The 144179-nt window shown below is 43.2% G+C and overlaps 2 protein-coding genes and 1 pseudogene across 3 annotated transcripts; 1 reads left to right on the top strand and 2 right to left on the bottom strand.

Moving 5' to 3' along the window:
- Positions 1-53050: 53050 nt before the first annotated feature.
- ELF5 (E74 like ETS transcription factor 5) lies at positions 53051-99593 on the top strand. 2 transcript variants are annotated; one of them, XM_055355514.2, is made up of 7 exons: positions 53051-53435; positions 72571-72695; positions 84642-84875; positions 88285-88335; positions 95888-95956; positions 97420-97615; positions 98073-99593. In XM_055355514.2, exons 1-7 carry the CDS (start codon positions 53380-53382, stop codon positions 98167-98169), a joined length of 828 nt encoding a protein of 275 aa, XP_055211489.1. In that variant the 5' UTR covers positions 53051-53379; the 3' UTR covers positions 98170-99593. The 2 variants fall into 2 exon arrangements, with proteins under 2 accessions (XP_055211489.1, XP_004050973.1); XM_004050925.5 differs by lacking the exon at positions 53051-53435 and adding an exon at positions 66610-66790.
- A 6736-nt stretch (positions 99594-106329) lies between these two features.
- Positions 106330-139355, bottom strand: CAT (catalase). The gene is made up of 13 exons (XM_004050923.5): positions 139021-139355; positions 128729-128900; positions 126990-127100; positions 125880-126010; positions 124873-124977; positions 124141-124266; positions 121868-122059; positions 121258-121410; positions 116680-116818; positions 113833-113963; positions 109999-110106; positions 107346-107429; positions 106330-107019 (listed from the first exon to the last, which is right to left on the bottom strand). Exons 1-13 carry the CDS (start codon positions 139084-139086, stop codon positions 106954-106956), a joined length of 1584 nt encoding a protein of 527 aa, XP_004050971.2. The 5' UTR covers positions 139087-139355; the 3' UTR covers positions 106330-106953.
- A 3938-nt stretch (positions 139356-143293) lies between these two features.
- Positions 143294-144179, bottom strand: part of LOC101140566 (corepressor interacting with RBPJ 1-like) — a 3741-nt pseudogene continuing 2855 nt past the window's right edge.

The raw sequence follows: 144179 nt of genomic DNA, 5'->3' as shown, positions 1-144179 counted from the left end.
TGGTTAAGCACATGGGTTTTGGAGTCTCCTAGACCTTATTTGAATCCCCATTCCACACTCATGAGCTGCTGGCTATATGACCCTAGGCAAGTTGCATCCCTCTGTGAGTTTGCTCATCTGTAAAACAAGGAGAGAAAAAGAGCTTCAGTCACAGTTGTGAGAATTAATTGAGATAATGCAGAATATCTGTTCCCTATTACGTCCCCTGTCCTATTCCTAGAGGAAAACATTTTTCACTTCATTTAATTTTTCTTTTGGCATCTGCATCCATATTTCTAAATAATATGATATGCTGCTATTCTTTGGCATGGCAATTTTTTAAACATTACGGTAAGTGAGGATTTAGGTCTCTTACACCCCACTGTGCCTACCCGTGCTTCCAAATGTCACAACTTAGAGTTAACTCAGTAATCAATGTTTGCATTTTAATAACTATGTACATCTTCATTTTTCACCCATTAGTCAAGAAGTATACCATGATTTCATTTCCTTTCTTGAATATTGTTTTTTGTTTTTCCAGTAGTTAACCATTGCCTTCTTTACTTTTCATCTGCTTGGGGTTTTTTTTGCCTTTTACTCTTTTTTGGCAAATGTAACAACACACCTGTTACACACATTTTTAATATTACTTTCCAAATGTTTATGCCAATCAGATATTCATTTTGTCTTTTCCCCTGGTGCTGTCCCTTCTGAAGCTGTCCACTCCTTGTCACACTGGACATGCTCTCCCTGGGATCCCTCTGGCTGTGCCTCTGTATCATGTGATCCCCTGATTCCCAGATCTGATTTCTTCCACTTTCTTGAACTATGTCCTTGTTCTAGCAAAGTGTATCTTCCTGAGATACTTGCCAAAATTAGGTGCACAGGAGGTAGAATTTTAGAGTTATTATATGCCTGAGAAGATTTGAATTTTTTCTTTACAGTGGGTTTTTTTATTGAGATGGAAATTGAATTCTAGTTAAAAATCATTTTCTTTTAGCAAGTTTAAGGTATTTCTCTTTTTCTTTCACCATCCAGTATTGATATGGAGAAGTCTAATGCCATTCAAGTCCTTTGAATGGATTTCCTCTGGAAGATTTTAGGATCTTCTTGTCCTAACATTTCGCAGGACAGGTTCTGATTCAGTTCTTGAAAAGTCAATTTTTTCTGGGTACAAGATGGATTTTTATCAATCTGGAGGCCCATGACCTTTTATTCTTGAAACATTTCTTATAATATTCCTTCCTTTCCTCTATTCTCTTTCTGAGACTTCTTTAGTCACACACAATCTCCTGGGTTGATTCTCTGTTGTTTTTGAGATCTAAAGTTCTCTCATTTCAACATTATGCTCTAAATTCTGTTTAATTTTTTTAATTTTTATTTTGTCTTTTATGTCTTTAATTTCCAAGATCTCTTTCCTCTTCACTAATGAATCTGTTTCCATGGCAACTTGTACTTGTTTTAGGTATGCAATGTATTTCTTTATCTCTGCAAAGGATTACAATTATATAGAAGTTTCCGTTTTTTAACCTAATTTTCATTTCCCTGCCATTTCTCTGCTCTTTACACTATCAGGTATTTTTCCCTTTTTTTTTTTTTAAATCCTTTCATTAAAGTTGGAAGTTTCCTCAAAAGCGATCCTGTCTTTGATCTTTAAAATTGAGATACTAAACAACCAATTAAAACCCAGAGGTTCGTAGTGAGGGCCTGATCAGGGGTCATCGCTGGAAACTGATCAAGTGTTGAGCTGCATTTTACTGGAGAGCTCTAAAAAGTAAGAATCTGAGCTGTTATCTCTTGGATGAGTCAGTTTCTCCAGAAAGGGATCTTTCCATCTTCTGCCTGGAGCAGGGCAGAGAGGCTGATCTAAGCCTGGCTGCCAGCATTCCAGGAAGAGAGCAGGAGTCTCACCTGCAGACTCGAACCTCTTCTTTATTTTCTAGATGATATTGCACCCTGTACTTGGCTGTCTCTAGATCTCCCTCACCTAGAGAACAAAAAAAGTCTCCTGGTTTGAGACGAGAAAAAAAAAAGCCTCTTACATCAAAATTCTCTATATTCTGAAGTTCAACAAATCCCCCTGTTTACTGCTACCTGTAGTAGCACAAGCTGCATCCAAGCCTCAGTCTTTCTGTAGTTCTTCCCAGTAAAGCGGCTTATTTCTCACTGGTTCCACATCCACCCCATTCCCCACACTCACATAGACTATTTCTTCTGCCACTCTGGTAAGTCAGTTACCACTTCTCTGTATATTTTCCATATTCCAAAACTTGTTGAAATGTCTTGTTCAATAATGTCTCCTTTCCTCCCTTTTCCTTGGTGTTTGTTTCTACTCTTCTTTAAATTCAGGTAAAATTCACATAACATAGAATTCATTTTAGCCATTTTGAGGTGTACAACTCCATGGCAATTACTACATTCACAGTGTTGTGCAACCATCACTTCTATCTAAGTCCCAAGACATTTTCATCATCCCAAAAGGAAACTTCATACTCATTAAGCAGTCACTTCCCTGTCTGCCTTCTCCCCAGCACTGGGAAACTACCAGTCTGCTTTCTGTCTCTATGGATTTGCCTACTTTGAGTTTTTCAAATAAGTAGAATCATATAATATGTGACATTTTTGCATCTGGCCTCTTTCACGTAGCATGATGTTTATGACGATCATCTATATTGTAGCATGTATCAGTACTTCATTCCCTACTGTGATTCAATAACCATCTATTGTATGTATATACCTCATTTTGTTTAGCCATTCACCAGTTGATGGACCTATTCCTAGTCTTTTGTTTCTTTTCTATCATGGGCGGTTGGAATCAGGAAGGGGAGGTGATAATGTGGGCGTTTGATCTGACACTTTAGCTAAAATAATGCTGCCAAGTATTAATGAAAGCTTTATCTTACCAACCAGACAGCAGCCTGACTTTCATTTTTCACATCTGTTTAGAAAATAAGCTCTGTGACAAGTCACCAGTAGAGTCACCACCAAAAGGTTGTAGTCCATTCCATCAGTGTCACAAATCAAATTCTCTTTCTCTTCCCTGGCCGGGGGTCTCTCAATCAGTTGAAGAAACCCCCAAAAAATGCTTGGAAAGGCAATCCCAAATTGTTTGGAATAGCACGACTGTTTGCTTATTAGATAAGTATGTTTTATTCCCAAGAGTATTTATAATTAAGTATAGAACTGATAAATTATTTCAAATCTATAGAATAATATATTATCCTAAAGAATACTGTTAAAGAATATTTCATGTTAGGCCAGGTGTGGAGACTCATGCCTGTAATTCTAGCATTTTGGGAAGCTGAGATGGGAAGATCTCTTGAGCCCAGGATTTCGAGACCAGCCTGAGCAATACAGAGAGATTTTTTTGTAGAGATACTGTCTCTACAAAAAAAAAAAAAAATTGCATTTTAAAGATGCTAAGGGATAATTTATATATACTTAGTATTTTAAGAACATATGATCTCATGCTACAGAATCTCACACTTTATGCCCTAAAATTGGAGGCAAGTAATTTCGAGACATGGGCAACATCCAGTTTGGAGAATTGGCATGAAGAGATAAGTATACATTCTTAGGTGTCACTGTTCATTTTCAAAATATCCCAGGTGGATACAATGTGGTCTGTAGAAAAAATAAAAGGTTATGAGATGCCACTGTGTCAGACTTTGCTAAAAAGATTAATCCCCAAGTCAATTCCTAGAACAAAAGCTTTGGGGAGGTTACATTAAAGTGCCTAACTCAGACTCTTGAATTTCTTAAAAACATAAAATCTGAAGCACTTCTGGAGAAGACGGTGCATACTTCCCTAAAGTCCAGCCAACAAGGGTGATGAAAAAAACAAGCCCCCAGGAAAAGAGCTTAAGGCAAATTCTTATTTTAATCCAGCCTTACCTTTTGGCACTACTGGGCACAATGCTAACCTTCCTTTGTTCTGATCTTGGAAGAGAAAGTCTTTCCTCTGCAGCTTTCTTGGGATCCCCAGGCAAGGGGGGATTCAACCCTTCTCAGGAGGCTTCTGTGATCATCTGGGACATGGAGGCAGCAGAACTGAGTGGAAGATTTCCTGGACAAGCATGTTCCAGGCGCCCCTGCCTAACCAGGTTTGGGCAATATCCCCAGTTTTGCACTAGTGTTATGCGTTTGATTCCTGCAATGTCTGTCCTCTTTCATGACAGGAAAGACACTGGTCACTTCTTGCATAAGGCCACAAAGGGTCATACTCTGTAGGTTTCTAGCACTCTTTACATGGTCCCCAGGGGCTGGGAGGCAAGTCTCTTGACATAAGGATAAAATAGTTGCTGGGAGATGAATGGCCCTGCAGTGAACAGAGATCTTAGTCATCTACGGGTTTTGTGTACAGCAACCGCAGTACTAGGCTTTACCGAGAGACAAAGACCCAAGAGCACAGTGGAGGGCACACCAGCAAAACAGATCAGCAAGGCAGAGAGGCCCGGAAGAAAGGCAGGGCGCAACATGTTAGTCATCAGCATATTGGTCAGGTGATTAAGGTAAGGGTTCCTAGGAAAGACAAATGAAAATATCAATGTTGTAGTTCGGGTAGGAACTGTGAAAGTCTTCCCTTTCTGGTCATATTCATCACCCACAATGTGACCATCCCTGTAACAGTCATCATATCATCAGCATCATCATCAGTGCAGATAAACTAAATGAGTGACAATATACATCACGCTATTCATCACGCCCAACATACCCATCCCTGAAACCATCATCGCAGCCTCACCATCTTTACCATCATCAGCACCAGAATGTCTGAGGAAATGTAAATTCATGCATCATGCTGCGGTCTTCCATTAAAAGGGGAAGAAAAATCTAGATCCATCCCAGCCCTCTAGGAATGCGTTATTATCATTACTTTTATTATTGGCTAAAATGTATTGCATGCTTACCACAGGCACAGTGTAAGAAACCTTACAATAACCTGTAAGGGGTTAATGCCCTCATATTACAGGTGAGAAGATAGATTCAGAGAGGTTAAGTGATGTTTCCAAGATCACAGAACTAAGGAGTGGTGGAGCTGGGATGTGGACTCAGGCTGTTCGGCTTTACAACCCACACACCTCACTGGGATATAATATTGCCTCCTACAGCCTCCTACAGTGGTCTGCAAATTGGGGTATATACAAGAGGATCCACTGAGGGGAAGATGAAGATATTAGAATTGCTATTCATTTTTAATTCTCACTTCATACTTTTAGTTTCTGTTTTATAATATACTTAATTTACCAGTGTGATAGAGTACGTAATGCAATTTATAAGTAAATAATTTATATTGTGGAAAATAGTACGGGTACATGCTTAATTATCTACTGATAGAAGTGTGCAGCCAAAACAGCTAGAAGGCCGGGCCCAGTGGCTCACGCCTGTAATCCCAGCTTTGGGAGGCCACGGTGGGCAGATCTTCTAAGATCAAGAGTTCAAGACCAGCCTGGCCAACATGGCAAAACTCCATCTCTACTAAAGATACAAAAAAAAAAAAAAAAAAATCCAGGCATGGTGGCAGGTGCCTGTAGTCCCAGCTACTACTCAGGAGGCTGAGACACAAGAATCACTTGAATCTGAGAGGTGGAGGGTGCAGTGAGCCGAGATTGCACCAGTGTACTCCAGCACAGGCAACAGAGAATCTGTCTCAAAAAATAAAAATAAAAATAAAAATAAAGCTAGGAGACCCTTGGTCTGGAAAAAACTGACGCGTCCAACCCCATAGCTAGGCAAATGGAAAATTATATACAGTGGATCTGAGATTACCTCTGGACAAACACAATCAGTGTATACAATTCTGAATCCTGGTATGATGTTCTGCAGAATTAAAGTCTTGGTTTCAGCAAGTGACTAAAAATTATGACATAACTTTCTTAATGGCCTTTCTAAGTTTATCTGACAAATTGATCTCACTAGTCTATGTATAATAGAATGATCTTATTATTATGGTATCCGTGTTAGAAACAGTAAACATGGATTAGTTGTCTGATACATTTTTAAATTAAAGAAATATAGTTTCTTCCCTTTCTAAAACCCTTATGAAAATGCACCTAATTGTTCTTCATTTAAAAAGTAGATATATGTTTTAAAGGGAATGCTTACGTTTAGGACATACATAGTGCAATACTGAAGTCACAAGATGTCTGAGACATGCTTCAAAATAAACTGAAGTCAGAGAGCAGATGGGAACCAGAAGAGGCAGAAGTGACCACAGGTTGATCACTGTTGAGGTTTGGAGAGAGATATTTAGGGTACATGATGTTATTCTGCCAACTTCTGTGTATGTTTTAAGTTCCATAATAAATAGTTTAATACTTAAAATATTTTTTAAACTGTCACAACTTGATTTTTTTTTCTCTTGAGCACTGTCAGAGCCCACCTCCCAACTGAGAAAGGAGAGGCATGATCTAATGTGGATTTCACAGAATTTATAGTGTGCCCTTTCCTGCCTTCATGAAATGTGTTAAACGTGCATACATCATTTGCTATTGTGTTAGAATCAATCTCATCCTATAAATACAATTAATGGGGGAAAAGAGGATCTGATTGAAAAAATCGTTACATAGCTGTACAGGGAAAAATTAAGGAAGGAAGCGAATCTCATGTATCATTGAATCGAATGTCCTTTGAAGACATTTTTCCACTAATATTGTTGGTGTGGGTAGCAATGATAGGACTTTTCACACATACGGGGTCATATATGATCTCTCCCTCCTGTGGTTCTTTTTTTTTTTTTTTTTTTTTTTTTGAGGTGGAGTCTCACTCTGTTGCCCAGTCTAGAGAGCAATGGCACAATCTCACAATCTCTGCTCACTGCAACCTCCACCTCCCGTGTTCAAGAGATTCTCCTGCCTCTGCCTCAGCCTCCTGAGTAGCTGGGATTACAGGCACGTGCCACCACATCTGGCTAATTTTTGTTTTTTTAGTAGAGATGGGGTTTCACTGTGTTGGCCAGGCTGGTCTCGAACTCCTGACCTTAGGTGATCCACCCACGTAGGCCTCCCAAAATCCTGGGATTACAGGCGTGAGTCACCGCGCCTGGCCTCCTGCGGTTCTAAAGGCTGAGACCATTGACTTAGAATCTGAGTTAGAATCTGAGTGTCCACACTCAGAGGGACACGAAGCTGTTTGGAGGACCCCAGACACGTTCAAGGGAAACACAGTGAGATGCAGACCAGAGTTCCCATAGGAAAAAGAAACCAACAAATGGTGACTGCTCTACCACTGGAATTAAACTGTGGAGCAATTCACCCACATCATCACTAAACAATGCAGAGAAGACAAGGAACAGTGGGCTCGATGACAGCCCAGAGCTACTGAAAAAGCAAGAAATTACTCCCAAAGGAAACACCCACCTGTGGGCCATACCACCGCTCCAAGAAACAAGAACCAGATGCCAAGAGGCCTCAGGGAAGAGTCCTTCCAGAGTTCAGCCTCCAAGCACTCTTCAATCCTTTGTGTTCTGAGTAAGAATTTCCACACTAAGAGCTCAATTCCAATTACACCCCAAGATAGTATCAAAATGATAGGTAAATACAGTCCCAGCTTTCTGGCCAGGCAGCCAAAGCACACAGTGCCACAGGGGAAAAAATGGGCTGATTCAGATCTCTCGTGGTTATGACGTCTTCTTGGAGAGCAGCTGAAGGCAGCCGCGAGCAGTGTTTGTCAGATGGTGCTACCAGGAAAGCACTGATGAGAAGCACAGGCGCACTTATTGTGACATGGGCTTTCCTAGGAAGGGAGAGGAGGCAGCCATCTCTCAGTGATGTTTGAGATGAAACAAAAGAGAGTTATGGATGAGCCAGGGTGATGTGAGAAGCTGGAGTTCCTGGGTCCAGCTGGAGTCTGTGCAGTGGCAAGAGTCCTAGATTCACAAAATCTCGGAGATGGGAGAGGTTTGACTAGTGTCAACTCTCCCCCAGGTAGGGGAACCAAGGGGCGGTTTGGGGTGTGGCTTTAGATTCCCCATAATCTCAATTAGCAACCCTGCAAGTCGCCCCAAATAAACACACACTCTAAAGGAAAGAACAGTGCTTGATCTGCACATGCTGTTTCAAGGAAAACTCCCGTCACCCCTTATGAAGAGATCAGCACCCCTATGCCTCTCCTACATAGGAATTTTGGAAGCTTCACTGCCCTTCCCGCCCTTCCTAGATATCTAATACTCGAATCAGCCCTACCAGTAGTCAACATCCTTTGAGATTAGAGCTTCACAGCCCCTGGTGGAAGCCCACTCCATCTGTGAATGGCACCTTCTGAACACTTTTTTCCTAACCATTTGGTAATACAGATTATGAGCCTGAAAGGTTCACATTCGTTATAAACCAGTAATTAATTTCTTGATTCTGCACAGAGGAAGTGCCTGTCAATATGATAAAAGTTCAACACAAAAATATGTTTTCACAACACTGTTTAAAACAGCAAATATTTGGAAACAACAGAATACTAATAATGGATGGTACACCCACTGGATTCTATAATCTTCAGCCATTAAAAATGATGTTCAAGGCTGGGGCCAATGGCTCACACCTGTAATTCCAGCACTTTGGGAGGCCAAGGTGGGCAGATCACCTGAGGTCAGGAGTTCAAGACCAGCCTGGCCAACATGATGAAACCCCATCTCTACTAAAAATACAAAAATTAGCCAGGCATGGTGGCATGCACCTCTGGTCCCAGCTACTTGGGAGGCTGAGGCAGGAGAATCATTTGAACCCAGTAGGCGGAGGTTGCAGTGAGCTGAAATTGCGCCACTGCACTCCAGCCTGGGCAACAGAGTGAGACTCTGTCAAAAAAAAAAAAAATTCCTATAGAGAATATAGCAATACAAGAAGAATGTAGAATACAAAAACATGTTTATGGTGCTGAAATGTTCAAAGAAACCAGTACACTAAATTCAATATTCATTAGGCTCCATTTATATTTTTTAAAGGAAACCTATTATAAAAATGACTAAAAATGATCCCACTTATAAGAGGCACCAAGAAAGTCAAATTCATAGAAACTGAAAGTAAAATGGTGGTCACCAGGGTAGGGAGAGGGGAATGGGGAGTTATCATTTAATGGATATGGAGTTTCAGTCTGGGGTGATAAAACCTGGAGACAGATGGTGGTGATGGTTGCACGGCAATATAAATGTGCTTAATGCCACTGAACTCTACACTTAAAAATGGCTAAAATGGTCAATTCTACGTTACATATATTTTACCACAATTTAAAAATGCACCTAAAAAATGACTAGAAGGAAATAAACCAAAAGTTAAGAGAAACTGTATTTGCGTAGACTTTGTTTGATGGTTTTTGTTTTGTTTTGCTTTTTCCTATTTCTAATTTTCTGTATTCTCTAAACTGTCTACAAGGAATCAGTTTAGTTGTTCTTGGAAAATCCAATAGGTCTTCTTTTTAAAAACTAAGTTCAACATGATATTAAATAAAATAATGTCTAATGTCTTTCTACATGTTTTTCAGGGCACTAATAGCACAATTTCCTCACTTAGGTTAAATATTTTGCCTAGCTTGATTACCCTGCCCATTTTACAGGGGAGGAAACTGAGCCTTATAAAGGTCAGGTGACCTCCTGGGATCACAGAGTGTGTTGGCAGGAACAGTTTTGAGAATGATAACCATCAAAACCTCAGGCCATTTTTTGCTGAATGTGGCCAGCACAGACCACCAGGATTCAGTTTGCCCTTGGACACAAGTTTCTTCAAGAAGGAAGAAATCCATCTGTTAACTGGAATTCCAACTAGCCTCTACCTTCAATTATTTTTTTAGCTTTCATGATAAAGAAACTTCTGATTTTTTAAAAACTATCTTGAATTTAATCCAAAAAAGTCAATTTCTTGATGGATCGTATAGCCAACTAGTAAACTTCAGCAAACTTCTAAAGTTTCTGCTTTTCAAGATTAGGGCACTGGGAACTTGAAACTCTGGATCATTAAGGACTCAAGCGCAAGAGGTGGGACACACTGAGGCAGGAAACTTAGACTCAGCTATTTTGGAATAGTTTTTTACGGCAAGGGCTAGTAGTGGTTTAATATTATAATTTCATACACGTTCATCAATTAGAATATGAAATTACCCAAAGCACCCATTTCTCCCACATTCTGATTATTTTTTCCTTTAAATAAACAAACAGAGAGTATCCAGAGGACTTATATCTTAGGCTCTGAAAGGTATAATGAAGATGATCCCACACCTGTTGGTGTTCTAGGCATCACTTTTCCTAGTCCCCCTTCATTCTGATTCCCAGCTAACTTTGATTTGCCTTTATTGCCAGCTCAGTGACCTGAAGAATAAAAAAATCAGGTAGTTCATGCCAGACACAAGAAATATTTATAAGCCCTTTGCTAAATCCCCTGAAACAAAGAAAAGCAATTCTAGTATCCAGCACCTAGTAATTAAGGAACAACGCCTCATTAGTAACAGAGGGAATATAGAGCAATGAGAGGTCTCAGCCCAAACTCCTGCCGAGCCTAAGAACCAGCTGTGTCAGTGGAGGAAATAGATACCAGTGAGTCAGTCGTGCTTAGTATACACTGACAGCCATCAAATTTAGAGGGCATTTTGTGAATCCACACGGGATTGTCTTCTGGGGCTCCAAATCCCGTGGAAGTCAAATAATAAGATGGAGCCCCTTGGAAATAGTTAACTCCAGAGAATTCATAGCAAAAGGCCTAACCAGGCATAGGGAAGCAGCTTCATTGCAAATGTCAACTCTGACCAATGGGGCCATGCAGGATGCTGGATTGCAATGGGTCTGAGTCTATGGTCACAGAGAGGAGAAGTGGTGTGCACCCTTGTGAACGTGTCGGGAGACAGGGGCTGGCAGCAACCATGTCAGGCATTTATTTGCCATCTCTGGCCCAAACTGTCATGAAAATTTCTCTTCCAAAAAGAGACTGCCCAGGCAACATGAGTCTTAGGCAAAATTGAGAAGAAGATAAAGTTCGCTTTTAGCAGACCTCGCTCACTTTCTTCTAACATTCCCCTTCTCCCAGTCTCCATCACCCAATTAACTTTATGTTTTCTCACTAATATCTCAGCCCCTCCATTTTCTCCAGGGAGCTAATGACAAACAATGATTTGAAGAATGCACATCTTAAGGGAATCAAAATGTCCATCCAACGAGCTGGTGCGTGGGCACTGGGACCACCAGATGGTGAGAGGAGAGGAAAGGGATTCTCCTCACTCCCAATCCCATCCCTCCCCCACGGATGTCTCTGACAGAAATCCCTGAATCTGAAAAAAAGGAGAAATCAGTGTTCCCACTGCTTCATCCCACCAGCCCTAACTCTGGTTTCCTTCTGTTACCAGCACAAATACAAAGAGTTTTCCAAAAAATCTCGGGAAGAGTCCCAAGACCCATGTTAGCCTAACTAGAAGCGTCACACTGGGCCCAAGAAAGAAGTCACGTGACCCTTTTTCTGGGTTTATTGCCTTCCTCCAATAACTACCACTAATTCACCTACACCATCCCTTCTCTCACCCCAGACCCGGCTCAAGGTGCCAAGAAAGGTAGAAGGATAGAGAAGGAGAAATTCAAACAATGGAGGAAGAACGGACATTGTGTGGCCGACACTTAGATACCAGCCTTCTAAGGGACTTGCATGTGTTCCATTTGACTCTGTCCCATAGACAGATGCCCCTCAGAACCTCTCTTCCTCCTCAAAGTCCCAAGGATTGGCATCCCAAGCATCTGGCTTGCGGTCTCTGGCATCCCTGCCCAGGTCTCAGAAGCCCACTGCACACAAACAGGTACATCTGCGGGTGGAAGAAGGAAGGGGATGCACACCCAGAGGCCATCTTTATTCCTCATCAAGAGGAAGGACAAAGCAGGCTTGGACAAAGGCAGAGGAATATAGACAAGGCTCTCCCTACCTCATGTCTGGGGTAGTACTCTGTCTGACCCAAAGGTGAGACTCCAAGCTTATTGCTATAAAATCTAGATCCAAGCCTAGCAGGCTGAGCTCACTAGAGTAGAGTGCAGTCTTTGTTCTTGCTGCGTATGCTCAATTTGCTTGGGAAGCAGACCCAAGGTCACCCGAGGACACTTTCTATTCTGTTCTGAACCAAAGGAGTTTAGAAGCTACCCTTTCAAACCTCTAGGTCTCTGGACCCACTTCTCTGCCCCCCAAACATAGCTAGGAAATTTTTTAAAAATAATGAATGAATGTTAAATAAATGGATGAACTAATAGCTAACTCAGGCCCTTCAAGACCATAGGCTATCCCCAGAGACAAGCTTCTTTGACTAAATCCTCAGCTGGGAAGGATTAAAGGCCAGTCACCCCACCCTCTGCATGGAGGCAGCTGCTCTCAGCAAGCCTTCTTATAGCTAAGTTAGACTCACCAAGGGATTCTCTGTTACCTCCTACCCAGTCTTTGTCCACCCAGTCAGGACATGGTGCCTCTACTGGGCCAGCCAGCCCAGCACTCACCTGGCCAGCCTGGCTACTCCCTCTTTCCTGTGCCCACCAGGGAGAGAAAGGCAAGTACGTGGCACAGGTGAATTGCAAGGACTGACTTCAGTATAAATCATGGGTCGGTCATTTTTGGCTGAAAAACTCAGCAAGTTACTTAACTCCTACATGTCTCTGTTTCCTAAACTGTAGTCAGGGGATAATGACATCTACTTCATTGGTATTAGACTCCCTTCACTAGAATGCAAATGTCACAGAAAGGGGCTGCCAGGATGCTTAACCTCAGGGCACACCATTCATAAGGTGGCCCATGTATGTGGCTCCCCCTAGAGTTGTGTGCTGTTACTTGCATGTAGTAGCCCTGCCACCAGAACAGGGATTTTGTCTGTCTTGTCCCTTGATCGAAATTAAGCACCTAGAATAATGCCTGGCTCATAGTAGGAACTCAATAAATATGTGTTGGGTGAATGAATAGAAGCTTTGTAAGGATTTAAGTAAATAATTTTCATAAAGGGACTGTCTTTTGAGTCAATGCTCAATAAATGGTAGTAGTGATTATTGTTGTTGATAATGTTATTAAGTATAATGGGAAAAACCTTTCCCCCCAGCCCTGCCTTTTATAAATCCATGGGTGTGAACTTGAATGTTGAGGGCCATTCTCCACCAAGCCTTCAGCTCCAGATGAGAATGGCTTAGCCCACATTTTCTCACCAAGTTGCAGGAGACTTTGCCCTTCTCACCTGTCTTGTCCTAGCCTTCCTGCCTTCAGCCCAGCTCTGCCCCTAGTCTGACCCCAAGGCCACTACAGAGCAACAGGACTGCCATCTGGCTGCCACAGGGCTGGCTGTCTCATCTTCATGTAAAAGTCAGGACTTTCCTCTTCTCTGCCTTTTCTTGGCTCCCTCATTTGGCACCAGGGCCCCTATTCAGGAGCCCAGTCCTGCTCAAAGGCCACAGCTCTTTCTTGGAAATGACACAGACCTGAAAACAAGGGGCTCAAATATCTTTGCCAACAGGGACATTGCATAACAACAGCACCATGTTCTGGGTGAAGGGAACCCTGTTCCAGAGAGGAGAGGGAATTCTTCCCTCCACTCGGGAGGCTGTGTGGATTTTTCAGCCACTTCTCCTTTGTAGGGACAGATTTGGTTTTGAAAATCAGATGATCTTGGCTTCAGCCTGCAGGTGCCTCTCCTTTCCCACCATCACCACACCCACAGGGACAGCCTCCTTTCTGGAGACAATAGGTGGCTGCCACCTTTGTAGAAAATGAAGTGTCAGTAAAGAACCCACCCCAGAAATAGGACCTCCCTGAATGCCTGGGATTCCACTATTAGTGATTCACTCCTTTGAGTTCAGCACCACCCACTCTCTGAGTGTCTTGGAAAACACAAATTCTCTTGGGGGGGGGGGGGCGCGGGGGAAACACATTAAGCTCCTAACACCTTGAATGAAGAAATTCATCAGGTACGTTATTTCCTCCTGATGGAAGCAGTATCTGGGTACTTGGCCATACTATGGGGCTAGAGTGGGGCTCACCAGAATCGAAGAACAGAGAAGATTTGGAAGTCAAACTAGGTCAGTGTCACCAGGTTTCCCAGAGCCGGGCCTGCCTACACCCTCCAAAGACAGCTGGCTCTGGAGCTGTTTATTTTCATGAGTTGATCACCAAAGGATTAAAAGAGGCAACACACACAAAGGGCCTACCTCCATACCCCCCATGTAATAGATACTTAACAAATGTTAGTCTCTACTACCCCTCCCATGAATGGAAGAATATATTTGTCTTTGTGGAGAGGGCTGGTCTGTGCCTGCCCCTCATCTTCAGGGACAGGGCGAGTCAAAGAAATCAGGTTTCTCTTCCATTCCTCTTTAGAATGTGGGTCCACTTCTACCCAGCAAGTCCCTTCGGCCCATGGCTCCTTTGCTGCTGCTGTAGGAGAGAAAGTAAGAGAGGGCCAGGTGAACAGGCTTAAGTGACTGCTCACTGGAGACCTGGTTTCTCAGGTCCCAAGGCTATGAGACTCTGCAGAGTCTCTTGCTTGGCGTTGATTGGAAAGCTCTGCTTTCTGATTCTGCAAATTCTCTCCAGAAATCCCAGCCCTGTCTGAAGAGAATTGCAGAGCTGGAAAGGGTACTTCCTTTGCCCTCTGGCTTCCAGTTAGACTCAGCCAATGCAAGGTACCAGCAGGAGACTCCAGGGAAAAAGGGGAGTGATATGAACTCTTTATTTCCCCCACTCCCTCCGTACAGGGCCAGAGTTGTGGCCGTAGCTGTAATCCCCTAGCTACGGTCACAGCTCCTGCCAGGCAGTCCCCTCACCCATGGTGCCAGCAGTCACTAGTTCCATTTACCTAGTGGTGGAAAAGGTGTCCTGCTCTTGCTAGTTCCTGGTGCTTTGCCAGCTCTTACTGATCATCATCCCTCTACCTCCCATCCATCAGGGTCATTATAAGGACAAAATGAGACTACAGATACAGTTTCTTCACAAATATCTGCTGAGAAAGGAAACAACCTTAAGAAAAATCTTCCCTTAGGAAGAGGCCACATAGATCAGGACCACAGTGAACATTGATAGGTCACCCTGTCTATGCTCAGCCAATCCATTCTCAGGATCCCTGGGCTCACGCTGAATGTCCAGATCCACTCTGTCCATGTGCAGCAGCACTTCATCCATCTGTAGAGCACAGATTTAAAAAAAAAAACAACTTCTCCTTTTGGCTGTATTGGTCATTTTTAGTCACTTCTCTGGGCAGTGAGAATTTCCCCTCGAAGTCTACACATTGGCTAAGCCAATGAGAATTTGATTTCAAATGTTACACTTCCCCAAAGAAGGATGGAAAATAAACAGAAACAAGTTTGTCCCTTTTAGTCCCTTTCTTTTTGAAATTATTAGATTCACACTTTAAATCAGAATGCTGGTTGTTCTCCCAATCCTGGAGTCTCTGAGTGACCAAAAGAAAAAAAGATGTCAGAGCTGCAAAGACTCATAGAGTACAGCATCGAGTATGGCAAGCCCCCGTTTTCAGCTAGGGAAATGGAAGCTCAGAAGTTGGAAACGACCTGCTCAAAGTCACAGAGCCTGCATCAAAACTCAGGTCTCCTGGCACCCCAGATCAGCAGCCTTCCCACCACCCCAAGGCCACAGGCAGCCTAGCCCCCATTTACCCAATTAGAGCCCTTACTCTGCTGAATTTACTCATGTTTCCCCTACAAGACAGTAAGCTCTATGAAGGCAGGAATCAAGCCTTGTTTGCTATTTATCCCCTGCCTCTGTGTCTGGGGCACTAATTCCATCTTGAATGAATGAATGTTTTGTGTACACATCTCTGCGTTTCTGGACATCAGACATTTTAAAACATGACCACTTCCATCAGCCCTCATCTGTCAGCATCGATGAAGAGAGCATTCAAAGTCATAGCTCTTAGAAAAATCCCCCCAAGGCTATCCTTGTGCAAGCCCCACTGTGGGGGTCCTCACTCCTGAGCTTTGTATACAGGAGAAATCTGGGACAAATGAATATCCAGAAAAGCCTTGGAAAGAAAGAACTGGCCAATCTCATTTACTCTGAGAAGTGACTTTGAGCCGACAGAAGAGCAGCTTGCTGGGAATGTTTTCATGAAAGGCAGCCCACCACTCGGTGATTACTTACTAATAGCTGCCATTTATGGGATGCTTACTACCTACCAGTCCCACATTGCATCTTTACATGCATCATCTGAATTGATCTTTATAATACTCATTGTACAAATAAGGGATTTTGTTCCCTGATTGACAGATGAGGGAAATCATCCTCAGAGGCTCAGCAACTTACCAAAGTTCACATCACTTCCATGTCTGCGTCTACTCCACTTCACCACTGTGCTTCTTCTAAGAATACCATAGGTTTTCTTTTTTTTTAATTTTCTGTTTTTATTTCAATAGGTTTTTGGGGAACAGGTGGTGTTTGTTTACCTGGATCAGTTCTTTAGTGGTGATTTCTGAGATTTTGGTGCACCCATAACCCGAGCAGTGTACACTAAACCCAATGTGTAGTCTTTTATCCCTCGCCACCCCCCACCCTTTTCCCCAAGCCCCAAAGTCCAATGTATCATTCTCATGCCTTTGCATCCAAGAATACCATAGTTTTCTTAAAACATCAATTTTTGATTTATCCTGCCTTCCCCTCACCCGCCACAACTCCAGCCCAGAGCTTTCATCAGGGAAGAGGAGGAGATGTTGGCAAGTGCAGGGTTCAGGACAATCTGATTTGCTCTGAGAAGTGACTTTGAGCCGACGGAAGAGTTGGGGCTCAGTGGGTAGTTTGCAAGGAATGCAATGAGTCCAGCCTTCAGAATCCTGTTTTTTTTTTTTTTTTCTATCCTCTTGTTTATAAAACACTATCTGGACTCCTAATAACAGACCATACAAAAAGCTTTCAACTCATTATATTATTTAAGCTGCTCAACAACCTTAAGATAAGGAAAGATTACTATCACCATTTAAGATGAGGAAATAGCAGCTCGGGAGGTTAAGTCACTTTTCTAAGGTCAGCTAGTGATTGGAGGAGACAGATTCAAACCCAAGTCTTCTTACACTCAGACTGGTTCTCATTCCCGGAACTGAACCATCAGAAGAGAAATGTGGGGCTATGGACCAGATGAAGCCAAAGTAGCCTTGGCATTGACCCAGCTTGCTCTGAACCACAACCTCCACCACTGAGTTTTATGAGATCACTTAATTACTCTTTGTTAACACCAAGCAAGATGGCTGCCAAGCTCAGGACACAAGCTCTGCACTTCTCACTGCCCACTGGCATTCTGAAAATGGTAGGCAGCTTTTGTTGGTTGAGTCTAGAGAATGAGCAGGGCTCTCTTCTGGCAACAGAAAGTTGTAAGGCACATGAGCTGGCCAGAGGGCAGAGTTGGGGCAATGCTCTGCTAACTCAGGGAGCTGAAGACAAGTGTGCACACAGCACCCTACAGCATTGAGGCCAACACTGTAAAGTCCCACTGGTGCTAGATATTCAGAGGACACAGAGGAAGAAAAAGAGAGGGAGATGCAGGCAACAGGCAAATTCCATTTTTACAACTCCTTTAGCACTCAGCCTGGATAAGAGAAAGGGGAACGTTTACGTTCAAATTCCAGAAACATTATGTTCTGGCTCTGACCTGCCTGAGTCTATTTCCTGATCTTCATAGAGTTGCTGGGCAGATCCAAGATACTGTATGCGATCATATCTCTGAGCACACACCATTTAATATATTGCAGGTACTCAGTGCCACGTACTGATTATCTCCTTTAATCTGAAGGACTCTGCAAGGTCTAAACTCTTTTATCCCTATTTTACAATGATGACACTGTCTCAGAGAAGGTGAGTGACTTACCCATGACACACAGCCAAGCATGCTGGTGCTGGGATAATAAATATCAGTTAGTAGCAATAATCCTAGATCTGACCTGTGAGCACCTTGAAAGTAGACATCTGGATTTGGGTTTAGCTTTTTTACATTTTGAAATATTTCAGACGGGGCATGGTGGCTCACGCCTGTAATTCCAGCACTTTGGGAGGCCAAGGTGAGTGGATCACTTGAGGCCGGGAATTCGAGACCAGCCTGGGCAACATGGTGAAACCCCATCTCTACTAAAAATACAAAAATTAGCCAGTGTGGTGGTGCTTGCCTGTAGTCTCAGCTACTCAGGAGATGGAGGCACGAAAATCTCTTGAACCTGGGAGGTGGAGGTTGCAATGAGCCAAGATCACACCACTGCACTCCAGCCTGGGCGACAGAGTGAGACTCTCTCTCACACACACACACACACACACACACACAAATATATATATTTCATGTGTACAAAAGTATATATGATCACAAATGCCTGTGTAACACTCAACCTAAGAAATAAGATATTAAAATCAAAGTCTCAGCACACCTCCCTTACTTTTATTCTTCCACCTTCCCCAAAAAGTGCCAGTTGTTTATTTGTTTAACAGTATTTATTGAGTACCTACTCCATGCCATGAGTGGTTTCCAGATGTTGAATTGTTTTAAGCATTTTCCTGAATTGTGGGTTCATCATTTCCACACCTGTTTTATATTTTATCATATATTCAAGTATCCATTAGCAATATTTAGCATTAGTTGCATGGTTTGAAATTTTATACAAATGGTAAAATATTTATAAATGCTTTTGAAACAACACCTTGATAATCTTTTTGTTTTCATTTTTACAGACAGGGCTTCACTATGTTGCCCAGACTGGTCGTGAATTCCTGGGCTCCAACGATCTTGCCTCCTCAGCTTTCTGAGTAGCTGGGACTGCAGGTCCGCACCACCACGCCCTGTCAATAATCTTGTTTTTAAGAGAGACAGAGACAGATAGAGACAGACAGAAACACCCTATCACTATATTAGATATGGTAATATCAATAAATGCATTGAGAGATGAACTGCAAAAATACATTCCTTCCTAAGAAAAGATAGGAGCCTCTCATGTCATTCTGAACAATCTCACTTTAAATGGGCTTTGCAATAATTTAGTGGAGCTATTGGGAAGAGTTACAGAGGCTGATACTATGACCTGTTCTAACCAAAATTCAAGCTAAAACCACAATGAAAAATGATAGTGACAATAATATAGCTTTACATTTGTATAGTGTGTTATCATTTTAAGGCATCTTCATAAACATTACTATTTCTTGGGATGATAATGTGTTAGTGAAAAGAAATTCTAGTGATCACCCACTCCAGAGGATTTCAGAGTTCATTTTCACAGCAAAACACATTTTTTTTCCGAACTAAATCTTACCTGGGATTTCTCAGGTTTAAACAAGACTGGAGAGTCCAGATGCTATTCTCCAATCAGCCTCCTCCCCATCTCCTCTGTCCCTTAAGAAAACATGGAGATCCAGGACTCTAGAGAAGGATCTGGTTCACACACCTTATTTTACAGAAATAAATATGGGAAGGGATGCTGAGCTTGGATCTGTTAAGTCTCTACCTTGGCCCTATCACGCATTCCTCACTGAATTCTTCCAGTAGAGGTGCAGCAACATTAAGCGCCTTGCCCGAGGTCACATGGCTGTTTTACAAGTCCATGGGAACTTCAGTGAGTGGGTGGCTGAGTCAGGAATTAAAATCCATCTTCTAATCCCACGGGCAGACCTGCTGCCCTCTAAGCCAGGGGAGATTAATCAACTAATACATTTCAACCTCATTTCTCTTTGCTACACTTTAGTTGGATGGATCTTTCTGAGTTTATCTTCTAAAAGCAGGCTCAGTCCAGACAATCTGTGACCTTACTGGACGAGATTGGGTAAAGATGTAGATGCCCTGGAGGACCCAGCACATCCAGGCCTTGGCAAAGGTGGGATGTGTAGAATCTTTATGAAGCCTCCTTCTCTTCTCCCTTGGGGTATCCAGTCCTCTCCTTTCTGGTCCCCAGAGCCCTCTTGCTGATCCAGACGATCCCCTAACACCAATTTTCCTTTCTCATCCCTCCATACATGCCTTCAGCACATTCATCCCACATGCTGCTCCCTGAAAGTGTGCCAGTATAATCCAAGATGACTCATTGCTTAACCTACCTACTGAAATATGTATATCCTTAAGGTAGCTCAAAAACAGCATATTAATGGTGGAAATTTTAGGTGCCAAATTAGATCAGTCAGAGAGTTATTTATAGAGAAGGAACATTTTTGCTGATTCTCCAAAGATGCCACACAGATCTACAGGTTATGGTTCCAAAACACCTAATAAGCCATGTGTTCAGATTGGCATTGGAGAAGCTCTAAAATCTGTGTCTTCTGGCACTTTCAGAGAAGGAAAGAAAGATTGAGAACCAGGCTCACCCCAGCTTGAAACCGAAACACCTCCTCTTTTTACCATGAGTAATAGAAACAGCTAGTGCTAAACAAATATTCCATGTGCTTCCCAGTATTCCCAGCCTGCCTCACAGCTAGGTGAGCCACGTGACTAGTTTTGGACACAAATTACAGGCATAAGTGACACGTGCCACTCCTGAGCTGAAGTGCTTAATGATACCTGTGCCTGCTCCATCTCTCTCTTTCTTCTCCTGCCTTGATGTCTTGAAGGTCATTTGTTCTAGAAGATGATATGCCTATAACAAGGAGGAAGGTCACCCAGCCTGCACCAGATATTTGGTGAGTGAGAAATCAACATTTGTCGTATTAAGTCACTGAAATTTTAAGGTTGTTCATGACTACAGCATAGCAGAACTTATCCTGACTAATATATCAGGGAAGGTGACATTTGCAGTGTTTGTGCTAAATAGGACTGTTGGCAGTAATTTCCCATTCTCTGTAACTCAGGAGCTAGAAAAAAAAATCAATATACCCCTAAAGGCATGGTTCTAGAGGCAAATTAGATTCCCCCAATAATGCCCTTGTGTGAAGCATCAATATAATAGAGACATGAGTGCTTAGAGAGTTCTCACTCCAATGTCCAGTCACCTGTGCCATGAGTGCCAGAGGCACTCATAGTGAAAACAGCAGGGGCAGCAGTTCCATAACATTTAGATCACAGCTACAGTGGAATGTCTTTGGGATAGTGCAATGATACCTATCCAGACTTCCACTCCCCCAGCCCTTAACAACAGTTCTTTAAGCTCCTAATTCCCTGAAATGAATCCCTCTCTGCTTGAAATACCTGGATTGGTGTCTATTTCCTTCCCTGATCTATGACTGAATCTTTGTTGCTTTCAAAAATTTGAAACTCTTTGAAAAATGATTGATAATATAGCAACAAAGAAGAAGATGTGGAATACTCAATTCAAAGGCTCAAACCTAGGAAAAGGCAGGTTCTCTGAGGCCTCTGGGAAAAAGCTTGAAAACAAAACCAAAAAAAATGTAGTAGGATGAATTTTCACGAAACTATGAATTCATTTTTAAAACATAACATAAATTATTTCATGCAAATTCTTCACATGACAGTTGAAGGAGGGGGCCCAGAGAATATAAATGCCTTCTCTAAGGTGGCACAGCCAATAAAGGGAGAGCTGTGTTTCAAACTGAGGTCCCTGAGACTCTGGCCAGTGCTTCCTCTGCCACATAATGCCCACCTTGAGTCTTGGTAGAGAAGATTAGGCTCACCTTCCTGAACCACTAGAGACCTACGTGAGTGTTAGAGAGGAGATATATGTGGAACTGGTTACTCAGAGCTGGGGAAGTTCCGCCACATGCTCACTGCATTTAAGATTGTGGAAGACACGCTTGAAATAAAATCTAATGATTGGCATTTACTTTTATGGCATAGTTTATAAAAATATACAGTCTTCATAAAGAGTGGCTTTTGCCAACCAAAAGCCTGTTAAGTGCCTTGAGCTTTTATTTCAGAACTAACAATCTGAGCACCTCACATGCCCCAACTAATAATACCCCGCATGACCTTGAGCTTCTGGCTTAAACTTCTTGTGTCTCATTTTCTCTGTCTGTAAAAGGGAGATAATGACACTAGCCACTGGATCATGTTGGCAACATGCTTGGAGATCCCCAGATCAAAGGTGCTCTGCTTCGACCAAGCAAGATGATGATGGTGTTTACTGCCATTACTGTTGTTATTATTATTGTTTTTGTTGTTTGGAGTGGCCATGTTGCAGCCCAGGAAGTAGATATGGCTGAGTTAGCACCAGGGCAAGAATAAGATGGCATTTTATGCTGCAGAAGCCATTGATACAGAGATTGCCCCTTTCATTGACATCATAGGAGGGCACATTCCCAGACTTCCCATGTGGTGTGAGGCATACTCCTCTCTGGAGGTAGGACCATGCCTAGAACATTTCCAAGAAGTATATATCTACCTTTTGGGGAAAGAGACCAGTGAGGAAGACCCCATCATTTCTTTGGCAATGTGATTCCCATAATCATAAAGCCAACTAAAGAATCCTGGAGCCGGCCGGGCGTGGTGGCTCACGCCTGTAATCCCAGCACTTTGGGAGGCCAAGGAGGGCGGATCACGAAGTTAGGAGATCGAGACTATCCTGGCTAACATGGTGAAACCCCATCTCTACTAAAAATACAAAAAATTAGCCAGGCGCGGTGGCAGGCTCCTGTAGTCCCAGCTACTCGGGAGGCTGAGGCGGGAGAATGGCGTGAACCCGGGAGGCGGAGCTCGCAGTGAGCCGAGATCGCGCCACTGCACTCCAGCCTGGGCAACAGAGCGAGACTCCGTCTCAAAAAAAAAAGAATCCTGGGAACACAGCCAGGACGCTTCAGATTTGAGTTCCAGCTCCACCACCTTGCAGCCTTGAGAATAGGCTACCATTTCTCAGTGTCTTCATTTTCTGATTGCAAAATAAGGGTGTTTCACTGAAGGGTTCCCTTGGTCTCCTTGTGTTGAGATATATAGATCCCCAAAATATCACAACAGAAGATTCTGCAAAGATAAGGTCTTGCCTAGCACGTTTCTCCATAGTTTAGTGACAATATCAGTCACTGCTCTTCCGACAGGCTGTTGGCCTCTTGCCCACACCCAACCAGTCAGGTTCTAAGTTCGGGACAAGGAAATGTACTGAACTTGTTTTGAAATTTACTAGCAAACTGGGGACTCAACATAGAAGGCCAAATTCTATGTACTGGTAAATACTTATTGCGGTTTTCGAAGTATATTCATGCAGAAGCATCATCTGCCTTTATGCGGCCTGTATAAAAACGGTGCCCCATTTAGGCGGAAGAATTTGAAAAGAAACCTCCTCTGGGTACATGCTGCTGTGTGGGTACATGGTTTATAAGCAGATTGTACTTTGTTCAAAGAAAAGTGCATCCCTTTACCTAGATGGGCACAGTCCTCTACCAGAGCCCAACTCTTGATAATGAAAGATGAGGTGGATTTCAATTCCATGACCCCTTGGCCAGCACATTTGTGCAGTGTGCACACTACACAACCATTCATGGCAGCCCTAGATCTGCTGACTCCTAGGGGTTCCCTGGAGGACCCTCATGAACCTCAGAGTTGATGGGAAACTTCCTCCCTACCCCACCAGCTGGTTTTTACTTTTACTGGCTTTACATGATATTGGCCATCGTTGAAAATTTTGTTCAAACAAATAGGACTACCATGCCCCTGTTGCCAAGTTACACCTTCCTCTTTGGAGGCGGACATGAAGTAGGGCCACTCACACTCATGCCTAGCCCCTTTACTTCATCTCTACCTTTTTTATTCCCAGAAGGTCGGAGGTCAGTGGTGAGGGAAGGAACTGACTGATCACATCTACTTCCCAAATCTTGCTGTCTTACATCTGGATCCTTTAGCACTTGAACCTAAGATTAAACACTTGCCACCTTTGTGCAGAAGTTGCACCATGTCATGAATGAAGAAAGGCCCTTAGGATGGATAAAGTGGAAGATGGAAGGTGTGGTAGCATGTGCATTAACTTTTCACATGTCATCCTATTGCAAACTAGCGCTTGTGGACAGAAAGAAGTAGAGGGGCCTCTGAAGGAGGCACCATGGGTGCTCTGTGAACGAGATCACTCTGGAGTCAAATGAGAGCCAAGAAATGGGATTAGGACTAAAAGCAGGATAGGGAGGCTACGTGAAGTTACATATCAAAAGATATCTTTTCAAAAATGTGCATTCCCTACAGCCCAGCAATTCCATTCCTAGGGGATGATCTTAAAATAATCAGATAAGTGCACAATGACTATCTACAAAGAAGTCCCATGCAGAATTGTTTACAATGGAAAAAATTGGAAATAGTCTCTGTATTCTACATTACAGAACAGATATGTAAATAACTGTTCTTACAATTGAATATTATGTAACCATCAAAAATGATTATCTAAAACTATATTTATTGCAGTGAAAAGATGTTAAGATATCTGGTTAAGTGAAAAAGCAAGTTGCTAAACAAAAAGTACAGCATATGGTATATTTTATTGCATAGATATAATAATATACAGATAGTTCCTGACTTAAAATGGTTTGACTTATGATTTTTTTACTTTACAATGGTGCAAAAAATGATAAGCATTCAGTAGAAACCATACTTCGAGTACCCATACAAGCAACCTTTTTTCACTTTCAGTACAGTACTCAATAAATTACATGATATGTTCAATACTTTATTATAAAATTGGCTTTATGGTAGGTTATTTTGCCCAACTGTAGGCTAACGTCAGTGTTCTGAACACATTTAAGATAGGCTAGGTGAAGCTATGATATTTGGTGGGTTAGGCACATTGAATGCATTTCTGACTTAGAATATTTTCAACTCGCAGTGAGCTTATCTGAATGTAATTTCATTGTAAGTTCAAAGAGTATCTGTATTATATTTTATTACACATATGTAGACAAAATATTTATATATCATAGATTAGCAGTAGCTATTCTGATGTAGGTGGTCTCTGTTTCACTTATCTATATGTTCTAAATTTTCTATAAGCAACAAGTATTACTTGTGAAATTAAAAAAATAGAAAGTATCTGCCGGTCTAGATCTGAAAAAAGAAAAAGGGGAAAAATAGTCACGAGAATGTTTTTGGTCATCTTCTGAAGATAACCTGTTGTGATCTGGAGAAAACAGAGGAAAGTCACTCATAGGCAAGGCAGAGGGCTACCTCTTCTGGGAACTTATTGATGAGACCAATGTTCTCAGCTTCAGGCGACAGCTCTTCTCTGCTCCTGACCTTCACAAAAGGAAAGGGTATCAGCCGGGGTTCTTTATTGCAAACAACAGAGCACAGTATGGCTAGTTACTGCAAAAAGGAAACTTTCAAAGGACATTGGGACTTCTGTTTCTGGGGAAATGGAGTAGGTGTACTTCACACTCTTTCCCCCACTAAGTGTGTCTGAAAACCATAGACAATATAAAAGAATCACAAGGAAATTCTGCAAGGTGCATAGAGGAAGGCAGACAAGCTAGGTAGTTGGGACCCCAGGAAAGTCACAGATGTGAGATTTCTGGGTTTGCTTTTTGTCTCTTATATCCCAGGCTTAGATGAAGCATGTATTCTGTAACCCAGAAATGCAAATGAGCACAGACATTAAAAGTCCCAATAAAAGCCAACTCTCTTTAGCCAAGGACCAGGAAAGGGGGAAGGTAGCAAGACAGGAAACTTTTAGGCAATAACTGCTCTAGTCCAGCCAAATATCACAGAAAAAAACTGTGCCCACCCTCACCGGGGCCAGCAAAGGCCAAGTGGGGAACTTAGACCTCCACTCTTGCCAGGCTGTCTTATGACTCCTTAACACCCCTTGCCAGCGTGGTGTCAGAGAAGGCCAAGTAGAGAGCTGCGACTTTCATCACCACCCAGTGGTAACAAGCACCCACCTACCACAGTGTAGGTGGATCTCCCATGGGGAGCCTGGACTGCCATCCCCAGCCAGCAATATCAGGGTGCCTTTCTGCTTCTGTGCAGGAAGGTGTCAGAGGAGCTAAGGGAGAAGTCAGGGCTTTACCATCACCCAGACATAATGAGGCCACTTCCCTTTACTGCAGTGTCAATGGACGACATGTGACAAGCAGTAACAAGGCACTCCTACCCTTCCCAGACAGCGTGGTATCAGTGAAGGCCTGGTGGGGAACCAAAACTCCCAATCCTGCCCTTGTAATGAGGAACCTCCCCCAGTTCAGGTGTCAGTAGACCAGCAAGGCAGCTCTCCACTTCCTCTACAAGAGCAGTATCAATAAAATAAAGCCCAGCTAAAACAGAAGGTGTCAATAAGATCCAGGGTAGCATAACATAATAACCAAAATGTCCACTTCCCATAAAAAATAATTCTCCACCCCAAGAATCAAGAAAATTTTAACTTGAATGTAAAAGAGACAATCAATCGATGTCAACATCAAAATAACAGAAACAGAATTATCTGCAAAGATTTTCAAGCAAATATCACTAAAGTGCCTCAGTGTACAAATTATAAACATACTTGAAGCAAGTGAAGAAATAGAAAGTTTCATCAAAGAAATAGAATGTCACAGTAAATAAATAGAAGATAAACTGGAAAATATAATGACCAAAAAATTTAAAAACTTAATGAATGTGCTCACCAACAGATTGGAGGGCACAGAGAAGAGAAACAGCCGACTTGATAGTAGTCCAGCAATAACCCAGTCTGAATAACAGGGAGGTAATTGGAATGAAAAAAAATCAACAGCACCTCAGGGACTTACAGAATTATCAGAAAAGATTTAAATGCATGTCATGGGAATTCCAGAATGAAAGGAGAGAGAGGGCAGGCCTGAGGAATTATTTGAAGAGATAATGACTGAAAACTTCCCAAATTTGCAAGACATAAACCTACAGATTGAAGAAGCTGAGCCACAAACCCAAAACAAGATAAATCCAAAGAAATCCATTCCAAGACACATCATAGTCAACTTCTGAAATTCAAAGACAAAAAACTTAAAAGCAGCTAGAGAGAAACACCATACCTATAAAAGGAAAACAATTTGAAGGACACTGTATTTCTCATCAGAAACTAAGGAAGAAAAAAGGGAGTGGCACGAAAAAATTACTCAAATGCTGAAAGAAAAGAACTGTCAACTCAGAATCCAATATCCAGCAGAAATATCCTTCAGGAATTAATAAGAAATTAAGACATTCTCAGATGAAGGAAACGAAGAAAACTTGTCACCACCAGGCCTACCCTAAAAGAATGGGTGGAGAAACTTCTCTGAACAGAAAAAGAAAAAAAAAAAAAAAAAAAAGAAGACCAAAAAACGAAATCTTAGACCAAAAAAAGAAATCTTTTTCCTTTATTAGGAAGAAAAAAGAACATGATAACAGCAAAACTATAAGTGAAATCTATAATCATTTTTTCCCTTGAGTTTTCTAAATTATATTTGATAACTGAAGCAAAAATTATAACATTGCCTAATATGTTTTTAAGTGTATTTGAAGGAAATATTTAAAATATAAATGAAGGGAGTAAAAGGATATAAAGGGAGATACGTTTTTATACTTCACTTGAACAGGTATATGTCCATGCCAGGTGACTGTAACAAGTTTTATGTATATATAAAAGTATATATATAGTTTTTAATATACATATAAAAGTTTTATATGTGTGTGTACATGTATATAAACACATATATATAAAATTTAGAGCAACCACTAAAAAAGCTGTCAAAGAGGTACAGTCAAAAACATAACAAATAAATCAAAATTTAATTTTAAAAATGTTCAAATAAACCACAGGAAGGCAGATAAAATAAAACAGAGAAACAAAAACAGAGAACAAACAAAAAACAAAAAATAAAATGCATATTTAAGGACTAACACACCAACAATTGCATTAAATGCAATTGCATTAAATGTTGGTCTAGATACAGAGATTAAACACACAAAGAAGACAGAGGTTGTTAGACTGGACCATAAAATATGATTTCACTATATGTTGTCTCACTTCAAATAATGATATTGGTAGACTGAATGTAAAAAAGGATGGGAAGAAAAAGTCACGCAAACTTTAATCAAAAGCAAGCAAGGTTGCTATATTAATATCTGATAACGTAAATTTCAAAGCAAAGAAGATTACCAGAGGTAGAAAGAACATTACATAATGAAGATAAAGGGTCAATACAGAAGGAAGACATAGCAATCCTGAATAGGTATGCGCCAAACAATGGAGCTGTAAAATATATGGAGCAAAAACTTAAAAGGAGAAATAGACAAGTCCACAGTTACAGTTGGAGACTTCAATACCCGTCTCTCAACAACTGATAGAGAACAACTAGACACATTATCAACGATGATATAGAACTTAACAACACCATCAACCAAAAGGGTCTAATCAACATTTATAGAACTCTCCACTCAGACACAGCATAATGCACATTCTTTTCAAGCATCTGTGGAATATATACCAAGATAGACCATAGCCTAGGCCATTTAACATGCCTCAAAATATTTAAAGCATATTGAGTATCTGGATCAGATTGAAAACTTTGCCACCAAGAATAACACCCAATCCCCAGCTGCTCCTGCAGAGGTGACACTGCCAGCACCACTAGGCACAGACTCCACACTGACCCTGCCGGGACCTTAACCACTGCTGCCCCTGAAAATGGATCCCTTGCAAGGATCCCTGCAAATTATCCCTTGTAGGGGTATTATAAAAAGTGGGCTTTTTCATAGTACCCCCCTTCAAAATCAAATTCCGCTTTGGGGGTATCTCATTGAAGGAGCCAAGTCCTATTCCGGGACCCAGCTGTAAAGTGGGCTGAGAAGACATGAGTCTGGCTCCTCTGTTGGGAAACCAAGACTCAGAAAGCAGAAACAAACCAAAGAAAGGTATTCAAAAAAGCTAGCTGCCATGAGCCTGGTAAATGCTCACTACAGAATGCATGTTTCCCAGAGGTCTGCACCAGCAGCCCTGCCCCACCCTCTGCAACTGGTCCAGGGACTGGGCTCCTATGCATTTGCAGTGGGAGCCTGCCTGTATTTTTAGCTTCCCCCAGCATGCCTCCCCACACCAGGACTCACTCTTCACACATGAGAACTCAGGTGGAAAAAGTCACCAGTTAAAATGAACTCATTGCAAACGCCACATTATCTCACCCTCCAATCTTGCTGGGATGACTTCTTATCTTCAGATCGGGGTTGTTTTTGACCCAAAATGAATCAAACTCAGGCACAGGATCAGCTATCCGTCAGGAGGGGCAAGTAAGGGAGGGTGGATCACGCAAATGTACACACACATTCACACATGACAGAGCCATTCCTGTCACTCTCAGAGAGGAAGACAAGTGACTTATTTACACTCTGCCCCAGACAAACTGTGCAGGATCCCCCTGGGTCCAGATTTGAGAGCTCACAGGGCACACAGTTTGGGCAGGGAGAAAATGGCAAGGGGAGGAGCCGCCCTCCTCACGCAAATGACCCAAGTGCTCCCCCACCCATGTGACACTTCGGACTTCAGAATGAAGGGACAGAAGGACAAAAAAAGAGATGGGAAGCCACAGGGGATAGTGGCTAGGAGCTTTGGTGTCAGACAGACCTGAGCTCAAATCCTAGCTTGGCTACTTCTTACTATGTGCCTTGGAGCAAGTTAATCTCTCCACATTAAGTTTGTTCAAATGTAAAAATACGGTGGCCAAGGTCAGAGACACACAAGGGATCTCCAGCCATCCAAGACAGGATGCGGATCTGACTCCCGGATCCAAGGTTGGGGAAACAAAGGTGGCCTGAAGCAGAGTGTGCGGCATGAGAACAAGGCAAGAAAGCACAAGAGACCCACCTCTGGGATGGGAGCCCCCCTCCTTAAAGGAGGCAGGGAATTCTGTCTTGGGTTCTCAGAGGGCAGGGTTATGTGGTAGGCCTGAGAGCCCAGCTGAGGGAGCAGGTTGGAGCCAAGTTAAATGGAGACCAAGTCCATGGACATCTATGGGCAGGAAACGGTCAGAGACCTTGCTCTCAGGCTCACTGTGAAACTCACACACCAGGAACCACTGTTCCCTCAAAATCAAGTGGAAGGAGAGTCATTCCCCAGTGAGCACTCCCTCCTCAAACACCTGGCAGCTGCCAATAGAAAACCAGCTCAAGAGGCATGAGGACCACAATATCTGCTTCCGGCAAGTTCCACCAAGTGATTTCTGGGTTTCACCACATGGCTAAAATCCTGGCTCAGCCAGACACAGTGGCTTCTGGATATATTCCCAGCACTTTGGGAGGCCGAGGCAGAAGGATCGCTTGATTCCAAGAGTTCAAGACCAACCTGGGCAACGTATCAAGACCTCCGTCTCTACAAAAGAATCCAAAAAATTATCCAACTTTGGTGGTACATGTCTGTAGCCTCAGCTACTCAGAAGGCTTAGGTGGGAGGATCACTCGAACTGGGAAGGTGAAGGTTGCAGGGAGCCGAGATCGCACCACTGCACTCCTGGGAGACAGAGAGAGACCCTGTCTCAAAAAATAAAAAATAAAAAATAAATCCCAGCTTCTTTGTGACTAGCTGTGTAATATTAAACATGTTGGTCAACTGATCTGTGCCACAGTTTCCCATCTCCAAAAAGGGGGAGAGTAACTATTCTAACTATATAGGAGCATTGTAAGAATTAAATGAGATAGTATCTGTCAAGTTCTTGCAACAGCGTCCAGAACATATTGAGCACTTGGAACATAGTGTTCAATCAATGTTACTCATAATTATGGTTATTAGTATTAGTATTAGTGCCATTCTCCTCCCAATCTGACTACCAAGGAAATAGCCTAGGAAACCGCCCTTTCTGATTATTGTGGGAACTTGGGAGTGGGGATGACATTCATAAGGAAGTTAAAAAGTCAATTGAAACATGTAGGTGACTTTATTCTTTGGGGTCAACAAGACATACAGAGCAAAGACCAGGCCAAAGGGGAGATGCTTCCAAGGCCAGATAGATCTTGGTCCAAAGTCTGGTTTTGACCTTGCTCCGTGACACCGGGCATGTGGCTTATGTTCTCTGAGCTTCCGAATCCTCATTTCCAACATAGGGATAAAAATCTGCAACACCTTCCTTGTAGGTTTATTCCTGTGGATTAAATAATGTACACAAAACAGGCATGGGATGATGCTTAAATTGCACCCAGAAAAAAATTAGTTTCTTTCCCCCTGTTCCCAGTATGAAACTCCTCAGCTTCTAGCTTAAATATCATGGTTCTGAGCACAATCTCCAAAGTAATAAAAAAAATCTTGCCTCCCATGCCATCTTTTCTTTCCTTCCATCTGAATTCTAAACAATGTCTCACAAAATGCAATAGCTAACATAATACTGACCTCTCACTGTGGGGAAGCCCAAGACCAGCTCCTTCAATGACTGTGTAGCATTGAACATGTTACTTGGCTTCTCTGGGCTTCAGTATCCTCGTTTATAAACCGGGGATAACAATCTATAACATCGAATTTGCTGATTTAATTCTGTGGATTAAATTGCATATTGTGTATACAAGAGCCTTAGCTTAGCACTTGGCGCATAATGGGTGCCCCACCCTTTGTACACATCAAGTCATTTAATCCTCACAGCAATCCTGTGTCCTAATGTTTCAGTCTGAAACTAATGCTCAGAGAAGTTCCTCCACTGACCCAACATCACACAGGTGCCTCCAGCACCCTTCTCAGCTTAAACAGGGGCTCCTTATTTCTCCAGGTGTTGGTGTCCATGGTTCATTTTCAGAACCGAGAGCATGCCAGTTTCACAAGGAGATTGCTGGCAGGCCCCACAGTCTCTGTTACTAGAAACTGAATTGTCAGTGAAAGAGGCCCATTGTGCTGCCTCTGAATGAAGAATACCCCATTTAGAGAAAGAATTCAACTAGCTTTTCACAGAGAAAGAAGACAGCCTTGGTGAAAAGAGAAAACAATGCAGATCATTCACCAGGTTTTTACTTAACATCCAAGCCCAGCGACCAACCAGGTTAAGGGCCATACAGCACCCAGCAAGCTGAGGCCACACTAGTGTGCAGGAAGACAGGAACGTGGGCTAAGAAGTCAGGGGACAGAGGTTCCAGGCCCAATACCTTCTCTGTCCACCTTGGCTGACTTAGCTCCTGGACCCTCATGAATAAAATGAGGAGAGTGAACAGGTTCGAGGTTCTACCATTTAGGTTCAGTAGAAATACTTTAACTCACCAGATTGTCTACACTGCACTCAGCTGGTTCTCAAATGTGACTGCACATTGAAATCACCTGGAGAGTTTTTAAACTACTGATGCTTGAGGTGTCTGCCCAGTGACTCTGATTTCATGGTATGGGGCACGGCCTGGGCATTGGGAACTTTTTTAAGCTCCTAAGGTGATTTTAAGGTGCAGCCAAGGTTGAAAACCATTGAGCCCAGGGGCAAGAACTGCCTTTTTATCCACAGCTACAACCAGAGCTAAGTGCAGAGCTCGGCATATAAATATATGTGGAATGATGGGGTCCACAGGCTGCTCCAAGACATTTGGGAGAAGCTGTCCAGCTCCAGCCTCAATGATGGCAGCTCTGTGGGGGTTTTTTTTGGTTTGTTTTTTTGTTTTTGTTTTGATTTTTGTTTTTTTGAGACAGAGTCTCACTCCATCGCCCAGGCTGGAGTGCAATGGCGGGATCTCAACTCACTGCAACCTCCACCTCCCGGGTTCAAGTGGTTCTCTTGCCTCAGCCTCCCAAGTAGCTGGTATTACAGGCACCTGCCACCACACCTGGCTAATTTTTTGTATTTTTAGTAGAGACAGAGTTTCACCATGTTGGCCAGGCTAGTCTTGAACTCCTGACCTCAGGTAATCTACCACCTTAGCCTCCCAAAGTGTTGAGATTACAGGTGTGAGCCACCATGCCGGCTTTCAATCATCTGTTGGGATTTGTGGCAGCTCTATGTTTATCAATCATCCATTGACATTTAGCACAAAGTTTCAGTTTTTATGATAAAGAGCTGTCTCCTTTAAACCTTTTTTTAAACCAGTGAACCATAAAATCTCTGAGATTCTTTCCAACTCCAAAACACACTGTTCCCAAGACCATAAATCCCTTCTTACTCTTTGAGAGCAATATTGTTTTTCAGATCAATTATCAGAGTGGGCAAGGCCTGGGAGGGTCCCTCTTGACAGCTGCTCTGCATCCCCCTTACCCAAGCCAAGAGCTTTGTCACATTGTCCCTGCCTCATCTCTCCCACTGACCCCTTCCTGGGCCTGCGCCTCTGTGGTCTGTGTTCCCCCACGTTCCATTCTTCTCCCTCTTCTTCTGTCACTTTGTACTCGTTCCCTGAGTGAACTCAAGCATTCCTGAAGTTTCAACTCTCATCTATAAGCTCCTGACTTCCAAATCAGTATCTCTAGCTCCCTTTCTTCTGAGGTCTAGACTCAGCCATCCAACTGTCTACTGAGCATGTCCCCCTCAATTTCCCTTTAGGCACCTCAAATCCAACCTGTCCCAGAAATGAACTCATTCCTTTGCCCCACCCAAACCTGCTCCTCCTCCTGCCTTCCCTATCTTGATGAGCAGCATCTCATCTACCCAACTGCCCAAACCAGGAACCTCCAGAATCATCTTCGACCTCTCCCTCTCTTTTTCTCATACCCCACCCTATGAGTTTTATCTTTAAAACAGCCACTGACTTCATCCAACTCTTCCCTTTCTGATTTATTTATTCTCCACAGCACTGCCAGAGCACCTCTCAAGAATGCAGATTTAAAGATGTCGCTGGGGCCGGGCTCACACCTGTCATCCCTGGACTTTTTGCAGCCAAGACGGGTGGACCACTCGAGGTCAGGAGTTTAAGACCAGCCTGCCTAATGTGGTGAAACTCCATCTCTACTAAAAATACAAAAATTAGCTGGGCATGGTGGCACGCACCTGTAATCCCTGCTACTCGGGAGGCTGAGGCAGGAGAATCACTTGAACCTGGGAGGCAGATGTTGCAGTGAGCCGAGATTGCACCATTGCACTCCAGCCTGGGCAACAGAGTGAGACTCCGTCTCAAAAATAAACAAATAAATAATAAAGATATCACTGGGAAGGAAGTTCTGGTTCCTTAGCAAGGCAAACAAGAGAGATAGATCGTCCCCAGCACGGCACAGGCACTGCACTGTTTGTTCTTCATCACCTCCCTCCCACCCTTACATTCTGACCACAGTGGCTGACCTGGGTCCCATTTGCCATTTACTACACATCTCCTGTGTACTAGCTCCTGACAGTGCCTGGACATACAATCTTTCACCCTCCTTGCCTTCATCTTCCAACTAAAATGCACTTCCCCTCTCCATGTGGCAAATAACCTACCTATTTTCCTTTTTTAAAATTTTTGGGCAAAATAAGGTTTATTTTTATTTATGTTTTTTGTTCTCTCAATTTGATGATCTTTTAATTTTGAGGAATTACAAAATGAAGTACAAAACAAATAATAACATAAAAAATTCATATTTTACCTCCCAGGATTTTTTTTAGATTTTCATTTCAGTTTCAGGAGTACATGTGCAGGTTTGTTACGTGGATAAATTATGTGTTGCAGGGGTTTGATGTACAGATTATTTCATCACCCAGGTAATAAGCACGGTAAACAATAGGTAGTTTTTTGACCCTCTCCCACCCCCCATCCTCAAGTAGGCCTCCGAGTCTTTTGTTCTCTTCTTTGTGTCTATGTGTACTCAATGTTTAATTCCCACTTATAAGTGAGAACATGCAGTATTTGGTTTTCTGTTCCTGTGCTAGTTGGTTTAGGATAATGGCCTCCAGCTCCATCCATGTTGCTGCAAAGGCCAGGATCTTGTTCTTTTTTATGGCTGTGTACCTGCCCATTTTTCAAAGCTCAGATAGCACCAGTTTTCAGAGCTTTGTCTTCCCCCTACAGGGCATGCTTGATCAAGGAGCTTCTTAAATAATAAACAGCAAACACTTAACATAGCATTTATTATATCTTAGGCACTTTTCTAAGCACCTGACATATTTTATTTAACTAATTTAATTCTCACAACAACCCAGTACAGGTACTATTATTATCCCCATTTTACAAATGAGGAAACTGAAGTACAGAGATGTGAAGCCCAGGAGCTGGGACTGGAACTCCCTTTGATGATGCTCTTAACCACTGCCTGCTAAGAACATCTATCCAATACACATATTATCTGTCATAGCAAAACTGTTACCATGTTTTTCAGATGAGAACTATTTCCTTCAAACAAAATCTTCCTCTGATACCCCACCAGTTGCACAGAAAATAAGGGGCTAATCACGGTAGACAGAGAGAACACAATTCCCCGCCACCCGCCAACCCCCAGCACCAACTACAAGAGAATGCTAAGGAAACCCCAGGGCTCCAAAGAGGAGAGCGTGAGAAGCAAAGTCCTAAGATATCTTCTATTTGCCATTCTGCTGTTTACTGGCAAGATGGCCTTCATACCCAAATGTAGTGATGAGACTGCAGAATCTCCCCCACCCAGCAACACAGTTTCTGTGTGAAAATGTCCAAGCATCTTAATGATTAAAGAGCCCTGTGTCATTTCCAGATGGCTGTAGCTTCTTCCATGAAAAACCCAATAGGTTTCAACGCTTTTGCTTTTTCTTAAGCAGAGTATTGCAAAGTATAATTTAACCTTCTTGTAACTCGGGACATTCCATTGAATATTAATTGTTGGGCTGTGCAGGAATGTCCTACGCCACCTAAATTTGCTTCCCATACGTGAAACAAGCCCATACTTGAGCGCTCAATTGTATGTTTTGTAATTTCGCTGTTCTTATCGCTATCAGAGGGTCAGGTGTCATTTCTGCTTTCAGTATGCTTACCTCTAACAGCTTCTTCCCCACCTCTTCTAACCTGTTCTTTCTAATCAGCTATGGTTAAAAAAAAAAAAAAGCTTGTTAAAATTGTGCCTAAGGTAAGAATAGGACAGAAAAGCTTCTATCTTAGTAAACTTAATGTCCTTTAGAACAATGACTTGTGACTTCTCTACTGTGGTATTAGAAGGTCTCTTCCTATCTTCTTCATTCATTTAACATTTACTAAGCACTTGCTATGCCAAAAAAGGAAAAAACTGGACTGGCTGCTGAGAACAAGAAGATAGATAAAACATAGTCCCTGCCTTCAAGGATTGCATTTAGAATAAGAGACAAGTAAGTAGATATAATGATGCCACGATGGTATAAGCCCTGTGACAATATATGTACAAAGCACAAAAAAAGCATTTAACTCTGCTGTGGAGAGAAGCAGCAGTCAGGGAAGGCTTCCTGAAGGAGGTGGTGTGTGGTCAGGAAAGGCTTCTCAGAGGAGGTGACATGTGAGCCAATTCCTGAAACATCCATTGACAGGAAGTCTCTCTGTCCCACCACCACCAAAGACAAAGACAGACTGCCAAAAGGACACACCAGGAAAATGCAAAAGCAAAGAGGCATAACATAGCTCAATGAGTCTGGGAACCCCAAATAGTTCAGGGAAACTGAAGTATGTGTGTGCTTGTGGGAAAAGATGGGAATGGCAGCTGAATCTAAGAAGAAAACTAAGTTAGCAAATCGCTCATCTATTTTTTAAATGCTTGAAGGAAAAATAATGCAAATTTCCCAGAGCAAATTAATAATTAACTTTATCCCACCCATATGTATTTCATGAGCCAAATCAACTTGCTGCAGGGGAGAAAAGAAATCACTAGCAGTGAGCAATTCCCATCTGCTGGACATGCTGCTGTAAGAGCTTTACATGGATCATCTCATTTAATTAACCCAACAAACTGGGAATTCATATTATGTCTATAAATGAGGAAACTGAGGCAAGGAGAGGTTAAGTAACTTTCCTGAGGGCCCAGAGAAAGAAACAGCAATCTAACAACAGAGACAGGGACCTTAGCATTTTGGTTTCCATGGAGTTGAAGTAGGTGAGTTGGTAGGGCCCAGGTCTAAGGGTGTGAAGAAGGAAAGGAGGTGAGAAGAGGAGAGAGAAAGAGAAACAGCATGAGTGAGAGTCAGTAAAATAGGGAGAGAAGTGCAGGAGTGAATGTAAAGGAGGAAAGAAGAGACGTTGCCATAGTTTCCCATGGGAGACCCCCTAAGCTAAGGCCTAGGGCTGGAGGCCCCACTGCCCAGTAGACACTTTGGCAAACACCAAAGGAGAGTGGACCAAGCCCCAGATTCCCATATGTAGAGCCCAAAGGTGCCAGCCATGTAAGTGAGGGAGGAGATGACCAGCAGCCAGAACGGTGAGCATGAGACTGAAACAGAAATGAGTCTTCCACCTCCATGACCCAGAGACAGTCAAAGGAGATGGGACTCGAGAACTCCTGGCTGGACGAGCTCTAAAGAGCAGTCAGTGCAGATCCCTTATTCTATCGTTGTTGAAACTGAGAGAGGCTGTGAGATTTGCCCACAGACATCCAACACTAATATGTACTTTTTCTCTGTCTGCCTAAAATTACTCAACTGGTAAGAGAAGAAGCAGAACTAAACTCTAGAGCTCCCGATCTCTTGCAATCCGAATGTTTGTCACTAGCCCTTCCCTCCCTCAGGAGCAATTGCTTAGCCAAGTTCTGGAGACTGAAGTTTAGGATGCTCACAGGGAGAACTACTCTTCCAAAGGTCACAGCTTCAGGGGCAGAAGCAGAGAGGGTAGAAGGCTTTGTGAGTGTAGCAAACCTCGGTTGAGCTCATGAGGAACAGGCATTTGTGTGTTACTCCCATGAAGTACCGGATGAATCCTAATTCTTTCTCATGCTTTTCTTGAATAATCTGGACTCCCATTGACTGAGCAAGGGGAAAAGAATTCTAGAAAAATAAGTGGTGAAAGCCTAGAAACCAGAAAACCTTTTGTAAGGAAATTTCATCAGGGTGTCCTGAAAACATTCTGTGTACTGCACTCTGCAAAATGGTCTTCTAATATTCAGAAGCGTGTTCTAGGATTGCCTTGCTGGCTGCTAAAATTTTAACAAATACATGCCATCTCTCACTGTGCCCTGCTTCCCTGACTTCTATCCCTGGAACCCCCTGGACTTTCCCACAAGCCAGCTGATAAAAGTTGCCTGTTCCATCGGGGGGGCTTCCAGAATCTCCAGGATAAGTTCTGATTGGTCCATGCTTGCGCGAGTACTATTTGTCAAATATTTTGAATATCACCTCTGCTTACAAAAAACTCTGCAGTTCAGTTTGAGTTAGTTATGTGACATTAATGCTATAATTACTATATGTATACTCTTTCCACCAACCAGGTACAAATATCTATTGAGAATCCACAAGGGTCAAGCCCGGTCCTCAAGCACCAAAAGCAACAGGGAATAAAATCTGACATGGGTCTGTGCAGGGTTTGTGGAGTTTCCCCACTAGTGGGGAAAGTTCTAGGCTGGACCCCCATTGCCAGACAAGGAAACCTACTATAGACATACAGTATTAGCTAGTGATTCTCAACTTGGGCTGGTACAGTCCCTCTCCAGGGCTTCTAGAAAAGGGGGAGACGTTTTCAGCTGTTGTAATAACTAGAGGGTGCTACTGGCTTTCACTGGAAATGCAAAAGACAGTCTCACAAAAAGAAAAGTTGTCCTCCCCAAAATGCTAATAGCACTCAGGTTTACTAGAGAAAAAATTAGAATCAATCAACATTAAACCGCTATTCAACAAAATGTTCTGCATGTTGAACCACCACCTGCCAGAGTTTTTTAGGATGCTCGCCATTCAAAAATTGGGCAGAATCTACTGGGCAAAAAGTTCTAAGAATCAAATGGGCAAAAAGAATTTAAAGGGGAAAAGTTCTATTTACAGAATCCTACTTTACAGTCAGACAAAGTGTTGCATATAACCAATGCTTCTCCACCTGGAGTCAGGCAAAACGTGCTATATTCGGAACAAAATACCTACAAATCAAAATATATATATATATATACATGTTTACTGAACACTCTACTACTACCAACCAAAGACTATGGATCATGAATACTGAATTTCAGCCCAGTACATAAAAAGTTAAGTTCCTGGCTTGTTCTTGATGTGTGTGTGTGTGTGTGTGTGTGTGTGTGTGTGTGTGTGTGTGTGTGTGTGTGTAAGTGCAGTGTACCTGCTAATCCTTGTGGTTTCTTTCCTTACCAGCCAGAAAGTATTGTCTGAACCCATATGCTTCTCTCTTAAGCTTCCTTTACAGTCGCTGTGTTTAAGAAATAGCAGAAACAGAAGTATTATTTTCACCTTTAGCATTCCCCTAAAGTGAAGCAAAGGATCCCTTGTCCCTGACCACAGGCTGGGAGCTAGCAAAGTAAATTCTAGTGAAGAAACAAATAGTCTAGAATGCTAACCCATCAGTCAGCCAAAACTACAAACTATTTTCCCAGCATTAATCCTGATTCCCACACCAGGACTCTGAAAGCTGCAGTAGCTTCTATATAGTAGCCAGGCAATGAATATGTGTTGAGTGAATGAATGAAATGATGAAACAATGTACACTGGGTCAAGGTGAGGTCTGGATGCTGCCTCAAGCCACCTAGAAGTCAATTCCTAAAACTCTGCCCTATCTCCTACTAAATATTCAGTAGATTTGTATTGATTTATAATAGCAACCACAGCTGTTACTAAGTTTTTCTTACATGCCAAGCGCTAGACTAATTCTCCATCATTTTATTTAATCTTCACAGCAATGTTAAGCAGTAGGGTTCATCGTTATCCCTGCTGTACAGATAAGAAAAGTGAGGAGGTAATGAGGAATTAATCTACATGCCCAAGATCCTATGGCTAGAAATTGATGGAACAGGTTTTCAATCCCAATCGCTCGTCTCTAGAATTTAGCCACTCTGCCCCCTGGGAAGGGAGAAAAGGGAGTTACTGCCTTCCAATTAGCCAAAGCCCATAGGATTTCAACATACCTCATTCCACAGTTTTTACAGGCTACCCAGAGAAATGGGAGTTGAAGAAGTTAATTCTGAAGCCTGAAGCATCACTACCGAATACTTGAGGAGCACAGTGGTAGGCAGTGTACCCAAAACTCATTAAGAACCAAAGGATAGATAAAGAGCTCCAGAAAACCCACAGCTATAAAAACTAAACAGGCCTGAGAGGGAATAGGGTCAGGGATGGATTCCCTGAGATGGTAGCATCTGACAGCCCTGGAAGATAATGGGATTTGGGGAGTGAGGGGAGCCATGTGGGGAAGAACATTCCAGACAGAGGGAACAGCACGTTGAAACCCCAGCTTCCAACATCACTACTTCCTGCTGTTAGATTGGTGCAAAAGTATTGCGATTTTTGCCATTGTAAAACAAAGGAGCGGGAAGAACCATCTCAAAAGAAGAATTTCACTTTCCTGCCTTCTCATTCCTGCTGTTAAGACCCAGGAGCCAGGCCTCAACCTACTAAGAGTAATCATCACAAGCCCAGCACCCAACCTCTGGAGGAACTTTTATGAAGGCATTTACAGGGTGACAGGAAAGAGCCTGGGACGGGCCACCATGATGAGAAGTTTAGAATTCTAGGGTCAACAGTGGGTATGCACAAGTGCTCAGATCAGAAAAGGCTACACCTCTGCCCTTTTGAATTTAGGAGATTATATATTAGAAGCATATACATCTCCCCGGAGGTTCAGCTTTCATGGGATCCTTTAATTGCTTCAAACTGGCACCGAGCTCCAGTTTATTTATTCATGTGTATTCTAGAATTTCTCACCCAACAACTCGCTGAGTCCCCAGGCAAACCTGGGGCTCTGTTCAAGATGAGTCACTGGAGATCTCCAAGGTGTTCCTCTGGGTTGAGCCAGTCCTGTCCCCAGCAGGGGATGCTGGGAGCAGGTGTAAGGTGTTTATCCTCCAGCCAGGGCAGCCAGAGAAACTGCAGAGGTCACAGAGGGAAGACAGTGGAAATAGTTGATGAGGGCTCCTGGACCATCAAAGGACTGGCATTTTGGATGTGCTCATTAATAGTAATTGGCAGACAAGTCTTCTCAAGGATATTCTCAGGGAAGGAGGATTAACAAGATCCTTGTTTCTTTATAGCACAGAACAGTTTCAAAGACTAGGTTTGTAAACTCTGTGCTGCCAAGAATATTGTCCATTCTATTGGTCATGACTCTTCTAATACAGGTAAGAGACCCAACTCAAACTAGTTTTAAGAAAATAAGAAGAAAAAGAAAGAAAGAAAGAAAGAAAGAAAGAAAGAAAGAAAGAAAGAAAGAAAGAAAGAAAGAAAGAGAAAGAAAGAGGAGTGATTCACTCATCCAAGTGAAAATTCTAAGGGGACTTCAGGCATGGCTGGGTCAAGGATCTCAAACAATCAACAAGATTTGGTCTCTCTGTGTGTCAGCTCTGCTTTCCTGTGTGGGTGTCACTCTTGAGCATCCTCCTATCACATGATACATTCCCAGCAGCTCCAGGCTTTCACCTTCCCTGCTTCAAATCCAGGAGAAAGAGAAATTCTTTTAAATAGCTCCAAGAAAGATCCCAAGATCAAGTCTCTTCACAGCCTGGTGGCTGAGTTCCAAAGCAAACATCTCAAAAAAGCTATATAATGTCACTTCCACTGTAGTCATGGTCCCACTCAGACTTGGGGGAGGTGGGGGAGGTAGACTCCAGCTTTCAATGGTTGGCATGTCAAGGAAGAGTACATGGGGAATGACATATTGTTGCAGCCATCTTCGAAAAATACAATCTGCCCCAGTACTTTGGGAGACCGAGGTGGGCAGATCATGAGCTCAAGAGATGGAGACCATCCTGGCCAATATGGTGAAACCCCATCTCTACTAAAAATACAAAAATTAGCTGGTGTGGTGGTGTGTCTCTATAGTCCCAGGTACTCAGGAGGCTGAGGCAGGAGAATTGCTTGAACCCGGGAAGCAGAGTTTGCAGTAAGCCGAGATCACACCACTGCACTCCAGCCTGGCGACAAGAGTGAGACTCCACCTCAAAAAAAAAAAAAGAAAAAGAAAGGAAAGGAAAAACACAATCTGCCAGTGACTAGTGTGCACGTTCCACTTTGTGAAGCCCTGCACTACAACAATGTTGGGCTCACTGTTTATTTGACACTCTGCTTTCCAAATTTCCTAATATGTACAACCAAAGAAACATAGTGAATATTATTTATATTGTAAATTCTCCCTCTGTATAAAATAGCAAGTAGGAAAACAGGATATTTTTTAAAGTAATCTCCATTTTTCACTTATCTGTTCACTCAGTAAATATTTGTAGAGTGTCACTTACCTGGACAAGGCACAGTCCCAGGTGCTAGGATAGAGTGATAAACAGGATGACATGGTCCCTGGTCTTGTGAAGCTCCAGTCCAGCAGGAAAGACAGTTTTTGTAGGGTAATTGCAGCTATAATGATTGTAATGACAAAGGAAATAAATATGCCATGGAATCTAAAACAGGGAGCATTCACCTTGTCTTGGGGTTGAGGGAGGACCTGAAAGATGAGTGGGAGTTACTGGTCAGCTGTCACCTTCTTTTTTTTTTGAGACAGAGTCTCGCTGTCTCCCAGGTTGGAGTGCAGTGGTACGATCTTGGCTCACTGCAAGCTCCACCTCCCGGGTTCACGCCATTCTCCTGCCTCAGCCTCCCAAGTAGCTGGGACTACAGGCACCCACCACTATGCCCGGCTAATTTTTTTGTATTTTTAATAGAGACGGGGTTTCACCATGTTAGCCAGGATGGTCTCAATCTCCTGACCTAGTGATCCGCCTGCCTCGGCCTCCCAAAGTGCTGGGATTACAGGCGTGAGCCACTGCGCCCAGCCAGCTGTGCCCTTCTTATTAAAATTCCCACCACTGGCCCCCACCTACCCACACACCCCATCCCCCTTTCTGGCTTTAGCTTTCTCTATATCTCTTTCCTTCATCTAACATACATATAGTTCATGCATTTATTTTTCTTTATTGTCTTTCTACCCCTACCAGGATATAAGCTCCATGGGGGTGGAAATTTGTGTCTCTCACTGTGGTATCCCCAGTACCTATACAAGTGCCTGGCACATAAAAAGCACTCAATTAATATTTTTTAGGTGGATGCAGAGGGTTCCTGGAAGCGGGACTGTCATGCACACAGGACTTGAGAGAAAGAGTGTGGAACTAAAAGGAGAAGTCCAGCAAATCCAGAATGTTGAAAGAGACAGAAAGTAGAGTCCACTACAAATAATCCAATCTTGTATTCACCAACTACTTATTGGATGTCTACTATGTTCCAGGCACTCTTCTGGGCATACATTTTGAGTGTTCAATAAAAGGGCAGAATTCATCACTAGGCTTCAATCAATAACTAGGTTTTATATGAACGTGTAGTCAAAACCAGTTTGTAAAGGCACTGCCACAGTGAATTCTGTAAGCTTAATACATCCCTGCTATGGACTGAATTGTGTTCCCCAAAATTCATATATTGAAGCCCTGACTTCCAGCATGATGGTATTTGGACATGGGACTTGAGGTAACTAGATATAGATAAGGTCATGAGGGTGGGGCCCTCACGATGGGATTAGTGCCCTTATAAGTAGAGACCAGAAAACTATCTCTCTGTCTTTCTCTCTCTCTCTCTCTCTCTCAATCTCTGTCTCTCTCTCCATCCATCCATCTCCACATCTCCATCACTCTCCTTCTCTCAGATTTACTGCTCTTTGCACATTAGCCTCCTTCCCTCATCTGACGATGGCTTCCTCCAGGTAGTCAGGGAAAATGTCCCCGAGATTCACCAAGTTTATTGTCCTCACTATTTCTTCTCCCAGAGGAAGAGAAACCCTCCCTTTCTCAGGACCTCTATCTGTCCCTAGTGAGAACTCTGATTGACCCTGTTGGAGCATATGCTCCCTTCTGGGCCCATCATGAGACCCAGGAAATTAGAGAACTCTCATTGTCCATCCTGGAGAAGGGCCAAGAAGTGATTGGAGCAGGGAGAAGCGACTTTGATAAAGGAAAAATGAGTGTTGCCAGAAGAAGAGAAAAGGAATACTGGCCAGGTAACAATTACTGAGATCCCCTGCATCACCCAGTGGCTACTTGCCTCTGGGCCTGTGTCCTCTCTGGGACCAAAATGGCATTGCAAATGACAGTGTAATGAAGCCTTCCTCTGCATCCGCCCAATCCTGACACCCTACCCGCCTTCATGCCTCAATCCAAATGCTACCACCTCTGTGAGGCCTTCCCGATTCCCTAAGATCAAAAGTAGTCATCCTGCCCCCATTGTCAAGGATATACAGTGGCCAATGGTGGTGCTAGGCTCTTACATCATCTCCCAGATCCTCACATCTCCGGGAAATAAGTACGGTTATTGCCCCCTGTATTTGATGGCTAAGGCTGCCGTAACAAAGACCCATAAAAACTAGGTAGCTTAAACAACAGTCATGAATTCTCTTGCTGTTCTAGAGGCAAGATGTCCAAAGTCAAGGTGTCAGTCTGGCTGGTTCCTCCTGAAGGCTGTGAGGGAAAGTCTGTTCCAGGCCACTCTCCAAGCCCTAGGCATTCCTTGGCTTGGAGATGACCATCTTCTCCCTGTGTCTTCACTTCGTCTTCTCTCTGTACATGTCTGTCTCTGTTTCCAAATTTCCCTTCTTATAAGGACAACTCAACTTAGATATTGGATAGATGTTGGATTAGAACTAACCTTAAGAACTTCATCTTAACTTGATCATCTGCAAAGACCCTGTTTCACATTCACAGGTACTGATGGTTAGAACTTCAACATCTTTTGGGAGGCATGTGATTCCATCTATTAAGCCCCCCTTTTTTTCTCCACATGAGGAAACTGAGTCAGAGAATTTAGGTAATATTCCAGGGCCACAAAGCCAGTAGGCATCCTAGATGTTAAGGCCTGGGCGTCTTAACAACTTCACTATGTCTCTATTCTCGTTTTTCTCCAGAAATTTCATCTCTCTTCAGAACACTCAACAGACTCAACAGGACACTATTTACGGGATTCGTGTATAATTTTGTGTCACCCGTCTAGACTGTAAGCTCCTTTAAAACAGGAATTGAACCTATTATTTCTTTTTTTTTCCTTTTTTTTTTTTTTTTTTTTTTGAGACGGAGTCTCACTGACTCTGTCGCCCAGGCTAGAGTGGTGGGATCTCAACTCACTGCAACCTCCACCTCCCAGGTTCAAGCAATTCTCCTGCCTCTGCCACCCATGTAGCTGGGGTTACAGGCATGCACCACCATGCCTGGCTAATTTTATGTTTTTAATAAGAGACAGGGTTTCACCATGTTGGCCAGGCTGGTCTCAAACTCCTGACCTCGAACGACCCACCTGCCTCAGTCTCCCAAAGTGCTGGGATTACAGGTGTGAGCCACTGCTCCTGGCCTGAACCTATTGTTTCTGTTTCCCCAGCCCACCCAGCAAGGGCCCAGTCAACAGCGCTCAGATGAATAGAGGTGAACACCAAAATCAAAGGAAAAGGTGGCTGGTGTTCTTCCTGAAACATTTCATTTTTGAACCAGAGAAGGCTCATCTTGAAGCATTAATAAAGAAGCTTTTATTTGTCCCTTTGGCTTATTCATTCTCTCAACAACAATTTAATGATCCCCTCCTATGAGTCGAGCATACTGCTAGGCACTGAGATAAATCAGGCAGAACCTACACCCTCTTAGAGCTTACAACCTGGTAAACAAGACAGATGAGTCAAGAGATCCTTGTAATGCAATATCTCAGGGAGCACTTATTTCTCAAGTAAAGATTGTTTTGGAGTCAGGAGTCCTCAGAAAAACAATGAAGGCAGGACTTGCCTTCTAAGGCAAGGACTTGAACGACTTCTAAGAAGTTGGAGAAGAGGCCCTATAAGCCAAAGACCATCTTAAAACATCAAACTATAGGTCAGGCATGTTGGTTCACAACTGTAATCTCAGCACTTTGGGTGTCCAAGTCGAGGACATCACTTGAGCCCAAGAGTTTGAGACCAGCCTGGACATCATGGCAAGACTCTGTCTCTACAAAAAATAAAACGAAATTAGCTAGTCATGGTGGTGCCTGCCTGTGGTCCCAGCTACTTGGGAGGCTGGGGTGGGAGGATTGCTTGAGCGCTGGAGGTTGAGGCTGTAGTGAGCGGTAATCACGCAACTGCACTCCAGCCTGGGCAATAGAGTGAGACTCCACCTCCCAAAAAACCATTAAACTATAATACAAGAGAATTCCAGCAAATAATCTCCCTGCTCCTGGTATGGCAGAGAGCCAGACTGAAAAGAGTATGCTTGAGACACTACCTTGGAGCTTGGTCTAAGCCAGCAAACCATAGAAAAACCTCACATAGGTTTCAAATCCAGGCAAGCCTGGGTTCAGATACAGACTCTACTACTCATTAGCTACATGCAGTTAGGGAAATCTCCTAATCTTTGTCTTAGTTTCTTCATCTATAAAATGGGATGATAATAACAAATTGACCCAGTTCTTATGTGGATTAGGTGAAACAAATACACAAAGGACATCCTGTAGTAGAAAAGGCTCTATAAATGTCATCAAAGCAGATTTTGGACATATCAGACGTGGGTTTGAATTCCAGCTCTGCTTAATGCCACCTTGGGAAGCTACTAGACCTCACTAAATCTCAGTTCCCCCCTTATAAAATAGGGAAAATAATGATCTGCCTCATGGAATTGTTATGAGATTCATGGAGTAAATATATAAAACACTTAGCACATAAAGGTGAGTCATTGCTCTGTTTTTCCTGTCTATGTGGCCCTGTAGCTCTTGCTATTATCTCCTGTTTTTTTACCATCTTCTTGTCTGGGATTCCTAGATGAGCTCTGACTATTTCCTTTTCTTTTCTTTTTTAATCATGATAAAATATATATAACACACAATTTTCCATTTTAACCCTTCTTAGATATGCACTTCAGCAATGTGGTGTATATTCACAACGCTGTGCAACCATCATCCCCATCCCTCTCTAGAACATTTTAATCATCCCAAACTGAAACTCTGTACCTATTAAACAACACCAACATCCCCTGCCCGCGCATTCCTCCTCCACTGTCCCACACCAGCAACTACCATTCTATTCTCTATTTCGATGGATTGACTCTTCTCAGCATCTCATATAAGTGCAATCATACAGTATTTGTCTTTTTGTGGCTGCCTTTTTCACTTAGCGTAATGTCTTCAAGGTTCATCCATGTTGTAGCATGTGTCCAAATTTTATTCCCTGACCACTTCTTTTCAAGTTCAAGTCCATTTGTTTTTCCCTTCTCCAACTCAGGCCACCCCTCTGCCAATTGGAAATATGGAGGCATAATAACACACAAGACAGCATCTGTGTACAAACGAAACACAAACTGTCTTTTTCCTGACTACAAAAGTAATGCATATTCTTTCCTATGGAGCATCTGATGACAGTTCCAAATTCCTCTGAAGGCCACATCAATATCACCCATGCCCCTCGGATGAGGAATGTGTTTCTTGCAGGGAATGGCTTTGTTAGTTTTTCATCCTATTGGGCGGGGCAGGGCTGAAGCAACAGGCAGCTTCTAACCAATGTTTATTCCAAGCAACACCATCGCATATCCACAAATCTACATTCACTGCGTCACCTATCTTTCTCTGGATCCAAAGCTGAAAACACCCTATTGCTCTTCTCCTTTGGGACATAAATATTTCCTTGATCCTATTAATTTTTTAAAATAGATATTGTTGTGGGGTTTGAAACCACTCTGTCATGCTAATAAGCTTGGCCTTGCCTGCCCACCACATCCGTCCCAACCCCAGAGACTCATCCATCACTGGTTCACTGGCTGGGCTTTGGGAGGCTTACCCTGTACTCCTACCCCACCCTGCCCCCAGGAGCTATCATGGAAAAGATTGTGCAGTGTTGCCTGTAACAGTGGAAAGTGGAAGCAACCTAAACATCTGACACTAAGAAATTAGTTAAATAAATGGAAGCACACTCATAAAACAGAATAGCATGGAAGCTGTTACAATTATGGTGAAGAGCAAAAAAGCATGGAAAAGTATTCAGAATAATCCCATTGTGTGTGTGTGAATGTGAGTGTGCGTGTGTGTGAACCTTCACTATGTGAAGCAGAATTACTGTGACTTTTCTTGTCTTCTTTGGCCTTGTCTCCATTTTTTGTGTTAGATTCCCAGGGCTGCCATAACAAATTATCACAAATTTAGTGGCTTACAAAAACAGAAATTTATTTTCTCACAGTTCTGGAGGCCAAAAGTCCCAAAACAAGATATCAGCATGGCCATGATCCCTCCAAAGGCTCTAGCAGGGAGCCCCTTCCTTGCCTCTTCCGTTTCTGGTGGCTGCCAGCATTCCTTGACTTGTGTCCACATACTCATTTCTCTGCCTCCACATCACATGGTTTCTCCTCACCTTCTCTTCTTCCAAGTGTCTGTCTGTAAAATCCCTCTGCCTCACTCTTATAAGGATACATGTGACTGCATTTAGGACCCACCCAGATCATCCAGGATAAACTCTTTTTCTCAAGATCCTGAATTTAAACACATCTTACTTACTCCTGACCACATAATGTAATATTCACAGGTTCCAGGGGATTAGGACATGGACAGATCTTTTGGGGATCCACCTTTCAGCCCAATTCACCTTATAATCAACAAAAAGAAACTTCATGTGTTCCTTTTAAGGACTCACTAGTTCACACATGATTTTAGCTGGAATCCCCACTGCCTGGCTCATGATGGACACAAAGTAAATATTTGTTGAAAGAATGAATAAACTGCCCAGAGTAGGCACTGTGTTCAGTGTGAGAAATTATAAGTGGCTTCTTTCCTCTTTAATTTTTCTTTGTTATTTTTTATTACTACTGTTTTCAGATGCCAAAAAAGATATTTTCTTCTCCCTTTAAAGCTAGGAAGCTAACACCTTCCTGGAGTCCAATATTATAGCACAGGAGGGGGTTTCAGTTTTCTTGGTCTGTCTCCATCCAAAGAGGGTAAATACATGAAGAACTCTCACTCTCGGTGCCCTCCCACCCAGTTTCATTTCTGCAGCCACTTCACAGCAACGTGAAGCCAGACACTGACGTTTTAAGACAGGATCTCTTGTCATTTTGCTCTTCTCCCTTCTGGCACTGGGAACATTGCTGAGCACCAGAGCCAGAGGCTGAGCACCTGAGTGAGATTTATTACCCAGTCTCCCACCTGAGATCCCCTTCCACACAACATACCCCTTAATCCTATTTAAGCAAATAGCACTAAATCTCTTCAGGGTCTACTTTAAGAATGATGAATTGATGCAACTATGCTCCGCCTGCCACACACACACGTGCACACATACACACGCACATTGCAAATTGATTGTGACAATCTTTACATAGAGCAACAAGAGCCTTCTAAACACAGCTCCTTGAGCATCCATGGCCATTGGTCCAATTTGACATGTGAGAGAAAAGCCATTTGCCATTCCTCATCTAGCCTTGGTGAAGAATATCTCTTCATTATCAACAAACAGAAATAAATTGAGCTCCTAATGCTTGTAGGGTTTTACAACCCAGATGTGGATTCAGGGAATGGGATTCAGGGAATGTACAAAAAAAGAGACACAAGGCAAGCCAGGTGGCCTGAGCTAAGGGCCAAAAATGTGATGTACTCAATGTTTTGGAGTAATTGAGATGTCGGTGGAGGCCTTGAGGGCTCCAGGAAAGCTGCTGGGAAAGTTAGACTAAAGAAGACCGTGAGGCTGTGTGGGAATAAGATTTAGATGAGTGGAGGGGGTGACAGGTTGACCAAAGTCTCAGAAATCACCACTAAAGTACTTATCCATGTAACCAAACACCACGTGTTCCCCAAAACCCTATTGAAATACAAAAACTAAAATAAAATAAAATGGGCTGGGCATTGTGGCTCACACCTGTAATCCCAGCACTTTGGGAAGCTGAGGCAGGTGGATCGCTTGAGGTCAGGAGTTCAAGACCAGCCTGGCCAACATAGTGAAACCCTATGTCTACTAAAAATACAAAAAATTTGCTGAGCATGGTGGCAGGCACCTGCAATCCCAGCTACTCGGGAGGCTGAGGCAGGAGAATCGCTTGAACCCAGGAAGCAGAGGTTGCAGTGAGCCAAGATCGCACCATTGCACTCCAGCCTGGGCAATAAGAGTGAAACTCCATCTCAAAATAAATAAATAATAAAATGAAATAAGATGAGTGGAGGAAAATTGAGAGAAGAATTCAGACCTCAAGAAGAGTGTGACCTAAAGCTCAGAGACAGACAGGAATGCATGGGGTGTCTTCCGGGAATAGACAGCAAATCAATTTAGCTGACACCAAGGTCATTCAGGCTCCTGCCCAAAGGTCACCTCTTCAGAGAGGCCTTCCCCGACCAGTCCAGCTAAAACAGAGACTTTGATTTTCTTCCTTGTCATCTAGACTATGAGCTCCACCAAGACAGAGACCTTGTCTATTGCATTCCCCACAGTGCTCCCAGCACCTGGGACATCTTCTGCTCAGAAGATATTCATTGAATGAGTGAAGGGACCAAGGGCTCCTGCAGGAGCACTTGCAGGAGCTCAGTATGGAGAAATATGTGGGTTCAACTGCTATTGCCTTTGAATGTCAAACTAAGGACTTTGGCCTACTGAAGAGTATTCCCATCCAACTCCATGGGATGTACTAGGTCAAAAACAGGAATGTCATGTTAAGGACACTTTTGGAATACTGGGCTAAACAAAGTTTAACTTTTTTTCCTGTAGTTCTTTCATACACATTTACCATATCACTGTGGATATCCAAGTGTGCCCAAGTATTAATACATAGCACCCTTTTTTTTTTTTTTTTTTTTTTGTGGACACCAAGTCTCACTCTGTCATCCAGTTTGAAGGGCAGTGGCATGATCTCAGCTCACTGCAACCTCTGCCTCCTGAGTTTTCAAAGGATCTTAGTGCCTCAACCTCCCAAGTAGCTGGGAATACAGGCACGCACCACCACGCCAAGCTAATTTTTGTGTTTTAAGTAGAGACAGGGTTTCCTCATGTAGCCAAGGCTGGTCTCGAACTCCTGGGTTCAAGCAATCCACTCCCCTCAACCTCCCAAAGTGCTGGGATTACAGGCATGAGCCACCACACCCAGCCCCTTTTCCCTTTTTTTTTTTAAATACATCACTCTGATGACACTTTGGGAAATAGAGCTGCAGAAAATGGGAAGTTTTAAAAATGCTGGAGTGGGAGGTTTATGCATACACAACGATATGTTAGGATTAACCTGATAGTATCGATTGGCAAAGGGTAGGGACTTGAAACAGGGAGCCCAGTTTGGGGAATATAGCAGGAGTCATTCCCTCAATTAGTAAGCCACAAATATGATGTGCCAGGTACTGTTCTAGAAAATGAGGATAGTGTAAAAACCAAAACAAAGTCCACTCCACATGGACAGGGCAAAAACATGTTCTGGTTTGCCTAGGACAGTCCCAATTTCTGTTTGTTGGCCCTATATCACTATTAAATAGTGCCATATTTATTCTCAAAAGTGTTTTGGTGAAGTTAATAAACAGTCACCCAACTCATGGAGCTTACCTTCTATAGAAGAGATCATGAAGTTAGCCTACCTGGTGCCTCTGTAAATTAGACAGAGGGTCTTCCTCTGGGCAGACAGAGCTCACAGGTGTGCAGTTGGACAAGTAGATATGCCCCTTGTGCAAAGTGAATAAAGACCTTTTTATGGAACGCTCGGCCTGGGAGGCAGAGCTCGGTGTGCATTTCTGCCTCTGTTCCCTTATCAGGTGCAGGGATTTGCCCTCCAGGTGCGGATTCAGGAATGAAACAAAAAGACACAAGGCAATGACTGACCTATCCCTATATGTAGTGAACAGCCTGCATAACAACTAGTTGATGTCCAGAAGATGATCAATAAGCAAATAAATATATAAGCAAATACAATGTCAAATAGTGGAATGCACCCTGAAGAAAACGAAAGTGAAATAGGGACGCTGAGAACGATGAGGGCAGCCATCCAATGTGCACAATTCCAAAAAGCACCCATTGCATTGTGGTCTATGGAAATGGCACCCTTGGGGTTGAGCAACATGGCCACCCTGACAGGAGGTGCTATTTTAGAGAGGGTGGTGAGGAAAGGCCTCTCTGTGGAGGTGATAGATAATCTGACACTGACTGTAAGAAAAGAGGGATAAATATGAAAGAAACATCACAGTCAATGTGACACGGTGGCTGGTTTCATGCAAGGGCTTGGGGAATGAGTGTTCAAGAGGACCTCAAGTTTCATGCCTGAGAAACTAGGGAAATGAAGGCGCTGCTCAGATCTGCCCAACATACCGAGCCTGCCACAAGTGGGTGGTGCAGGGAACACACCGGCTAGTGAAACAGGCACAGTCCCTTCTCTTGGGGAGTGGACTATCTCAATGAGGATTTCCCAATGTGCGTCTGGTGGAACACTAGCTGGGTGGTATGCTAATGGGTGTTACGAGAAAGAGTTCCCTAAATAAGTTTGGAAAATGCTGGGCTAAGCAAAATTAAACAGGTTTCTTTACTGAAAGGCTTCTTGGAGCTTTTAATAAGCTGATACGCTTTGTGAACCCCAAGCAGGGAATATGGAGGTCAGCCCCTCCTAACTTAGCTGCCCAAGGAAATTTTTCTTTGCAAGGTATTTCAGGAGGCTCATGTTCCCAGGGAGGGAAACTGGGCTCTAGACAAATGTCAGGTAGGCCAGAATAAAAAATAGAGTCAGGGGGCTGGGCACGGTGGCTCACGCCTATAATCTCAGCACTGTGGGAGGCTGAGGCAGGTGGATCACGAGGTCAGGAGATCGAGACGATCCTGGCTAACACAGTGAAACCCCATCTATACTAAAAATACAAAAAATTAGCCGGGCGTGGTGGCAGGCACCTGCAGTCCCAGCTACTCGGGAGGCTGAGGCAGGAGAATGGTGTGAACCCGGGAGGCAGAGCTTGCAGTGAGTGGAGATCGCGCCACTGCATTCCAGCCTGGGTAACAGAGCGAGACTCCGTCTCAAAAAATAAAAATAAAAAAAATAGGTCAGGGAAGGGATATGGGAGAGACACAGCCAGTAGAGATAAGGGAGCCACCTCGGTGCCTTCTGCACAGCCCCAAGGAGGGAAGGGGTTGGATCCCACAGCTTCATGGGGCAGAGGTGCCTGTGGCTGTCCCCACAGGCCTGGCTTTACCCAAGCTCCAGTGGTAACTTCTGAGTCAGCCCCACTCAGGACCAAGTTTAGCCTCTGACTGACTGGCTAAAGTTGTTGTCTGACCTCCCTAGGCCTCCACTTGCCCTTCTATAAAATGGGGATACAAATATTGCCCTCCCTCTCCTGAGTGGCACGAGGCTCTGATAATTACTATTTGGCAGGGTGCTGAGGTGCTGACAAGCCCTGTCTGACACATTTCTTTCTGGCTCCTCCAGACGCTGCACACCTCACCTCCACTGGAGACCACAGACCCATCAGCAGCACACGAAGACTTCAGCCACTCACCACAGAGCAAAAGTCTCTCTCTGGCTGTCTCTCTCCGTGGTAGCTCATGTCAAAACGAAAGACTTGCCTAACCCTCTGCTGACCCCTGGGCATTGTGGAGGTGGAAGAGCCGTCTGTCAGCTGCCACTCCAGGACCCTGCTGCGCCTGGGAGGCTGCTCGGGGCCGGGACACCCAGGGGTGGTGTCCCCTGCCTGGAGGCAGCCATGCAGTGTCCTTCTCACTGAGGAGGAGGGGTCGATCCAGCCGGGGCCCTCACAGGGCTGGGTGATGACAACATTGGAGGACCCGAGTCCAGCCCAGCCTGGTGGGACGAATGAGCTGAGGTGGGTGCTGCGCGGGTCTGAGTGTGCAGGGAGAGGAAGGGGCACCTGGGGGGAGAGGAAATGCTGGGGTCCAGCGGGCAAAGCTGCCCTTGCCCCAAGCCATCTGCCAGGGAGGAAGAAGAGATGGCTCTCCTAGCAAGTGGCAAGGAAACTAAGGCCCTTTTCCTTACACCTTAGCCTGCAAGCCAGCCCCCAGTGCCCTCCTAAGGGGTGGGACAACCCTCTTTAGGAAGCAGGACCATCTTTCGTAGCTACTTTTTCCTATTTAGTCTGCCTGAGTGATGCATTTTTACTTTTACCCAATTTCATCCAGATAGGGAATGCTGGGAGTCACAAAGCTATGCACAGCACCCTGGAGCTTGGGCTGGAGTCTCTTGGAGACAGCTCTGCATGTGGCTAACGTATGGCCTGGCCCCAGGTAGAAGAATGGAAACAGATGTCGGGTCTCCTTGCATGATTTTGAGATGCCACTGTGCCCACCTGCAGAATGGGACCAGAATGTGAGCTCATTCAGTTGGCTGGAATCAGAACTCATTCCCGTGTCTTGGGCATTTTACTGTGATCCAGTCATTCATATTGATGCATACCTTGCTTGTTTGTACAGACGTGCCTTCAGCTCAGCCCAAAAACATCCGCTTAGATAGTGGACTTTTGTTTGCATCCTTGGCTAAATTCAGCTGCTGTAAAAAGCATAAGATAGAGCTGAGACTCATGAGGATGCCGATCCAAATCTCCAGGCCCTTGGTATTGAACGCCAGTTTAAAATCAAGATTTCTTAATTCCCGAAAAATGGGAAGTGGGGTCGGGGCCGGGGGGGTGGCGAACAGGAGAGGGGTTAGATTAGGGGCCTGTCTAGCTGAGTTTCCAGACCCATGCCTTCTTTAAAAGTAGTCGCTGTCTTTAGCCCTAGCATGTTACCGACTGACTTATCAATGTCAGGGTAGCCACGCAAAGAATCTCTGGCATGTCATTAACCTCGTTCCAACATGCAATTAGCCTGAAAAGCCTCCTTGCTGCCTCCATTCAGCATTACATCATAAAGAATAAGATATTTTACTATTTGCAGCACACGGTGAAGACTTTAAAGAGTTAATTATGGCTCACTGGAGTCCGTCCCCAAGATCCCAAGACCCAGAAATTAAACTGATTATTTTCAAGTGTCAGTCTTCAAGAGAGCATTCCAGGCAACCTCCTCTGTGAAATCTGAGGTTGATGCTGGTTTGCAAGGTGACCCACCAGGATACACAAGGGTGGGTTGGAGGAGGTTATTTGATTTCGGCCTTCCTCTTGTATTTGGCCATGTATTTTCAGAGATCGCATCATCTGTACAGGCTTGGAGAGAAAAGAAAGGCAAGGAGAGCTGGAATTCTACTTACCTTCTTGGTTCCGTGGGGTGAATCCACCTAAAGCCATCTGTAATCTCTGAGCTGGAGAGACCAGCAATGTGGCCAGAGTTCAAAGGGAGTTCAGCTGTAATCTGGATGTTACAATCTAAGCCAATCTAACCATGCAGGCTCTGAGGACATTATTATCAGTCAAGTGTAATTATAGATAAAATAGTTTTATTAATCGGCTTCCTAAGGGGACTGTGTTTATCTGATGGCTGTGTGTATAAGGTGTGCATGGGAGAAGAGGGAGGGGTCTGTGCTGTGTGTGGTTGGTCTGTATGGTGGGGAGGACAGGGGAGATGTCTGTGGGGAGAGTGTGGTGGATGTAGGGGGTGTGTCTAGGTGCTAGGTGAACTCTCTGCATGAGGGATGGAAGTGTATGTGGTAGCACCGACAGCATGCACACATGCATGTGTGTGTCTGCTTGCCCAGGTTTATTCAGCTGGACTTGAAATTGTGCCTGTTTTATCCACTATACCTTGGATTTGTCATCATCCTTTTCCCAGAAAAGAGGCTTTTCTATATCTGTACAATAATTAGCTAGAGTCTATAGAGTTCCTAGTTGCAAACTCCACCTGCAGATGCCCTCCTCGGCTGCTAACTGTCAGCCAAATTTTCAAATCTTATCTCCAGACCTATCATGGTTTGTCTTAAATGTCCATCACCTTAAAAATGTTTGTCAGTTGCAAAGTATCTTGAATGGGTAGGGCTCCTCCTGAATATTGTTTGGTCTGGCCTAAAGTCAACTTCACTCAGCACTGGGTAGGAAAAATGAACTTTCAGGGCCCAGAACTGCAGGTTTGATTTAAATTTGATCAGGCATCAGTGGGGAGGTGGGTATCCAGTAACACTCCAAGGCTAGGTTCCCCCACAGTGAAGCTGAAGGCCGAGAAACTGCCCAGAGACTGTGGAACAGGCACAGCCAGCCTGGTTGCCTCTGCCTTTCCTGGCAATCTACCTGAAGCATTAGTGCCTGGACCAGGCCTCTCCACACACAGCATTTTTCTGCTGGCTGACTGTGCAACTTGCTGCTCACCCTAGCTGGAACACTTGACCCAAATTATTCCCCACTTCAGAGGGCCTTGTGCAAAATCTGCCCTCTGCCTTTAACTTGGCCCAAAATGACAGCTGAAACCTGGGGTGGATACAGCCTGAAAGCCAGAAACACCAAGTGGCTGCTTCCTTCCTGTAGGGGTAGATAGCATCCATTCTCCCATGGGCACCTCAAAAAGGCAAACTCACCAAAGCCCCACTATTAGGACTTCTGATATCACACCTGTTGGCCACTCTGCAGAGTGATTTGCTGGGATTCCTGGAGTTTCTTTGCTCCCAGAAAGGCACATAAGGGCCCGGGGGAAAAAGAACAGTTTAGATAAGGAAATAAACATTTTGTAAAACTACTGCTCCATTTAAGACAAAAGAGGACTGTTGGCCAAATAAAGTGGCCTTCTCCTAACTCCCAGGGTTTGTAAACTTTTGATGGATTCCAAATAAACTAAAGATGAAAAAATGGATGAATGAATATCTACCATGTGCCAGACACATACACCTTTATTATTTCAATTGATCCAGTGAGTAGTTAATATTATTTTCATTTTGCTAATTTAGCAATGGAGACATCACAGTAATAATCATTTATTGAGTATTTAATATATGCCAGGCACTGGGCTAAGTGCTTCATATATTACATATACCATGTTATCTCATTTAATTGTCACCAAAACTGTATGAAGTGACAATTTATTTTCAGATGAAGAAACCAAGTCTCAAGGAGATAAGTAACTTGGCTACCAAGGGATAGAACTGAGATTTGAACCTACATCAATTAGACTCAAATCCCAGTGCTCTTTCTGCTACTGGTTTTTCTTTAACTGCCTTCTTATGTGGCTTATGTTCCTTGCAAAACCATGGATATCTTTTTAAATTATTGCATCACTCAAAAATATTCAGCCAAGTTCCACATCTCACTGGTTCTTTGGAACCAGAGAGATAACACTGTCCATACAACATGAAACAGAATCCTACCCATCTCCCTTCACACATTGAGAAAGAATTAAAACATAGTTTCATGAACAGGGATGTGGGTAAGAGTGATGTCCAGGACATTGAAGACACCTGTCCAATTGCTTCACAATAATTTCCAAAAATTCCAATCCCAGACACTTACCTTAGGGGTGGACAAGTTCTAAGGGGAGCCCACTTAGGCCTACGGCTCGGGGTACAAGTGAGTCCATGTTGACACGAACCTGTGGTTGAGTCTTGGCAGCTTCTCAATTTTGAGGCCTCTCCTCTTGGATGTGTCAGTACCAGAATCATTGGATTTCTGTTGAGATACGATGTTAAACTCTGTAATAAAGTGACACATCAGAAAACTTCATAATAGTTTTGTAAAAGCATAATACCTAACTTCTTATACCATTCTGTGTTTGCAACAGAGACTTTCTCTAAACAAGTTCCCAAACAGAACCAAACTCAGGAAATTTCAGTGTATGATTTGGACACGTAAACTTTTTAATGGCCAATGAAACTGTGGAAGATGGTAAAAGATTGCAAAGACATGGATAAAAACAACAACAACAACAACAACAACAACAGTACGGGCCGGGTGTGGTGGCTCACACCTGTAATCCCAGCACTTTGGGAGGCTGAGAAGGGCAGATCACATGAGGCCAGGAATTAGAGACCAGCCTGGGCAACATGGTGAAACCCTGTCTCTACTAAAAATACAAAAATTAGCTGGGTGTGGTGGTGTGAGCCTATAATCCCAGCTACGCAGGAGGCTGAGGCATGAGAATTGCTTGAACCCAGGAGGCAGAGGCTGTGGTGAGCCGAAATCACAACACTGCACTCCAGGCTGGGTGACTGAGTGAGATTCTGTCAAAAGGAAAGGAAAGGAAAGGAGAGGAGAGGAGAGGAGAGGAGAGGAGAGGAGAGGAAGAAGAAATGGAAAGAAAGAAAGAAAGAAAGAAAGAAAGAAAGAAAGAAAGAAAGAAAGAAAGAAAGAAAGAAAGAAAGAAAGAAAAGAGAAAGAGAGAGTAAGAAAGAAAAAGAAAGAAAGAAAAGAAAGAAAAAGAAAGAAGAGAAAGAAAGGAAGGAAGAAAAAGAAAGAAGGAAAGAAAGAAAGAGAAAGAAAGAAAGAAAGGGAGAGAAAGAGAGAGAGAGAAAGAAAGAAAAAGAAAGAAAAGAAAGAAAAAGAAAGAAAGAAAGAAAAGAAAGAAAGAAAGAAAAAGAAAGACAACAGTATGACTCCCAGAAGAATGTAGGAGTCATATTTTATTTTTTGGGGGCAAGAGTAAGAGCAGAATCAAAGCTGGTGACAAAGTCTTGTTTTGCTGCCCCACACAAGTTTGTTCCTAAATAGCAGACAAAATCAGAGGCCTTTTCAATATTGAGGTCCCCATTAACAGTCAGAGGTCCCCTTGTTCATAGGTGCTGATATTCCAGACACATGATTCACAACTTACCCAGGACTGTCACATAGTGACACATGCAAGACTTCCTACTCCCATGAGTAGGAAGTAGCAGTCATGAGCTATCCATGCCTACTCTCTCCTCCCATGCATGGCCAGGTTTCCTCTTGATTGAAAGCGCCCCCCAGACACTGCAGAACACAGTGGCCAATGGGCCTGAGCTTTGAGTTAGGTTATCCTAGGATTGAATCCCAGCTCTGCTACTTAGGTGTGTGACCTTGGGCAAATTACTAAAGCTCTTTGAGCCTCAGTTTTCTCTTCTGTAAAATGGGTATAATAACAGCCCCTACTCCTACAGCTATTGTGCTTGGCACGTAATAAGCATCCATTTCTAGCAGGTCACCCCAATCCTTCATCACCCAACTCAAATGCCAAATCCCACAGAAAGTTTTTTTCTGGCTTCTCCAGCACTATTAGCTCCTCTTTTCTGAAGTCCTACAGCCCCTAACTCAAAATTTGGCTTGAAATTAATTAATGCCTCTAAATATTTCTTCTTGAATTCTCTGTTAGGTTATCTATTCCTTGAAGGCCACAACTAGGTCTTACTCTTTTTCACATCCCTCTTATTGATATTAAATACTGCCCTATTGGGTTTTTTATTGTTATATTTATCAAATTCACATTTTAACATTTCTGAAATCAGGACAAGCTTTATTATCTATCTGCATATTTAACATAGCGCTTCCTCTAAGACAATTGTTTAAATCGGTGACGTATCTTATAACCAACAACATCTTAGCATTAAGTCTTGTTTGACTGATGAGGCTAGATCTGCATGGATCCAGCATCACTTCTCACCTCCCATGCTCCATCTTCACATCCTTCCACTCCCATCTTTTGACCAAGGACATACCTATGGGTGACAGTCAGCAGGAGTGAAGTGTTTAGTCTAGAGCTATGGAAGCCAATGTGTGTGGTCACACACATTATCAAGCTGCATGTGCGATCATTCACACTGGACAGGTGAGGAAACAGGTTCAGAAAGTTACCTTCTCTCAGCAAGTCCAGTGTTCGCTTGCCTGCAGAAAGAGTAAGTGTTTAATAATTGTATGATTGATAATCTATTGATAACCTTCATTAGCATGAATCCCAGATTCGTCAAGCTAATTAGCCTGATCGGGAGGGACCACCCCATTCACTACCCAAGATTCCAATGGCAGCACCATTAGCCCAGTCCGTCCTCTAACAACAGTATGGGCTGGCCACAGGAGTCGTCCATTCCTCAGACTACCACCCCAAACAACTCTCTCAGAAAGCACACCTCATGCCTGCCACTTCCTATGTGCGGTAGGAAAACATCTAAAGAAAATCCTGTCTTCGGGAATCCTTCCTATGAGGAGGGTCCTCTTGGCTGTGCCTCTCAGATCTGTGCCTTTATAGAGGCATTATGGCTTCAGATTCATGGGGCTTACCCAAAATATAGAAACCTCTAATAGATTGACTTCCAGTGTCTTTACTGGAAGAAGAAAGACCAGCAATATGGTCATGCAGTTGCATCAACTGTTTCACAAACATTATCATAATTAAACCTATAACTATAAAATCATATTTTTGTTACAGATTTTAATGAAATCAAATTCTGTCATTTTATATTACAATATTCCCCATTGACTTTGCCATTGTTTAACCTCCAGGGTGCCTTCAGTACTGGAAATAACAGAGACCTTTACTGTCCTGAGGCTCATAGCCAAGGAAGGGTTATTAAGAGGGCCACCTAACTGTTGCTTCGATTGAATCGGGGCTTCTGGTCAGGAAGATGGTAGCATGAACAGCTAAAGAGTGAGTTGGATGTAGGAAGTTGAGGGAAAACACCCAAAGAGGAAACAAAGCAAAGAAAGAAATCTGACCAATCAATCAACCAATTGGCAATCAACGAATGAGAATTGCTTAAGCACCTACTTTTGCACAAGTCTGTGCAAGGCATTTGGGGGGACAAAAGATTCATGACTCTTGTCCTTGCTTTCAAGGATCCTACCAGCAATTTGGGATGTCTAAGAAAATTGGTATCTCTTCAACTTAGATTCTGCCTCACCGAGAGGTACCAAATGGTAGCATAATGGTAAAGCTTGTGGACTCTGGTGCATAGGCTCCATATATGGTGCATTGGTGTATCCTGCAGAGGCTCCAGTACTGCTTTAAGCTTCACGTGCTATGTGATATCGGGCAAGTTACTTCAACTCTCTATCCCTGTTTCCTCATCAGTAAATTTTAGGTGATAATAATGGTACCTACCTCGGAGGAATGATGTAAGGATTAAATGACTTAATACCTGTAGCATGCCTGGACAGTTCTTTGCACCCGGTAAATGCTCAGCAAATGGTAGCTATTATGATTATTCATTGTGGAAGAGGAAGGGCAACATTATCCTACTTGTTATGGTAATGACCAAAGGTTGGGGCTCTCAACCAATATCTGTGTCTCTCTCTATAGCCCATTACAATAACTGCCATTTATTGAAATTTACCATGCACCAAGAATCATAGTAGTAGATACTTCACTGGTGAGGAAATTGTGACTCTGAAAAGCTGATAGCTCATCTAATGTCTCCCAGGTGGCAGGTGCTAGGAGTTTGTTGTTATATACACCCACTGACAGAAATCTTTTTGTTCTCAAATATTTGAGCCAATAGAGCATAGAAAATTACATTTTCTCCAACAGACTCTTTTCTAAAAATAATATGAGAATAATAGTGACAGGGGTCTAATCCAAAGCCAGTGCATTTCACCATCACACTGTAAATCTCTCCTTCCAATGATATTATCTGTGAATTTACCTGAACTTGTTTTTCTAACTCGCTTTTGTTTTCAGCCTGTGCTGCCTCTTGGGATGGTGGTGAAGGTGGCAGGTTGAGGGAAAAAATAAATGACAAAGAAATGTTCACCTTGGTTAAAGAAAGCAAGTTCTAGGAAAAGCATCTGAGATGTGAAGCCTGTTATATATAGTGAAAAGAATAGGATGGAAGCCTCCAGCCTCTGTCAGATGGTACGCCCTTTAAGTCACATGATTTTATGATCCATGTAGGTATTGAGTGCGTTCTTGATCCCAAGAATGATACTAGGCACCAGATTCAGTGAGGTACCAGAATTTCCACTCTATACTAACAGACAGATTGTGCCAGCAATAACCATGAATCCTAGAAATCTTGAGCCAACAGAGAGGGATGGGCCACCTTTTAGGCCAGTGTTGAGGCCAGAGCAAAAGAAGAGAGGCCAACTTAAGCTCCTGTTTCCACAGCTTGCCTTTAACATTGGTCAGGCCTGAGTTCAATGCAGGTTTGGCCACTGACCAACTGGGTGAGCCTCAGCAATTGTGGCACCTGTTTCTTTGTCTTAAAAAAGAAAATAGTGATAGCTACCTCCCACGATAATTGTGAAAAATAACCAAGGAAATACAGGTGAGTCATCCTAGCACAATACTTGGTACATCATAGATGCTCTTTAGGTGTGATTCTCTCCTCCCTATCCGCAAAGAACTGCCCCAGGAGCACCCAGAAACTGGTTAGCACAACAGTTAGGAGGATGGGCTCCAGAGGCAGGCAGCCTAGACTAAAATACTTGCTCTACCACTTAGCTGTGTGACCGTGAACAAGTTACTTAACCTCTCTGTGCCTCAGTTTCCTCATCTGTAAATTAGAGATGATCAGTAACTTCCTTGTCGAATATGTATGAAAATTTAATGTAAGGAATATAACAGGTCAAAATGTAAATAAGCCACACTTAGTTAGGGCTCCTTCTACTCCCCAAGTTTTCACTCATTTAATTCACACAACAACCCTACAGGAAATGTATTCCTTTTTTCCCATTTTACAGATGAGGCAACTGGGATGCAGAGATGTTCAATAGGCTTCCCAGACTCACCCAGACAGCAAATGGCAGATCAGAGATTCAAACTTAGGAAGTCTCCTTCCAGAATCTGTTTTATTAGCCACTATGTTATAATTATAAGCCCAATTGGTGTTACTTAATATTGCTGTATAGCCAGGACACCAGAAGCAGGATAGGCTGGGAGTTCTAAAATGTCTTATTCCTTCTTCTGCCCCCCTCCCTCCACCCTAGTCCTTTTACCTTCCTCTTCCATCCCCAGTCCCCTTTCTTGTTGTCATTCAACACTCATAATGCAGTTCTTAGATGCTTCATGTTCAATATCATCCAAGATCTCCATTCCAATCAAATTTAAGTTTAAAGTGATAGTTAAACTTAATTAGAGTCAAATTCTTCTTTTATTTTGGGTTTATCTTAATCATCCCTTTTATCCACTGATCCAGAAGCCTGTAATTTCACACACGAGCACCCAGAAATGCTATATTATTCATTTGGGACTGTGAGACAAAAAGAGTTCATGGTCTTGTACATCCATTGTCAGAAGACTTTTATACTCAAATAATTGAGTCAGTTGGGCAGCCACAGCCCCTGGGGAAAAAATTGAGCCAACAAAGTATAGAAAAAATATAATTTCTCCAAAAGACTCTTTTTTTTTTTTTTGAGATGGAGTCTCACTCTGTTGCCTCGGCTGGAGCGCAATGGCGTTATCTTGGCTCACTGCAACCTCCGCCTCCTGGGTTCAAGCGATTCTCCTGCCTCAGCCTCCTGAGTAGCTGGGATTACAGGTGTGCACCACCACGCCCAGCTAATTTTTGTATTTTTAATAGAGATGGGTTTTCACCATGTTGGCCAGGCTGGTCTCGAACTCCTGACCTCATGATCTGCCTGCCTCGGCCTCCCAAAGTGCTGGGATTACAGTCATGAGCCACTGCGCCCAGCCCAAAAGACTCTTTCTAAAAACAGTATCAGAATAACATGTTTTCCCTAAAAACCTCTCCACTGAGAAGAATGTATATGTTCAGAAAGAAACACTGGTAACATTTCAGAAATCAGTGACAAGATAGGCCAGTGCCCAACAATGGAAAACACAGTGTGTGGGACTATCACAGTCCACAGTCCCCTAGAAACCAAAGAGGAAGAGAAGTACGGAATTTTAAAGCTTGAAAGAAGCCCAAAGACCATGTAATCCAGTTACTTGCAAACCCTTTCCAAGGGCAGATTCTTTTGTTCAAATGAAATCTTACCCGGAAGATTTATATAAAAGCTGAGATGCTCTTATTGAGTCAGGAAGGAACGGGGTGGTCCAGAGCCTAACCCACTCTACTCCACTCCCATCCTCTCACCCGCAAAAGTCCTTGTAAGGGCTCCAGGGAGCCCCTGGGGTTCCTCAAGTCGCAGTTTGAAAAAAATCACTATTTCAATCCCACTTCCTCCTTTTGCCACTGGGGAAAAATGAAGCCCAGAGAAGTCCAGGTTACCCAGCCAAGATAGGGGTCTAGGCAGTCACCTATCTTCCTTCAACAATTTTTCCATGATGACACCCCGAATCCTCTCACGAACTGCCTTTTTTTCTGCAAGCTATATGCATATTTGTATTTGTGTGTTTGTAACCATGCCCGGTGATCCCAAGAAAACATAACAAACCAGTCCTTGCTTTCGCTTTAAAGCTTGGAGTCTGCCATTTGAATACAACATCTCGGCTGCCGAAGATGGCTAGAAGCAGAATGCAAAAAGGCACAGGGTTATAAATACCTGTCTCATAGATGACGTGGGACACTGTGCTTCGCAGCCTAAATTAGGAAGAGTTTCTGTTGTCACGAAGAAGTACTAAAAAGCGGGCAGTTCTCAGCGAGACACCTGAGAGCTGGCATCCACATGAGGAGAGGCCCCATCACTTACATTACACTCATGAAGCCCACAGATGTTAGCTACATTTTTCTAGGTAGCACAGCTAGGAAATGATGGACACTGAATTTGAATCTAAAGGCAACTAGCTGCAAAACCTGAGGTCTTAACACTGGGCCTATAATGCTCTTCCTTCTCACCACATGGGAAAAACGGAGAAAGACATGATCTTACAAAAGCACTGGGCTCAGCCAGCCTGGGAGAGAGGCAGCGCAGACCGGCACCAGGGTGGAATCTCTGTGTTTCCCCTCCAGCTTGCACAGAGGAAAATTCCTCAGCAAACGCACGATCCCCGCACAGCTCCCAGGGACAAGAATTTTCTGCATGTTTACTGAGTCCCCTGGGCTGGGAGTGGGGGGTTGCAGGGCAGGAGTGAGCTGGGCACAAAAGCAGGATAAAGGTAAACTTTCTGCATATGAGAACCATTTCCCCCCCTCCAAGGAGCCGTGTCACACTGTATGTCACCGTCATCAAAGGGGCTGTGCGTAAACCTGAAAAACCAAACGGACCTGTCTGTAGGTGTCACTTATATCACAAGGCTACAGGTGTCTTTATTTCCACTGCACGCTGGTGCTGGGAGCGCCTGCCTTCTCTTGCCTTGAAAGCCTCCTCTTTGGACCTAGCCACCGCTGCCCTCACGTAAGCGCCTTTTCTTTGCTTTTCTGGATGAATCGTAAGGGGTGTCAGGGCTCAGAGGCTCGGCCTGGGGCCTGGGTCTGCTCGTCCATCTCCAGCTCCAGGGCCGGCACCTGCGCTGGGTGCAGTCCCAGGGCCTCCGGGAGCTGTTTGACACGGATGTGACGGCTTGCCTCAGAGAGACCTGCTTGCCTCCGCAGGCCGTGCGGCCACCCGCCCTCCTCACAGCCACCACTCCCTCTGGATCCCTTAGCTGAACCAAGGGGAATTAAGAGAACGCGCCCAGGCGCTCAGTTCTCTATCCTCCCTAAAGCTTCTTTAGGAAGGGAAGCTGGATTTTACTCAGAAAAATATTCAGCTTCAAGGAAAGCCCCCCACCTACCCTTCTCCCCTGACTGAATTCCTTTCCCCACCGGCCTGCCCACTGTCCCCCACACCCTCGATACAGAGAACTGCCTTATTATAGTTTGGGGCATTTTCAGGAATTTGTACAAAACAGTTTTAAAAGAAACCCATTTGCCCTCTGACATCTCCCCAGAAGAGAATGCTTCCAGAAAAGCAATGGTTAGGGTTTTTCCACTGTGTTCTCAGGCCTTGTCAGACTCTGCAGTGTGTGGGGTTTCTGTGGGGTTGCCCCCTGCTGACAGCGACAGGTAGCACAAGCTCCCTCCTCAGGCTGAAGCTGGGCCTGCGTGTGGATGCCTTTTGTACGCCCGAAAGTGTGTCAGACATCACTAGGTGCAATCGCTTCATGTTACAGATGAGGAAACTGAGGCCAGAAAGGCTAGATGACTTAGGGAGGCAGCTCTGTGGTTCAGTCTAGTCCAGAGACCCAGGGAAAGGGGTGGTTTGCCCATCCGAGTGAACGCTTGATTCTTTTGTCTTCGCGTTCTCTGCGATACTGTTTTTCATAATCTAAGGTATTCTCGGGCCGGAGTTTTCAGTTTGGTCATCTCCCTTTTTCAGAAGTCACCAGAGTGGCAAATTGTTAGATACATTGTTAATGGCTGATTTTTCCCTCTAAAACAGGATTGAATATATGTATTATGCCCCGTCCTTTGCATATATTGGATTGCATGATTTAAAAAAAAAAAATCCCCATTTTAGAGATTAGGAAACCGTAGTTCAAAGAGGGGCATGAATATTTATATACCACATCTATATGAAAAAAAGCTTAAGAATTTCAGCAGGTTGGGTAGTAAGAAATGCGCCCCACGTTCCCAGCAGCAGAGGTAGGATTTAACCCCTGATGTATGTAATCCAAAACTGGTAAGCTTTGCATAGAAGCCTACAGCAAACTACATGGCATACCTTTTTGGATCTTCGCTGCACCTTCAGAAAAACAGCTATAAACAAACAAACACACAAACTCCCTAAGCGAGCTAAAGAAAAATGAGGAATCACTTGACAAGAGGTCAGCAAATTGGTTCTCACAGTTGCTAGGGTTCCTCCCAGAAGAACAAACCCTCAAGCACCCAACCCTCAATCTTTCTTTAGCAGTAAGTGTTGAAATACTCCACTGGGTTCTCCTCAATGGGCCCCTTCTTAGGGAGGTCCAAGGGCTGGGAAATTGACCCTCCCTTGCTCACAAGGCTTGGGACGGAGTGGACATTTGGGTATCACTGAGGCTTTAGGGAAGGAAAACCGATTTTCTTCCCAATGATACCACTCAGAGGGTGGGGTTGAGGAAGCCCAATCTTGGCCACTTTTTTCTATATTTTGCACCCTATGGCCTAGTTCTGCCCAGTGATGATTTGGCCCGTAAACAGCCAATGTGTAGATGCTTAATTGGGCCAATTTTTGGTCACATGCCCAGAGTGAAGTTGATGATCACCACCAGAGTCAGGAAGGAATTTTCCTCCTCTGGCAAACTGGCCAAGGCTGAGTGGTTTGCTCCTTCCCCTCTCTCTGGGAGGCTGAGCAGGGGTGCCGGGTTGCTCAGGCCATGGGCGCCACACCTGTTATTGCTGCCTCTGATTTGTGTGACTCTGAGAAGCCCACAGGCCTGTCCCTCCAACTCGGTGGACCCTCTCTGTGTGCATTTGGTGTGTGAGCCAGCTCTGAGAAGGGTTCAGAAGCCACTGGAGGCATCTGGGGACCTCAGCTTCCATGCCATCTCTGCCTCACTCCCACAGGTACCTGCAGCCAACTTTCTCACGTGTGAAGTGAGCCCACCTGATTCCTCCACCTTGTGTTAATTATTCTTGAGCTTTTCCTACTTACTAGGCAGCTAGAATGATGACTACATTTGGGGGAAACTGATTCCAGCTTCCACGGATCTATCGGTGGGCAGTGAGTGAGGGTCCAGAGTGTTTAAGGTACCCAGCTAGGCTGGGCAAAGAATATCCAGTTGTCCTGAGGTATCTACCTCCAACTGGGGTAGAAGGCAGTGGGCACAGGAGAAAAGGGAGAAGAGGAAATCAGGGAGCTTTTTCAGCACTAAAAGTTCAGTCTGTGTGTGTAGTGGTTGGATTTTCCTCCAATTTGGTGGACTTGCTTGACCAAAAAAATGCAAATATAATCAATGTGTATGCATATGTGTGTGAGTGCCCAGGTTTGGATGTGTTGGCTCAATTAGGTGGGTGTCTGCAGAAAGTCACAGAGTTAGGGCAGACCTTGGGGGCTGTTTTATCTGTGTTCTTGTTTAGTAGTTGAAGAACTGAGATTTGGAGAGGGGCAAGAGGCAGAATCATAACTCCAGGCCCAGGGCTCCTTCCATGATGAGCCAGCTAGTCCCTCACAAAATGAAAAGTATGTCCAGAACAGCAGGCCAAGAGACCTCCCAGCAGATCCCTGTCTGTACTGACGCTGACACTAGGTGGATCTATCACAGCGCTTCTCCACCTTTTTTTTATCACTTCTCCTAAGGACACTTTTTAGGTCATTTTTTCTTAATCATCTCCCCACCAGAAATGTGAGTACCAGAGATAAACTATACATCTACTTAGACCTTTGGAGCAGATAAAACACTGTAATTAATAACTCAGTTTTTTGATCCCCAAGAACTCATCTTTGTTCCCTAAAGAGGGGGGCAATATCACCCCCCTTGAGCAGGCCTGGCCTAACCTCAGGCCTGTGTTCACATATCCCTGGGCCTCGGTGTTACTTCTGAGAAAGGGGGCTCCGGACATCTGCCTTTTCCCGCCTATCCTGCTCTACCTCCACTAAAGAAGTCCTTAAGAGCTAAAATGTTCAATTATTGCAAGGACCTTAGAGGGCCTAGAGAAGAGAGGCTACTGAATACAAAGCAGCCATTATTCTTGAACTCTCACACCTACTGCATGCTGGCTAAGTAGCCAAGGTCTTTTGTGGAGAGCCCAGAGTTAATAACACCCACTCCTGCTGTAACAGGAAAAAAAAAAAAAAAACACCTTTTTCTGCTTTTATAAAAGATATTTTTTCCAAAAGCAAGAAATAATTACAGAAGAAAAATAGCATGCTGTACACCTGAGAAGGCCCTTTACAAAAACTTAATGGATATAATTTGCCTTAGAAGGAATTACCAAAGGGAATCAGATACAGCATTGTGTATAGCATTAGAGAGATTACAGATCAAGTGAGTAGGCCGGTATAAAGAGGAGAAAGAATAACAATATTAAAGGAGGTAAAAATACAATTGATCAAAAAATATTTCTAGTTTTTATATAATGCCATTCAATTTACCAAATGACCTTTTTTTTTTTTTAATACCCAATGACTTTTGAGAGCAATTAGTGAGGCATAGATGAGGAAGATCTCATTCCCACTGTCGTGTTTTGTATTTGATGGATTCCTTATCTGACACTGAACACCTGGGGACTGTTTTCTGTTTTCTTCCATGTGGAATTCACCTCTCCTTTCTCCCAACCCAGTGAAGGTCATATCACAGGCCTGCCATCCTCTTCTTTAGTTTTCTGAGCCTTCTGGCCCAGAAGAAAAGGGATATATTTGTCTTCAGCCCTCACTTAAAGGAACTTTTCTGAAGTCCAGTCCAGAAAGCAGAAGTGGCTTTCAGCTCCTGAGGCCCTTCCCTTCCTCATAACCTCTCACCCCATCCCTCAGCATCCTATCCCCTCCCTGCCCCCCACACTCAGGATATAAAACCAGCCAATCCGTGGGAAAATCACAGCCCAAACCCAGGCAGCCTTGACATCTGTTTGATTGGGCTCCCAGGAGGAGATCCATGCCCACGATAATCTGCAGAGCACATTAACCCTCTCCAGGCATCAGCGAAGAGACTTCCCAGCAGAGTCTGGAAACTCTTGGGTGATGGCCCAGAAAAGGTGCCTAAGTGTCAGAATTCAAACTCGGTTATATATTTACATCTGGAGAGGAGTTCTCATGCACGTTTCTGTTGTTGTTGTTGTTGTTGTTTTTGAGACAGAGTCTCACTCTGTCACCCAGGCTGGAGTGGAGTGGCACGATCTCAGCTCACTGCAACCTCTGCCTCCCGGGTTCAAGTGATTCTCATGCCTCAACCTCCTGAGTAGCTGGGATTACAGGTGTGCACCACCATGCCCAGCTAATTGTTGTGTTTTTAGTGGAGACGGGGTTTCGCCATGTTGTCCAGGCTGGTCTCGAACTCCTGACCTCAAGCAATCTGTCCACCTTGGCCTTCCAAAGTGCTGGGATTACAGGCATGAACCACCGCACCCGGCCTCTCATGCACATTTGATGGTGATGATGATGGTGGTTGGAGATTTTCAAGCATCTGCAAAGAATTGACCTTTGGTTTCAGAATCACACAATCCTGCCCTTCTTAGTACTGAGGTTTGATTTGCTATATAAGTGTGCCTTGGGGCTCAATTGTGTTTTCAGAAAGAGAAGCAGATGGGCTGAGAGTCAGAAAACTAAGGACCTCCCTGCCACTTAACTCTGGCATCCACTGGCTATGTGACCTTGAGCTAGTTACACAAATTCCCTGAGTCTCAACTTCCTCAACTGTAAAATAGTGGAGGCGAGGAGGGAAATTGGACTAACTCAGTATCTTCCAACACGTGGTACTCACATCAACTGGCAATATGCCAGATGAATCTGGTTAGGGGTTGCAAACTTTTTCTCAAAGGGCCAGGTATTTTAGGATTAGCAGGCCAAAAGGCAAAATCAAGGATACGATGTAAATATTTATATAACCACTTAAAATGTAACCACTTAAAAATGTAAAGTTTTTTTTATTTTTTATTTTTTTGTGAGACATAGTCTTGCTCTGTCGCTCAGGCTGGAGTGCAGTGGCACAATCTCAGCTCACTGCAACCTCTGCCTCCGAGGTTCAAGCAATTCTCCTGTCTCACTCTCCCGAGTAGCTGGGATTGCAGGCATGCACCAACACACCCACCTAATATTTGTATTTTTAGTAGCGACGGAGTTTCACCATGTTGGCCAGGCTGGTCTTGAACTCCTGACCTCAGGTGACCCACCCGCCTCAGCCTCCCAAAGTGCTGGGATTACAGGTGTAAACCACTGCGCCTAGCAGTAAAATTATTTTTAACTGCAGGCTTTACAAAAATAGGTGAGGGACTGTATTTTGCCTGTAGGATGTAGTTTGCTAACCCCTGATTTAGGTGGCGCATGAACCATTTTTATTCAAATGCTTAAATATTTATTTTTATGTATGTTTAAAAAATCCTGACTTTCCATTTATATTGCTAATATAAAGTTTTCCTTTTAATTAGCATATTTATGTTAAAACAAAAAGGGAGTTGATGATTTTTTTAAGTATTTTAAGTAAATAATAGTGCTCGTAGTATATGGATTGAGTGAAATTATCACAGTCGTAGGCAAATGACTGAAGTTTAGGAAACACTGGACTAGATAAAGAATTCACTCCTGCCAATCTTAAAATTCCACGTGTTTAATATCCCAAGACACTTACCAGTGGTGTGATCTTGAGCAGCTATGTTCCCTTTGCAAAACGAGGAAAGAACTACTCTATGTCAACATTATTTCAAGAATCAGAAAAAAGAATTCGGGTGAACAGATTGTTTTAATCCACCAAACACGGATTATTATTTTTTCTGAATTGCGGGGAGATGGGATTCAGTAGAGAGTGGCATGTGGGAATATGGGAAGCAGCAAAGTTGAGACCAGCACAGGCAAGAATGTGTGCAAGCAGGGGCCCTAGGCCTGTTCTTTTCTGCCTTCCTTCCAGCCTCAACCACACACCCTGCCCCAGAGCTCCTTGCCGCCACCAAAGTGTGTGGGGACTGGAGCACAGCAATTAGAATGGGCTTTTTAAACAGACACACCTGGGCCACCACCCAGCTTCGCTGGCTTTGCATGTATTACCCAGAATCTCAGAGCCTCCATCCCTCACCTATGAAATGGAAGTGCTGCCAGTACCTATCTCAGAGTGGTTGTTCTGAGCAGACCAGGAAGAATACAGCTAAAGTACTAAATTACTTAGCATGAAGCCCAAAGTGAAGTGTTGTTGCAATTACCACAGGTCCACACTCGTCTCCAAAACCTTGGGCCACACATGCTGCAGAATTCTGAATTCTTCACAGATTTAGGAAGGCGAGATAGTGTATATACAGTGGAGTACAGATTACCCCTCAGGGTCTAGGGTTGCTCAAAACATTAATATTTCTGCACTGCATCATAAGAATATTCACTCAGTGCAATAAATAAAACTGCAACCATAGTTATAAAACCATATAACATATATATGTTGTATGTATGTGTATGTATGTATAAAACAGTATATAAAACTATATAACATCAATTCAGGACTGTTTTGTGCTAGAAAATAAGATTGCAGCAAACACACACACACATACACACACACTTCCTTTCAGTTTTCAGAGCTTTCAGATTTCAGAATTATGGATTAATCATACACAGTAATTCTTAACTCATTTTTATTTATTTATTTTTTTCGGCCAGTTTCTGTGGCTCACACCTGTAATCCTAGGACTTTGGGAGGCCAAGAAGGGGAGATCACTCGAGGTCAGGAGTTCGAGACCAGCCTGGCCAACATGGTGAAACTCCATCTTTACTAAAAATACAAAAATTAGCCAGGTTTGATGGTACACACTTGTAGGCCCAGCTACTCGGGAGGTGGAGGTGGGAGGATCTCTTGAACCCAGGAGGCAGAGGTTGCAGTGAGCTGAGATCACACCACTACACTCCAGCCTGGTGACAGAGCAGGATTACATCTTTTAAAAAAAACAATTTTATTTTATTTTTATTATTTCAACTTTTAGTTTAGATTCAGGGGGTATGTGTGCAGGTTTGTTACCTGTGTGTATTGCACCATGCTGAGGTTTCAGGTGCTATTGATCTCATCACACAGGTACTGAGTGTAGTATCCAGTAGTTAGTTTTTCAACCTTGGCCCCCTTCCCTGCCTCCTCCCTCTGGTAGTCCCCAGTGTCTATTGTTCCCACCTTTATGTCCAGGAGTACTCAACATTTAGTGCCCCCTTCTAAGTGAGAAGATGAGGTACACGGTTTTCTGTTCCTGACTTAATTTGCTTGGGATAATAGCCTCCAGCTGCATCCGTGTTGCTGCACAGGGCATGATCTTGTTCTTTCTTATGGCTGCATCTCACTCTGTTTCTAGAAGCATATTATTGAACATCATAAGTCAGAGTTCAGGGGTCAGATGTGAGCAAACAGGAAACATAAATAAAGAGGCAATATTGCATAATCAGAGCCTCCATGCTCCAGTCCCCTCTTTGCCACTTTCTAGTTATATCACTTTGGCAATTGTCTCAACCCTTTCGCCTCAGTTTTCTCATCTAAAATGGGGATAGACAGGATATGGCAAGGATGGAATAATGTCACTCGTAGGTGACATTAGGGGGTGCCTGCTCTTAGTGAGTGACATATTTGTTATCATTTTTAAAAAACAAGTATTGCCCTGCTAGGGGCTCCTGCACAGTGTGGCTTCAGGAGCACCTCACCCCAGCCTCCTCATGACCTCTCCTGCTGTTGCAGGGTAATGTTGGACTCGGTGACACACAGCACCTTCCTGCCTAATGCATCCTTCTGTGATCCCCTGATGTCATGGACTGATCTGTTCAGCAATGAAGAGTACTACCCTGCCTTTGAGCATCAGACAGGTGCGTACATTTGAAGGAGCCCATCTGAGCGCAGCCAGGATGGGCTAGGGCAGGAGGTGGTGCTGTCCGCAGGCGGAAGACAAAGCTGTGCTGGGGCCTAGGAACACCAGAGTTCAGGGCAGAGGGCTGGAGGGCTCCTGGATGTAAGGAAGGGCAACCTCTTGCAGATAAAAGGTGCTGGAACTCTCACCCCCAAACTCCCTAGTTCTGTGGCCTCGAGGCCGTGCGCGGCTCAGCTAACCTCTCTGAGCCTCGTTTTGCTGCCAAGTAAAATGTACGTCTCTTGGAGTTATTATGATATTTAAACAATGTAGTAGAAAGAAAGCCCTTAGCCCAGGACCTGGTATGCTGTGTTTGCTTGGTCATGGTGGTTTTAGCCAACATTTACTGAACACGAGCTGTGTATCAAACCTCGTGCCAAGCACCGTCTCATCCTTGCCAAAGCCCTATGAGATGAACAATTATTATCCCCATTTTATACATGAAGAAACGGAGATACAGAGAGGCTAAGTGACTTGCCCTGGGCCTCACAGTTAAGCTCCATGCAAGTTGACCCATCTTATAATTGATATCACACTGTGGTTATTGATATTAATATATCATTATTCTCTGAGCTTCTATTTCTTTTTCCCTAAACCAGGGGTGATGAGAGCTACTATAAGGACTAAGGGAGCCAAAGGGTGTAAATATGTAGCCTGGCACAAAACAAGTGTTCAGTAAATATGAGCCCCTCACTGTTCCCCAGGCCTCCCTCCCCACCCTTCCTCCTCTTTCTCAGCCTGGATTTCTCCACCTGAGAAGGCAGCATGGGACCTTGAGAAAATCCCATGCCGGAGGGAGGCCAGCCGAGCTTTGCCCCCAGAAACCCTCTGAGGGCCTCTGCCACTGAGGTGCTTGGGTGACCACATATCACAGCACACCTGGCTGACTGCTGGCACAACAGGAGCACACGCTGCTCAGCGGTCATGCAAGTGCCAATCAAGCTGTCAGTCCTCACTGAGTGTTAACCCCATGTAGGAGTCCAGACTCAGTGTCTGGAGGCAGGCAGTGTGCAAGAGAGGCCATGCCTCCAGGGACTGCAAAAAGTCCACTACCAGAAGCCCCTGCCTCTGGGGCCAGGGACCAGGCCACACTCACAGACTTGAGGCACTTACCTACATAATACAATCCCACACCTGCCCCCACTCCACATGGACACACATACACACACGCGTGCACACACACACACACACGTGAAATCTCTCACCCTCATCTGTAAGGTCTAGATCATTACATTTGGACTTGAATCAAACAGATACATTGTACAATTCTCCTTTAGGCCTAAGAAGCACGTTGTTTCCCAGAAAGACATGAGAAATGTACTGTGTCTCCTTCCCTTGAAATTTGGTTAACAGGTTAAATCTGAAGGAGGAAAATGAAAACTTTCAAGTCGCCGTGCCCTCCCTATGTTTCCCACAGTGGTGGGGCCCAGCTCCAGGCTCTCTCTCTACCTATGCATAAGGCCAGGCCTCACTTAACCCAGACCTGCCATCATGAGAGCCCCCTCTTTCTGCCTATTCTGCTGGGAAGTAGCTGGGGTGGCAGTGGGAGGGGCAGGCTACAACCAGCTGCCCCAGGCAATGGCCTGGGCAGTGAAGCAGCAGCTCTGTGTCATGAAGACCTGGTGTGTCCCAAATGGGAAGTCTGGCTCTGACACTAGCTGTGTCATCTTAACCTTTCATGTCCCAGTTAATTTCTCATCTGTAAAATGGGAATGACCACAATGCTACCTTGTAGAGTTGTTATGCTAATGAAATGAGTTATCATATGGGAAGTGTTTAGGACACAGTCTGGTACCTGGTAAGCACACATAACTGTTTAAAAAATTGAAGGATTAGCTGGACGTGGTGGCTTACACCTGTAATCCTAGCACTTTGGAAGGCCGAGGCAGGATTATCACTTGAGCCTAGGAATTGGAGACCGGCCTGGGCAACATAGTGAGACCTTGTATCTACAAAAAATTGTTTAAAAATTGGCCTGGTATGGTGGCATATGCCTGTAGTCCTAGCTACTTGGGAGGCTGAGGCAGGAGGATCCCTTGAGCCCAGAAGGCCGAGGCTGCAGTGAGCTGCAATCACGCCACTGCACTCCAGCCTGAGCGACAGTGAGATAAAAAAAAAAAAAAAAAAGGTTGGGGAGCAGGCATGGTGGCTCCTGCCTGTAATCCCAGCACTTTGGGAGGCCAAGGCAGGCAGATCACCTGAGGTCAGGAGTTTAAGACCAGCCTGGGCAACATGGAGAAACCCCGTCTCTATGAAAAAATACAAAAATTAGCTGGGCATGGTGGCACGCACCTGTAGTCCCAGCTACTCGGGAGGCTGAGACAGGAGGATCCCTTGAGCTCAGAAGGTTGAAGCTGCAGTGAGCTGTGAGTATGCCACTGCACTCCAGCCTGAGCAACAGGGGGAGACTCTGGGTCAAAAAAAAAAAAAAAACGATTAGTTTCAGTTTGGGATAATGAACAAATTCTGGAAGTGAATAGCACTGATGACTGTGCAACAATGTGAATGTACTTAATGCCACTGAACTGTACCCTTAAGAAAAGTTAAAATGTTTAAGTGTTATATTATGTATGTTTTACCACAATTTTAAAGAATGAGGTTAACAGAAGTGATCACCAGTGGCATTGCCAGAGTTCCTTAAATCCAACCAAGTCTTAGACATTCAGACACAGCTCTCTGGCCAGAGGCTTCCGCATTTCCATCAGCATCACGAAAGGTTAGACCAGGCCATTGCTAGGATCCCTTCCAGAAGCTTCTGTGATTCCTGCATCAGGCAATATCGAAGACACAGCCTTCTCTTCCCACCACCCACTGAGAAAACAGAAATTCCCATCAGGTCATGCGGCCAGTGAAAATAAAATATCCTTCGAGACTGGCCCAGGTTCCTAAGGCTCCCTGAGGGATGGAGCCAGGCTTTCAAGTAGCCACCGGCCCTCGGGATTTCAGGGGAAGCTCAGTATCACTGACCTCCAAAAGGTCGAAGTTGGGTGTGAAATGTTCACCTGGAGTAAACACCTCTCTTGGAGCTGCCTGGGCACCGGGTGAGCCTTGTAGCCCCTGCTCTCCTCCACAGGTGGGAGGATTAGCAGGAGGGGCCTTCTGTCTTTTATCAACAAGGACGTTGCCACCCAGAGAGGTGCATCCATTTGGAGTTTCTACAAAAGCCCCCTCTGGCAGGGCTGGGTCAGGAGACAGCCAGCTTTGCCTCTGGGCACGGCTCAGCCAACTTTCCCTGCTCCATGGCCAGCAGGCTCTGAGACACCTCTCCTGAGGTCCTTACCCACCTCCCAGGAAATACTATCTGGAATTCTGGCCCCCCCCTAAAGATTGTCGCAGTGGCATCTTCCTGTTCACCCAGGTTCATGGGCAGGCACTTACCAGCCATGTGACCTGCAGCCAGTTTTTTGAGATATGCTTTCCTCTGCCTCCTGGAGTTGGGGAGATTGAATGAGATTTTGTGTACAAAGTGTTTAGTCACATGCCTGGCACTTGGGAAGTGCTCACCCTAGCCAAGAACTCCTCACCACTCCCTGTTGGGTGGAAAAACAGCCTTCCCTCTCCTCTCTTCATTGTCCATATTGAACAAAAATAACAACAAAATTCCATCTCAAGCTTCTCAGTTCAGAATTTTTAACAGCTTAGATATTTGAGACCTGAGGGAAGGGAAGGAAAAGGAGAGAAAAAAATGATGTGCCTTCTAGACAAATGATGTCTAGGAGAGGGAAGGGTGGAATACTCAGCCTATTTAGGAAAACCAGCTGTTCTCAAAAACCCTTCAAATGGCTTGAGCAGAGTGCCGCTGAATCTGTGCCCTGGTGTGGTAACCACAAAGGATTCTGACCTGCTCTTTGAAGCAGGACTTCTGCTTGGCTGCACTGCAGGCAGGAGGTTGGACAGTCACAGATTGCAAAATACTCTAGAATTTCATGAACTCACCCTGCCTTGCCTGTGGCTTTTTCAAAGTAAAGAATGATGACTACTGGAAAATGTATCCAAGTGGGCGGGAGGGTTGGTAGGGGGGAGGCTGCATGTAGTTCACATGCACATGATATTTTTAAAAGATGGTTTCTCCAGTCGAGTTCCAGTAGCCAACCCTCCAGTAGTCATTGAGTACCCTGGCCTTGCCACTACTTTCTTTCTGGAATTCTTTCCTTAACCTCCACAGACCGACACCCCTCCCCTGACAGCCAATGTGCCACGCACACATGCAGCGCCTCCTTTGCTTTGGAATCTTGCTTATACTTTGTCAGCTGTAGAGGTTTCTAAACTGAGGTTCCCGAGAGGCTTTAGGGGTTTCCCAGAGGTTCCTCAGGGACCACCAGAGAAGGGAGTGGAAGTGACAGTTGAGAAGATGGGGCTTCAGTCCTTCTCTGTCCACCTCCATCCCTAAGCATGCTTCTCCACTTTAATTCAGAAGACAGTAGAGCACAGTGAGGCTGGGCTGCAGGAGCCAGAATACACCCAGATAACCCACTCCTAGCTCTGCCACTTACAGGTTACGTGAGCTTGAAAAGGGTCACACCCGTGAGCCTTACTTTCTCCCTTTGTAAAATGGGTAACATGACAGAGGACTTCATAGCATTGTGTTGAGGACAACATGAGAAAGCACAAATAATTTAGCATGATAACAGGCACATACTAAGTGCTCAATAAATATGTTAGCTATAATATTATTGCACAATGTGAGATTTTATATGAAGAAAGCACTTTTTGCAAGAAAAAAAAAAGTGCAAAACCCACTGGTCAGAGAAAGAGGCATCTGGATCCCCACATGGGCTTTCCTAAGCAAGATTCATGTTTTATGTACAGAAGCTTGAGAGCAGATACAAAGGAAAGAATCTAAGAACTTCTAAGTCAAAACCAGATCAACAAATACAAAATCATCTGAAAGTCTGAGGTGAGCCCTGTGGCAGCGCCACAACTCAGGAGGACTCACTGTTGGCCACCTCTAGCCCAGTGGACATGCACCTGAGCCTTCTGGGTGGCCATGGCCCCAGGACTGCTCAGGGCTTGGCTCTCTTGGCCCCTTCCTAACTCCACGCTCCCAAGGCCATGGCTACTTTGCAGCCAGCCCTTCTCCTGTTTTCTCTATACAGTTTCCTATGCTGCACTGGACTTTACTTTTCCATCTCATGGTCTAAATCTTTCCATAGGCTATGCTGGAAAGCCAGGAAGGGGTATGGGATGGAGCTGGACTGGCTCTGGGAGGAAACTTGAAAGCCATTTATCATTTCAGGTTTTCCCTCATAAAGTCCTTCCTTTCAGTGACAAAGCTGCAATTGACGGTGCCCCTGCTATCCAGTTCATTCACCACCTCTCTTCAGTGCTGCCCCGGGCAAAACACTTTCCCAACTCCCTATGCTAGTAAATCGTGCTAATTATGGTCCAAGTTTGTCTAACTCGGGCCTCCTCTGACCCAGACTGTCTGTCTTGTCCCAGCCAAGCCCTGAGCTTGCTTTACTGTAGTTGTTCCTCAGCTAGATTGAGGAAGGCCCCGTTTCCCTGAGAACAAATGTATTCCCAAAATAATAACCAATAACAGGTGACTTATACTGAAAACTTACTGTCATTCAGATACTAGGCTAAGTTCTTTACCTGCATCATTTCCTCTTCACAACAAACCTCCTAAGATATAGGTACTATTGTTATTTTTATTTTACCAATGAAGGAAGCTGAGGTCCAGAGAGGTTAGGACAGTTTGTTAGAGTTGCACAGCTAATCCACTGAAGAGCCAAGATTTCAAATCAGAAAGGTCCATCTCCACAGCCCAGGCTCAGTTGCCACACTCAACCCTGTGACTTCCATTGGAAGGTCCCTTCCACTCCAACAGGCTCATTGGCTGGGAAGAAGAATTGGATTCTTGTACAGAATTCCTGTAGCTGGCAGGTTCATCTAGCTTCACAAACTTTCTTACCACTGCTCCCCAATCAGCAGAGGAAAAAGATCAAGTTCCTCTCCAGAGGGACATAACTGAAAGCTCTAAGCTCAAACTTCTTTTAGAACCTGAAAATTTTGCATTCTGCTGCATATCTATTTTGTTGTAATATAAAAATCAGGCCAGGCACAGTGGCTCATGCCTGAAATCCCAACAATTTGGGAGGCTGAAGCAGGAGGATTGCCTGAGCCCAGGAGTTCAAGACCAACCAGCCTGAGCAAAATGGTGAGACCCTGTTTCTACAAAATTAAAAAATTAGCCATGCATGGTGTTGCACAACTGCGGTCCCAGCTACTCAAGAGGCTGAGGCGGGAGGATTGCTTGAGCCCAGGAGGGTGAGCCTGCGGTGAGCCATGTTCGAGCAACTGCACTCCAGCCCGGATGACAGAGTGAGACCCTGTCTCAAAAAAACCAAAAATCAAAATTTTCCCTCACAATTTTTGCTTTGAGTGAGGCTCCAAGAAAATGAACAGTGTGGGTTCCAGGATCTTTATATAGGAAGGGCTTAGGGACAACAATCCATTTGGAAGAGACGGCCAAAGGACTTGTCTGGAAATGATTTTTTTTTTTTTTTGGAAACGGAGTTTCCGTCCTATCACCCAGACTGGAGTGCAATGGTGCCATCTCGGCTCACTGCAACCTCCACCTCCCGGGTTCAAGCAATTCTCCTGCCTCAGCCTCTCAAGTAGCTGGGATTACAGGCGTGCACCACCACGCCCAGCTAATTTTTGTATTATTAGTAGAGACAGGGTTTCACCTTGTTGGCCAGGCTGGTCTTGAACTCCTGACCTCAGGTGATACACCTGCCTCAGCCTCCCAAAGTTCTGGGATTACAGGTGTGAGCCACCGCACCCGACCTGGAAATGATTTTTTAAGAACACTGCGTAAGACTGAGAAGACATCGGTTATCTATAACAAAGAAGGAAGTGGGGGATTAATGGACCCACCCTCTGATCTTTCTCTTGAAGATGCATAATGAATATTACGTGACTTTTCAATTACCTGCTCTGTGCACCCTGGGGATACAGCACCACCACCATCACCCTCTCCTCTGCTCAGTTTCAGAAGCTTGAGTCTTGTGTGTGTCCTGATGATTAAGAATTTCACAAAGTCACACAGACTCGCCTGTGTCCCCAGCTTTTAAACCAAAGATGGCAGCATTAAGGGACCTAACTCAGGCTGGCAATGCAAAGACAAATTAGCTAGGTTTGGTTTCTAAGCTTGGTTTCTAATATAACTCCTATTTTTTTATGAAGAAAATAAACCAAAGGTCTAGAAAGGGACAAAGCAGCTGGCTTACACATTTAAAAAAAAAATAGAAGTGTTTGAAGAAATGTAATTAAAGTGGTGACACGGGAAGCCCAGGAGGTAACCCTAATATTGACAAGTATAAGTGGATGATATTTAATGAGCACTTGCCATATGCCTGGCCCTGTTCTAAGTACTTTCCATGTATTAATTTATGTAATCCTTTTAATAGCCCAGATAAGTAGGTCCTGTTATTTTTATTTTGCAGACCAGTCCAAGGAGGCAGGACCACTAAGTGTGAGAGATCATGTGCCCTTTCAACTTTGAAGGGGAATTCAAAATATAGGAATCCTGGTTTCAAGTTTGAGAACAGTGATTTTCAAGGAGCCTCCTGGAGCTAATACCTTCACCTCCACTCCCAGTAAAACAGGGTTGCTTTTTTCCAGATAAGTTTTAACTTGAAAAAATATTATTCAACCATAAAAGAATCGTTCAAAATCTTAGCATAACCACTCCAAACAATAATCTTGAAGGAGACAAATGGCCAAAAGCCTGTGAGATTCTTCATCACAAAGTGATGGCCAGGAGTGATCCAGCCCATGAAGACATTTTGACTGGGCTTCCCGTGGTGTTTTGTAAAAACCAAGCCAGTTGCCACACTTGAAAATAGAAATCAGGAGATTTCAGTTAGCAATCTGGTCCTGGCAACACAAGGCCCACCTTTCCACAAGGCAAGGGGTCGGGTAGCCATTGTGCACTTTGGCATGAACTTTCCAATCCCCACTGTCTCCACATGGGGCCACTTCAGGCATAGACATTATCTGCTGACCCTGCGGGCATCTGGTGCACCCACCCAGCTCTGAAAGCTAAAGTCCTCCTTCTGAATTTAAATGCATCTCAGGTTATAGCATCACTTGTGAAAATTCCCCTAGAATTTCTGAAAACTCCCTCTAGTTCAATTCTTCCTTCCAATGCAGCTGGCCCTGAAACAAGTGTCCTGACCCACTTCAGACTTCAAAGGAGCTAGCAGAGCCTGCTGCTTAATAATAGTGACCTATGGGCATTCAGATCAAGCCTACCAGGCCCATGATGGGCCTCTACTGGTCGACACAGGCAGAAGGGCCTCATGGCTCAACTTTCCCAAAATGTTGAGATTATTTTATAAATGATAGAAGCGTTGAGAAAAACACTTTACATTTCCAGACAACACAACCCATTAAAAATAATATATTCTGCGGGTATATAACCCCTTATTTGATTGCCCTGAGTTCATGTCTTCCAAGTAGCAAAAGAGTCTTCTTCATGTCTTCATTAAGGTTCTAAACACTATCATCTTCAGTCTCTCCATCCTCTTTCTGATTCTTCAAAGCTAGATTGTATTTTTTATTTTTTCTAGTCAGGCTCTGCTTATCCATTATTTATAATTACAATTACACATATCTGCCTTCATCCAAATCTTGCTTTAGTCAGTCTTGAGATGTGTGCCCAACTTGGTCCTCCTCAATCAAGAAGAGTGGGGCGTGGTAAGAGGGAAAATGCCACTTTTCCCTCTTCAGTAGCTCCTTTACTGACAGGCCGCGTGACCTTACAGGGGTCCCGTCAGTCCCCGGAAGGGCAATCTCCTCACGTGTAAAGTGGAGAGAGTGACTGTCAGTCACCTGGTCAGTCAGTCACACTCACTGAGGTAGGCCTGTGGTGGGCTAGGCCAGGCTCCAAGCACTCCTGGTTCAGGGCGAGCAAAAGCTCTAGGTCTGGAGGGGAGGGATGAGGAGGACGCCTGATGGGCACTCAGTGGGGAGGAAGAGACCTCTGCGAGGGGGAGTGAGGATGAGCAGAGATTCCTCAGGAGAAGGCAGATGGGGACCACGCTCCATCCAAAGAGAAGTCGCTGTGGGAAGACTCTGGGCCGTGGAGCCTCCTGAAAGAGGAGAGCAGGAGAGGGGCGGGTGAGGAGGGGCTGACAGCGGCCTCCCTCGTCTGGGCAGCCTCCGCTCTGCCGCTCTCCTCCCGTCCTGAGGATGGGACCCCCGGAAAAGCGGCCTCTGGAGGCCTGCCATGGCACCCAGAGCAGCCATTTTCCTCCCAGTTCTGGGGCTTTGGAAGGAGCTTGCGGATGAGGAGAGGGAGCCTCCGCAGGGCTCTGGCTCCCTTCCAGGGGCCGAGGCCGCACACAAAGCCGCTCTGTGGGTGAGCTTCAAAGCGGAGTGCCGAGGAGCAGGGAGCCAGCGCCAGCAACACCTCCCCGGTGTGGGGCCGACTCCCCGCCTGGGCGTTTCTCCGAATCCTTGAGGCCCCCTTGGCTTCCGCAAACAATATGGCCCTCTTCAAGTGCCAAAGAAAATAACAAGGGGGTGGAAGCAGAGAGGGGAGGGGAGGGAAACAGGGGAACAGAGCCTTGGCGAAACCTTTCCATGAAAAGAAATCAACTGTGCCCTCCGACGGCCGCACACCGATGGCCATCTAGGGCAGGGCCCGCAGCTGAAAAATGTCAAGGCTCATAAACATCTCTCACGGGACGCCAGTAAAGTCCAAAGGCCCCTCAGGTTTACTAAAGCCAGAAATCAGTAGATGAAAGCTCAGGCCGAACTCAGGAATGGCCCCTTGTTCTGCCAGGAACCCCTGCCTGCCCTGAAGAGCCCCCACGGGCCTGGTAAGCCAGCTCCAGCCAGTGGCCAGTGAGCAAGACCTGAGTCATCGGTCTCACCGGCTCCCTGGCTCTTCCTATCTGCCAGATAGAGGCTACGACATCAGCCTCAAGCACCCTGGCACAATATTGACGCTTTGATCTTAATGCATATAAAATTCTGACAATTTTTAAATAAAATAAATCAACTGCCCCTCCACCCACCCTTCGGTGGGAAAAGAGATCTCTGGAAGACCTTTGAGTTTCAAGGGGAGCCTCTATTTCCTCTTTTGTGGAATAGCCCAATTACACCTACTGGATAGGATTGTTGAGGGGACCTGAGAAACTTGAAACGACAAAAACACGTAGCGCCTCGGCTGGCTGAGGGTGCTGAGTGAGTAGTAGCACCTGACCGGCAGAGGACCCACCTCCTGCCTGGAATCATCAGCAACTGACAATGGTGCGAGTTCTACTCACCTTTCAATGCTGCAAATCGCACCACTGCCATTTGCTGTGGGGTATAACATGTGAGGGACCCTTTCTGTCATCGTCACCTTAGCCACTCTCTGCACTCTGCCTTTCTTTTCAGGCCCTCGTGTTGTATTCTCTCCAGCTTTCCCCGTGCCTCAGCCACTCTTCACGTTCCATCTCTGCTCTGTGCTGACGCAGTATGGTGGTGTGGGGAGAGCAATGGCTTTCGAGTTCAGGCTAGGGTTCAAATCCAGCTCTGCCACACGCTGGCGTGGGTTCTTGGGAAAGTCCTTCATGACTTTCAAGTTCCTCTTCTGTGATCTCCTGGGGGACGGGGGACAAAACCTGTCCACCATGAATCCTTAACATACAACATGTGGCTGCACACATAGTACATATTCAATAATAATGTTTGTAATAGCATTTAAATCCTCCAGGCTCTGTTCCAGGTACTTTTATGTATATTAAGTCATTTAATCTGCAGAACAACACTATGATACAGGTGCTGTAATTATTCCAATTTTACCAGTAAGGAAACTAAAGCTTTTATTTATTGAATGAAATGAATAAATGAATGAATGTTTTCCATGGCAGATACAATAATTGTTTATGTCAAAGAGCCTGACCAAGTACCTAATACCGCACCTCTTCCATACCTTATGTCCACCCCACTTTCCATTTCTCCTAAGAACAGAAGGACAGAACTGTTGAACACCAAATCTCTGCCCCTGGGCCAGGCAGAGCCACATACCAGCCTCCCAGACAGATGGCACTCACAACTGTCTAGGCATGTACACGATTCCTCTAAAGGTGTGAGGGGCTCTGATCTCAGGATAGAAATTACTCCGAACACCACCAAAAACACAAGAACAACAATACAACCAACTCTCCCATGACCACCTTCCTCTGGAGGTGCCTACTATGGTGACGCAAGGACTGTCAGACTCTGGGCAGTGTCTAATAACCCAAGGTTCTTGGCACAAGATGGCCAGTAACTGTGCAGAAACAAATAGCCAGCATTGGGCAGCTGCCCTTTAAAGCATAGGGAATCAAACCAGCTTCAAATGGTTTCTGACACACAGTAGGCACTTAGTAACTATTGAATTGGTTGGTAAGTTTCTGTTACCATTCTGCATACATTAACCCCAAACTCCATAATAGTCCTGGGCATTGAGCATATTATCCCCATTTTACAGATGAGGAAACTGAGACTTCAATGTCCACAGACCTTGCCAAGCAGAAAGTGGTAGAATCAGAATTTCAACCTAGCTTGTCAAACAGCTGAGTTTGTGCTTTTGATATCATGTTATCTGGAATCAAATAACTGAAGGGCTGTTTTCTTTGTTTCTCCACTAAATGCCTTTTTTTGAGCATCAGCACCAAGTCTGGTTCTTTCTTGCCCCTGTCATTCCCTCTATCATGCCAAAGTTCATCTGTAGGATCCAGTCCCTCTGGTTTTCTCTGCAGAATAGAAGGTGACCTGGGCTCTGCAGAACACCCAGGGCTGGAGGCCCTTTCAACTTATTGGCTGAGGAATGAGGATGTTACTTAACTGATGCATCCTTCAGGGGACCTCTCGAAGGCTGTCTTGGGACTGTTGTCCCTCACTTCTTTCTCCTTTGGTGCAGCCTGTGACTCGTACTGGACATCAGTCCACCCTGAATACTGGACTAAGCGCCACGTGTGGGAGTGGCTCCAGTTCTGCTGCGATCAGTACAAGCTGGACACCAATTGCATCTCCTTCTGCCACTTCAACATCAGTGGCCTGCAGCTGTGCAGCATGACACAGGAGGAGTTCGTTGAGGCAGCTGGCCTCTGCGGCGAGTACCTGTACTTCATCCTCCAGAACATCCGCACACAAGGTCAGTGTTCAGAGGGCCGGGCCTCCAGGGGAGGGACCAGGATTAGGACCAAACAACTTTGAAAGTCCTTTCCCATCGTGTGACTTGCACAGCAAAATTTTGCTAACTGGAGTTCTCGTTAACCCAAACCTTCAATAACTGGAAGCTAGTATGCCAGAATTGGGGATTTTAGGGAAAAGGGAGCAAGTTACAAAAATGCAAATTGAGTGAATTTTTAAAAAGAGAAAGAAAAACGGACACCCCGTTCAGGGACTGCCCAGGCACCAGGCTGATAATAATACAGTATATTCATAATGACTTGAAACCACACAGGATGGACAAAAAAGAGGTTTGTGCTTCATCTCTCATTAAGCAGAAGAGGAATAAAATTAAATAGACTCCCCTTTTCTACAGGAGTCCAACTAATTATCATTTCATCACATTCCTAATGGTCAAGGACCAAGTGGCCAGAAGGTGGCGCCAATAGCATTATTTAACTCTTCAACAGGCCTTTTGCATGCAGAATGTCGATGAACATTTTTTCAATCCAGAAAGGTTCTTTGAGAACATCGAGCTCTAATGTCTCAAAGTCACACATAGATAAAGGAACTGATATCCTGAGACATTAAGTGACTTCCTCAAGGTCACACAGCAAACAGGGCTGATTCACAGAAAGTCAGTACAAAGCAAGGGCTTGGAGATCCGAAAGACCTGTGTTCCAACCCTGGCTCCAATACTCCGAGCTATGGAACCTCTGGCGAGTGGCTTAACCTGTCTGAATCCCCGCTGCCTCATCTGTCCAATGGGATAATGACACCTCCATGGGCTTTTTGAGAGGATTCAGGGAAATATTACCTAGAACAGCATATGAAGATGGAAATGCAGTAAATGGCAGCTGTTTTTCCATCATCATTAATATAATCAAGAGGCGTATTATAGGATGTTAAAGGAAGCCTATCTCAGCTCAATTTTAAGAAGGACCTTTTTAAAGGTTAGTACCTTCTTTTGAAAAGGTAATTCAGAAGATACAGGAGATAGGACGATCCCCACCACTGGAGATAATCAAGTAGTCTAATAGCCCCCTGCTTGAAGAGGAGAATATGACAGCGACTCTTGTTTGCACAGAAAAACCACAGAGAACCCTCCTGCTCTGTGATTCTTTGGCCTTCTCTTGATCCTCATCCATCATGAGCGCTTGAGGGCAGAAAAGCTAAGAATGGTGGCCCTTGGGCACTACATGGCTTGGGCCCTGGGAGCCAAAACTCCAGTGACAATGACCTGCCAAGAGCTGGGATCTGTGTCCTGTGCTCAGAGTGGGCACTCCCTGAAAGAGGACAAGTTTGACCAAGTCACAACGGCTCCAGAAGAAGGAGCTTGGGACTCCATTTAGGATCCTCCCAAGGGAACAGGCTTGCACAAAAATCCTAGGGCCACAGAGAGGGGTGTATTTTATTCTGGAAAAAGATGCAGCTTGGCAATGCCAGCTTGGCCAAATGTCAAGTCAACCTCATTTGTCTCCATGCCCTTGTGCAGCCCCTGTGCTGGCATCTCCCACCACAAGTACCTCTCTTCCCTGGCAATGGTTGCATCAAAAACAAAAAAACAAAAAAAACCTGTTGGCCAGGCACAGTTGCTCAGGCCTGTAATCCCAATACTTTGGGAGGCTGAGGCAGGCAGATCATCTAAGGTCAGGAATTCGAGACAAGCCTGGCCAACATGGTGAAACCCCGTCTCTACTAAAAATACAAAATTAGACAGGCATGGTGGTGCGTGCCTATAATCCCAGTTACTCAGGAGGCTGAGGCATGAGAATCACTTGAACCCAGGAGGTGGAGGTTGCAGTGAGCCGAGGTTGCACCATTGCACTCCAGCCAGGGCAAAAAGAGCAAAATCCTGAAAAAAAAAAAAAAAAACCCGTCCCTGGTTTTATTACCCCAGGGCCCTGTGCAAAACTAATAGGCTAAACCTAAAAAAGCCAACTGCTTTTTAATAGGTCATACATTACCTGTTCTTATTGTAAGGAATTCCTGCAATCACAATGCCACCTTTAATGGTGGGATTTCAAGCACTCTCTAGGCCAGGAGTGGTCCATATTGAGCAGTAAAACTATCTACTCCACCAATCTACTCCTTTCTGAAATTCCTCTTTTAATGTTTCTCAGTCAGATATGTGGATTGTAGATTGTGGAGATATATATATTGTGATCAAAGTTCACACTGTCTCCCATTTGCCCAGGAAACATCGTTTCTGCCTGTGATCCTGGAGTAATTATTATTACCATAGCACTACCTTTCATCCTCAAAAGTGTCTCCATTTAGATCATAAATTCTACAGTTAACTGGGGGTTATTACCTCATGTATGCCTTATACTACCCCATAGGTTTTGACTCTGGCAGAACAGGACACAGAATAAGGCAATTTTATGGAGGAGAGGAGCTGGAAGGGGGTTGTAAGGCCTCGGCACCATCCAGCTCCATAGGTATTGCAGTAGGATTTAAGGGCCCAGCAACCTGGGGACACTGGTTGCTGGGAAGCAAGGTCAGAGGTTGGCTTCCACAGCCTAGGAGGGGAATGAGCCCCTCTTCAATCTCCCATCCTGTTCTCAGTCGGCCCTTTGGACAGAGTCAACTGAGGCGCCTGGCTGACCAAAACCAATGAGAACATGACACCAAGAATAAAAAATCACAACTGTGCCCTGCTCCAGTCTGCTTAGCAAGTAGAAATTAGTCCTCGTGTTGGACCAAGCCAGGACATGGGTATCCTTCAGCCTAAACTGCTATGTGAAAACACAATCTCAAACTCCTCATTCAACCCCAGCCCACCCCATTCTACAGAGGAGAGAACCAAGGTCCTGACATCATCTTCCACATCCTCATTAAATTCGGCGTTCATGTAGAGCTTTGCACTTCTTGCAACCTCTTATGCCCGTTCTCCCCACTGACCAGCAAATAACAGGCATTCCAATCCCCAAGGGATTAGAGGCCATGTCAGAGACTATAGACTCTTAGCCACAGGGGAGCTTAGTGGGTATTTTACCTCATGATGTCAATGAGAAAAACCAACAAGCCCAGAGACTGAGTGAGCAAGGCTGCACAGGGATCAGTAGCCCAGCCCAGCTCAGAGCCCAGCCCTGGACCCCAGACCAGAGCTTACTCCCCAGTGCCTGTTCAGAAAATCTGCAGAGGCTGCTGGGAAGCCTGGTTCTGGGTGCTCCCTCCAAATGACCTTTAAAAATGAGGAAATTATCACCTCTCGGGGATGGCTTCAGGGTGACACTCTAAGACCAGATGGTCTCCAAGGTTCCCTCTAAATTGTAACCAACCTCAAGAGGGACAGTCACTCCACTTCCCTCCAACACCCCCTCTCCTGGTCTGGCCAGTGGAAACCAGGATTGCATGGTATGGTTTCTGGATTTCTTTTTCTTTCCCAGGTTACTCCTTTTTTAATGATGCTGAAGAAAGCAAGGCCACCATCAAAGACTGTAAGTAACCAAGCGCGAGCCACCCAAGGCTCTGTCAAGGTTGTCATTGGCACATGGGCTTGACCATTCTTTTAGGATCATACTGAAAAGCTGATGAACCAAAACAATCCCAGCCCTGGAGAAAGCAGTGGGGAAAAGCGTGGTGGAAAGAGTGTGACAGAAAGAGCGTGGGTGTGGGTCTGTAGGACCATAGCTTGGGTCTATGGATTGCTTATCGTCTGAGACTCCATTCCCCTATCTGTAAAATAGTGTGACCCTTGTGGGTCGTGGTAAGTTTGAGAAACGATGCACACAAAGAGCCCAGCATGCGCCACCAGTGTAGATGCTCCCAAACCAGTATCCATTTTTCATACACTAATAATACTATTAGAAGCCTTGTGGTTCATAATGCTTAAGAAGACTCTGAGCTCACTAAGCAGGTAGAGTTTATAATTATAAGACGATGGAGGATCTCAAATAACCTTGTTGATGCTGATGATTAACCTTCCCTGTTTCACTTGGGCAGATGAAGAAGGCTCAGGAAAGGGATCTTTGGTGCTTTCATTTTTCAAAGATGACAATGATGATTACTATTAGTTACTGAGTCCCTGGCCCAGAGGCCAGGAGGAAGTGTGGTCCTGGGCAAACCCCATTCCCCCATGGGCTTCAGCTCAGTCATCTGCAGAGAGGGAGCAGAGCACATGGTGATTTCCAAGGCCTGTGAGGGCTGCAGGCTGGAGGGGCAGACACAGAGGGACTGTTCCTATGGGTTATGATTTTTCCTCCTTAAAGTCCCAAACAATCAACTGAGGACTCACGTTACTTGGATCCTAGTTAACAAAAGTTTTTGGAATTTCGTTTTTCATTTTGTTTTAGGTGCTTTAGCACAGGAATAGCCAGTTCGTGGACCACACGCTACGGGCTTAAGCAGGTGCGCCCTGCTCCGCAGACCGCAGCTGCCCTCACACGAGCAGCTCTGCATTCTGCCAGGTTTCATCGCTCGGGGCCCCTGGGTGTAGCATCTCACCCACCTGTGAACAAAGCTCACACACTATTTCCTGGTGCTGGTAGAATCCCTTGTGATCCATCTGCAGCAGCCTGGGGGATGTAAATCCCAGCTTTTACCACCCCACCTAACCCAGGCAAAGCCCCTGGAAGAAATGAGCCTATGAAGCCCGGGAGACATTACTGTGGCCAAAGGCTTAAGCCACAGGCAGGCATTTGCTTTACTCTCTAAGTAGTAGTGACCTAGACCTGACCAACCCTTTCTCCAGGGGTCAGTGTCTTCACCCACAAATAGGAATCACTTACCAGCCTGCCTTCCACACGACAAAAGGAAGCTAATACAATAGAAAGAGAAGGTGTGTCCAGTAAGTTCTTTTGAAGTAGGTGTAACCTGAATATATAACTAGCCACAGTTAGATTCAATGTGCTGATGATTATTTTGATGAGGATAAGGATGAAGATGACAGCTAGCATTTATTGAGTGCTTCCTGTGAACCAGGCCCTGTGCTAATATCTTTATAGACATTGTGTCAGGTAATCTTCCCAATATGAGACAAGTCCTAGTGCTATAGCCTTTTTATAGGGGTAGAAACTGAAGCTTAGAGGTTAAAGGTGACATGCTTAGAAGGCAACAGATGACCCAGGTGTGTCTAAATCTAAAGCCCTTCATGCCTTTGCTCCCCTTACCCATTTATTCCTCTCCTGTTTCCTTCATTCTTTGAACAAACATTTATTGGACACTTACTATATGCCAAGCCCAGAGCTAGGCACTGTAGCTGTGGTGATGAACACTATTTGAGTCTTGCTGTCACTGAGGCAAGGTCGGGGTAGAGATATTAAATAACCCAAATGATAAATACATAACTGCTCATCACGATGATATTATAAAGGGAAAGATCAGCATGCTTTGTGTGTAATGGGGAAAGATTGCATTTAAACTGGGGCCAGGGACAGCTATTTGGAGGAAGAGATAGTTGAATTAAAGCATGAGAAGAAGTTACCCAGGAAAAGAGAGAGAAGAAAAGGTTCCAAGCAGCGAATGGCCAGTGCGGAGGTCACGAGGCAGGAACAATCTTGGTGTCTTAGAGAAAGAACCAAAGAAGGCCAGTGAGTCTAGCATTAGCTTGGCCAGTACAGTAGCCACTAGCCACACGGGGCCAGTTTAATTACTTAAGTTATATTAAAATTCAGCTCCTCAGTTGCATAGCCAAATTTCAAGTGCTCAATAGCCACAGGTGGCTGCCATCTTGAACCGCTCAGATTCTACTGAGCGGTTCAATTCTGTGATAGTGGAGGCATAATAACTTGTATAACACTCACGGCATCAGTAGTCTCAGCAGCATCAGCAGAAGGAGGGGTGGGAGCTGAGGCCGAGAGCAGGATAGGGCCAGATCACTCACCACTTTGTGGGCAGCAGAGTTAGGATTTCATTCTGAGCAAGCTGGGAAGCCACTGAAAGGTCATAAGCATGAAAGTGATCAGATCACATTTACATTTTAATATCTCTTGGGCTGCTATTGTCTGGGTCAGGAAGCAATCTAGCCAGGATGCTCCTGCCCAGAGGAGTGATGATGATGGTGGCCCGGACCCAGCAATGGGGAAGAGGTGGGGAGAAGTTTCTAGAAATAGAAGTGGTGGGGCAAGGGCTCTGGGCTAGCATCTCTGGAGCATGAACTCATGGAGACAAGCCCTCTGCTGATGGTTGGTGCCGTGGGCTCTTCCCTGTCTGCTTCATTTGGGAGCCTAGAACTAGACTGAACTCAGGGTTAAGAAGTTTAAGTCCACCTGAGAGCCAGCCCCAGAGGCTTTGCCTTATTCCAGCCTCAATGCCTTGGCCAGGACACCATGGCCTTCCCCCGAGACCCTTGAGGACCATCTCTGGCTCTCCCCCAACCCTGATGATCATGCTTTCCCCAAACAGAAACCCTAATGGATAGTTTGATGGGCACAAGGGGAGGTATGAAGACAACAGGTTGGTAGTTTATACAATGAGCCCATTCCAGAAAGTCCAGGACACGTGATCATGGTGCCTATGGCTCAGGTGATGTTTCCTGATCTCAGATATTCCCTGACCCAAAAATGAGAGGCTGCCTTTCAGCGCTGATGTCCCATCCAAAGACCAAGACCTGGCCAATAAGGAAAGTGGCATCCTGGGGCTTTCAGCAATGTTCCCACTGGGTCTTCAACAAAAACGAATATAGCTGTCTTTACCATTTATTAAGCACTTACTATGTACTAAGCATAACACTGTGCCAAGTGTTCTGCTTACATTATCACATTTAATCCTTGTTCTAGCTCCATTAGGGAGTGTTATTATCTCCATTTGCATCTGAGGAAACTGGAGGTGTAATAACTTGCAAGTAAGTGCAGGGCTGAGATTCCAACACATTTCCTCAAAGCCTGCGCTTTTTACATTGTGTGCTATGCACACTCACACATGCACGCACACACACACATATGCACATAGGCACACATGTTCCCAGGCCCTTCTATTCACTCTGCTGCCCACTAAGTTGAGATCCAAGGCCCGGAAACTCCTCAAGTTCTGGTCCCAGCTTGACAATAATTCAAACAACAGGATGATTTTCAACTTAGTGCCCACTGAAGGTGCCCAGACACACAAGCTACAAAACTGTCAGAGCTGGCCAAAGTGAAACAACCCATTCCCTTTCTGCTTGGTCTCTTCTCTCCACCTGTCCCACTCCCCACCCACCTCCACTGCAGAAATGCCAGTAGAGGGTGTTCTGGGCCCAGGAACCAAGCCTACAGTCCTGGGTTCACTGCCAGGCACCTCCCTGCTCCTGAGCCTCAGAGCTTCTCTGCACCAGCCTGGCATGGGGTGTGGGCTCCATGGCTGGACTGCTAGTGTCATGGGGATACGATAAACTGGTTTTGGAAACCCTGCAACTCAGGCCCCCACCCCAGCTTCTGGAGTGCTTGCAATAAACAATTGAGGATACATCCTTTGGCCACATTTTAAAAGTGTCCAGGCTCAAGGCCAACCAAGCCTCTCCAAATCCCACAGACTGCAGAGAGCCTGGGCCGTGTCTCCCCTCATCCCCCACCAGCTGCAGGGACATAGTCAAGATGACAAAAGTTGTGAGCCAGGGAGAGCTGCACCCTGAAACACAACTGGCATTTACAGAGAAATATAGTGGGTTCACGGCGGTGCTACAGATCCACCACCCAGCGCTGGTGGAGGTTGATTTGGGAACCTGCCTCAGTATTAACATTGCAGTAATGACTTTGGCCCCCTGCCCCTGCCGCCACCAGCCAAGCGAGGTCTTGACTAGTCAACCAGTGAGTACCTTCAAAGCCATCACTGCAGAACTAGGAACAGACAGAACAGGGTTATCTCGAAAAGACCCACCGAAGAAATTCCCATCAGCCTCATAAACCCCTCTCATGCTGATCTGTACTGTGTTCCTCCTACCAAGCCAGATCCCCTTCATCCAAAACATGGGAGAAATCATTAAAATCAAAAGGACAATGTTTTTCCTCCCACTTCTTGCCATTTTGGCATTTCAGTGAAAGCTTGTTGTCTATTCACACTTAATAATTCACCTTTGTTTATGACTCCATTTGTTTTCTCTTCTCCTAAAAGATTAAATCAAAACAACAGATCGATCTGGGGGTAGTAATAGACATATCTCATAAGAGTGGGGAAGGTTGAGTGAGCATCTGACAATAGCAAATGCTCAACAAATCTTAGCTAATAATGGTTCATTAAATGTCTATTGAACACCTGCTGTGAAAGACATGATAAAGTAGTAGTTACGAACATTAGCTTTGCAATGAGAACTCTCTGGTTCCACCATCTGGAAAAAATTCTTAAGCTCTCTGGACTTCCAATTCCTCCTCAATAAAATTAAAATCATAATAGTATCACCCAGGGTTGTTATAAGGATGAAATGAGATACTCTATGTGAAGCCCTTAACAAGCACTTGGCATTTAGTAAGTGCTCCGTAAATATCAGCTGATAGTGGAGGAGAAAAAGAGATGGATCTTTCCAGTAAGGTAGGCCCAGTGTTGTGATACCAAGGAACTCACAGGTGCTCTCTATGGGGCTCATAAGGGGTCTAACCCAGAGGGTCAGTTCAGAGAAGGCTTCCTGAAGAGGTCTTGTGAGAGGTCCGCTGGGTAGAAGTGGAGAGTGGGGAGTCTGTGCAAAGGTCCTGAGGCAGAAGAAAGCCTTGCCTCAATGGAACCATTTGACCTAAGGGAAGGGAAAACGTTGGGAAGCAGAAAGAGATAAGACTGGAGATCTGGGTGGGGGTCAGTCTGTGAAAGGCCTATCTAATGTGCAGCCTTCATCCTGGAAGAAATGGGGAACCACTGCAGGATGTTCAGCTGGCGAGGTGACATGACCCAGTGGCACTGAGAGAGGTCACCCTAAGCAGCAGTGTGGGGCACAGGATGTCATTCCTGCCCTTCCTTCATTCAGCAGTGACAGTGTACATACTAGACGATGCAGCAGGGACAGTTGTACAGTATAATACAGTATAGTATAGTATAGTATGTATAGTGTAGCACAGTACAGTATAGTTAGTATACTACAGTACAGTGCAGTATAGCTAGTATAGTATAGTACAGTAGAGTATAGTATAGTTAGTACAGTCTAGTTCATATAGTACAGTATGTACAGCAGAATATAATATATGGTACAGTATAGTTAGTATAGTACAGTTATTACAGTACAGTGTGGTATGATTAGTATAGTATGCTACAGTATAATACAATATAGTGTAGTTGGTACAGTGCAGTATAGTTAGTATAATACAGTACAGTATAGTATAGCACAGTACAGTATAGTTAGTATAGTATACTACAGTATAATACAATATAGTATAGTTAGTACAGTATAATACAGTTAATATAGTATAGTACAGTATAGTGTGGTACAGTAAATATAGTATACTATAGTGTAATGCAATATAGTATAGTTGGTACAGTACAGTACAGTTAGTATAGTATAGTACACTGTAGTATGGTGTTAGTACAGTACAGTACAGTAATAGAATAGTTAGTATAGTGCAGTACAGAACAGTGCAGTATGATATAGTATAGTATAGTTGTCATGGTATACTACAGTACAGTCAGTATAGTTAGTATGGTATAGTGCAGTATAATGTAGTTGGTGTAGTATAGTATAGTACAGTATAGCATAGTTAATATAGCATGGTACAGTACAGTATAGTTAGTATAGTATGCTACAGTACAGTATAGTTAGTACAGCATAGTATGTACAGCACAGGATAGTTAGTATAGTATAGTACAGTATGGTGTGGTATAGTCAGTATAGTTAGTATAGTACAGTATGGTGTGGTATATAGTACAGTATAGTTAGTATAGTACAGTATGGTGTGGTATAGTCAGTATAGTACAGTATGGTGTGGTATAGTCAGTATAGTTAGTATAGTACAGTATTGTGTGGTATAGTACAGTATAGTTAGTATAGTACAGTATGGTGTGGTATAGTACAGTATAGTTAGTATAGTACAGTATGGTGTGGTATAGTACAATATAGTTAGCATAGTACAGTATGGGGTGGTGTAGAACAGTATAGTTAGTATAGTGTGGTACAGTACAGTTACTATAGCATAGCACAGTGGCTGCTCGATGATACTGAGCACCTACTATATGCCCGGCAGTGTGCTAGGTCCTGCAGGGTTATGTTGGGAAACACAAATCCCTGCCCCCTCGTGTGCACAGACAGTGAACTTCATCAATAAATACACCATAGAATATGCTCGAATATTCTATGTAAAATGCGGAGCAGTGGGGAGGATGTGCAGACCCAACTTGAGTGGTCAGAGGAGACCTCACTGGAAGGTGATTTTGAAACAGGATTGAGATGAGGGCATGCACCACAAGTATCCCAGGGAACAACGTGCTGGACAAGTGGAAGAGCAACTGCGAAGCCCCTGATGTGGAATGTGCCTGCACGTTTCCGGAGAGCCTGAAGCCAGGGTGGCTGGGGCAAAGCAAGCAGGGGGCTAAGAGAAGCGGTGGAGACTGAGTGTGAGCTGGAGGGGCAGATCTGGTGCCACCATTTTAAAAACTCATATGCTACTCTGGGACAATGCTTGTCCAGGTGTCTCAGGTTGTGACTCACAGCCTGAGTTATTATTTAAATCAGCACGGAGTTAACGTCTTGCTTTCTACCCTTCATAAGCTCTAGTCTCTTTGCTTCTACTTGTGTCTCTTCCAGTCTGTTCTCCACACAGGAGCAAGAGAGATCTTCTTAAATTGAGGATCTTTGCTCTACACTTTGATATAAAGTCCCAAGTCCTTACCATGGCCTCCTAGGAAGGCCCTGCACGGACCTCGATCAAAACCAGATTTATTTATTCTCATCAGGGTCGGGTGAGATTGAATACAAGTGCTCCTCAAAGGCACATCTTAAAGCATCTTGACACCTGCCACATAGTAATCACCCCCAAAGTGCCTAATGTGGTGTCTTCTACTACAAAGGCATTCAATTAGTATTTGCTCGTTTGGGTATGATTTGAGGTCTGAATGTGGCCTCTATATCCCTTTCCACTGCTATAAATTATTCTATTTCAGATGCTGATTCCAACTGCTTGAAAACAAGTGGCATCAAAAGTCAAGACTGTCACAGTCATAGTAGAACAAGTAAGTGCAGGATGCCAGTTTTCATTTCTAATTTCTTAAAACCATTCCTAAGACAAAGTCATCTACTTTAATAAGCTTTGAAACTAAACGTTTGAGTTGGACCAGTTACTCCCCAAGGAAGGTAGTAAAGAAATCAGTGATTGCTTTTATATGTATTATCAAAGTCAGATTGATTTCTTCTCATACGAATGGGTGAGATTAAGCATCTGACAATAGCAAACGCTAAACAAATCATAGCTAATAATTATCCATTAAATGTCTATTGAACACCTACTATGAAAGACATGATCGTAGTTGTGAACATTAGCTTTGGAATGAAAACTCCCTAGGTTCAAGTTCTGGCTGCACCATCTGGCGCCAGATCCAATCCTGGGTCCACTGTGGCTTCTTCTCAGAGGAGGATAACAAAGAAAACACCAGGAATTGGCAATCCTATTAGCTTCCCCAGCACTAAGAGATCGGCCCAGAGCAGTGTCAAGCTTGTAATTTCACAAATCTGTGTGTAGAAAACAATTGCTATATGCTGGGCATAATTCTAACCACTTGGTATGTATTAAATCATTAAATCCTCTAACCCATCCTAGGAGACAGGTACTCTTTATTATCCCATTTTATAGATGAAGCAACCCTAAAAGTTTATGGTTATAAAGGTAGGAAGAGGTGAATTCAGGACCCAGACTCAGATAATGGGACTCCAGAGCTGGTCTTAACCACCATATCATAGAATAAGAGAAATACCAGCCTTTCATGAAAAATGAATTTGCAGGATCAGTCCACCCAGACAGTTGTGGCTGTGGAACCAGTACAACCATGCTGCCTGTCAGAAAGAAGAATGAAAAGATCATTTGACTGTCATTTCATTCATTCCATAAAAGTTAAACTGTAGTTCCATAGGACATCTGTGAGTCACAGTGTTGCCAGTCATGTAAATTGGGTGTCTCTGAATGCGTGTTTCACAATTGCTTCGATGGGAGACATAGACATGTCACAGCTCAGTAAGTTTCCAGGTACAGCAATCAGTCATAACAATGGGAAATATTCCACAAAGCAGCAATTCTCATGACTTAGTGAGAAATTGTACATCTCTTCTCTTAAAATTAAAAAAAACAAGCTGGGCACAGTGGCTCACGCCTGTAATCCCAGCACTTTGGGAAGCTGAGGCGGGTACAACACCTGAGGTCAGGAGTTCGAGGCCAGCCTGGTCAACATGGCAAAACCCCATCTCTGCTAAAAATACAAAAAATTAGCCAGGCATGATGGTAGGCACCTATAATCCCAGCTACTTGGGAGGCTGAGGCAGAAGAATCACTTGAACCTGGGAGGCAGAGGTTGCAGTGAGCCGAGATTGCACCATTGCTCTCCAGCCTGGGCGACAGAGCAAGACTGTCTCAAAAAAATTAATTAATTAATTAATTAATTTAAAAAACAATTGTAAATAGTTAATGTTTTCCCCTTTTCAAAAGGCCTCCAAAGTTCTCATCTATGGGAATTTGTACGAGACCTGCTTCTATCTCCTGAAGAAAACTGTGGCATTCTGGAATGGGAAGATAGGGAACAAGGAATTTTTCGGGTGGTTAAATCGGAAGCCCTGGCAAAGATGTGGGGACAAAGGAAGAAAAATGACAGAATGACGTATGAAAAGTTGAGCAGAGCCCTGAGGTAAGTTAATAGCGTAAAATACCATGAGCCTTCAAGAAGAGTTATATAAAATGGCTGGCTGTAGAAAATTACACTGTTTTTGCAGGTTTTTTACTTGATAATGGAAAGGTCATGAGATAAAACTTTGGTTCTTAGTTACAGGTAGGATTATGGTTTGTAAATTGACACGCTGTCCTTAGCATTCTTGGCAGTATTCCCCAGGGATCACTCTGAATCCAGGCCATCTCACACGCCCACACACACAAAGAAAAACACGTTTTGAACTGAGAATGGTGAGGTTCAGTCTTCAAGATGTCTGGGAAAGGTTTAAGTGTAAGTTGATAACAGGGCATGAAAATACCAGGGTAACCAAAGACCAGCCTTGTCACCTGAGAGGAATGAGGAGACAGTGTTTGTGTTCTGTTGTTTTCCTAGGGTGCAAGCTCTCCCAGAAATTCTCTTCTGCTTGCTTTTTCAGATACTACTATAAAACAGGAATTTTGGAGCGGGTTGACCGAAGGTTAGTGTACAAATTTGGAAAAAATGCACACGGGTGGCAGGAAGACAAGCTATGATCTGCTCCAGGCATCAAGCTCATTTTATGGATTTCTGTCTTTTAAAACAATCAGATTGCAATAGACATTCGAAAGGCTTCATTTTCTTCTCTTTTTTTTTAACCTGCAAACATGCTGATAAAATTTCTCCACATCTCAGCTTACATTTGGATTCAGAGTTGTTTACGGGGGGTGAGAGCAGAAACTCTTAAGAAATCCTTTCTTCTCCCTAAGGGGATGAGGGGATGATCTTTTGTGGTGTCTTGATCAAACTTTATTTTCCTAGAGTTGTGGAATGACAACAGCCCATGCCATTGATGCTGATCAGAGAAAAACTATTTAATTCTGCCATTAGAGACACATCCAATGCTCCCATCCCAAAGGTTCAAAAGTTTTCAAATAACTGTGGCAGCTCACCAAAGGTGGGGGAAAGCATGATTAGTTTGCAGGTTATGGTAGGAGAGGGTGAGATATAAGACATACATACTTTAGATTTTAAATTATTAAAGTCAAAAATCCATAGAAAAGTATCCCTTTTTTTTTTTGAGAAGGGTTCTCACTATGTTGCCCAGGGCTGGTCTTGAACTCCTATGCTCAAGTGATCCTCCCACCTCGGCCTCCCAAAGTACTGTGATTACAAGCGTGAGCCACGGCACCTGGGCAGAAAAGTATCTTAATTAATGAAAGAGCTAAGCCATCAAGCTGGGACATAATTGGATTTAACATAGGTTCACAGAAAGTTTCTTAACCAGAGCATCTTTTTGACCACTCAGCAAAACTTCCACAGACATCCTTCTGGACTTAAACACTTAACATTAACCACATTATTAATTGTTGCTGAGTTTATTCCCCCTTCTAACTGATGGCTGGCATCTGATATGCAGAGTTAGTCAACAGACACTGGCATCAATTACAAAATCACTGCTGTTTCTATGATTCAAGCTGTCAACACAATAAAATCGAAATTCATTGATTCCATCTCTGGTCCAGATGTTAAACATTTATAAAATCGGAAATGTCCTAACAACTCTGTAATGGCAAATTAAATTGTGTGTCTTTTTTGTTTTGTCTTTCTACGTGATGTGTATTCAAGCGCTAAAACACGTATTTCCTTGACAAAAATAGTGACAGTGAATTTACACTAATAAATGTTCATAGGTTAAAGTCTGCACTGACATTTTCTCATCAATCACTGGTATGTAAGTTATCAGTGACTGACAGCTAGGTGGACTGCCCCTAGGACTTCTGTTTCACCAGAGCAGGAATCAAGTGGTGAGGCACTGAATCGCTGTACAGGCTGAAGACCTCCTTACTTAGAGCTGAACTTCAAAGTAACTTGTTTTAAAAAATGTGAATTACTGTAAAATAATCTATTTTTGGATTCATCTGTTTTCCAGGTGGATATAGTTTGTAAACAATGTGAATAAAGTATTTAACATGTTCAACTGTCTGTGTATCATTCGATTCAGCATGGTAGCCTCAGCAAAACACTGACAACCTGTAAAACCTTTGGTGATTCTTCCATTTCCTAGCAGTTGTGGTTGGAGATTTATCTTTTATTTTTGGAGATGGGTTCTTGCTTGTTGCCCAAGCCGTCCTCTAACTCCTGGGTTCAAGTGATCCTCCCGTCTCAACCTCCCAAGTACCTGGATTACTATGAAATTTTGCTAAATCCACACCACACCTGGCAGGCTGGAGATTTTTAAAGAGCCCAAAAAGGTGCAAGAAATATATGGAGTAATCTTACCCTTCACCTTTAATATCATAAGACAGAGGTTCCCATCACAAAATGGAGTTCATTGACGCACATAGCCTACAGATGCATTTTTGTTTGGTGCACATAGTATTGTCTGTTTTCTTAAGGTTTTCTTTTATTTCTTACTGTTACTTCATTGCCTAATTTAGAAATCGAAAGATTCACCTAAAAATCCAGATTTCTAGCTTCTCTTTTAAAATCATATCTGGCAACACTAGTTTCTCAGTCTCTTGTGGTGTTAATTTCCTGGAGCTAAATTGAAGTTGCACCTTTGGACAGAGGATTTGGTCACTTCCTACTGCCTTCTGGACACGCAGGTTGTCAGCTGCCATTCAACTTTGTTCTTGCACTATTGATGGTGGTTGTTAAAACATCCAGAATGCCTTTACATTTTGAATGTGGGACCCATGTCCTGGCCACCTGAAGATGTAAGTACCATGTTAATGGACCACAGTCAGGATGAAAGGAAAGACTGTCCAGGAGAAGAGAAATTAGCTAACAGGAGGGAAATAGGGAGTTTTCAGGCAAGAGCTTGGCAGTGACAATAAAGCAGAGCCAAGCATCTCAGGGGCATGGCAGGGACTGGGGTGGGGCAAACAGGCAGAAGTGGGCAGGACTGCAGAGAAACACACTGTCTAGATGTGGATGCTTTCCCTCCCACTCCCTGGGCACCAAGCAGTTCAGAGAACAAAAACATTCGTTCTTCTTGCTACTCAAGAAATTTTCATTTTATAAAACCATTAAACTAGCATCCTCTTTGCATTAGCTTTCTAGGGCTGCCTGTGACAAATTATCAAAATTGGTGGCTTAAAACAACAGAAATATCTTCTTTCACCCTTCTGGAGGCAACAAGTCTGAAATCAAGGAAGCCATAGGCTCTAAGAAAGAATCCTTCCAAAAAAAAGAAAAAGAAAGAAAAGAAAAGAAAAAAGAAAAAGAAAGAAAAGAAAAGAAAAAGAAGAAGAAGAAAGGATCCTTCCCTTCTTCTTCCTGCTTCTGGTGACTCCAGGCATTTCGTGGCTTGTGGCTGCAAAACTCCAATCTCTGCCTCGGTCTCCACATAACCTGCTCCTTCTTCTCCCCTTTGGTCTCTTAGAAGGACACTTATTATTTGATTTAGGCCCCACCTGAGTAATCAGGATAACTTCCTCTTGATCTTTTTTTTTTTTTTTTTTTTTTTTTGACACAAAGCTTTGTTCTTATCACCCAGGCTGGAGTGCAGTGGTGCAATCTTGGCTCACGGCAACCTCTGCCTCCCGGATTCAAGCGATTGTCCTGCCTCAGCCTCCCAACTACCTGAGACTACAGGCACACACCATGATGCCTGGCTAATTTTTTGTATTTTTTAGTAGAGACGGGGTTCCACCATGTTGGCCAGGCTGAGTTCAAACTCCTGACCTCAGGTGATTCGCCTGCCCAGGCCTCCCACAGTGCTGGGATTACAGGCGTGAGCCACCACGCCCAGCTTCCTCTTGATCTGTAACTTATGACATTGCAAAGATCCTTTTTCCAAATGAGTCACACTCACAGGTTCCAGGGATTAGAACATGGATATATCTTTTGGGGGATCACTGTCCAATTCACCACACTCTTTAAAGTAAGAGTTTTACTTAAACATATAGCTCCATAATACAATTCATTGAAGGACAGAAAATACAAGGGACTGTTTAAAATGCTACATTTGGCCCAGCACCGTGGCACACACCTGTAATCCCAGAACTTTGGGAGGGAAATACAGGCAGATCGCTTGAGCTTAAGAGTTCGAGGCTAGCCTGGCCAACATGATGAAACCCCATCTCTACAAAAATTACAAAAATTGGCTGGGCGTGGGGGTGTGCACCTATAGTCCCACCTACTAGGGAGGCTGAGGCGGGAGGATCAGGAGGTTGAGGCTGCAGTAAGCTGTGATGGTGCCACTGCACTCAAGTCTGAGTGACAGAGTGAGACGCTGTCTCAAAAAAATAAATAAAATATTACACTTTGAGCAAACAATACCAAAGCAAAACAACAAAAAATTAAAGCAATAGATAATGCAAAATTCACTTATCAAATAGTCAAATGAGGGAATAAGTACTTGCTTTGTTAAAAGGATCTGCAATAGAACTTTCCATAGCAAACTTCCCATATATTAATATGTGATTGTTTACATTTTTCAGATGTTCAAAATTATACAGAGCTGGCCACGTGCAGTGGCTCACACCTGTCAATCCCAGTACTTCGAAAGGCCAAGGCGGGCAGATCACTTGAGGTCAGGAATTCGAGGCCAGCCTGGCCAACATGGTGAAACTCTGTCTCTACTAAAAATACAAAAATTAGCTGGACATGGTGGGGTGCATCTGTAATCCCAGTTACTCAGGGGCTGAGACACGAGAGTCACTTGAACTAGATTCAAGCGATTACAGAGGTGGAGGTTGCAGTGAGCCCAAGATCATGCCACTGCACTCCAGCCTGGGCAGGAGAGTGAGAATCCACCTTAAAAAAAAAAAAAACGAATTATACAGAACTTTTTAAGTTGACTTCCACTAACCCCTCACATCTTTAAAAGCACTGATTAAAAAAAAAATGTTAAGGCCTTCAATTTGGCTTACCAGAGAGTTTAAAGTGGAATTTGGCTCTTTGCCCTTTGGTAATGCCATGAACTAAGAGGCAAAGAAATGGCCCAAGTAGCTTGCTTGTGGCTTTTCTCCCAGAAAAATGAGTGCTAAGAAGTTCTTAAAACACTTCCATAGTACGAATCACAAATCAGAGTGATGCCCTTTACCCAGGAAAGAAAACATTAATGCGGTTGGTCTTGTTTTTGTTTTTCGTGATTGGGTCTCACTCTGTTGCCCAGGCTGGAGTGCAGTGGCACAATCTTGGCTCACTGCAACCTCTGCCTCCTGGGTTCAAGCAATTCTCCTGCCTCAGTCTCCTGAGTAGGTGGGACTACAGGTGTGTACCACCACACCCAGCTAATTTTTTGTATTTTTAGTAAAGATGGGGTTTCACCATGTTGGTCAGGCTGGTCTCAAACTCCTGACCTCAAATGATCTCCCCTCCTCAGCCTCCCAAAGTGCTGGGCTTACAGGCATGAACCACCGTGCCTGGCCGAATTAATGTGTTTTTAAACCAAAATTCTGACATTTATTTGAAACAAACTAGGCAATCCTTCACAGTGCTTCTAAAAGCCCAGACCAAGCCCCCCTTTTAGAAGAACAAGTCTCATGAGCAGCGTGAGGTCAGAGATGATCAGGTCCATGCACACTTGTGTCTTTCCACAATGTCTGACTTTCTTGAAGTAATCTCAATCACAAGCCACAAGCTGCACGGAGTTCCTAAGGAGGCAGTTTGCCTCAGTGCTTCCCATTCACTCAATAGTCAGAGCTGCAGTCACACAGGCTCAAGCTACTCCACAAGTCAGTCAATACAGCAGACCATACATAATAGTATACTTAAAATATAAATGTTATAGATTAAACATGCCACAACAAAGTAACACTGAACATCAAAAGAAGAAGGATAGGAAGAAAGGGTTAAGGAATCAATTCAGGGAGAGCGACTAAGGCAAAAAGAATCTCCTGGTCTGGGCCAGGCAGTCCGAGAGCCTTCAGTGGCAGATGCCAGGTGATTATCATGATTAACAGCAAGATGGTGTAGTTAAGACGGCCATTTCAAGCTGCGCAAGTCCTGTTCTTTTTATAGCCACAGTCCTCTGGTGAGGACTGAGAGTGGAAAAGTGTGCTTGTTGATGTCCTCATCTGGTTGGATGCAGTCTTTATTTATTAAGCAAACATCTTGTCCCTGTTCGCAAAGTGCCCTATGAAATATAAGATGGAGTCTCTAAGATGGAGTTACTTATGTTAAGGGCGCTTGACACAGCAAAAGAACAGATTTTTAAATATTAAGAGTCTAATATTTACATTTTTAGATAGTGGTGTGGCAGAGTGTAGGTGAAAAACACCTTTTTTTTTTGAGATGGAGTCTCGCTCTGTCACCCAGGCTGGAGTGCAGTGGCGCAATCAGCTCACTGCAACCTCCGCCTCCCAGGTTCAAGCAATTTTCTTGCCTCAGCCTCCTAACTGGCTGGGATTACTGGCGCCTGCCACCATGCCCAGCTAATTTTTTTTTGTATTTTTATTAGAGATGGGGTTTCACCATAGTGGCCAGGCTGCTCTTGAACTCTTGACCTCGTGATCTGCCCGCCTCAGCCTTCCAAAGTGCTGGGACTACAGGTGGGAGCCACCGCGCCCGGCCCGAAAAACACCTTTTAAGATGAGAATGCAAGAAATGAAAATGTTATGTCCACACAAAAATATGTACAGAAATGTTCATACCAGCACTATTCATAATAGCCAAAAAGTAGAAACAGCCCTAATGTCCATCAAATGATAAACGAATAAATAAAACACAGTAAATCCATACAATGGAATATTATTTGGCAATTAAAAAAATGAAGCACTCATAGATGCTACAATATGTAAGAATCTTGAAAATATTATGCTAAGTGAAAGAAGCTAGTCACAAAAGACCACATACTATATTATTCCATTTAAATGAAACATGCAGAGTAGGCAAATCTTAGATTCATGATGGCCTAGGGCTGGGGGCTAGGTTAAGAAAGAAATGGAGAGTGGCTGCTGATAGGTACAGGTTTCCCTTTGGGGTGATGAAAATGCTCCAAAATTGATTGTGGTGATGGTTGCACAATTCTGTGAATATACAAAAAAAATTTACTCGTACACTTTAAATGGGTGGTTTTTATGGTATGTGAATTATATCTCAATAAAGCTCTTATTTTAAAAAAGAGAGAGAAGAAAAAAGGAAGAAGGAAGAAAAAAAAGGAGGATGAGGGCAAGAAGGACAAGAAGAGAGAGAGGAGGAGGAAGAAAAATGAGGAGGAGGAGGAGGAAGGGACGAGGAGGAAAGCTGGGCATGGTGATGTGTGCCTGTAGTCCCAGTTACTCAGGAGGCAGAGGCCACCCTGGGCAACATAATGATATGCCGTCTCTAAAATAAATAAACAATGAAGAAGGCAGTGTGAACCACCAACTGTGTCAAACACCGCTGAGAGGTCATGTAAGACAAGGACTAAGAATGGACCGTTGGATTTTTTTATGTGGTAAAATATACACAAAACTTACCATTTAGCCATTTTTAGGTGTACAGTTCAGTAGCATTAAATACATTCACACTGTTGTGCAACCATCACCACCAACCATCTCCAGAAGTTCTCACCTTTCCAAATAAAAAGTGCAGTGGCGCAATCTTGGCTCACCGCAACCTCCACCTCCTGGGTTCAAGCGATTCTCCCACCTCAGCCTCACGAGTAGCTGGGATTACACGCACATGCCACCACACCCAGCTAATTTTTGTATTTTTAGTAGAAATGGGGTTTCACCACGTTGGCCCGGCTGATCTCAAACTCCTGACCTCAGGTGATCCACCCGCCTTGGCCTCCCAAAGTGCTGGGTTTACAGGCGTGAGCCACTGCACCCAGCCCGATAAATCTATTTTCTATGTCTACAAATATAACAGTCTCAAAGCATACTCAAATACGGGGGGAATTAGGCAGGAGGGTTTGACAGAGGAGTAAAGAAATTTGAGCTAAAAGACCAAGAATGAGTTTGTATCTGTCTGCTAGTGGTCTGTTTCCTGAAGCCTGTAACTCAGGAACTCCTGAAAGTATAAACTGGTTTGGTTTTTTGTTTTTAGTTGTTATTGTTGTTGTTTTGAGACAAGGTCTCACTCTGTTGCCCAGACTGGAGTGCAGTGGTGCAAACACGACTCACTGCAGCCTCAACCTCCTAGGCTCAAGAGATCCTCCCGCCTCAGCCTCCCTAGTAACTGGGACTACAGGCATGCGTTACCACACTCGGCTAATTTTTGTATTTTTTGTACAGACAGGGCTTCACCATGTTGCCCCGGCTGGTCTCAAACTCCTGAGTTCAAGTGATCCTCCTGCCTTGGCTTCCCAAAGTGCTGGGATTACAGGCGTATGAGCCACCACACCCAGCACAAACTGGTTTTGAATATGAACAGAATAAAGATTTTCAAGGAAAACAAATTTTCATTTAGTATTCAGAACTCATCTTTAAAGTCTTCCATGTGATTTTCAACCATGATAGGCAAATATGGGTTTTAAAAAGAAGGAAGAGGAAAGTGACTAGTGGTTCTGAGCCCTTATTTTAAAAAGTCAGTCATAGGTAAGTGAGCAAATGGACAAGAGATTTAAGTAATTTTCAAAGTTAGGGCATTTGCTATTTTATCAGTGTCTCAGAAGGCTGTCCAAAGGCTATAGATTTAAACAAATAACATGGAGTCCTCGAGATACTGGCATTTCCATTTTTAAGGGTAAACATCTGAAAATGATGATGTTCAAATTAAGAGTCTGGTGGCAGTTTACAGCTACATATGGAGTTGAAAGAAATAAAATACCATCTCTCTTCTTACGTACAGATTATTTACTGTAAAAATGTAAGCAATTACAAATTGATCTGTTGCGAAATCAGTGCTGAATTAACATTAATGTAATTCCAAGTGAAAAAAATGAATTTGATCAATTATTATCAGGAATAAACATTAAGCCAAGACAGTGCTCAAGTTATTTTCTGATGACACTGCTGTATGAAATGTGCTTTTCCTATGAGAACCTTAGAAAAATAAAAATTTCTGAGTAGATCATCTTTATCTTTTCTTTTTATATATTTATAGCCATATTTTAATATAATAGGCCATGCGGTGATATGTAAACATACATAATTTCAACAAATTTTATCAAATAAAATCATATTTCTAGCTAGAAACTTGCCTTCTAATAATTTTAAATGAATAATCCAATCATCCGTCAAAACAAATTTTTTTTTTTAAATGACTGTTAAATCCTAACCTTCATTTTCCCCTGGGGAAATAGCATTAAAATTGTTACACAATCTGCTATAGAAAGTGGGATTCTCTATTTTGAAGCCACTAGCTTGCATTTGCACATCTAGCACAGGAGAATCTTCATCCAGTGATGAGCGGGTTACACAGATGAACGCTAAGCTTCGCTGCACAGGTGCAGGGCACCGGCCTCACAGATTTGCCTTCTCCCCTGCAACCAAGTGAGATCCGGACTGCGCAAAGGTGTGAATCGCATTCTGTTTTAAAAGAACAAGATGAGCAGGTTAATCACCTCATGGGCAGCAATGTGATATTTACTCAGTTTTAATATGTATGCAAATGAAAATAATAATTCAGAATTCATTCACTTTAACTGTCTTAAATTGCCCAGGGCTAAAATGAAGAGTATGTGTTTTGCCAGTGAGTTCTTTATCTCTCAAATGAATTTCTGCACAGCTGTCTAAGAAATCTAACAGTGGCAGGTAATGGCCCCTGCAGACTGTAATGCTAAGTGGTAACTAAGTCATGCCTACTCCAACCCAGCACACACAGCCTCTGCATGGCCAGGCTGCTCCCAGCTTACCTTAGGCTTCTCAGCATTGTACTTGTCCAGAAGAGCCTGGATGCGGCTCCCGTAGTCAGGGTGGACCTCAGTGAAGTTCTTGACCTAAGGCCAAAGGAAAATAAATGCAAGCATTACTCTAACTCCCTACTATATCACTCCCCAGTGACTGTGGTTTCCCAGTGTTTATTCCATAGGGGAGGAAAGACGTTTCAGCAGGAGGCAGTACTACAGGTGTTTAACAATGCCATCCTCAGAGTTAAGATGCAGGTCCAGTGAACACTCTGACATATACTGGCTGAGCAACCTCGGATAGGTCACTTAACTTACTGAGCTTATGTCCCTCTGCCAAAATGCGCAAGAAAATGACACCTAATCAGTATAATTTTAAAAATACTATTTGGTCTTTGTCCCCCATTCCTGACACAGATCTAAAACCCTTCGAATGTACTGTCTTTTATATACTACTAAGATGATTCATGGGGGCCTACATAGCTTCCCGATGGAGGCTCGCACCAGGAAGAACAAGCACACAATCAGAAGGTTAGAACTTCTAGCCCCACCCCCAAACCTCCAGGGAGGGGAGAGGGGCTGGAGATTGTATTCAATCACCCATAGCCAATAATTTCATCAATCATGCCTATGTCATAAAACCTCCAGAAAAACCTGCAACTGGCAAGGTCAGGGAGTGTCTGGATTGGTGCACATATCCAGGAGCTAGAAGGGTGGTCCACCCAGGGAGGCACAGAAGCTCCAAGGCCTTCGCCCATGCCTCTCTTCCATTTGGCTATTCCTGAGTTGTATTCTTTATAATGAATCGGTAATCATAAGTAAATCATTTTCCTGAGTTCTATGAGTCTTTCCAGCAAATTATCAAACCTGAGGAAAGGGTTTGATTTGCAGTCAGAATCTGCAGAAGTGTGCATAGCCAGGGTACCTCATTTGTCATCTAAAGTGGGAAATGACCCCTAAATCTTTGGGTTCTGACTCTAGCTCCAGGAGTTACTGTTAGAATTGAATTGAGTTATAGGACACACAGTTGCTGTCAAAGAATTACAGAATTGCTTATTGTCGGGGAAAAAAACCCATACAACCTAGGCCAGGCGCAGCGGCTCACGCCCGAAAGCCCAGCACTTTGGGAGGCCGAGATGGGTGGATCACCTGAGGTCAGGAGTTCAAGACCAGCCTGGTTAACATGGCAAAACCCCATCTCTACTAAAAACACAAAATTAGTCGGGCATGGTGGGGCATGCCTGTAGTCCAAGCTACTGGGGAGGCTGAGGCAGGAAAATCTCTTGAACCCAGGAGGCAGAGGTTGCAGTGAGCCGAGATCATGCCACTGCAGTCCAGCCTGGGTGACAGAACAAGACTCCATCTTAGAAAAAAAAAAAAAAAAACCCACACAACCTACCTCACAGGATGCTGTGAGAAAAATGCTGAGAAGTGAGCTGCATTTACTGCATGAAAAGAGCTGACCTCAGAGTAAGCGCTTAACAAATTACAGTGATTTACATTGAGAAACGGGCCCAGACACAGCCTAAAGTTAATGTGAAGGATACAAGAACACTGGTACATGCAGCACAACTCCACACACTTCAGGCAGGAATTCCCCAGTGGACAGCAAGAGGAGGCAGGGCATTGGGAACCCATAAAAGCCTTACAGTTTCAGCATATGTGAAAGGAGAATGCCAAGGGTTCCAGCCCAGTTCTGCTATTTACAAGCTGTCTTATCCATTCTCTCCAGTAAAAGGAGATAAATCCTGCCTTGCCTACCACACAGAGCGCCTGTCAAGCTCTCTGCTGATACTTGAACCCAGGCTCTGGGACACAGCCCAGACAGCTGCTAGCCCAGCTGCCCCTAGGAACAGAGAAGCAGCAACTAGGGGCCAAGGAAAAAGGGGGATTTCTAGATTTGCAAAAAGCTTAGCTCTGGGACAGGCCAGGAAACCAGAAGTGAGAGGGCTTCACTCAGCTCGATGAGCGGCCATCAGAAATACCCCAGCACCTTACCATGAAAGTCTAGCCTGCCTTTCGGAAGCATTGCAGTTCTTATTCCAGAAATCATGCAAATTTCTAGTTTGCATCTGAAGGAGGATCGAGGTATCATGACATTAAGCCTTTAGGCAGGTTTTAAACCATAAAAATGCAAAAAAGAAAGACAGACTGATTGACTGATTGACTGATTTTAGAGACAGGGTCTCCCTATGTTGTCCAGGCTGGCCGTGTATTCCCGGGCTCAAGCGATCCTCCCATCTCAACCTCCCAAGTAGTTAGGACTACAGGTGCATGCCATCACACCGGCTGATATATTTATTATCATCCAAAGTTTAAGTAGAATTGCAGCAGGACTCACATTTTGATATTGCACATTTACTATCTTGCACAGAACTTGGCTGCAGCCGAATTAAACAGAATAGGACAAAATTCAGTCTGAACACAACTAAATTAGTACACATTGGACAAACAGCTAAGGACAATGGATATGCCAGACCAGATAAAACATGGAAAGAAAATAATCAGAAGTTGGTTGGGTATTACTAGTGTTTTTTTTTTTTTTTTTTTTTAAGTTCTCTTAAGTAAAACAGAAATGGCACTTTCTTTTTAGGGTTCTCCCACACAGCTGCACTGTCTTCCTTAGCCAGCAGAGGACACCCTTCAGCTTACAAAGACTCACCGCTTTCTTCTGGATGAAAATTTGTGCATCTTTCAGGTGGCCGGCAATGTTCTCACACAGACGTTTCCTCTGTTCCTCATTCAGCACGTTCACATAGAATGCCCGCACCTGCTCAGAGAAAAGAGCAAGTGCAGAGAATTGAATCACCAGTTTATCACCAACAAAATTCACCTACTACAACACTTAGGAAATCAATGATAAAAAAACTTTAGAAGTTAAGAATAATTTTAAATTTTAAATTTGGGTTGTGTTCTTCACTTTTTGTTTTAAGCAAAATAAGTAAAATTCATTTGTTAATAGCTCATAACTGCTTTCTAATAATATCCTTTATAGTAACTGCTATAAATCTCTTATAAATAGATCTGCAATTTAAAACCTCACCACATTCTTAATACTGACAAGTCTAAAATGTGCAAGCTGCCTTTGAATGTAAACTTAGCACAATACCTTTGTTCAATTCTCCCAGAACCATGAAGGAAAATTAACTAATTTAGCTAGAGATATAATTTGATATATAGATAATTATATCTATATATAGACATCTAAAAACTACCTGATTTATACATGTGTATCTGTAGTTATTCAGAAGCCAATATTTCTTAAGCAAGACATATTAATAGTGATATTTTGCTAGATTATTGGGTTTACCTCTAAAATAAATATCCATGAATTACAATGAAAAATAGGAGCTTAGTATCAGGTATGTGAATCCGAGCAGCCTCTGCCCAATTCTGAAATCAAAAGGTTGTAGCTATGATTTTATTCTTACATTTCATTCATTCATTCCACTCATTCAACAAATATTGAGTATCTATAATGTGCGAGACTGTTCTACGTGCTGTTCTATTGTTTATGAAGTCCAATAATATCCAATTATCCAAAGTATCAACTTCATAAAATATTAAGAGATGTATCATTTCCATAAGTCATCAAATATCAGGCTATAATTATGTTTTTAAATTTTTGAGTAAAGTTTAAACCTGATACCAAAGTTAATCAGACATTTTGGATTAACACAATCTAATCAAAGTACTATATCCTGGGGATTTCCTCAGACCTATCTCCAATTCACTAATTCTCTCTTCAGCTGTATTTGACATATTGCGCGAAAACATCGACTGGGTCACTATATCTGTTGAGTTTTTATTTCACAGATTGTAATTTTTGTTTCTAGAAAATATTATTTGGTTATTTTTCAAATCTACCTGTTTTTCTCCTCATATCCTATTGTCTTAATAATATTCCTTTTTTGCATCTCTTTAAATATGTATGTTTATTTTAAAGCCTCTTTCCAATTATCATGTCTATGATTCTTCCATCTATTATTGCATGTGTAATTTCTCATTGGATTTCCTTGTATGTATTCTAATTTTTCACTATGACTCATCAGATGAAGTAGTCTTGATAACATCTATTGTTCTATCTTCCAATTCACTAATCTTCTCTTCAGCCATGTTAACCTCCTTTAAAAGCCATCTATTAAATTCTAATTTCAGTTGTTACATTTTCTAGTTATGTCCATTCAACTTTTTCTATAGCTTAAAGTTCTCTTACTAAATTCTTCAAGCAGTCATCTATTTTCTTAAACCTATTAATCAGTCATTTTAAAACCTATATCTGACAGTTCCATTATTTAAGCCTCCATTAGGTTTGTTCCTACTGTCAGTTTGTAGGGGGTTTTTTCTCCCTCTTGATTTTCAGTCATAAGGTCTTAATGTGTTAGGTGCCTGGTCATTTATTGTTGAATGCTGAACATTTCCATATAAAAAGGTCTAGAATCATTTCAGTTTCTATTTTCCACCAAAGAAAATTTTGTTTGCTTCTGACAGATGGCGTAGAAAGAGATCACCTTAATCTAATCTGAGACTGAGCAGAGGCAAAGTTGTGTTTCCTGTATTGTGAGAGCAAGTTTATTTCACATTTGCCCTTATTCCTAGGCATGGCCCTTTAGGGATTTCAACTGAAAGCCTTGAGTGTAACCAGAGGCTCTGCTTCTTAGCAGACCTTGAATTCCAATTTTTGTCCCTTCAGACTCATGAGACTGCTGTAAACACCACTCAGCTTCTGGACCAGTGCTTACAAATTAACAAATACCTTAAGAGGAAAGGAAACCAAATGTCAAGCTTACTTCACTGCACTTTTTTTTTCTGCACTTCTTTTCTATCTTTGATCTTGGTCCCTTAAATCCTTGTTGCTTTGTTAGCTCTCCAAAGCCTTCAAACAAGTGCTTTATGTATTTTACCTACCTTTTCAATGTTCTCCATGAAACGGTAAGTATGATACAAGCTAGTCTGCCATAGACAGATGCAAGCCCAGGTGAATCATTTTTAAGAGAATAAATCTGGACCTTCTTATGTATTTCCCATGTGATACATCATCACAGAATTATGCTATGAATCTATAACAATGGTATTGTGATTACTTAAAAACCACACTATATCCTATATAGTGATAAGAAATTCTCTCAATAAAGTAAGAATGAGCACATAATAAATTTTCATGTGTAAGCAACAGCCTCATTAATTTTTGCAGGGGTTGTATGAGCTGGTTTAATACCTGTATTGACCTCACATAGGCAAAATTCTTTGAGAGGCAGGGAATGTACTGTAATATACTTGGTGTCATCTGCATCACCAAAAATAATGCAGTTACATAAAAGGTATGCAGGAAATGTTTTAAGCTCATCTAAAAATGGTTTATATCCCACAATAATGTAATTTCTTTTTTATATATACGTATATATGCATATACGTAAATGCTTTTCAAGCAAAGATATCCTCACAGTGAATTAATTCATGTATTTAATTATTTTTTACTTGGAACCCACATTCACAAACTGAGAAACTAGAAATAGGTTCTAATCTAATTTAAATACTAAGTTTAACACTAACTGCTCAAACAGAGCTCTAGAACAACTATACCTTTAACTTTATTATTTTATTGTGTGTGGTATAAGTTGCACTGGACACATTAAGGAGGCAGCTGCCCACCTACAGCCCTTCCAAGTCCAAGGGCCTCCTTCATAGCATGTGCTGAAACAGCTCTTAGGGCAGCCATAGGCGACTGGAAAGAGGATGAGCACTTGCCCTGGGGCGGTTAACTAGAGCCTGACCAAGGCCAATGGTGCAACCTGGGGTGAAAAGATTAGCCAACTCAATAGGATTCCATCTCTCTAGAATCTAGAGATAGACATTTCGAGAGAAGGAGTAAAAGGTGGTCCAAAAAAAAAGTAATAATGGAGAAAGATGCCATAAAGGAGAGTTTTCCATTGTTGTGGAAGAGCCACAACAATGATAAAACAGAAGCTCTGACGCAGATAGGAGAAAACAGGAAGCTGTGGTAAAAATAATCAATTAGCATTGGCAAGCAGAAGCAGACAGATGGAGAATAAGCCACGTGAAGGACGAGCCCTGCAGTGGAAACGCCCACACTCTTGTGACCGAGGCTCCTGGAGCTATTTTGGATCTCTAGTTCTAGTCCTTGAACCTGGACTGTCCTGCCCAGATTCTTAGATTTGTCTCCACGTAAGCTGTACATGCTCATTTCTTAAATTCCCATGAGATCACTGTTTCCCCAATGCCCCCTCCCCATACCCCTTCAATAAAGTTTGAAGAAACTGAGACGGAGTCTGCATGCTTTGAGGCAAAAGACCAGAGTAATATAACCCTTCAACTCCACCCAGTAAGGGGCCCAATTTACTATTACAGATGAGTCTTCCTTGAATTCAATTTAATACATCAGACAGTTGGGGCATTTGCAGGGAGGGGGATTATGCAGGCATTGACAAGGAGAATTAGCAGGTGACTTCCATAGCAGATAAAGAGAAGTCATTACCTGAGTAACGTTATCATCATTGGCAGTGTTGAATCTCCGCACTTCTCCAGAATATTGGATGCTGTGCTCCAGGGCAGAAGGCTGTTGTTCCGGAGCACCAAAGCTGTTGGGGTAGTAATTTGGAGCACCACCTTCAAAACAAAACCACCCAGATGCACTTAGGAATAAGAAAAGTCAAGTAAGTCTGCAAATAATCACTGTGATGAGAAATAAATTCAAGTGGTAATCAAATACACATGTACACATACACAGATATAAACACAACGCACACATATTATTTTTAATTTTCCGCATTTAGCTACAGGTAGTATGAAGATTCTTAGGGAATGCTGCCATCTGCTAAATGCTTGCACAGGCTGCCGCACTTTATGAATGAATCTCAAAGTCCCTTTTGACACTTCAAAGGGTCTCATCTATCAAGTCTTCTGAGGGGTACAGCACATGTAGAAGTTTATACAGGCTTGATTTGGCCACCATATAGGGATGAGGCTCAAAGACACATTTCAAAATTGACTTGAAAAATTGTGTCATTTGGACTTGGGCTCAATTCAAACACTGCGTCACAAAATTCTTGAGGGAAATCTGAAAGTTCTGGTTCTGCTCCTTGAATCTACAGACACAAGCATGGAGCTCTGTGATGGGACCTGACTGCTGCAAGGTCACACGGTAGCCAGTGGTAGATATGGGGTTGGAACTCTGGGTTTTTTATCTCCTCCAGCCCAGCATATACAGTATTTCCATTACAGAACTCTACTTTGCTATTCCGTAAAGTGTTTTTAGGATTCTCAGGGTATCTCTCCTTTACTGACGATGATGACTTTGTTCCATTGTAGCTTCACTTTCATACCCTCCACAGACCAATAAACAAAGAATTTTTTAAAATGTGGTAATTGTATATCAGCACTTACTTATCTGGACTTATAAGAAACAGTGACAAATACAATCAAAATATTTTCTATGACTTTTGAAATAAATTATAAGGCTTTTTTTTCATTTTAGCATATTTATTTTCTCAACTATGCTTTGGCTGACATTAGCAGAAGCTTTCATTACCCGAGCACACACTGCCTAAACAGGAGTGGCCCAGGAACATATTAAGCGGTTTGAGCAAACCAATCTGGGGTTGGAATTTTAGCCAGCTCACTGCTGTAATAGATTATCCACAGTGCATAATCAAGAGGTGCCTATGTATGACATTCACCAAGACACCAAGTGTGTGTGCAGGGGAAGGAAGAACACCATACTATTACAGAGTCCAATTATTCGCTCAACAAATTCAACAGATCAGTCACATCTACATGAAAAGCAAAATGCTCCAAAAACCAGCCATCACAGTGTTTTCTTCATTAAGAACTAGCTCTTTGAAATGTGCCTAGTTAATTTTTAAAATCCTACTTCCAAATGAGCTCTGACCTTTACTCAAAGTGGTAGTTGTCTTTAAGGCACTGACCACAGGAACAATTAAGCTCTTTCACGGAGCTTCAGGGTCACAGCCCAAATGCTCTACTTTTACAATCAGGCCAGGCACGGTGGCTCATGCCTGTAATCCCAGCACTCTGTGGGGCCAAAGTGGGTGGATCACCTGAGGTCAAGAGTCCAGGACCAGCCTGGCCAATGAAACCCTGTCTCTACTAAAAATACAAAAATTAGCTGGTGTGGTGGCACACTCCTATACTTCCAGCTACTCGGGAGGCTGAGGCATGAGAATCTCTTGAACCCGGAGGCAGAGGCTGCAGTGAGCCAAGATCATGCACTGCACTCCAGCCTGGGCAACAGAGTGAGACTCTGTCTAAAAAATAAATAAATAGATAAATAAATATAGCAAAATGTAATAGCTATGACCTTTGGGTGTTGGGACTATATGGGAATTTTTCTTTTTTCTTCTTTTTCTTATATATTCCAAATTTTCTTTAGGACACTTGTATTATTTTTATCATAGAAAAATAAACTTTGTTTGAATGTAGACATCTGTGGCTATAAATATAAATCATCAGTAAAATTTCTAAAGGGATCAATGCATGCAGTCTATATTACTAAAACACGTGTCCTAAATGGGAAAAGAAAATAACTAAGATCTATATTAAACTGTGGAATAGTAAAAGGGAAAAACTTTAATCAAGCATTCTGCTTGACTTATTAGAAAAAGTAATTAGAACCAGAGGCTGTTTGTATACGACACCAAAAAAAAAAGTAGTCAAAAGAAAAAGATCCTAAGTTTGATAAATGAGTTCCAAAAAACAAAAAGTGGTAAGTTGATTCACCTGACTTTATTCACTTAGGAAAAAATGAAGGGAGGGGAATCCTTTGACTTGCTCTGCCTCCCCTACTCTCTTCTCCCCAGCCTTCCCTGCTAATTCTAGCTCCCCTCCAAATTCTAGCTAGACCTGCTCCTCCGGGGCCACAACAGAACTGCAAAGAGAAACAGAAGACTCCAACTCTTGGCTTTCGCACTTCCAAGGGTCTAAGTCTTGGTGATTTCACAGTGAGTTAAGGAATTGTCCATTTTGGTGAAGTGTCTTCAAAACCTAACTCCCAAGCTGGATGTTACTGTACTCTAGCCAGTGTGAAATATCTTTCTCCCTGTTTTTAACCACTGGATACAAGTAACATCTGAGGTGGAAACTCTCAATAAAATATATAAAATAGATAAAAAGCATGGAGAGTCCTCAGGCAGCCTAAATCTTCACTGCTGGGCAAAAAAGCGCCCAGTTAGCAGCACCTGGGGAGCACCTTTACCAAGCAGGACGTCCTGCGGGGCCAGCTTGAGAGCCACTGGCCTGGCCTCCCACCCATCTGCTCCACGTGCCCTCTGCCCACGCAGGCGGAGCCCAACGTCTTTAGGCCTACCCTGATTGTCCTGCATGCACATCGGGCCATCACGCTGGTAGTTGGCCACTCGAGCACGGTAGGGACAGTTCACAGGTATATGAAGATAATTGGGTCCCAGGCGATGGCGGTGAGTGTCAGGATAGGCAAAAAGGCGGCCCTGCAGTAATAAATACAATAGACACTGACTAGGGGCAGTAACATACAACATAGGAATGGGCTGTAAACTTCATTCTGAAACTCGAAGTACAAAGCACTCTGTACGTGGTTACCAGAAAATTCTGCCTTTCCCGCTACTTAAGAGTGAAGCCTCTACTCTTATGAAACGAGTTCTCCCTAACTGAACAGTTCTTAATTTCCCAGGCCCTATGGCCAACCATAAATCTTCACATCTGTTTTTGGTAATAATATCTTTTTTTTTCCCCTTCTGCATAACAAGTTAGTGTCTTGTCTTATACAGTATTACTTCCTATTCCCAAGGAAGTATTGCATTATAAAATAAATGTGCTAGAACATTAACTAACTGAAATATTGAATTAATTCTATTCCTCCTCATTCCCCCACTCCAAGGGAGGAACCAATCATTTGCTCTTTACAAAAAGCAACACATTTCTACAAAACCAACAGCATGGGAAATTCTTCAAATAAGCACTTCCAGCTGGGCACAGTGGCCCATGCCTATTATAATCCCAGCACTCTGGAAGGCCAAGGTGAAAGGATCGCTTGGGCCCAGGAGTTTGAGACCAGCCTGGGCAACACAGCGAGACCTGTCTCTACAAAAAAAAAAAAAAATTAAAACATTAGCCAAGCATGGTGGCATGTGCCTGTAGTCCCAGCTACTCCAAGAGGCTGAAGTGCGAGGACTGCTTGGCCCAGGGGATTGAGGCAGCAGTGAGCTGCAATCGTGTCACTGCAATCCAGCCTGGGCAACAAAGCAAGATCAGAAAAAAAAAAAAAAAAAAAAAAAAAAAAGGTACCTCCCATGTTGCCTTCTGAATTATCTCAGAAACACTTTGAGCTCTGAGACTTTCTACATATAAACAACAATAACAAAAAATCTGTGGTTCAAAATGAAAGCCCTACAATGCCAAAGGTAATCAATCTAAGATTAAATTATGTTCCATGTTAATCAAGGCAAAGATGGCAAGCATTTTGAAATTTCTTTCAGTTAATGCTCAAACAAAAGCTTTATGATAAATTCTGCATTAATCTTAATATCTAATTATTGAACTATTCTCATTATTCATACTTCTTTTCTATGAGCAATTTTTCTTCCATTGAATTTATCATTGGCCTTGAACCTTAAAAGTATTTTTATATCCCTAATTCTATGAGGCAAAATAAAAACCAAATTGAATAGGGCAACTTAAGCAATAACCTTGTTCCAAATCACTGATACCAACAGACTTAATCCAGTCCCAGTGTTCTGTCAATATTTTGCTTTTGGCTGAATGACTCCCTCTTATCATCATTTCAAATAGCCTAAGGTCATATTTAGATGACTAGCCACGCGGCCATGACCAAAACTCAGCTATAGGTTGGAAGCTGGTTGTCTCCTTTGGCTCAAAAAGTTGTGCTCTTGACTCCATCAACAGGATAGGAGATACAATCCTGCCATGGGCAGCTCCTGGATGTAGCCTCTATCACATAACTCTGATTTTATGTCACCCTGTGTTTATCAGGCAACCTTACCCCACCTATGGGTGGAGACCAACAAAGGTTGGGAAATGGGCACAGTGAGGCCATATCCTGACACCAGCTTGAATCTAGGCCTCCCCAAGGCCCTGTGCCTGAACTCCCTTGCTGGACCTGCGTGAGTGGGAAAGCCTTTCCCACCCAAGCAACCGGCCCAACTTCTCCAACTCTTGGCAAAATGCAGAGAATGACAGCAAGAAAGGCTGCACCTGTGTCCTCAGGTACTCAGGGGATGGGACAGTCTCTCTATGACTTGTATTATATTATTTGTCCATTTCACCATGGTGTGGCTCACCACTTTGGATAAAGTTATAAAACTTAATAACATGACCTTGTTAAAAGGCACCTGTAAACACTGCCCATTAATATATCAACCGCCACTGCCTAGGCTACAATACTCATGAGCTCTCAGCAGGAATAACCCCAAAGCCCCCCTAACTGGCTTTCCACTTCCTGTCCAACAAGACAATCTACATATTCCCTACTCACCTACTCAAAAAATCTCAAATCATTCCTTAATGGTCACCAAATGGCTAAATGAGTACAACAGTCCTTCCCCAACTGTATGGCTCCTCACAGGCTCCATGGTATTGGAACTGATAGCTAAATGACCTAAGAAGGATGGGGAAAAGCTAGGCTAGAAACAATAACTCGACAAACTTATGAAAGCTCTTTCAAACACTTTCTAAAACTCATTTAAAAAAAAAAACAACCTATAAAGAGTACACTGAATTTAAAATAGATATATTTGCCAGAACTAAAATTAATACTAACAGAAATTATATTACTTTCTACTTGTCATCCTTTTTCAGAACTCTCTTCCCCACTGTCTGAATAGCTGCCTTAGACATTTGCTTTCTTAGGAATGTAGAGAATACGTATTTGCTTTGCAGTCCTTTTCTCGGGGGCCTAGTTCTCCATTCAAATCTTCATTGTTCTTCAAATTATATGACTCAGTGCTGCTGACTGCCTCACGGTCCCACTGTGGTTCCAGAGACCCACGGTGACTTGGATTCTTGTGAAAAGAGTTTAGGTAACCTTGTATTCCTCAATCCGTTCCCTCCCTGGGTGACCAGGGTCATGCAGCCTCTGCCCTGCCCATGACAATTTCATGCCTTGGCAAATCCCATTAGCCTCGTCCTCTCACAGTTCAGCCACCAGGTAGGGAGTTTTAGGGCCCAGGATTACCTTGTTTTGGCTTCCTCTACTCCCTGGTTTCAATGCAAACTTCTGCTTTTCCTCTGAGAACTGCCTGACTTTCCTTTTGCTATTCCCGATCCCTAGTTGTCGCTTTTTCTATTTATGACCAAGAGGAGTGATTCTACTCAATATATCCCAGACCACACTTCTCAAAACTGAAGAAAGCTTTTCACTCCTACTCAAGCATTTAAGGTCCCCTCTGACATATACTCAATGAACCTACCCAAACTCTATTCTTCTCATTCAGGAAAGAGTGACTGTTTAATAGTTTCAACACACCTAACATGTTCCACCTTTGTGCCTATACTCATGTCCTTCTCCTGCCCCATTTTACCTACTAAAAATCAAAATCCTATCTATTCTTCAAAACAATCTCAAATGCTACCTCGTTCATGAAACTTTGTGGCTGACCTCCTATCAGACAAAATTTTGCTTTCTGGATCACCATGGCATTCTGCCTTACATTATGGCACCCAAGACAGTCCACCATACACAACAGACAGGTACTCAATTTGTAACAGTTGAATTGGACTAAAAACTAACGAAAAACTTACTTTCTATAAAAGCCTCAGATGTTCCCCAATGTCATAAGCAAAAAAGTTATTTTTTAAAAACGGAATCTTAGCTTGTCCTCCATGCTGACTGAAACCTGAACTGGAATCAGATACTTACATAAGAAGTAACCTTCAGTCGCTGTGGTCTGATTTAGGGTACAATCTTTAACCTTTGTTTCAAGGTCACAGTCCAAAACCACAAAAGATTGATTTATACAGTAATTATTAAGCCAATTATTTTCTTACTGATTCTGATCCAAAGTACAATTTTTCACTCTTGGTACTCTTGAAAGAGATATTAAAAAGTGATGTAAAACATACTGATGGCTTAACATTAGCAAGGTGAATGGTTAATCCACTGCTTTTATCACTGGCAGCATACATGTAGTTCATAAAGATCATCCCTAGATCTCTTTTTACAAATGGAAAAATTCAAGCATCACCATGAAACAGAAAATGAGGCCAGCCGCGGTGGCTCACGCCTATAATCCAGCACTTTGGGAGGCGGAGGCAGGCAGATCACTTGAGGTCAGGAGTTTGAGACCAGCCTGGCCAACAGGGTGAAACCCCATCTCTACTAAAAATACAAAAATTAGCTGGGCATGGTGGCGGGCGCCTGTAGCTAATCAAGAGGCTGAGGCAGGAGGATCGCTTGAACCTGGGAGGCGGAGGTTGCAGTGAGCCGAGATCATGCCACTGCACTCCAGCCTGGGCGACAGAGCAAGACTCTGTCACAAAAAAAAAAAAAAAAAAAAAAAAAGAACAAGAAAATTAATAAAGTTAGGCTTACCAAGGTATTATAATTAATTAACCATACTTCAGCTACAGACAGAACAAACGAGGCTTCACTCTATCAATACTTAAGGTATTTCTATTATGTCTTTTTTTTTAATAAAGAGAGTAAGTATTCTTGTCTTCACATATGTAGGGATCTTACCATGGACTTTTGTTTATACTTGGTTTATTCAAGGAATGCTCATTGAAGAATAGTTCACCTCAGTGAATCCCACAAGGTAACCAAGCACCCAGATTAAAGTTTAAGTAATGTTCTTGTTAATTCCTCACATAAAGATCATGCCAAGCTGCATATTTTGTGTGTGCATGCTCACATGGACACCTGCCTCAGAACATCTCAATCCACCAGGCTCACCTGAAGCATTTTGTCAGGACTGGCCTCAATGCCAGGGGGCATGTTGCTTGGGTCGAAGGCTATCTGTTCAACCTCAGCAAAGTAATTAACTGGATTCCGGTTTAAGACCAGTTTACCAACTGGGATGAGAGGGTAGTCCTTGTGAGGCCAAACCTGAAAATGATGTCATATTCACAATTACCAGGCAATCAACTGAAGGAAATCAAAGCTACCCACAAAAATACCAGATTTCAAATACAATCAAGCCAATGAAAACAATTTTTAAATCCAATAAAACATAAGAATTTAAGATGAGTGCCTTAGTTAAATCTTTCACAATGGTAAGTGGTAAATACTGACAGTTTCCCCAGGAAAAAGTACATTAGCTTTTCACAATCTGTTCTCTGTTAATAACAATATATGAAGCCACATACACATACTCAATGAAATGACAAACAGGAATGTGGAAGTAAGATGCTGGTAAGCACTCATTCACAGCTTAGGACACTCTGAAGTGGTACCCTCTGTATTTTGTATATGACTTCCCCATTATTATAATTGTTTGACTAGTTTTTTTTCTAATTAGGTAAGAAGAGACTTAAAAAAGAAAATATTGTTGTTACTGACTCACCTTGGTGAGATCAAATGGATTAAATGGAAAAGTTTCTGCCTGATTAAATGTCATGACCTGGATGTAAAATGTCCAGGAGGGGTACTTTCCTGTGGCAATGGCGTTAAAAAGATCCCGGATGCCATAGTCAGGATCTTCCTGGGAAAGTCTTGCCGCATCTTCAACAGAAAGGTTTTTGATGCCCTGGTCAGTCTACAAAATGAAAGAAAGAAGCTCCAATGGAAACTTATTGTCAAAGTTATCAAAATTTCATCAGTAATTCATTGAAGGATTATGAGTAACACTGCCCAAAGAATGAACTTTCTTTACAACAATACTTCTATTGTTCAAATCTGATACTAATGAATTTATCAACAAGAAATTCTACCTGATTATCCCAATACTTTTAAATGTCAAGGGAATCCCATCTACACATTTCATATTTAAAATCAGTCCTATCTTTCCCTTTATGTATTCTATTATTTGAATTTTTATACTCGTTACTTTCCAAATCAGAAAAATCAAAATATATCTTAAAAGTAGGCAAAAGATTAATAAAATTAAAGGACTACTTGCCTTTTATCATGAAGTAATGTTTTAATTCCATTTCATGACAGCTCAAATCAATTACTGAGACTGTGCTCAGCCAGTATCCCTTCACCCCTGTCCTATTCCTTTTTTTTTTTTAAATAAATCATAGAATCATAGCTCATAGAGTTGAAAAGAACTTCAGTACAGCCACCTGGAACTAGTTCTCTGACTATGAGCAGGCAAAATTAATATTCTGACTTTCCAAGCAAGACATTAAAACCCAGAGAAGCTGTGTCACTTCATAAGTGCTCCTGTTATCATATCATACTGTTCTTTGATGGACTGACCATGTGATCTTATTCTGAAAGACCTCCCAACAAGCCAAGTGCCGCAGAAAGATTTCCTTAGCAAAAATCAACTCTGAACGCTGGTCTATTTCTACCACAGAAATCCCAACTGTCTCATCAGTGAAAAGATTTGAACTCTTACTACTGAACAAGAAGTAAAGCCACCTTCAGGATTAAAACAATGAAGGTCACCATGTACAGATTGCCCAAAGAGCTAATATATTAAGTAGTACAATAACATTGCAATACCTTTCTGATTTTAACTGAATCCTTTAGGTTTAGAAAAGAATAATCTTAGGTCAGAATAATCCAGACTGATGAATCCATGTAGATCTCAGGCTACCTTAGGGCCCTAGGATAAAAGACCCACAAGCAATCCAATCTTTCCAGGACTCGTATAGCTGGTAATATTATGCCAACTTTACAGTGAAAAGAACTGGAGCTCAAAGAACTTTTAATACTATGCCCAAGGCCACAATTATCTAGGAGAGTAGAAATTTGAGTTCAGGCTGGCATAACTCCAAGGCTACCAACTAGACTGGCTGTCCTAGATACAACCATTTAGTCTTATTCTAAGTAATACTACATTGACCCTTTTGGCAATTACAAGCCAATGGGTCAACTGTTTCATAAAATTTTTCCTTGTCAAATATTATAGATCCAAGTTATGAATATAAAAAGAGGTGATAGTTTTCCTGTTTGATATACCTACATTAAATTGCTCAGATAAAGAAGAAAGCAGGATAGAAGAAAATAGGGCTTTTGGATGTCACTAAGAGAGAGATTATCCAGTACTGGTCACGAGCCCACTTCTTTCTGCTTATCTTAGCAGTAGTATTTGGAAACAGAGGTTCTCAGGCTTGTTTCTGACTAGCCCTTGGGAGTTCTCTGGGAATATCACTAACATGACAGGGTTCACTGGCAATATTGCTCATTGTAACAAATGCCATGCTTATACCAAAAGAGGGCCCTTTATAATATTTCAGTTGATTAAAACATTCTCAAAACCCTCCCCAGATGTAACTGATTTGATCTGGCTATATGAATGCAAATTTTTAAAAACAGTATAATTTTGTTTTCTGACATTTGTAATTGATTTTACTTATATGACTTGTTCATAATAAAACCTCAATAAATGCTAAGTAAATAGATGGATGACTTAAAAAGTTAAAAGAAATGATATTGGAAAGACACTATTGGATGTTGGAAGTGATAATGAGATTGGGATATGCTCCAAGGTCCTCAGGTGGTAGCCAACAAAATACAGTACTGATCAATGAGATCAATACTTCCCATCTTTGGGGATGGAGGTGAGGGAAAAGTGGGAGAAGCCTTAATCTTTGCTCAATCCTTCAGGAAAAATAAGGAGGTGTGCGGTAGGAGCCTTGTACCCTCTGCCCCAAAGGTAACACATACCTTATAATGGAATTTGCAATAAACCGCCTCCCCATTTGCATTAACCAGCTTGAAAGTATGTGATCCATATCCATTCATGTGGCGATGTCCATCTGGAATCCCCCGATCACTGAACAAGAAAGAAACCTAAAGAACAGAAATATAAAGCCTAAAATGTTTTCATTTAAATCAAAACATCCTTGATTTTTAAGATATTCCTTAGTTTCCAGAAAGTCTCTTAATGACATAAAACATACTAGCCAATTTCCCATGGGAAGGGTTACCATTATTATTTCACTTGTAGAAAATAACAAACAGAAAAATTTTAAATCAAAATGATATGCAAATCACTAATACTATGACTCAAAATTCTATGAAGGAAAGCCAAAACAACCTGAAAACTGGCCTAATTTGTTATTCAAAATTTATCTGCATAGCAAATTTGTTTGGTACTACTTTCCCCCCACTTCCTTAATACAGAGCTTTACCTTACACTACAGACTTTCATCCTTACTACTGCTAAATATCAACTGACAATGTTGCTAGCTATCTATCATCATCATCATCATCATTTAAGGTCGATGAATGGGGCATGATTAGTAAAGCCAGTTACTACAAAACTCTTCATGATCAAGAAATCTGAGGAAGCTGATTCCAATAAAATAGCCAAAACTGGAGAGACACTTTATGAGGAGGCATAATTAAACACTGCATCCCAGGTGATATAATACAATGGCAAAAAAGGGTTCATACCTGATGCAGAGACTCAGGACGTAGGCTCCAAAAGTCCCAGACCATGTCCGGATCCTTCAGATGTGTCTGAGGATTTCTCTTTTGGCTGTGGATAAAAGATGGAAACTAAATAGAAAAAAGAGAGAAAAAAATCCAAAAACTAAGTTTACAGGAATTACGGTGTCTTTCATTATACATGCCTATTACTAGGTTTATGGATTATAATTCTAAATACAATCCTAGAATTTTAAACTGCCAAACCGTAATATGAAATTTACTCAGCATAGACAACTAGCATCTAAGATACCCTAAAGTATTTCAAATATACTCAAAACTATAGTCTTTTCTTTTTTTTTTCTTTTTTTTTTTTTTTTTAAGACAGGGTCTCACTCTGTCACCCAAGCTGGATTGCAATGGCATGATCACAGCTCACTGCAGCCTTGACCACCTGGGCTCAAGCAAATCTCCCACCTCAGCCTCCCAAGTAGCTGGGACTATAGGCATGAGCCACCACACTTAGCTAATTTTTGTATTTTTTTGCAGAGATATGGTTTTGCCCTGTTGCCCAGGCTGGTCTCGAACTCATGGACTCCAGTGATCTGCCTGCCTTGGCCTCCCAAAGTGCTGGGATTTATAGTATTTCTTCATGGAAAAAATATACCCACCCTCCCGCATGTGCGCACGCACACACACACACACCCCCTCCTGCTGACTCAGAGCATGTAGAGACACCCTCTGCTTGTTTCCAAAGTAAAGTCCCTCTTTTTACTCATCTTCGATGCTCTGCAAGGAAAACTAAACTCACTTCCCATTAAGTCAATCTGTCTTAAAATGACAAATCTAAGACCAATGGTAACTGTTGTTACTTTATCTTATTAAATACAGAAAAATGTGTTGAAAAAAGTAATCCAGCCAACTCATATTCTTTTCTTTCTGCCTTTCCCACGGCTTCTCCTCAAATGCCAACCTATTTGAAATCAATTTAAGTCAACAAACATTTGTTGAGTGCAAAATACTCTATTACCTACCAACATGGGATCCCTGATGAAGAAAATGGGGGTGTTATTTCCAACGAGATCCCAGTTACCATCTTCTGTGTAAAATTTCACTGCAAACCCACGAGGGTCCCGAACTGTGTCAGCTGAACCCGATTCTCCAGCTACAATATTCAAATGGAAACAGGAAGCATAAGCCACAGCACTTTGCATCCAAGAAGCCTGGAGACATAAAGAAGCACCTGGATCCATCCTTTCTAATCCACTTCCAAGAACTAAATTAGGTATTTAAGTGCCCGGGTTATTATTTCTACCCACCAGCTAATTCAGTCCACAAATCAAACAAAATAATTAATTGAGAGCAATAAGAGAACATATGTAATAACAGCTGATAATGTAATTCATTTACCATAATAAGATAACTTTGTTCAAACAGGTAATTGAACTTTTAATTAAAATAAGGGAAGAAAATAATTATGAGGCTTAAAGTAGTGACAAACAGAATAAGTGAGTTGTCAAAATGATGAGGTTAACATTAAGAAAATGAGTTAAAATATTGGTTCTTAGTTCTTAATTTCATTTATTTTTATGTTCCACAGTATTTTTAAAATGCAGAGACTGACACAGAAATGGAACTAGTGAAGCACTAGGTATGTTGAAATATAGTATGATAGATCTAATACTATCTCTGTAACGTGAGAAACATCATTTAGTCTCTCAAAAATAAAAAGAATCCCACTCTGCAAAGTAGATCTACAAATCAGAGATTATATCTGTAAAGCACCTAACCACAGTTGGCACAGAATTAATTCTCAATACAGGTCAGCTGTAGGCATAGTTATTAAATAAGATTTCCACTCTATTCTTCTGTTAGAGGCAACCACTTTTAGGAAAGCTCTTTCCAAATGTCACAGAATTGCAGAGATAGCCTCTGTGTAAGTGTGATTTCCTAAGACCTCAACAAACAGAAATACAAGTAACTTCCCATGTGTCTCCAAATATGTCTTCTACTGTAAAACCTCGCCATAATTTGGAGAAGTGCTTGTTTCCTATTTTCTAATAACTTTTTCTTTAAGTTATAAACATCCCCAAAAAGGTGAAGTTGAGTTAAGCCATACCAATCACACCAATAAACCAACTTACCAACAGTGGAGAACCGAACTGCGATGGGAGTCTTCTTTCCAATATGCTCAAATACCTTTGCCTTGGAGTATTTGGTAATGTCATGTGTGACCTCAAAGTAGCCAAAGGCCCCTAACGAGAAAGACACAGAAATTCTTACCATGAGACCATTACTCAGACATTCAGGTCCTCAACAGGCACCTGGGTGACAAGAGAAAATGATGGTTAGCACCAGCCTTCTGGGAGCTTCCAGTATGATGGAGGAAGGGGAAATGCCCAAACACAAAATAAAGAGGGTGAAATGCAAAGCCCTATTCTATCACTCAGTGCTAAGTTGAATGCCACATAGCTGGAGCCAAGAGAAGGAGGTGAGTGAGGCTAGAAGTCGTCAAGGTTGGCCCAAGGACACAGGGTCTCAGAGGGGCCTGAAGTACAGGTAGGACCTATGAGAGAAAGAGAAGAACAGAGACAAGAGGAGATGAAAACACAAGAGAAAGAATCTTTTCAACACTTAGCAACGATGATACAAAGCAAGCAATAAACTAAACAAGTCAAGACGGAAAAATACACACAAACCACTGGAGAAGATGGGAAGAAACCTTATCCAGGAAGAAGAGATGAAGAAATGCAGAAGTCCTAACTGGAAGTCCAAGTCAGCAAGCTAAGAGAAAAACTTCCTTTCTGTGGAGCTCTTTTTCCAACTGAGTTTTTCACTTTCTTTCAAATACCACCCCCATCTTTGTGTCTGATATAACAGCAATAAAGAAAGTTTTACAGAAATTGTTGGAAAAAAGGAAAGGAAAAATCATCACAAACCCACCACCCTAACATAACTACCCCAAATTTTGCAGCTCATTCCAGTAATTACCCAATAAGTACATCATTTAAACTTAGTTGCAATTGCAGTGCATGTGTCTATGTCTGTATTTCTGTACAGCAGGCCCTCAAATAACATTGTTTTGTTCAACATTGTTTCATTATAACATTGATGAGAAAAAAATCTATTCCTAGCTGAGGCCACCATCTGTGTGGAGTCCGCATGTTCTCCCCATGTCTAGATAGGTTTTCTCCTGATACTCCAGCTTCCCCCCACATCCCAAAGATGTGCACGTTAGGTGAAGTGGCATGTCTGAATGGTCCCAATGCGAGTCCACCCTGCAATGGACAGCATCCTGTACAGGGCTGGCTCTTGCCTTGTACCCCAACCTGCCAGGACAGGCTCTGGACTCCCACCACCTTGAACTGGAATAAGCTAGTAAATAACTATCTTATTTTACTAATCTTTCTTAAAGGTATGTATGGCTCACATTTATTTCAATGTTTAATATAAGATGTATTTTGAGTCTCTATTTAGAAGTTTGGTGACGTTTTATCAATCAGAAATATGCCATAGGAACTTAACTCTTGCTTATGACAATTAGCCCATCATAAAATTGGTTTCATTACATGTTGTTTAGCTTAAAGTCAAAGTTTCCAAGAACCTATTGACGTTAAGTGAAGACTTATTGTATTTTTATTCCTTCAATGATGGGAGAAATGGAAGATTGCTATTTTTAAAAGAAACTATTTTATATATAATGTTTAACCTGAGGAAATAACCATCATTTATTTACTAATTTCCCTACTGCTGGATGTTTTTCCTTTCTCCCACAAATGGAGATCTGGCACTTGTGTTAAAGGTCTTCCAATCCTTTGGGAAATAACACTTGACCCAGGTGCTGTGAAACAATCTTTTTACAGCAAATAAACACAGCACTTACCTGCTCCTTTAGCATGCACAACTCTCTCAGGAATTCTCTCTCGGTCAAAATGAGCCATTTCATCAGTGAAAACCACATCCTGAACAAGAAGGGGCCCACGGGGCCCTACTGTAATAACATTAAGTTTGTCTCCTACTGGGTTACCAGCTCCAGTGGTCAGGACATCAGCTTTCTACAGGAACACAGAAAGAAAGTGCAGAAGAGTTAGCACAATCAAACCTTTCATTTACACTGTCATGGGTACATAGCTTTGCAATGTTTATACCATCTGCCCTCTTTTTTAATTTCCTGTGTCCAAAGTACTAAAATCTGACAAGATGGGCCATTGCCTGAAACTTTTAGTCATGCCCCAGAAACCCTTGACAAATCTCAACACCAATCTGCTAAGAAACTTGCTCTGAAGAGCAGAAAGATGATTTTGGAGCCTGAAAATGTGCTCAGCACCTGCTCCAGAGAAAGCCACTGGGTTCTGCAAAGCTCCCAGTCAGAGAGGTGCCCAAAAGCGTCCTACAAGCTTAACAGTGAAATGTCCAATCCAGCAATGAGAAGATGGTCTCCAGGGAAGCTGTGCTGGTCAATACTTTACTCAGAACTTACAAACGCTTTATTACTGCCACGATCTTCAAGTGCGCTACCCTGTTTAGTGCATCTCAAGCAATGTACACCAGCTATTTGCAACATCTCTTTTCAATTAAAAAAAAGAGTCAATGGCTTTCACTGTCACTAAAAGTAAACTGTTACTGGTAAGGTGGATTGTAGTATTAATGTTTTAAAGATAGCAAATGTCTCTGAAATGGGATAGGTTATTTTACTGTAATAAATAATTAATTTTAATCCACCTGATTCTCCAATTTCAGTTACATCAGAAGACACTCAGCTGTCCCTCCTCTAGGGTGAGAGCGGCATTCTTCTAGCCCCACATGATCATAGAAGCTCTTAGCTTCATCTAGTTCCATGGTCAGAGAATACTTTTGACCACAGACAACTGCCTCTGCAGTGTCTTCCCCGGGTCACTGGAAATCAGGAGAGACATGTAGGTGACACAAAGCTACACCACCTCCACCTGGGAGAGGAACTCAACACTGTCTATGACAAAACTCAACAGACCAACTTCACACACAGAGAAAAGCACTATTTTTAGTATTTCCACACACCTAGATGGAGTCTGTAGTTTTGCTCCCCATGCATGTCTGTCCTGTACATTAAAATAAATTCCTGCCTCTTCTCTAGAAGGCAATATGGTGAGGAGTAGGCACTTACAAAACCACAAAAGATCTGTGAGCTGTTTGAAAAAAGACACTGAATAAAGGAGACCGTGCAATTTGCAAAACTAATAAACAAGACCCTCTCACACACTAGTAAATGCCCTTGCCACTAGAGTTATATCTTCAACCAAGTAGGAAGAGGCCAACATGGCAGCAGGGAGAAACTATGAGTGCCAGCACTAGAGCCTGGGTCCAACTTCCAGTTCTACCAATTACCAGCTATGTAGCTGCTGGTAAGTTACTTATTTATGAGTCTCCATTTTCATCTGCAAAAGAGAATAATAAGTACCTCCTAAGGTTAACACATGAATTAAAAGAGCTAAATGTAAAATGCAAGCCACACATTCAGCACATATATGCTTTCACTTCACTGGCTGTGAGAACATGACCTCGTAGCAGAAGGAGCAAAGCATTTGAAGTTTTATTTTTCTAGTAATCATGACAGATGCATACTCCTCCATCCACACTCTCTCACTCTACCATCTCTGTCCCTAAACCCATCTAGCAAAGCCCCTTCTAAACTGTCACAGTTTAAGGGTCCAATCAACACTTACCACCCAGTGACACCACTCTTTTGAAGATACATATGTTGCTAATACGTGTGACTCTCTGTGACGTGCTAATACGTGTGACCCTCTGTAGGTTTATTTTTAATTTAAAGTAGAAAATGAACCAGAAAAAAAATTTCTACTTTCTAAAGTAGAAAATGAACCAGAAAAAGAGCAACTTCACCTTTAGTTTAAACCTAAAGCCTTGGTTTTCAACCTTGGCAATGCACTGAAATCACCTGAGGAGCTTTTTAAAGCCTCCTGATGCCTGGGCCATCCCCCCTAGAGATGTCTGATAGAAGTGCCCTGGGTGAGGCCTGGGCTATTTTTAAATGATTCCTGTTCAAGCCAGGATTGAAAACCACTAACCTAGAACTATTGGGTGATAATAAAGTTAAAATAATTAGAGAGCCAGAGCAAACCAAATCTGTTCACTCTTTAAATGCTCTTTTCAACATATAAACAAGGTATTTAAGGAAGCCTTTAAAAAATAAAGGGACATCCAGGCTGGGCGCGGTGGCTCACACCTGTAATCCCAACACTTCGGGAGGCTGAGGCTCAGGTGGATCACCTGAGATCGGGAGTTCGAGACCAGCCTGACCAACATGGAGAAACCCTGTCTCTACTAAAAATACAAAATTAGTACCAGGTGCAGTGGAGGGGTGCCTGTAGTCCCAGCTACTCGGGAGGCTGAGGCAGGAGAATCGCTTGAACCCAGCAGGCGGAGGTTGCAGTGAGCTGAGATCGTGCCATTGCACTCCAGCCTGGGCAACAGCAGTGAAACTCCGTCTCAAAAAAAAAAAAGGGGGGGGACATCCCATAAAAGGTACAAGTATGAGAAAAGATACCAAGAAGCTCAGTAAAAGGAACGCTAAACAGATGAGAGTGTTATTTACATGCCAGCATTCTTAACGTGGGGAGGGAGCTGCCCCTAAGGCAGAGATGAGAGCACATCACATGTTCCCTTCTGGTTACTGGGTCAGGGTGATACGGTCAAGAATAAATACCACACCCAAAGGCAGCAGGTGCAGAGTTGGATAAATGAATAAAGTACTAAAGCTTGAGGTGGTCTTTCCTGATGACACTGACTATTAAGAGTGGGAATGCTGGAATTATGGCAGTCCTCCCTCCTGCCCAATGAAGGAATCCCCTCCTTAACATCAATCCTGTTAAGAAATGAAACCTGAGTTTTTAAGTTACAAATGGAGGCTTCAGAATCTCTTCCATTTCCCCACTCTAATAGTTAGATCAATTGTCTTCATTTATATAACAGCTTTCCCCACAAGCTCATGTATATACAATTTACCTTCAAAGCCAGTGGGTCAGGAAAGCTTCAACAGTCAGCAACAGAAAAGGGAAGCCAGGGAGCAAAAACTAGAAAGGAAAAGATCCCCCAACTTCAGGGGATGTTTAGTGCAACACTGGATAAGAGGAACTGATCTAACCTGAAAGATAGAGTATTTATTAATATTAGAAGGTGAGGAGCAGGATGCGGTGTATTTAAGTTGAAAATAATTAATGCAATGAAGATTTACTAGATGAAATGAGAGGGTGGGGCTAGAAAATGGACCACGAAAGTTATCTCACTTAAGCCTGTCAATAATCCGGAGATCAATATTATTAATCCCATTTAATGGGCGATACTACAAACTCAGAAAACTTAAGTAACTTTGCAGAGATGTCAGTGTTGTGGCACAGGTTTGCTTGTTACATGTAACACGTAAGGACAGGCAAAGAGATTTCCTCCAACTTGCAATTATTGTTTTTAACTCAATGAATAACTTTAGAGCCAGAATATTTTTAAAGAGAGAAAAGCTTCTCTATGGGTGGACAATTTTAAGACCTCTCTCTGGAGAGGTCCTTGTTAACATGTTTACATCTTCCTGGCTGCTAGCTCCCATGACATCCATACGTACCTCTCCTGAACTGCTCTCTCTACCCTGCCCCACACCACTCATGAAGCAGGGCCAAGGGCATCTTCTTGTGCCCCATATAACAAAATATTGTAATTGCCTGTTTATGTCACTGTTTTTCTTTTTTTTTTTTTTGAGATGGAGTCTCGCTCTGTTGCCCAGGCTGGAGTGCAGTGGCATGGTCTCAGCTCACTGTAACCTCCACCTCCTCCCAGGTTCAAGCAATTCTCCCATCTCAGCCTCCCAAGTAGTTGGGATTACAGGCGACCACCACCACACCCAGCTAATTTTTGTATTTTTAGTAGAGACAGGGTTCCATCATGTTGGCCAGGCTGATCTCAAACTCCTGACCTCAAGAAATCCGCCCATCTTGGCCTCCCAAATTGCTGGGATTACAGGCTTGAGCCACCGCGCCCAGCCTGTCACTATTTTTCCTCTCTGGACTGTGTACTCCTTTTACATCTATATCCCTGATCCCTAATACACTGCTCAATATACTAACAAACATAAAACAAATGTGTGTGGATTCAGCATGCAAATAAACTAAACCACGGACCAATATGATATGGCCAAGAGCCTTTCTAACAAGCAGGAGGAAGCAGCAACAGTCTATCCCTCTCCCTGCATCGCCCCTCCAAAAAATGGGAGAAATATTTTAATTTATAAATTCTGATCAAACACCTTTAGACAAACTTGTTATGAAAACTGCCACAGAAATTAGCTTGGCTAAAAACTAGCACAATTATTAGAGGTAGGGACTTAAAGTAAAATTCTATTTTGACTTTGCTGCCTTTATAGGCTTCTTTTGGCCAGAGCTAATACATAAATGAAGAAGTTTTCCTGGGAGGAGTAAGGTTGGCTTCATCTGGTGAAATATTTTATCAACATATTACACTTTCCACTTAGTAGTTCCCTTCACTCACAGAAGTTTCAAGAACCTAAACATATTCTTCCACTTTTAATTAAAAGATTGGTTAATGCAAATTGCCCGTCAGTCCCAGAGGAGTCATAATGACGTCTTTTCATTCTGTGATAAAGAATGTGCGTAGCGTTTTCTAGCAAATAACTGCCTAACATTCTCCATTTATTCAACAAAGATTCAAGTGCCTACAACGTATACACCCACGTACAGGAAACCAAAGACTGTCCTGACCTTCAAATTTCTTAGTCTGTGGGAAAATAACAAGGGTGGTCTAGATATTGACTGCTGTGGAAGCTAAAGCAATTCCATCTTAGATACTGATCCACCATGCTGACTTCTGATTAACTCCAGTTGTAAGATTTCCAGTTTATCTATTATTCCTTGTGAAAGAGCCCCTATTTACTATAAATCCTGCCCTGAGGTCAAACAACCTTGACATTATCATACTTCAGTCATGCCATACCTCCCTTCTGAATCGCCCTTCCCTATGGTATTAAGCCCTGGGTCTGAGGGGTAATGGTATGGGATCCACCATCTTGTCCGCCAACACGCAAGACACAGACATGGTTTCTGGTCCTAAGTCCCTATTAAACATTTCTTTCTGAGAAACTTGATTTGTCAGCCTCTTTCTTTGGCCTCTCAGCTTCCTCAGACTTTGGGGGTAGGTTTGCATAGACCTACCCACCATGCAAAGGTAAGAAAAAGAAATGAAACCTTAAAAATTTCTGTCCCATCTCCCATAGTCTCTCCCACTGCACATAATGACTTAGCGATTCCATACCTAGGTATATTTCAGGAGAAATGAAAGCACATGTGGACCAAGGGTTAAGTCACTCAGTCACCCCTTCTCCATCCCAAATGTTGGCAGTGTAACATTAACGCAGTTATTACCAGGGTTACCCTAAAAAAATATAGACCCTCACAGGCTATAATGCATAGGCAACTCACTGACAGAAATGGATAGTCTAAGACTTAACCTCTCTCCCAGGTAAAAAGAGAACTGTATAAAAAGGTAAGGTTTGAAATGTTCAAATTCTCCCATTTTAAAGGGATCAGAGGTTACTTATTAACATTTCCCACTTACCCCCAAGAAAAGAGCACTGGCAGCAAGCTGCACTTTAAAAAAAAAACGGGAAATGGGTTAAAGGTAAGTATCTCAAAAGAAGAGCCCATGGCATTCTAAGCAGCGAGCAATAAAGTTCCCATTTAAGTTCCCTTCAAAGTGGCTGGGAATACCTGCACAACCACCTCCCTCCTGCCAAGAGACAAAAAGAAATAAGAATTTTTAAGTGGATCGAGGTCATACTCATGAACACATCTGACTCAATGCTCACTTATTAAAGTTTACAAAACTCCCAATTCACCTGTCAGCAAACCAAATCTGACCACAGAAGATACGCCCAATAAATTGCTTTCACATTGGTTGACTGTGTTTCCAAAATAGGACACTCTGATTCTTGAGAGAGGAGGCAACAGAGTGTTCTCCTATAGTAGTCCCAGACAGTAAAGCTCTCCTAGATCAGTAAAGCATCAAAACTAATTGGGAAGTGGAAGAGAGCATATTAGCACAAAGCTGCCCACTTAGATAAAAGCATTTACCAAGCAAGGGGAGATTTTTTTTAAATACCATCTGTTACTGTCATAATTTTCTAACAGAATATCTTAATGTCAGAAAGTAAAAATGACATATTCTTTAAAAAGAAATTATGTTGCATGTCCATTGCCGCATCACAAGAAAATGGCTGGACAGATTTTCACCATATATGAAATGTACACTTTGGATAATATAGTAGAGTCAGCTTCCTGGACAGGGGGTAGACTACCCCAGGTGTGGCCTGTAACAGAGTTCTAGCCAACAGAATGTAAGTGGCAGTGACCCTGGACCCTAAACCTTCCCACACTCATATACCCTTCTCCATGCTCTTGAGCCTTCTGTGCTGGATAGTGACGCCCATAAAAGCCATGTGTTGACCAAGGGGGAGCTTCCTTCAGCCTGGTGCCCTCAATAACTGTGGGAAGCAGAGCACCCACCCACCTCCTTCAACCTCAAACCACTTTGGGCCATTCATGTAGGAAAGGAATACATTTCTTTTTTTTTTTCTTTTTGAGATGGAGTTTCACTCTTGTTGCCCAGGCTGAAGTGCAATGGCAGGATCTCGGCTTACTGCAACCTCCGCCTCCAGGGTTCAAGCAATTATCCTGCCTCAGCCTCCCAAGCAGCTGGGATTACAGGCATGTGCCACCACGCCCAGCTAATTTTGTATTTTTAGTAGAGACAGGGTTTCTCCATATTGGTCAGGCTAGTTTTGAACTCCTGACCTCAGGTGATCCGCCCACCTCAGCCTCCCAAAGTGCTGGATTATAGGTGTGAGTCACCGCACCCGGCCATAAATTTCTAATATGTTTATACCATGATACATGTTGAGATTTATTATTATAACACTTAGCCTACACATGATTCCACATGATTGAACTTAAAATATGGGCCATGAATCAATAATTTAAAAGCAATTCAATTTTTAAAAAGACAGAAAATTTGAACATATACTTCAAAGGAATATATACCAATGGTCAATAAGCATGTAAAAAGATGCTTTGCATCATTAGTCATCAGAGCAAAGCAAATTAAAACCATAATGAGATACCATTGCACACCCAACAGCTAAAAGTAAAAGACTGACAACACCAAAAGTTGGTAGGATGTGGAGCAACTGGAACTCCCATACACTGCTGATGAAGTATAAAATGGTACAACCACTTTGGAAAAAGGCTCAGCAGTTTCTCATAACACATTCACTTACCTTATGACCCAATAAATCTACTCCTAGGTATTTCCTAAGAGAAATAAAACCACCTGTGCACAAAAAGACTTATGTAAGAATTTTTATAGCAGCTTTATTTATTTTTCATTTTTAAGACAGGGTCTCCCTCTGTCACCCAGGCTAGACTGCAGTCATGTAATCATGGCTCACTGCAGCCTCCACAACCCAAGCTCAAGCAATCCTCCCAACTCAACTTCCCGAGTAGCTGGGACTACAGGCATGTGTCACCATGTCTGGCTACTTCTTTTATTTGTTGTAGAGATGGGGTTTCACCATGTTGCTTAGTCTGGTCTCAAACTCCTGAGCTCAAACTATCCTCCCACCTCAGCCTCCAAAAGTGGTAGGGTTATAGGCATGAGCCTTCATGCCCAGCCACAGCAGCTTTACTTACAATAGAAAAAAAATTAAATAGCCCAGGTGTCCAGCAACAGGATATCCAAATGGTGGTATATTCAAATAATGGAATCTTACTCAGCAATGAAAAGAACAAACTGCTAATACATGAAACAACTTGAATGAATTAAAGGATGGACAGACAGATGGAGTAACGTAATAAAAGACACAGGGCAAAATGTTCCTTGTAGAATCTAGATGGCAGATATATAGATATACACTGCAAAATTTTTTCAACTTTTCTGAATATTTGAAATTTTTCATTAAAAAAAGTGTTTGAAAATTATATAGGCTATAAGGCATATGCATAATTCCTTTTGGAGGGCCCTAGGGGGAGGAAGAAGTGCCTAAAAGAAGTAAGCGGTTTTTACCAAGAGCAGCTAAAACTGAGGAACAATAAGACATCAATGTGACTGCCAATCAGGACAATGTACCCAGTGCCCTGAGATGTCATGGACAAAGGGGATGGCTGTATTTCAATTAAGAGCCTCCCAACTATAGATGTGCTTTTTGAGTCAGCCATTTCTCACATGGGCAACTATGTAAGGTAAATCAACAGCAGGGACTTCAACAGTTCATGATTCTCCCAAACAAGGAAGAAGGCAGCTAGTCTCAGAATAAAGGGAAGTCCTTTAAAAATGAAAATATTGGCCATGCGCGGTGGCTCACACATCTCGGTACTTTGGGAGGCCAAGGCGGGCGGATCTCCTGAGGTCAGGAGTTCCAGTCCAGCCTGGCCAACATGGTGAAACCCCATCTCTACTAAAAATACAAAAATTAGCTGGGTGTGGTGGTGGACACCTGTAATCCCAGCTACTCGGGAGGCTGAGGCAGGAGAATTGTTTGAATCCAGGAGGCGGAGTTCGCAGTGAGTGGAGATCATACCACTGCACTCCAGCCTGGGCAACAGAGCAAGACTCCGTCTCAAAAAAAAAAAAAAAAAGAAAAGAAAAGAAAAAGAAAAAGAAAATATTTTGTTTTGTAAAAATCTCACTACTTTGTCCACACTTTTCTCAATTCACCGAGTATTCATGAAAACGTCAGTGTGAACCAGGATTTGCACCCACTGGGTAAGGAAAGAGTCTTGGGTCCAAGAAGCTGAATTCTAACCTTGTCTCTGCCACGAAGTAGTGGCACATCCTTTACTAAGACTCTACCTCTCTCTGGTTTACTTTAAGAGCTCATGAACCAACCTAATGGTATATAACAAAGAACAGGGCCAAGAGGGGAGATTTTCCAGGCCCTTAGAGGAGAATGGCAGCCTTTTCCCAAACAGGGAACCATTAAAGCAATCCATGAGCACTTAGCATTAATACCCCAGTTCACGAACCTGAGTTTTGAGCAAGAGCACTAGGCAGAATAGGGAAAACAGGGCTGAAGTCCTCTCTCTACCATTAACCAGCAGCCAGGGAACAGGGCAAGACCTTTAGACTCCCTGGGCCAATCTGCCAACAGTAGGCTCAGACCAGATGCGGTCTCATCTAATCCAACCTCCTCATAGATGCCCTCTGAGACTCTGCACCCGTGGGCACAGGCCAGGAATGCCTCCCCCACCACCAAGTTAAAATCCTACTCATTTAAAAAAATTCCTGTTCAAATGTCACCTGCTTTGTCCGGCCCACCTGGTCACTCCCTCTACATTCTACAGATAACCTGTATTAGAGCCCTCACCACGCTGGAGTGTAATCATCTGTTTATGTGTCTCGTCTCCCAGACTAGACTCTCAGCTTCTCAAGGGTGTTGTTCTTGCCGCACTGGAATTTGTACACCTTGCCCCGAACAGTGCCTAGCACCTACAGGTGCTCAAAGAATAGAATAAACGCATTAACCAATCCCTAATGTCACCCCCCAGCTCTAAAATGCTAGGCTTGACATTTTGAAGTGCAAATGAGACAATGGATGTAAAAGTTCTTTTATTTAGTCGTTTAATAATGTGCATAGTACGTACCAGTCACTGTGACTGGTGCTGGAGACATCAAGATTGTAAAACACAATCCCTGCCCTGCTGGGACCCCACAACTATGAAAGCGTGTAAACAGTATTTCAAGAAGGGCACCGTTAGAGCCTGGTTCCACTTCTCCCCTCACTGACTTCCTTGCAGCTGCAGCTCTCTGCCTCTTTCCCCATGAGCCCTCAATCTGTCCTCAAGCTGCGACCTCTGTCCCAGTTGGCAAAAGTGCAAAATTCTGAAGCAACCACCCGAGCCTGTCGCGGACAACAAAGCCTGCAGTCCCGCGCCCCACTACCCGGACCCCCCTCCCCTGCTTCGGCGAATGTAAAAGTCCGTCTGCACCGAAGGGGATCCCCCCTGCCCAGTGAGCCGCGGTACAGTCCCTCCGAGCGCCGCCCCGGGGGAAGCCGGGCCTTTACTTGCCGACGCCCCCGCTTTCTAAACGGACCCTCGGGCCCGCTCGGGGAGCAGAGTGTACCTGCGCGGCCCGCTGCTCCTTCCAGTGCTGCATCTGGTCGCTGGCGGGATCCCGACTGTCAGCCATGGCGTGCGGTTGGCTGTGCGGAACACTGCAGGAGGCCTCGGCTCGTGGGTCTCCACCCTTAGCAGGCAAATCTGCCTGTTGCCCCGCGGCCGTGGCTACTTCAGGCTCAGCCAATCAGCACCACCCCCTCGTCCCGCCCCCTCGGGAGGACTGCCTTCTGATTGGCTGCTCGGCGGTAGGCAGGCCAAGATTGGAAGCCCAATGGGCTCGGAGCAGGGCTCTCCAAAGGAGACCTGAAGACCCGGAGATACCCAGGAGGGTGCGGAAAGGAGGGGTCCCGCTCTGGCCCAGCAATTGGAGAGCCTCGCCCCGCCGGCCCGGGGTGGCCGGGATAGCCGAACCCAGGGCGGGGCTCCCGGTTATCACCATCCTTCAGGCCGCCCTGGGACGCGGCCGTTGGTGGCCTGCCAGTTTTGCAGACGGAATACTTAGACCCTGCTGGGTGGGGCCTTGCGCTCCGTAGCTATGCTTTCTCAGCTCTTAAAAAGTCAGCAATCCTGGGTTAAATTACTCTGTACAAAATTAAATTTTGCCATACGCTAATGTAAGTATTATTTGCAACCAAAGGATGGATGGATACTTTTCTTTTTCTTTCTTAGCTCTTCTTAACTTATTCGTGGATTATCACTTACTAGACTAGTATACTAATTATTTAATATAAAAACACTCTGAAACGTTTATCTCCGTACAGATGGGTGTTGATTTCCTCCTTTACCAGAGAAAAACAACTTAACTTAGATGGGAAAAATGTATTCCCTTGTGATGGGAAAAATGTATTCAACTCTGGTACACTGCCAAATTGGCTTCTTTAAACACTGGAGAAATCTGCTTCCTCAAATTTTACTCCCAGGTGAGCAGGAATTTTGAAAAGCTTTGTGTCTTTAAAAAGCTATGTTGAAGAGTAAAATACTTAGTAATATTTAGTACAATATTTAGTAAGTTACTGACTAGTTTGTCATTGTAATCAAAGAGTTTGAATGATTTCTACACCTCCTCAGGTGCTAGGATTTATCTTTAAGCACCTTAATATATATACATAGTATATACCATCATCTTCAAATTAAAAGTTACCAGCTTTTAATTTTTTCCAGTACAACTACATATAATGGGTGGATATATAATAGTGGAAACTTCACATGTTGTTCTTGATCTTACAAAAGTATGATAAGAATCTTGGGCATAAAAGTGGAACTTTAGCAGTTCATTGGAAAAGAAAGCCACAAATTGATCTTTAGCGCCCTATACTTTTCCTATATTAAAAACAATTGTAAAGATGCTGTTGGCTGTGTAATTTGGTGTCTTTTTCTACCTGCCCGATCCATACTGCCAAGACTGTAAACTCCATGTGGGTCAGGATCCTCCCATCCATAATTTATTGAGCACTTACTATATACCAGGGACTATTCTCAGCTTTTTGTATATTTGCTTAGTTAACCCTCCCAACAACCCTATGAGTTAGATACTAATATTATCTTCATTTTACAGATTAGGAAACAGAGGTATAGGGAGGTTAAATAACTTGCCCAAAGTTACACAGTTATTAAGGGATAGTCAGGATTCTAGCTTCAGCTGTTCATCTCCAAAGTCCACAGTTTGCTGAATAAATAAATGTTGAAATAATCGAGCAAATCATCTTCTTAACTAACCAACACAAATATCAACAAAATAAATAAGAGACCTGGAGTCATATGTTAACCTTTGTTCATTATATAAACACTGTCCAGCATGTGTTTTTTTTTTCCTTTGTTTTTGTTATTATGGATTTGGATTCCTAAAGAATTATTTCTAGAGAAAGAAATGGAGAAACAAGACTGGTTTCTGATCTTGTCATATCTTGTATTTTAAAATAAAGGGCAGGCTTACAAGTAATGACAATAAATTTATAATGTTACATAGGAGGCTGGGTGCGGGGGCTCACGCCTGTAATCCCAGCACTTTGGGAGGCCGAGGCAGGCGGATCATTTGTGGCCAGAAGTTCGAGACCAGCCTGGCCAACATGGTGAAACCCCACCTCTACTAAAAATACAAAAATTAGCTGGGCGTGGTGGCACACGCCTGTAGTCTCAGCTACTCAGGTGGCTGAGGCGAGAGAATCACTTGAACCCAAGAGGCGGAGGTTGCAGTGAGCCAAGATCGTGCCACTGCACTCCAGCCTGGGTGACAGAGTGAGGCTCCATCTCAAAAAAATTAAAAATTAAAAAAAGTCACATATTAGGTGGAAGTTCTATCGACTATAATTACAGCTTAAATGAAAACACTTCTAAAAATCAGCCCTAGTTAAAAAATACTTGAAACCAAACCAATACAATTACCTAAAGGTAATTGCAAGTGATTGGTTAGGTAAACAAATTGGGTTCTAGGTTTTCATATTTTAGTCATATGAATTCATGGGTATTTTTATTGATATAAATAAAAATGTTATTTAAAAAATGCTGTTCTCTGAAGTCAATTTTCAGAACTCAATGAAAATAAAATATACTGGCACAAGACATACTGTTACTAATCCTGGTATCACCAAATTTGAAACCAAGCTTGCAAAGTAGACCATGTGACAAATGTTCAAGAAAAACGTTTGAGTACTTAGCTAGGAATCTTTATAGACAAATTTTATTTCATCAATATTGCAAGAAAAGAATGGAGAGAATGAACATCATGTGTTGTTGGATGACAGGCATACAAGACAGCACAAGGGGTAATTACTCTGTTCTGATTCCACCCATCCTCAGAGAGGCCGAGAATGTTCTACGTATTTCAGTTTCATTCTCTTCACAGTGGCCTTGTGAGGTAAATTCAGAGTTAGGCAAAAAGGAAGAGAAAAGAACACGACAAGAAACAAAGAGAGTTACAATTCAGTATTGGCTGTCGGCTTTAAGAGAAGAGAGTAAACATCACCACAGCTCCGTGACTCCTGTTCACTGTGGAACAGGTTTGAGCAAGCCAAAGAAGAAGGTGGGATCTGCTTTAAAAAGTAGCAGTGGTGTTATATGCAGTAGCAGCACATACCTTCTGCTCTGCCTATTTGGCTGCACCATATCTTTCCCGCTTTAATATGAATAATTGCCTACTTGGGAGGAGGCAACCCAGATGTCCTCTGGTGTCTGGTGATGGCCATAGCATGAGCTATCCTGAGGAGAAGAACATGGATGCGCCTTTTCCCGCCTCGGCCTTACGTGCCATGCTACTGATCTGGTGTTTGCAAAAAAAGGAAACATAGGCCAGGCCTGGTGGCTCACGCCTGTAATCCCTGCACTTTGGGAGGCCAAGGCGGGTGGATCTCTTGAGGTCAGGAGTTCAAGACCAGCCTGGTCAACATGGCGAAACCCTGTCTCTGCTAAAAATACAAAAATTAGCTGGGCGTGGTGGCGCTTGCCTGTAATCCCAGCTACGCGTGAGGCTGAGGCGGAAGAATCGCTGCACCCAGGCTAGAGTGCAGCGACGCGATCTCGGCTCACTGCAAGCTCTGCCTCCCGGGTTCATGCCATTCTCCTGCCTCAGCCTCCCGAGTAGCTGGGACTACAGGCGCCGGCCACCACACCCAGCTAATTTTTTTGTGTTTTTAGTAGAGACGGGGTTTCACCGTGTTAGCCAGGATGGTCTCGATCTCCTGACCTCGTGATCCACCCACCTCGGCCTCCCAAAGTGCTGGGATTACAGACGTGAGCCACCTCGCCCGGCCCTTAACTTATTTTTTATACTTACTAATGGAGGCTTGGAAAATGCAGGATAAAATATCAAACAATCATTCAAAGATTATGATAAACAGGTAACATTTTTACCAATATTTTCTCTCTTATATGTATGTAAAGGAGTGTGTGTGTGTGTGTGTGTGTGTGTGTGTGTGTGAGAGAGAGAGAGAGAGAGTTTTACAATGGATCCTACAGAATACATAATCTTATATCCTGCTTTTTCCACCTAACATTATCAGATAAAACTTTTTCCAAGTCATTAAATCTTTTTCCAAAATGTGATATTTTTCTCTTATGCCTACACAATTTGCAATCAAAGGACTATTCCTTTATTTACATACTCCTTTACTGAGAACATTTAAATTGTTTTCTTCTATAACAGTACAGTGACATCCTTCCTCTACATTTGTATTTATTTCCTTAGGACCTATTTTCAGAGGTCATTTTTGGTTCAAGTCATTTGAACTTTTTAAGGTTCTTGTGACATGTTGTTGATTGTTTTCTGCAATGCTCGAGCTAGTTTATACTGTCACCGGCACTGAGAGTGTGGATTGGAAGTGCAATTTCAAGATAGGTGAATATCTGGATTCTGGATGTTCATCAATTGCATATTTCATCACATTCTTCTGAGAGAGAAGGCCTCTCGTGTTATGTTCAGCCATAACCACTAACCCATGGGAGTCATCCAATATACTGGATGTCTGCTGTGTCCTGGGCCCCCTCCCTATTGGGCTCTGGGAGTACAGCAGCAAAGGACGTGGACATAGACAAATAATCAGGCAATAACACGGGGAAAAACTGCTGAGAGAAGGGAAGGCCAGCTGTTGTTAGGATTACCTAAGAAGGTCGCCTAACCTGAACCTGCTAAGTCATGGAGGCTTTGAGTAAAGCTGAGAAACTGAATAGGTGTCAGGCGTGGTGTCAGGAGTAAGCATTATATGATCCACCCTGCTGCTGCAGAAATCCAAACAGATTGTTAACCACTTTTCCCTAAAAGTCTGACTTCATTCATGGTGATATGGAGATGGCTTGAGTAGGACTCAGTAGCAAGCAAATATTTACAACAGGTGTTGAGCCTTTTTCAAGTTTGTGCAGGTCCACTGGCCTCTGAACTTGACTTTGACTAGCTTAAGCTCCTGCGGCTCACCCACATTCCCTCCTTGCCTCTGGGCTCCTGCAAGGCCTGGGTCAACCAGTCATGTTTAACTACTGGGATTCACATGCTTGGATTGAAGTTATTTTTCCAGTGCTGCTGTCTTAGAGGTATTTTGCTTGCCTCCCTTGTTTATGCTTTAAATGTTGCACCTGGGCTTGACCTTGGGTTTAAGTCTGTTTGCAGAAACCAGACATGGGTTCTTGTACTCTGACAATAAAAATAAAAAGTCAAACCTCATAGACAATCAACAC

Source organism: Gorilla gorilla, chromosome 9, assembly GCF_029281585.2.
Source record: "Gorilla gorilla gorilla isolate KB3781 chromosome 9, NHGRI_mGorGor1-v2.1_pri, whole genome shotgun sequence".
Lineage (NCBI taxonomy): Eukaryota > Metazoa > Chordata > Mammalia > Primates > Hominidae > Gorilla > Gorilla gorilla.
Note: the sequence above shows the minus strand (reverse complement) of the source record. Positions and strands in the feature narration are given on the sequence as shown.

Coding starts and splice junctions, on each gene's coding strand:
- CAT (XM_004050923.5), bottom strand. CDS start 139,086: ATGGCTGACAGTCGGGATCCCGCCAGCGACCAGATGCAGCACTGGAAG. Junction 124,978..125,879: donor TCATCAGGGATCCCATGTTG/GTAGGTAATAGA, acceptor TTTTCTATTTAG/TTTCCATCTTTTATCCACAG. Junction 107,020..107,345: donor ACAATGCTGAGAAGCCTAAG/GTAAGCTGGGAG, acceptor CTTTTAAAACAG/AATGCGATTCACACCTTTGC.
- ELF5 (XM_055355514.2), top strand. CDS start 53,380: ATGACAACATTGGAGGACCCGAGTCCAGCCCAGCCTGGTGGGACGAAT. Junction 72,696..84,641: donor TGCCTTTGAGCATCAGACAG/GTGCGTACATTT, acceptor CCTTTGGTGCAG/CCTGTGACTCGTACTGGACA. Junction 84,876..88,284: donor CCAGAACATCCGCACACAAG/GTCAGTGTTCAG, acceptor TTTCTTTCCCAG/GTTACTCCTTTTTTAATGAT.